Here is a 121,302-nt window from a genome sequence, read left to right as displayed (position 1 = left end):
AAGTTAGTATTTTTACAATGAAATATGTGTTTTTGCGAAGGCTTCGCAATGCTGCGATGGTTTCGCATTACTGCGATGTCATTTGGCGTACGCCCACTTTGTGTAATACTGCGTACGAATGTGCAAAAGTACGTTGGGGGCGGATGTTCGCAAATTTACTACACTAACGCAACTTTGCGAATATGTTGTGCGACCGAAAAAATGAGCGATCAACTCGGAATGAGGGCCAGTGTGATTGTTCTTACGCTCAGGTTGCTTAATAGACAGGTGGAAAGGACCGTACCAAGTTTTGTAGACAGCACTATCCCAGTGAAAGTAGCCGAGAGAGACTTGGGTCCACGATTCCCATTGCAGGAAAGTCGGTAGTCCGGAAGGAACTCGTTAATGGAGTGAGATCGCAAAAGTATCACCAGAGAGTCTGTTCCGTGAATACTGAGAGGCGGCACTGTTGAACACTACCTGAGCGTGCTAAAGGATCACAGAAAGACCAGTCGTTGTAATTGATTTGCTATGGACAAGAGTTGTTTTGTTCTATTTCTCTTTTCTCTCTTTCCTGCTGACAAATATTTTTTTTTCAGGACATTCTATTTTTGCGAGGTATTTCATGAGGAGTCGAGTGTGGGACTGGAACTGGTTCTGGAGGAAGGAGTGTTTTCCTTATAGGATCCTAGGATTAGCCGATCAGTTTGTTAAAGCCAGAGAAAAATCAAAGGTTTAGTAGTTACGGAGTTCAGAGGTAACGTGATAGGCTATTGTCTGAGAAATACTGTATTTTGTAGTTATTGTGACCCCATATTTGAAGATGAGAGCATCCAGAGATGTCAGTCTAGTAATAAGGAGACAGACATCCCTTGAGTGATTACCACTCACTAGTGGGTAAGGTCTTAAACCAAACGGAATGTTGGATGTGCTCACAGGTACCTCTAAGACGAAAAGATGCAGGATTAGTGCCATTTATTTTTTTTTAGAGTTAGCTGAGGTACTTGAATTACACGGAAGGGGGAGGGGACTGGTGGACAAAGCGTATAATATAACTAGACCCCCTAGCCTTAAGATCCACCAGTACCATAGATAAATCCTTGGTACGTTTAAATCTCACCAATTTTAGGAAATTGAGAGGTAATCAGGAACAATCAGACAATGGCTATTCACACATAGCAGATAAAGAGCTCATTAATATGTGTGGAAGAAAGGTTTATGAGTGGCTCTGCCCGAACTCTGAAGGTTTATGTTATCTAGGAAGGACACTACTTATAACCCTTGTTCAATGATTAAACAGACCTAGCATACTTTCCAGAAATGGAAACAATGGGGTATATTTACTAACATTCGTAATTTTCAGAAAAAGGTCAAAGTTCAATCACGAATGACATCGAAAGTGTAAAACTGCAACTTTTTGAATTTATTACGCCTAATTTACTAAGCTGTCGTATTCGGATTTTTCATTTGTTCCGATGTCGATGTCATTCGTGTTTTTTTCCCGTTTTTTACGGCAGTGATTAGCAAAACACTGCCGACTTTATCACAATGAATCTCGGCCGGATCTGTGTGATCCGTGCTGGGGTTCATTTTTTTTTTTTTTTAAATAAACACTGTAAAACAGAGAAAAAAAATGCGTGGGGTCCCCCCTCCTAAGCATAACCAGCCTCGGGCTCTTTGAGCCGACCCTGGTTGCAGAAATATGGGGGAAAAAATGACAGGGGTTCCCCCATATTTAAGCAACCAGCATCGGGCTCTGCGCCTGGTCCTGGTTCCAAAAATACGGGGGACAAAAAGAGTAGGGGTCCCCCGTATTTCTAAAACCAGCACCGGGCTCCACTAGCTGGACAGATAATGCCACAGCCGGGGGTCACTTTTATATAGTGCCCTGCGGCCGTGGCATCAAAAATCCAACTAGTCACCCCTGGCCGGGGTACCCTGGGGGAGTGGGGAGTGAAAACATGGGTCCCCTTTCAGTGCGTGGCTCGGCTCTCCGTTTTTTTTTTTTTTAATCAAGTACGTGGATTACAAATGGATGCTACGAGGAGCCTGGGACCCTGGAGCTGGTGAGTAGAATTTATTCAACAGGTACCCCTTGGATTCTACTGGAGAAGAGGACCGATCCTCGTGTGAACATAAGGTAAGTATGTATGTATGTTTGTGTGGATGTATGTAATAAATCTTTACTTTCAAGGTGTGTGTGTCTTGTCTTTTTTTGGGTATTTTTTTAGTAGTAGTACTACAGGTACCAGCGGGCCCGTTTTTCCGCCGCATGCTGGTACTTGTGGTTCTCCAAGTACCAGCATGCGGGGGAGGCTTGCTGGGCCTTGTAGTACTGCTACTAAAAACAATATCTTTTCATTTTCACAAAAGGCTATCAGCCCCCCATCCGCAGCCAATTGGATGGGGGGGACAGCCTCGGGCTTCACCCTTGGCCCTTGGGTGGCTGGGGGGGGGGACCCCTTGATTGAAGGGGTCCCCACTCCCCCAGGGTACCCCGGCCAGGGGTGACTATTTGGATTTTTGATGCCACGGCCGCAGGGCACTATATAAAAGTGACCCCCGGCTGTGGCATTATCTGTCCAGCTAGTGGAGCCCGGTGCTGGTTTTAGAAATATTTTTTCACCATATTTCTGCAACCAGGATCGGCTCAAAGAGCCCGAGGCTGGTTATGCTTAGGAGGGGGGACCCCACGCAATTTTTTTAAAGAAAATAACCACTTTCCCACCCCTTCCCACTGATATACATGCACGGATCTCATGGATCCCTGCATGCCTATACAATCACGGATTAAAAAAGCAGGTCTGTTTTTTTTTTAGCACTTTTTTACGAGTTGTAATTTTTCACGGCAGTGTTTTTTTTTTTTTTGCTTTGCATTTCTTAGTAAATGACCGAGATTCATACTTAAACAGCCGCGTTTTGACCGATGGTGTATTCATTCGAATTTTTTTTCTTGGACTTCCAAAAAATTACGAATGCCCTCATCACTGCCGTGATTATTGCTTAGTAAATTACCGAGATGACACTTTGATGAAAAAACGGCATCTCGGTCAAAATCGGGACCTTAGTAAATATACCCCAATGTTCAGAAAATTATAGGAATATGTAAATTATGAAAACTTTATATGTCACTTTCACAATTTGTTTGTGTCTTCTCCCTCTACCCAGCAGAACCTCTATCGAATCCGAACATCAGTGTACAAAGACGTAGGTACATGTATGTATGCAACGTTCGTTCAGATCAGACATCATAGGCTATAGCACTGTCCCAGCATACTGTATAGGTTGAATGTTGTCCCACACCCAACAAGTGATCCCGTGACCGCTGAGTGCATATAGAGGATGTCTCGTCCTCCTCCCTGTCTTCCCCAAATTTAGTCAAGTGTCTGATTTGTGAAATGAATACATACGTGTGGCGTGGTGAGAGTATGGCGCCACAAGTATAGGTGTATAGACCGGTTATAAAATTAAAAGTGTATACATAAAATGTATTAACCAGAGGTGTAGTCACTCCTTTACGAATAAAAGGTGTCAGCTGACCCCAATAGATAGGCAGTGATAAGCTGCCTGTTAGTTAAAAATGTGCAAGGGAGGGTAGGGGTAATAGCGACTCACAGTGTCTACACATTAAAGGATATATATGTGAAGAAACGATAAAATACGTATTTTTCTTTTTAAAAAACAGGGGGGTATTTATTATTAAAAAACATATAATAACAATAAGAAAAATGTGTTTTTTTAGGGGTGGTATAAAAAGTCAAGAAAAAATAAAAAATAAAAAAGGATTGAAGTTAAAACATGAGTTTAAGCCAATTAAAACATAGAAAACATAACTGGAACTATAAAAGTATATAAAAATATTTTTAGATAAGAGAAGGTGCTTATCTTAGAAAAGGGAGGTCACTTGAGGTATACCCAACGCGTTTCGTCCATCTGACTTCAATAATAAATACCCCCCTGTTTTTTAAAAAGAAAAATACGTATTTTATCGTTTCTTCACATATATATCCTTTAATGTGTAGACACTGTGAGTCGCTATTACCCCTACCCTCCCCCGAATACATACGTGTGTCTAGGTCACCGATTATTGTCTGAAATATTTTTTCTTATGTTAATAATTGATGGCAGTTATTGTTTACTGCCAAAGGGTGGACTGCCGAAGTCAAAAATATTACATAGAGAGAACATACAGACTCCACACATTATGAGTCGCTATACTTGCAAATACGCGCAGCAAGCACATCAATATATGGTAACATACATATTTACACAGATATGCCACAGAGATAGATTTGACACATATTTCATACAGCACATAATTTGAACATATCAAGCACCAGACATCATAATGTTTTAAAATTATATAATGGAGTAACGTTATGTATGTGTATCATTGGAACAAAGCAAGATGGACATGTCGTGTTTGATATTAAACAACCAGATTAATGTGTGTATCAATTTGATGCCTGTTATTAAGTTGTAGCTCATTGCAACAAGTAGATATGATTAAATGTATGAAAGCTAAGGTCACTCTTATTAGAACAATGGATTGCCTGGAAGACAGCATGATTGTAGCCTGGAGCCAGTGGCTATCTCCTGTGATTATACCATCAAGGCTGGACCTTGCTTGCATATGAACTGACCAATGACTCATCATGAATGAGAAAGTTCCCTCCCCTAGACTAGTCACAAGAGATCTGTATACGCCCCCAAGAGACTCAGTGTATTGCTGAAGAGACACACAGAAGCGTGCTTTTTCCCCTGGGTCCTGAACGAGGTTGGTTTCTGCCGATACTCTGCTCCTTTGAGCATGGAGGGGGAGCGTAGTGAGCATTGAGGGAGATGGTATATTGTACATTGTGATATATTGAATACATATCCTTTTAATAACAACAAAAATATACATCAATGAGCTTTGGAACTCAGATGTGTGGGTGTATTGTTTTCTCTTATGGGATGCAGTGTTTTGCGATTTATAGCGCACATTCATAGCACATGGTAATAAGATGCGCAGGCGTCCACAATATATATTAGAGCGGGCATTTTAAATATTTGTTAGAAAGCAATTAGACTCTTACACTAGTAACTAGACTTGCGCCTCCTGTGGGACCTACTGTGCCATTACAGCCACATATTGGGGGTAATTCCAAGTTGATCGCAGTAGGATTTTTGTTAGCAATTGGGCAAAACCATGTGCACTGCAGGGGAGTCAGATATAACATGTGCAGAGAGAGTTAGATTTGGGTGGGGTGTGTTCAATCTGCAATCTAATTTGCAGTGTAAAAATAAAGCAGCCAATATTTACCCTGCACAGAAATAAAATAACCCACCCAAATCTAACTCTTTCTGCACGTTATATCTGCCTCCCCTGCAGTGCACATGGTTTTGTCCAATTGCTATCAAAAATCCTGCTGCGATAATTTGGAATTACCCCCATTGTCCCTGCAGTTAATCCGCCATGGGCAGATAATCTGTTTTCTCAGTTACAGCAATGAAATCAGTCTTTGGCAAAACAAAAACCTAACCCTCGCCCGCCTAAGACCAAGGGGTCCTCTAAGCAGGCCATTAGTTCCTCACAATCCACACATGTTTCGGATACTTCATCCGATGAAGATGGCGCATATACTGACCCCTCAGACACTGATGCAGACGCTTCTGATAGGGAATCTATTGCACAGGTGGATGTTCCTGACCTCTTGGAGGCTATCAAGAATGATCCTTCAAATTGATGATGAAGTAGAGCCTCCAGATACCTCTAAGAAACCTGATAAATTCAAGCGTCAGAAGGTTACTAAATTAGTTTTACCCCATTCTGACCATTTGGTTGACATACGTCAGGAATCCTGGGAGTATCCAGGAAAGAAATTCTCTCTAAGAAGATGCTAGCTCGTTATTCCCTCGCTGCAGAGTTGAGTAAAAATTGGGAAACACTGCCGCCGATGGACTCACAGGTTGTGCGTCTGGTGGTATCATCTGCTCTGTCTGTCACTACCGTCACTTCTCTGAAGGAGCCGACGGATAAGTGTGTGGAGGGTTGCTTGAAGTCTATTTACACTCTTGCAGGAGCTGTGCATAGGCCCACATTTGCGGCTTCTTGGGCTGCAAAAGCTATTGAAGCCTGGGTTCAGGAAGTTGAAGCGGAACTACCGTCTGATTTTCCTGATAATGCTAGACAGTGTCTTTCATATATTATTACAGCCTCTCATTATATTCAGGAGGCGGCATCTGATGCTGTTGTCCTGGCAGCCAAAGCGTCTACTACGTCCATTCTGGCTCGCCGGATTCTCTGGTTGCAGTCCTTGGAGGTGATCCCTTTTAAGGGAAACATTCTTTTTGGGGAGGATCTCGACAAGATTGTTGCTGACTTAGCATCCGCTAAGACTGCCTGTCTGCTTAGTACTAATCCTTTGGCTCCGAAGGCTAAAAGTATTTCCTTTCGCTCTTTCGACCTGCAAGTAAAGTACCCAAAACAGGCTCGCACTTCCAAATCCAGTAAGCCCAAACCTAAGCGTTCCTGGGCTGCCCGTCAACCTGCTTCCAAAACAGACAAGCCTGCTGCATGATGGGGCGGGCCTCCTCCTGGGGGACCCAAGGGTGGGAGGCCGACTTCTGCAGTTTGCTCAAGTATGGTTACAAACCACTTCAGATGCCTGGGTACAGGAAGTCGTCACTCATGGATACGCCATCTCTTTCAAGAAACACCCGCCTCACCAGTTTTTCTCAACAAACATCCCTTCGGAACCGGTAAAAGCAAAAACTCTCCATTTGGTGGTACAATCCCTCCTAGACACAGGGGCGATAGTGCTGGTGCCTCTGGCTCAGAGAGGCAGGAGGTACTATTCAACGTTGTTCTTAGTTCCGAAACCGACAATGGGTCTTCCCAGCCCATTCTCAACCTCAAGTCATTGAACAAATTTGTGAAAGTTTCCAAAAAACTCTTCGCTCTATTGTTCTGGCTCTGAAGCCCATGGACTATATGGTATCCCTGAACATACAGGTTGCTTACCTGCATATTCCTATTGCCATGTTGCATCAGCAATACCTGCGGTTTGCTGTTGGCAACCTACATTTTCAATTCCAGGCCTTACCTTTTGATCTGACCACGGCTCCAAGAATCTTCACCAAAGTCATGGCGGTTATGACGGCTATGCTCCGCCGTCAGGGTATCAGGATCCTGCCGTATCTGGATGACTTGTTGATCCTGGCGAACTCTACAGAGGTTCTCCTCCGTCATCTGGAACTGACGGTCCAATTCCTGCAAGCCCACAGGTGGCTCATCAACTGGAAGAAATCCTCACTGGTCCCTGCTCAGAGCATGGGGGCATTATTGGACACACACAACCAACGGTTGTTCTTATCTCCAGAGAAAGTCCTGAAACATCAGGAAAAGATAAGATGCTTCCTATCTCGCCTACGTGTGTCGATACACTCGGCGATGAAAGTACTAGGCCTCATGATGTTGACTTTCGACATGGTGTACGCTCAATTTCATTCCCACCCTCTGCAGAGGTTAATCCTTTCCAAATGGGACGGCCTGCCACACCAGATCAGGACTCACATGATCTCCTTGACTCCGGAGGTTCGCCTGTCACTGACCTGGTGGCTATAAGACAAGCAATTGAGCAGGGGTTGTCCCTTCTGGATCTCCATCTGGGTCCTTCTAATGACAGATGCCAGTCTGCGGGGTTGGGGCGCGGTGTTCGAGTGACAGTCTCTTCAGGGTCGATGGACCAGGGAGGATTCTGGAGTTGCAGGCAGTGTTCAATGCTTTGAAACTGGTCCTGCCTCTGGTACAGAACAGGCCTGTTCAAGTACAGTCGGACAACGCAACCATGGTGGCGTACATAAATTACCAAGGCGGCACGCGAAGCCGCATGGCAATGATGGAAGTGTCAAAGATTCTTCTATGGGCGGAACGCCATTTGCCAGCCATATCGGCAGTGTTCATTCCGAGCGTCCTCAACTGGAAAGCGGACTTCCTCAGTCGTCAGGATGTACACACCGGAGAGTGGAGCCTTCATCCAGAAGTATTTTAACTCCTAGTGGACAAGTGGGGCCTACCAGATGTAGACCTGATGGTGTCTTGACACAATCACAAGGTTCCGGTCTTCAGAACAAGGACAAGGGATCTTCAAGCTGCATTCGTGGACGCCCTGGCAATTCCATGGAACTTTCGGATGCCATACGTGTTCCCTCCGGTGTCACTCCTGCTCAGGGTAATAAGGAAGTTCAAGCAAGAAGGAGGAATACTACTTCTAATCGCTCCAGCGTGGCTCGGAAGGCATTGGTTTTCAGACCTGCAGGGTCTCTCGATAGAGCGCCCTCTTCTACCTCCTCGTTCAGGGCCCTTGTGTCTACCAGGATCTGGCTTTGACGGCGTGGCTCTTGAAGCTTCAGTTCTGAGGGCCAAAGGATTCCCTGAGGCGGTCATTCAAACTGTGTTGAAAGCCTGTAAACCGGCTTCGGCTCGGATTTATTATAGGGTCTGGAATTCTTACTTCACCTGGTGTTCGGCTAAGAATTATGATGCGTATAAGTTCAGTACTGCCAAACTTTTGGCTTTTCTGCAACAGGGCCTGGACTTAGGCCTTTGCCTGGCCTCCCTCAAGGTTCATATTTCGGCCTTGTCGGTGTGGTCCTGCTAAGCTAAAATTCACTCCCCCATAGGCATGGACTAGTTGATCGCAGCAGCAGCAAAAAGTTGCTGGCTGCGATCAACTCGGAATGACCACCTAAATACCCTGTTTGAAGAACTGTGGGTTAATCCTGATAAGAAATTTCAAATCCCTAAAAGGTTGATATCATCTTTTCCCTTTCCTCCGGAGGATAGGAAAAAATGGGAAAATCCACCGATAGTGGATGCATCAGTATCCAGGCTGTCACGAAAAATTGTATTGCCTGTCCCAGGTGCAGCCTCCCTAAAATACACGGGTGATCGTAGAATTGAGAATACACTCAAATCTTTGTATACAGCTGCTGTTGTGGCCCAGAGACCCACTATATCATGTGGGTGGATTACTAAGGCAATCGCCAAATGGTCGGGTAACCTAATTGAGGGGTTAGGTACCTTGCCTCCGGGGGAGATTATTTTACACCTGTAACATATACAGGACTCTGTGAATTTTATGGTGGAAGCCATAAAAGAAATTGGATTGCTTAATGCACGCATCACTGCTATGGCAGTGTCAGCACGCATAGGCTTATGGCAACACCAGTGGACTGCTGACGTGGACTCCAGGAAAGGTGTCGTAAGCCTACCCTTCACAGGAGAGGCCTTACTTGGAGATGAACTAGACAAATGGATCTCCAAAGCTACTGCGGGTAAGTCCACGTATCTTCCTTCTGCAGCTCCAACAGCCAGGAAGTCATACTCAGGACCTAATCTACAGTCCTTTCGGAAGGCCAAGTTTAAGGGCAAAACCAGGGGTTCTTCTACAGCCACCAGAGGTGCTAGAGGTAAACCACGAAAACCAGCAACTGCCGGTTCACAGGAACAGGACTCAAGCTCTGCTTCATCAAAGCCTTCAGCATGACGGTGGACCGCGATGCCTGGAGGACTGGAATGCGGGAGCCCGACTAAAATTTTTCAGTCACATCTGGACAACATCATGCCAGGATCCCTGGGTCATAGATCTTATTTCCCAGGGCTACAGACTGGAGTTTCAGGAGCTCCCACCTCACAGATTCTTCAAATCAGGCTTACCGGTTTCACAGGAAGCAAGTATAACCTTACAGGACGCCATTCAAAAACTGGTACAGACTCAGGTCATTGTTCCAGTTCCACCTCATCTGCAAAACAAGGGATTTTATTCCAACTTGTTTGTAGTACCGAAACCAGACGGTTCGGTAAAACCAATTTTGAACCTCAAGTCGTTAAACCCGTACTTACGAGTGTTCAATTTCAAGATAAAGTCTCTGAGAGCGGTGATCTCAGGTCTGGAGCAGGTGGAATTTTAGTGTCTCTGGATATCAAGGGTGCATACCTTCACATTCCGATCTGGCCGCCTCATTAGACTTATCTACGATTTGCACTGCAGGACTGTCACTACCAGTTCCAGGCCCTTCCATGTGGTCTCTCCACGGCACCGAGAGTGTTCACCAAGGTGATGGCAGAGATGGTGTTTCTACTCCGCAAAAAGGGAGCGGTTGTTGAACAGCATTGGCTTCTCGACCAAACTACTCCTGGATCATGGTTGTATTCTGAACTTACCAAAATCTCACCTGGAACCGATGCAGAGGCTACCCTTCCTGGGAATGATACTGGACACAGTGTCTTAGAGAGTGTTCCTTCCTTTGGAGAAGGCTATGGAAATCCAGTAAATGGTTCGGGCTGTGCTGAATCCATCCCGGAAATCATTGCATTCGCCTTCTGGGGAGAATGGTGGCCTCTTACGAGGCACTTCAGTATGGAAGGTTTCATGCGAGGCCCTTCCAGCTGGACCTGTTGGACAATTGGTCAGGATCACATCTTTACATGCACCAGAGGATCTGTCTGTCACCAAAAGCAAGAATCGGGAAGTCATCCTTCCAATAAACATCTTGGAACTCAGGGCAATCTACAATGCCCTTCTGCAGGCCTCATCTCTACTTCGGAATCAGGCCATTCAGGTCCAGTCGGACAATATAACGGCGGTAATGTCCATAAACCGACAGGGCGGAACGATAAGCAGAGCAGCAATGTCAGAGGTGTCAAGAATTCTTCTCTGGGTGGAAAAACACGCCGTGGCGTTGTTGGCCCTCTTCATTCAAGGAGTAGATAACTGGGAAGCAGACTTCCTCAGCAGACATGACCTGCACCCGTGGGAGTGGGGCCTCCACCCGTGGGTGTTTCGGTGGTTGACACGTCGGTGGGGATATCCACAGATTGACATGATGGCCTCTCGACTCAACAAGAAGCGCAAGCGGTATTGTTCCAGGTCGAGAGGCCCACATGCAGTGGCGGTAGATGCTCTGACAACTCCGTGGGTCTACCAGCTGATGTACATGTTTCCTCCACTTCCTCTGATCCCAAGAATTCTAAAGAGAATAAAAAGGGAAAAGGTTCAAGCAATCCTCATTACTCCGGACTGGCCTCAAAGGGCCTGGTACGCGGATATTCTCAAGATGCTGATAGAAGATCCGTGGCCTCTACCTCTTCGTGAGGATCTTCTGCAACAGGGCCCGTTCGTCTATCAAGACTTACCACGGCTACATTTAACGGCATGGAAGTTGAATGGCTGATTCTAGCCAGGAGAGGGATTCCTGACAAGGTCATCCCGACTATGATCCAAGCCAGGAAGGGGGTAACGTCTAAACATTACCACCGTATATGGAAGAAGTATGTCACTTGGTGTGAGAGCAAACTATATTCCGCGGTGGAATTTCACCTGGGATGTTTTTTGATTTTTCTGCAGTCGGGAGTGGATGTGTGCCTACGCCAAGGCTCTATTAAAGTCCAGATTTCGGCTTTGTCTTTTTTCTTTTAGAAACAATTGGCTTCTCTCCCTGAGGTCCAGAAGTTCTTGAAAGGTGTTCTGCACATCCAGCCTCCCTTTGTGCCTCCCACGGCACCTTGGGATCTCAATTTTGTGCTACGGTTCCTCCAATTGGACTGGTTTGAACCGTTACAGGTGGTTGATGTAAAGTACCTTACATGGAAGACCGTCACACTGTTGGCCTTGGCCTCAGCAAGACGCATGTTGGAGCTAGGGGTGTTGTCTCACAAGAGTCCCTACTTAATTTTCCATGAGGACAGAGCTGAACTTAGAACCTGTCAGCAATTTCTTCCTAAGGTGGTGTCTGCTTTTCACATCAACCAAGCGATTGTGGTTCCAGCTGTGACGGACACCTCTGCTGCTTCAAAGTCTTTGGATGTTGTGAGGGCTTTGAAGGTGTATGTAAAAAGAACAGCTCGTCACAGAAACTCCGACTCGCTGTTCGTTCTCTATGATCCCAATAAAATTGAGTGTCCTGCTTCTAAGCAGTCTATCGCACGCTGGATCAGGCTCACTATCTAGCATGCTTATTCCACGGCAGGATTGCCGGTTCCAAAATCTGTACAAGTTCACTCTACTAGGTTGGTGGGTTCTTCTTGGGTGGCTTCCCGGGGTGTCTCGGCTTTACAGCTCTGCCGAGCAGCTACTTGGTCAGGTTCGAACATGTTTGCAAAGTTCTACAAGTTCGGTACTTTGGCATCTGAAGACCTTCAGTTTGGTCAATCAGTTCTGCAGTAACCTCAGCACTCTCCCACCTGGTTTGGGAGCTTTGGTGCTTCCCCGTGGTACTAAATGGATTCCCAGTATCCTCTAGGACGTAATAGAGAATAGGATTTTAATTACCTACCAGTAAATCCTTTTCTCATAGTCCTTAGAGGACACTGGGTGCCTGCCCGGTGCTTTGTTTTTTTCTGCACTGTTACTTGGTTAAGTATTCTGGTTTGTTCAGCTGTTGCTGTTCATGTTTGAAGTTTGGTTAGCATGGCTTTCCTATTGTTTCTGTGTGCTGGTTCGTTATCTCCCCACTTTCCTTCTCTATCCTCTCAAAGTATGTCCGTTTCCTCGGGCACAGTTTCCTAGACTGAGTCTGGTAGGAGGGGCATAGAGGGAGGAGCCAGCGCACACTATCAAATTCTTAAAGTGCCCAAGGTTCCTATTAGACCCGTCTATACCCCATGGTACTCAATGGATTCCCAGTATCCTCTATAGACTACAAGAAAGGGATTTACTGGTAGGTAATTAAAATCCTATTTTCTGTATATAGGTGTAAGGGGATAACAGAGTACTTAGCACCAATGTATTGCTCAGAAGAAAAAAGAAGATTTATGGTAAGACTTACCATGTTTAAATCTCTTTCTGCGAGGTACACTGGATTGCACAGGGAATTACATCGGGGTGTAGAGTTGGATCTTGATCCGAGGCACCAACAGGCTAAAGCTTTGACTGTTCCCAAGATGCACTGCACCGCCTCCTCTATATCCCCGCCTCCAGGAACTGGAGCTCAGTTTTGTTAACCAGTCCAATGCAGTAGCAGGTAAAAGAGACGGTAGATGTTAGCCACATAGAACCACATTCTCACGACAGAAGAAGGTACTAGCGGCTAATGCCATACAAACCCAAAGAAGCTAAGTGCGTCAGGGTGGGCGCCCTGTGGAATCCAGTGTACCTCGCAGAAAGAGATTTAACCATGGTAAGTCTTACCATAAATCTCCTTTTCTGCAGCGGGGTACACTGGTATTCCACAGGGAATAACATTGGGGATGTCCTAAAGCAGTTCTTCATGGGAGGGGACGCACTGTAGCGGGCACAAGAACCCGGTGTCCAAAGGAGGCATCCTGGGAGGCGGAGGTATCACAGGCATAGAACTTGATGAATGTGTTCACTGAGGACCACGTAGCTGCCTTGCACAATTGTTCAAGGTCTACATCCGATAGGCCCCACTTGTCTACTAGGAGTTGAAATACTTCTGGAAGAAGGCTCCACTCTCTGGCGTGTACGTCCTGATGACTGAGGAAGTCCGCTTCCCAGTTGAGGACCCCCGGAATGAACACTGCCGATATGGCTGGCAGATGGCGTTCCGCCCATTGAAGAATCTTTGACACTTCCCACATTGCCATGCGGATTCGCGTGCCGCCATGATGATTTATGTACGCCACCGTGGTGGCATTGTCTGACTGTATTTGAACAGGCCTGTTCTGTACCAGGGGCAGGGCAAGTTTCAGATTATTGAACAACTCCAGAATATTTATCGAGAGGAGAGATTCCTCCCTGGTCCACCGACCCTGAAGAGAGTGTTGCTCCAACACCGCGCCCCTACCCAGCAGACTGGCATCCGTCGTTAGGAGGACCCAGTTGGAGATCCAGAAGGGACGACCCCTGCTCAATTGTTGGTCCTGTAGCCACCAGGTCAGTGACAGACGAACCTCCGGAGTCAAGGAGATCACGTGAGATCTGATCCGGTGTGGCAAGCCGTCCCACCTGCCAAGGATTAGCTTCTGCAGAAGGTGAGAGTGAAATTGAGCGTACTCTACCATGTCGAAAGCCGACACCATGAGGCCTAGTACTTGCATCGCCGAGTGTATCGAGCATCTTATCCTGTCCTGAAGCTTCAGGACCTTCTTTGGAGACAAGAACAAACGGTTGTGTGTGTCCAGTAATGCCCCCAGGTGCACCATGCTCTGAGCAGGGACCAGTGAGGATTTCTTCCAATTGATGAGCCACCCGTGTGCTTGTAGGAGTTGGACCGTCAGTTCCAGATGATGTGTGAGAACCTCTGGGGAGTTCGCCAGGATCAGCAAGTCGTCCAGATACAGCAGGATCCTGATACCTTGGTGATGGAGAATGGCCGTCATGACTGCCATGACTTTGGTGAAGATCCGAGGAGCTGTAGTCAGTCTAATGGGCAAGGCTTGGAATTGATAATGTAGGTTGCCAATAGCAAACTGTAGATATTGCTGATGCGATACGGCAATAGGTATGTGTAGGTAAGCATCCTGTATGTCCAGGGATAACATATAATCCTTGGGCTCCAAAGCCAGAACAATAGAGCGAAGAGTTTCCATACGGAATTTGGATACCTACACAAATTTGTTTAAAGATTTGAGGTTGAGAATGGGCCGGGAGGATCCATTCGGCTTCGGGACTAAAAACAGCATTGACTAGTACCACCTGCCCCTCTGAGACAGAGGCACCGGCACTATCACTCCCGTGTCCAGGAGTGATTGTACCACCAAACGTAGAGTTTTTGCCTTTAACGGATCCGAAGGGATAACCGTCGAGCAAAACTTGTGAGGGGGATGTGTCTTGAAAGTGATGACGTATTCGCGAGTGACGACTTCCCTCACCCAGGCGCCCGAAGTGGTCTGTAACCATACCTGGGTGAACCGCAGAAGTCGGCCTCCCACACTGGGATTCCCCAGGGGGAGGCCCGCCCTGTCATGCAGCAGGCTTGTCTGGTTTGGAAGCAAGCTGACGGGCAGCCCAAGAACGTTTAGGCTTGGGCTCAGAGGTTCTGGAAGTGCAAGCCTGTTTCGGGTACGCCTGACCATTTGCTTTACTTGGAGGTCGAAAGGAATGAAAGGAGGTACTTTTAGCCTTCGAAGCCAAAGGATTAGTACTTGGTAGACATGCAGTTTTAGCAGACGCTAAATCAGCAACAATCTTGTTCAAATCTTCCCCGAAAAAAGATGTCTCCCTTAAAAGGGATCACCTCCAAGGTCTTTTTAGAGTCCAGGGGGTAAATTTACTAAGATGGGAGTTCTATTTAAGATGGGAAGTTGCCCATAGCAACCAATCAGATTCCAGGTATTATCTTCTTGAAGGGTCTAGATAAATGAGAAGTAGAATCTGATTGGTTGCTATGGGCAACATCTTATCTTAAATAGAACTCCCATCTTAGTAAATTTACCCCCAGGTCTACCGACCAGGACCGCAACCAGAGAATCCGGCGAGCCAGAATGAATGTAGTAGAACCTTGGGCCGCCAGAACACCGGCATCAGAGGCCGTCTCCTGAATGTAATGAGAGGCTGTGGTAATATATGAAAGACACTGTCTGGCATTATCAGAAAAATCCAGAGGTAGCTCTGCCTCAACAGCTTGAACCCAGACTTCAATACCTTTTGCAGCCCAAGAAGCTGCTAAAGTAGGTCTATGTACAACAACTGCAAGAATGAAAATAGACTTCAAGCAACCCTCCACGTGCTTATCCATCGGGTCTTTCAGAGAGGTGATGGTAGTGACAATTCTTACTTAACTCTGCAGAGAGTGGATAATGATCTAGCATCTTTTTAGACAGGGAGAATTTCTTCCCTGGAGACTCCCAGGATTCCTGACGTATGTCAACCAAGTGGTCAGAATGTGGCAAAAACAGGATTTTATATACCTACCGGTAAATTCTTTTCTCGTAGTCCGTAGAGGATGCTGGGATTCCATTTAGTAGTGGGGTATAGACGGGTCCACTAGGAGCCACTGGCACTTTAAGAGTTTAACAGGGTGGGCTGGCCCCTCCCTCTATACCCCTCCTACCAGACTCAGTCTAGAAACTGTGCCCGAGGAGATGGACATACTTCGAGAGAAGGAAATTCACAGACAGTGGTGAGATTCACACCAGCTCACACATAATAAAAGGAAAACCAAGCTAACCAACTTGAAACAATTCAGCAACGACTGAACCAATAATACTTAACCAAGTAACAAGCAGGAATACAAAGCACTGGGCGGGCGCCCAGCATCCTCTACGGAATAGAAAAAAAGGATTTACCGGTAGGTATATAAAATCCTGTTTTCGCTTACATCCTAGAGGATGCTGGGGTTACATTTAGTACCATGGGGATGTACCAAAGCTCCCAGGATGGGAGGGAGAGTGCTGAGGGTCCTGCAAAACTGATAGACCAAACTGTAGGCCAAAGTATCGAACTTATAGAACTTAGCAAACGTGTTCGACCCTGACCGAGTAGCTGTTCGGCAAAGCTGGAGGGCCGAGACACCCCAGGCAGCCGCCCAGGAAGAAATGAAAAAATAATACACACTTCCCAGCGCAGAATGTAGTACCAAGTTTTAACACCAGTGGAGCAACACCACAAAAAAAGATGTATATCACCTAGATAAATAGGAGTCCTAAAATCCTTGAATATCTCGATTGTGCATATAAAAGGACAAGAGAAAACAAGAGAATAGTGCAACAAGTCTTCACAAACAGCACTCTATTTAATTTCCAGGTTTGCACTTACAATAACGAGAACATAATCAGGCATGTAGTGTAGCCACAAATCAGTCCAGATGAACCACCTAGTTTAAAGATGGGTGGTGCAGGGGCTTTCCACAGCAATATATGGAAGAAGAAGAATAAAGCAAAATAGTGCAGAGTGTCTTAAATAAGAAACACATTTAATACAAGATGCACTTACAACAGAAATGATAAAAAAGGCATGTAACGTCCCCACAGAGGCTGAACAGCAGCGTGTTGGATCCTTCAAAGTCCAGATGTACTAAAGGACAGGATGGGTTAACAGGTCCGGACACTTGAAAACCATCCAGGTAAACAGCACAGCAGCGTTACCAGCCAGGGAGAGCCAGAGCCACGCTTAACGCGTTTCAGACCTGCGTCCTTTGTCAGCCACCCAGGAAAAACTCACTTTACGAGTAGAGTGAGCCTGTACAGAGCTTGGAACCGGCAATCCTGCTGTAGAACAAGCATACTGCATAGTAAGCCTGATCCAGCGACCAATCGTCTGCTTAGAAGCAGGACACCCAATTTTGTTGGGATCATAAAGGACAAATAGTGCGTCCGACTTTCTGTGATAAGCAGTTCTCTTCACATAAATTTTTAAAGCCCTCACAACATCCAAGGACTTTGAAGTAGTGGAGATGTCAGTAGCCACTAGCACCACAATAGGTTGGTTGATATGAAAAGCCGACACAACCTTTGGAAGAAATTGCTGATGCGTTCTGAGCTCAGCTCTATCCTTCTGGAAAATCAAGTAGGGGCTCTTGTGCGACAATGCCCCAATTCTGACACACGTCTTGCAGAAGCCAATGCCAACAGTGTAACCGCCTTCCAAGTAAGAAACTTTACGTCCACCTCCTGTAAAGGTTCGAACCAATCCAACTGCAGGAACTGCAGCACCACAGTAAGATCCCATGGTGCCGTAGGAGGCACAAAGGGTGGTTGGATGTGCAGAACCCCTTTCAAGAATGTCTGAACCTCAGAGAGAGAAGCCAATTGTTTCTGGAAGAAAATGGACAAGGCCGAAATCCGGACCTTTATGGAGCCTAAGCGTAGGCCCACATCCACACCAGCTTGCAGAAAGAGGAGAAAACGTCCTAGTTGAAACTCCATTGCAGGAAACTTCTTGGATTTACACCAAGACACATACTTTTTCCAAATCCAATGGTAATGTTTAGACGTTACTCCCTTCCTAGTTTGGATCAGAGTCGGAATGACTTTGTTCAGAATGCCCTTCCGAGCTAAGATCTGGTGTTCAACCTCCATGCCGTCAAAAGTAGCTGTGGTAAGTCTTGATAGGCGAATGGCCCCTGTTGTAGAAGGTCCTCGCAAAGAGGAAGAGGCCTCGGATCCTCCAGCACTAATTTGAGAAGATCCACGTACCAAGCCCTTCTTGGCCAGTATGGAGCAATGAGGATCGCCTGAACTCTTGTTCTTTTTATTAGTTTTAGAATCCTTGGGAAGAGTGGAAGTGGAGGGAACGCACACACTGACAGGAACACCCACGGAGTTACCAAGGTGTCCACCGCCACTACTTGTGGGTCTCTTGACCTGGAACAGTACCTCCGAAGCTTCTTGTTGAGGCGAGAGGACATCATGTCTATCTGAGGAATACCCCATCGGCTTGTTACCTCTGCAAATACCTCCGGGTGGAGGCCACATTCTCCTGGATGGGGATCGTGTCTGCTGAGGAAGTCCGCTTCCCAGTTGTCCACTCCTGGAATGAAGATCCCCGACAGCGCCACCGCGTGCCTTTCTGCCCACAGCAGGATTCTTGTTACCTCTGACATGGCAGCTCTGCTATTCGTTCTGCCCTGTTGGTTTATGTAGGACACTGCCGTTAAATTGTCCGACTGAACCTGAATGGCCTGATCTTGTAGAAGATGTGCCCCTTGTAGAAGACTGTTGTATATGGCCCTTAGTTCCAGAATGTTTATTGCAAGGATGGTTTCCAGACTTGACCACTTTCCTTGGAAGTGTACCCCCTGGGTGACTGCTACCCAATCTCTGAGACTTGCATCCGTGGTTAGAAGGATCCAATTCTGAATCCCGAACCTGCGTCCCTCGAGTAGGTGAGAAGATTGCAGCCACCAGAGGAGTGAAATTCTGGCTTTCAGCGACAGGCGTATCCGCTGGTGCATGTGAAGATGTGATCCTGACCACTTGCCCAGGAGATCCAGCTGGAAGAACCTTGCATGGAATTTTCCGTACTGAAGAGCCTCGTAGGAGGCTACCATCTTTCCCAGAAGGCGAATGCACTGATGAACCGATACCCGGGCTGGCTTCAGGACATCCTGGACCATTGATTGGATCACCAATGCTTTCTCCACTGGTAGAAACACATTCTGTACTTCCATGTCAATTATCATCCCTAGGAAGGGCAGTCTCCTTGTCGGCTCCAAATGTGACTTTGGAAGGTTCAGGATCCACCCATGATCCCGGAGTAGAGTTGAGAGAGCCATACTCTGCAACAGCCTCTCCCTGCCTTTATCAGGAGATTGTCCAGATATGAAATAATGTTCGCTCCCTGCTTGCGGAGGAAGAGCATCATCCCTGCCATGACCTTGGTGAACACCCTCGGTGCTGTGGAGAGGCCAAATGGCAAGGTCTGGAACTGAAAGTGACAGTTCTGTACTGCAAAACTTAGATAGGCCTGGTGAGGCGGCCAGATCGGAATGTGAAGGTACGCATCCTTGATATTCAGGGAAACTAGAAATTCCCCCTCCTCCAGCCCTGAGATCACCGCTCTCAGAGACTCCATCTTGAATTTGAATACCTTTAAGTAAGGGTTCAAGGACTTCAGGTTCAATGTTGGTCTTACCGAACCATCCGGTTTTGGTACCACAAACAGGCTTGAGTGGTAACCCTTGGTTTTTTTTTGGAGAGGTGGAACTGGAACAATGACATTTGTTTGTACCAATTTTTGAATGGCTTCCTGCAGGATTGTACTGTCTGTCAGCGAAGCTGGTAAGCCTGATTTGAAGAATCTGTGAGGTGGTAGTTCCTGAAAATCCAGTCTGTACCCCTGGGCAACAATATCTTTTACCCAGTGGTCTAGGCATGAGGACGCCCACATGTGAGTGAAATTTTTTAGTCTCGCTCCCACCTGCCCGATCTCCAGGCTGGGAGGTCCAATGTCATGCTGAAGATTTTGAGGAAGCAGAACCTGGTTTCTGTTCCTGGGAACCTGTTGGTGCAGGTTTTTGGGATTTTCCCCGACCTCCTCTAAAGAAGGTGGGGGCACCCTTGGATTTTTAATATTTTGCGGTCTGAAAGGACTGCAGTCCAGGTATAGGAGATGGTTTCCTAGCCGGTGCAGCTGCGGAAAGAAGAAAGGTCGACTTACCCCCAGTTGCCTTGGATATCCACGTATGCAGTGTGTCACCAAACAGGGCCTCAACTGTGAAGGGTAGGTTCTCCACACTTTTCTTGAATTCTGCGTCTACAGTCCATTGGTGCAGCCATAATCCTCTTCTTGCAGAGGCTGCCATGGTTGTGGCCCTTGCGTTAAGCAGGCCCAGGTCCTTCATGGCTTCTACCATGAAGCCTGTGGAATCCTGTATGTGACATAAAAACATGTCAATGTCACTCCTATCCATGGAATCTAATTCATCAAGTAAGGTGCCTGACCACTTTACTATGGCCCTAAAAATCCATGCAAAAGCAATAGTGGGTCTCAGAGCCACTCCCCTAGTAGTGTATAATGATTTGAGCGTAGTCTCAATCTTGCGGTCAGCCGGATCCTTAAGCAGAGCCGGTCATAGGCATAGGCAAACTAGGCAATTGCCTAGGGCATTTGATATGCCTAGGGGCATCCGCAGATTCTGCTGATGAAAATGATATGCGGCATGCCTATATTCTGTCTGTAGCATTTCATATGCAGATACAGCCACAGTCTCACACAGAATATAGGCATGCTGCATATCATTTTAATCACCAGACGCTGCTTGTGCATCCTAGCCACATAGCAATGCAAATAAGATGCACTTTCATAAAAAAAAAGGTGAGCTCGACGTTAGCATTGAGGCAATATTTATGAGGACACAGCTGTATCCAAGCAGAGGCAGAGGTCACAGTGTTAGTGGCAGTGTGAGTGCTGTGTGCATGTGAGTGGGTTGGTTGCGCAGTAGTGTTCGGAATATGTGTAAGGAGCATTGTGTGTGTCATGTAAAAATGCATTAATAATGTGCAACATATGTGTAAGGGGCACTATGTGTGTCATTATGTGTATAAGGGCATTAATAATGTGCGGCATATGTGTAAGGGACATTATGTGTAAAATAAGAATTTACTCACCGATAATTCTATTTCTCGTAGTTCGTAGTGGATGCTGGGGACTCCGTAAGGACCATGGGGAATAGACGGCTCCGCAGGAGACTGGGCACACTAAAAGAAAGATTTGGTACTACCTGGTGTGCACTGGCTCCTCCCTCTATGCCCCTCCTCCAGACCTCAGTTGGGATACTGTGCCCGGAAGAGCTGACACAATAAGGAAGGATTTTGAATCCCGGGTAAGACTCATACCAGCCACACCAATCACACCGTATAACTCGTGATATTTTACCCAGTTAACAGTATGAATAAATATGATGGCTCAACAATAACCCTTTAGTTAGGCAATAACTATATACAAGTATTGCAGACAATCCGCACTTGGGATGGGCGCCCAGCATCCACTACGAACTACGAGAAATAGAATTATCGGTGAGTAAATTCTTATTTTCTCTAACGTCCTAGTGGATGCTGGGGACTCCGTAAGGACCATGGGGATTATACCAGAGCTCCCAAACGGGCGGGAGAGTGCGGATGACTCTGCAGCACCGAATGAGAGAACTCAAGGTCCTCCTCAGCCAGGGTATCAAATTTGTAGAATTTAGCAAACGTGTTTGCCCCTGACCAAGTAGCAGCTCGGCAAAGTTGTAAAGCCGAGACCCCTCGGGCAGCCGCCCAAGATGAGCCCACCTTCCTCGTGGAATGGGCTTTCACTGATTTAGGATGCGGCAAACCAGCCGCAGAATGCGCCAGCTGAATTGTGCTACAAATCCAGCGAGCAACAGTCTGCTTAGAAGCAGGAGCACCTATTTTGTTGGGTGCATACAGGATAAAAAGCGAGTCAGTTTTCCTGACTCCAGCCGTCCTGGAAACATAAATTTTCAAGGCCCTGACTATGTCCAGTAACTTGGAATCCTCCAAGTCCTTAGTAGCCGCAGGCACTACAATAGGTTGGTTCAAGTGAAAAGCTGATACCACCTTAGGGAGAAACTGGGGACGAGTCCTCAATTCTGCCCTATCCATATGGAAAATCAGATAAGGGCTTTTACACGACAAAGCCGCCAATTCTGACACACGCCTGGCCGAAGCCAAGGCCAATAACATGACCACTTTCCACGTGAGATATTTGAGATCCACGGTTTTAAGTGGTTCAAACCAATGTGATTTTAGGAAACTCAACACCACATTGAGATCCCAAGGTGCCACAGGAGGCACAAAAGGGGGCTGAATATGAAGCACTCCCTTTACAAAAGTCTGAACTTCAGGCAGTGAAGCCAGTTCTTTCTGGAAGAAAATCGACAGAGCCGAAATCTGGACCTTAATGGAACCCAATTTTAGGCCCATAGTCACTCCTGACTGTAGGAAGTGCAGAAAACGACCCAGCTGAAATTCCTCTGTGGGGGCCTTCCTGGCCTCACACCACGCAACATATTTTCGCCAAATGCGGTGATAATGGTTTGCGGTTACTTCTTTCCTGGCTTTTATCAGCGTAGGAATGACTTCCTCCGGAATGCCCTTTTCCTTTAGGATCCGGAATTCAACCGCCATGCCGTCAAACGCAGCCGCGGTAAGTCTTGGAACAGACAGGGCCCCTGCTGTAGCAGATCCTGTCTGAGCGGTAGAGGCCATGGGTCCTCTGATAACATTTCTTGAAGTTCCGGGTACCAAGCTCTTCTTGGCCAATCCGGAACCACGAGTATCGTTCTTACTCCTCGCCTTCTTATTATTCTCAGTACCTTTGGTATGAGGGGCAGAGGAGGGAACACATAAACCGACTGGTACACCCACGGTGTCACTAGCGCGTCCACAGCTATCGCCTGAGGGTCCCTTGACCTGGCGCAATATCTCTTTAGCTTTTTGTTGAGGCGGGACGCCATCATGTCCACCTGTGGCCTTTCCCAACGGTTTACCAACAGTAGGAAGACTTCTGGATGAAGTCCCCACTCTCCCGGGTGTAGGTCGTGTCTGCTGAGGAAGTCTGCTTCCCAGTTGTCCACTCCCGGAATGAACACTGCCGACAGTGCTATTATGTGATTTTCCGCCCATCGGATAATCCTTGCGGCTTCTGCCATCGCCATCCTGATTTTTGTGCCGCCCTGTCGGTTTACATGGGCGACTGCCGTGATGTTGTCTGACTGGATCAGTACCGGCTGGTTTTGAAGCAGGGGTTTTGCCTGACTTAGGGCATTGTAAATGGCCCTTAGTTCTAGAATATTTATGTGCAGGGAAGTCTCCTGACTTGACCATAGTCCTTGGAAGTTTCTTCCCTGTGTGACTGCTCCCCAGCCTCGAAGGCTGGCATCCGTGGTCACCAGGACCCAGTCCTGTATGCCGAATCTGCGGCCCTCTAGAAGATGAGCACTCTGCAGCCACCACAGTAGAGACACCCTGGTCCTTGGAGACAGGGTTATCAGACGATGCATCTGAAGATGCGATCCCGACCACTTGTCCAAGAGGTCCCACTGGAAGGTCCTTGCATGGAACCTGCCGAATGGAATTGCTTCGTATGAAGCCACCATTTTTCCTAGGACTCGTGTGCAGTGATGCACCGATACCCGTTTTGGTTTTAGGAGGTCTCTGACTAGAGATGACAGCTCCTTGGCTTTCTCCTACGGGAGAAACACTTTTTTCTGTTCTGTGTCCAGAATCATCCCCAGGAACAGTAAGCGTGTGGAAGGAACCAGTTGTGACTTTGGGATGTTTAGAATCCAGCCATGCTGTTTTTAGCACTTCCCGAGATAGTGCTACTCCGACCAGTAACTGCTCCCTGGACCTCGCCTTTATTAGGAGATCGTCCAAGTACGGGATAATTAAAACTCCCTTTTTTCGAAGGAGTATCATCATTTCTGCCATTACCTTGGTAAACACCCTCGGTGCCGTGGACAGTCCAAACGGTAGTGTCTGGAATTGGTAATGACAATCCTGTACCACAAATCTGAGGTACTCCTGGTGAGGAAGGTAAATTGGGACATGCAGGTAAGCATCCTTGATGTCCAGGGATACCATGTAATCCCCCTCGTCCAGGCTTGCAATAACCGCCCTGAGCGATTCCATCTTGAACTTTGATTTTTTTATGTATGTGTTCAAGGATTTCAAATTTAAAATGGGTCTCACCGAACCGTCCGGTTTCGGTACCACAAACAGTGTGGAATAGTAACTCCGTCCTTGTTGAAGTAGGGGCACTTTTACTATCACCTGCTGGGAATACAGCTTGTGAATTGCCTCTAGTACAGCCTCCCTGCTCGAGGGAATTGTCGGTAAGGCCGATTTGAGGAAACGGCGGGGGGGTGTCGCCTCGAATTCCAGCTTGTACCCCTGAGATATTACTTGAAGGATCCAGGGATCCACCCGTGAGCGAACCCACTGATTGCTGAAATTTTTGAGGCGGCCCCCCACCGTACCTGGCTCCGCCTGTGGAGCCCCACCGTCATGCGGCGGATTTGGAAGAAGCAGGGGAGGACTTTTGTTCCTGGGAACCTGCTGCGTGGTGCAGTTTCTTCCCCCTTCCTCTGCCTCTAGACAGAAAGGACCCGCCTTTTCCCCGCCTGTTTTTCTGGGTTCGAAAGGACTGCACCTGATAGTACGGCGCTTTCTTAGGCTGTGAGGGGACATGGGGTAAAAATGCTGACTTCCCAGCTGTTGCTGTGGAAACAAGGTCTGAGAGACCGTCCCCGAATAACTCCTCACCCTTATAAGGCAAAACTTCCATGTGCCTTTTAGAATCTGCATCCCCTGTCCACTGCCGAGTCCATAAGCCTCTCCTAGCAGAAATGGACAATGCACTTATTCTAGATGCCAGCCGGCAGATCTCCCTCTGTGCATCTCTCATGTACAAGACTGAGTCTTTTATATGCTCTATGGTAAGCAATATAGTGTCCCTGTCCAGGGTGTCAATATTTTCTGACAGGGAATCTGACCAAGCAGCAGCAGCACTGCACATCCATGCTGAAGCAATAGCCGGTCTCAGTATAACACCAGTGTGTGTATATATAGACTTTTGGATAGCCTCCTGCTTTCTATCAGCAGGTTCCCTTAGGGCGGCCGTATCCGGAGACGGTAGTGCCACCTTTTTAGACAAACGTGTGAGCGCTTTATCCACTCTAGGGGGAGTTTCCCAACGTGACCTATCCTCTGGCGAGAAAGGGAACGCCATTAGTAATTCTTTTGAAATCACCAATTTCTTATCAGGGAAAGCCCCCGCTTCTTCACACACTTCATTTAATTCTTCAGATGGGGGAAAAACTATTGGTAGTTTTTTCTCCCCAAACATAATACCCTTTTTTGAGGTACCTGGGTTTATATCAGAAAGGTGTAAAACCTCTTTCATTGCCTCAATCATGCCACGAATGGCCCTAGTGGACATTAAATTTGACTCATCGTCGTCGACACTGGTATCAGTATCCGTGTCGACATCTGTGTCTGCCATCTGAGGTAGTGGGCGTTTTAGAGCCCCTGATGGCCATTGAATTGCCTGGGCAGGCACGGGCTGAGAAGCCGGCTGTCCCGTATTTGGCCTGTCGTCAAATTTTTTTTTTTTTTTTAAATTCAATAAATTTTTTATTGGGTTTTACATTGATTTAACATTTAAACATTGCCAAGGGCAATACATAACAGACATACAAAATACAAACTAAAACAATAAAGCAAATAAAGAGCAATAAAATAACAACAGGCTTACGGTTGTGTATAAAGCGCATATCGGGACGTGTGGACATGTATCCCAGTCAAATACATATATCAACAGAGCAGTGATGACCCATCGTTACTATATATTTTACCCACAGCGTATTACACGTTGCCACTGCATTAACATTCATCCGAGCCCGGCCGGCCGCAGGCCACACACCCCACAGATCTCCCATAGTAGGCACTCATGACAATTGATTAAATAATTCTAGGGCTCAGCAGTACTTATCCGTGAAATGAAATAGCGAGAACTCATCCACTTTCCCCATATAGCAGTAAACTTTTTTTCCGCATTCCTGGCCAGGTATATAAATTTTTCATGTGTAACAGAAGTGTTAACCAGAGAAATCCAGGATTGTGGGGCTGGGGCTTCATTAGCCAACCACAGTCTGGCTATGCAAACCTTGGCCAAAGCACAGAGGTTCACAACATAGCGTCGACTGGGCGGATCCAGAACCTCCTCATCCATAGTCGCTAATATACAGGAGATAGGTGTAAGTACGGAAGAGGGGACACCTGTATTAACTATAGCACGCAAAACCTCCTCCCAAAAAACTGACACCAAGGGACATAGCCAGATCATATGCCAAAAGTCTGCTCCCATACTACCACATTTGGGACATTTTGAGCTATGGGATCCCCCTATATGCGACAGCCTCACCGGGGTCATATATACCCTATGTAGCACATACAACTGAATTTGCTGATACCGGGCAGATGAAGTTGAAAGCCGGCACGATCCCAGAGCACCCTCCCATATATCATCCGACAATGGACCCAGATCAGACTCCCACTTAATCTTAAGGGAGACAAGGGGGTCTATGTGATGCATTTGAAGTAAACGGGCGTATATTTTGGAGACTAAATGTCCAGGTCCCACTGTTTTCAATAATATTTTGACCGGAGAATCAGTAAGCGCCGTAGGGCCATCAGGGAATTGGGCAGACATAGCATGTCGCAGTTGAAGGAAGCGAAAAAAATATGCAGAGGGGACGTTAAATTCATGTTGAAGCTGTTGAAAGGATCTAAAAAACCCGTCAGTATATAAGTGTCCCAATGAGATCACTCCCCATGGTTCCCATACCCTCCTGACTTGAAGCTGACATAACTCGGGCAATCCATATTTATTGTCCAGTGGAGTGTCAGGGTCAGTGCCCTGTCCTTGCAGTATACGGTGTACCAGCCTCCAAATAGTAATATATTGTTTTATGAGTGGTAGTGCTGACATTTTGACGCTTCCACAAAGAAGCAGTCTCAATGGGGAACCACCTGGGTATTCCTGCAATACCAACTGTGAGTGTAAACTTGAAGTGTCAGAGTCATTAACCCACTCCCAAAGATGTGCTAATTGTGCTGCAAAGTAATAAAAACGAAAATTGGGAAGAGCCAAACCCCCTGAAGTTTTGGATCTGGTCAAAGTATTAAGTTTCAACCGTGCCCGTTTACTAGCCCAGATCAGAGAAGATAGCAAACCATCAATTCGTTTAAAAATCTTCTGAGGGATGTATACAGGGGATTGTTGTAGAATATACAGGAGTTTGGGCTGGAAGACCATTTTCACCATGTTAACCCTCCCTGTAACCGTCAGGGGTAATTTCCCCCAGACCTTCACTTTAGTGCGAAGATAAGTTATTTGCGGTGTAACATTGAGGGAGGTAAATTTGTGAGGGTCATTAGATACCCAAATGCCCAGATATTTAAAGGAGTTCACCTGTCACGATCCGGGTATCTGGACGCCATTACTTACCCTTCAGATGCCTCCTAAGGCTGGCTCAGAGTTCCAGGACCGGATCCCGTTGTTCCTGAGTTTCCACATGCAGAATGTCAGAGTGGTGATTTCATCAGCCGTGGCCTCCGCTGTGCCCGCGTGGTTAAATGTGCGCTTGTCAGTCTGGCGTCTCCTGTCTCCTGTGGCCGGCGTCGCCATTACTGTTTCAATTCTCACATGGATTACAAACCAAACTTCCCTCCAAGTGTCTGCATGGGCGCAGCCATCTTGGATTTTGTCATCTGATTATTTCCACCAATCTGCTGTCTGTATTGTTGATTTGCATAATTGCCTAGCCAACCCCTTCCTTGCTGCAGGTATAAGTATGCTGTGCCTGAGCAAGGAAGGCGTCAGTGCTTTGGTTGTCTAACCTAGTTCCAGTTTGTCTCTCTCCTGTGGTTGTCTTCCAGGTTCCAGCTCCTGTCTCCAGACTTCTGCTATAGAGACCCGCACCAGCATTCCATCTGCGGTGTAGCCTGACTCTCCGATCCATTCTGGACTCACCTGTTTCCAGCTACAACAATCACCTGCTTCCAGCTCAGCTTCCAGCAGTGTACAGCTTCTCTTAAAGGGCCGGTGTCCTTTCTGCAGTTTACCACTCTCCACCGGTATTATTATTTCACCGCTCTCAAACAATCACCTGCTTCGAGCCCAGCTTCCAGCAGTGTATAGCTTCTCTTAAAGGGCCGGTGTCCTTTTCTGCAGTTTACCACTCTCCACCGGTATTATTATTTCACCGCTCTCAAACTCCAAACTTAATTATTATTTCATCGCTCTCAAGTTCGTTTATTATTTAACTGGTTCCAGCCAGTATCCACTCCGTACCAACAACAGTCTGGTTCCAGCCAGTATCCACAGCAGCCGTTTTACCTTCAGCAGCCCAGCCTTTCCTGGAACATCAGCTGGTACGATCCTGGGTTCTCTCCATTGCTACAGTCAGGCCTGGTAAGGACTTTCCAACTAGAAGATTATTAGAACTGTCTCACACTACCAGTGCCTGTGGCCCTTGCCACCCTGTAGTACCCAGGAATTGTATTTATCCTCTGTTGACTTTTATGTTTCCTTTTACTGCTGCTGTGTTACGGAGTTTGTCATAATAAACATCATTGACTTTTATCCTGGTTGTCGTGGTCACGCCTTCGGGCAGTTATTCTACATGTTACTTACATGTCTAGGGGTCTGATACAACCTCCCAGGTTCCGTTACATCTCAGCCCCTACAACTGAGGCTGCCTCCCGTCAGCTCAGGCCCTCAGTTGTGACAGTAAGCACTGACCTAATGAATCCAGCCGGAGACCAGGATCAAGCGGCCAGGCCGATGCAAGAACTGGCAGCCCGACTTGAACATCAGGAGGCTGCACAGGGCCACATCATCCGCTGTCTCCAGGATCTCTCTACACGGCTGGATGGGATTCAAACGACCCTCCGTGGACCTGGCACGTCCGGTGCGTCCACTACAGTAACACCAGCTGTAACCCCACCCACCTTACCCATTTCCAGTCCACATCTTCATCTTCCAACGCCAGCAAAATTTGATGGATCTCCAAGGTTCTGCAGGGGATTTCTCAATCAATGTGAAATCCACTTTGAGCTTCTACCTGGCAATTTCTTCAGTGACCGTACCAAAATTGCCTATATCATCTCCCTTCTCAGTGGCTCAGCCCTTGACTGGGCATCACCTTTATGGGAGAAGTCTGATCCCCTGCTATCCTCCTATACTGACTTTGTAGCTACATTCAGGCGCATCTTCGACGAGCCAGGCCGGATAACATCTGCTTCATCTGAGATTCTCCGTTTACGCCAGGGAACACGTACTGTGGGACAGTATCTTATACAGTTTAAAATCCTGGCATCCGAACTGGCATGGAACGACGAGGCCCTGTATGCTGCATTCTGGCATGGCTTATCAGAACGCATCAAGGATGAGTTAGCTACCAGAGACTTGCCCTCTAAGTTGGATGAGCTAATTTCTCTTTGCACGAAGGTTGATCTACGTTTCAGAGAGAGAGACGTCTCTCTGAGTCTCTCTGTCTCTACTGTGCAGCTCCGTCGCACACTATCAATGCCTGTCCCAAACGTCCGGGAAACTCCAGATCCTAGCTCGCCAAGGAGAGGGCCGGCTAGGAGTAATGATCTCCTCTCCATCTCCTCATGACTGTAACCTCCCAGTGTCGCTCCAAATTGCTCAACGTTACAGGAACGTCATTGCCCTCCTTGATTCCGGAGCAGCTGGGAATTTCATAACCGAAGCTTATGTTAAACGGTGGTCCCTACCCACCGAGAAACTGTCCTCGTCCATCTCTTTGACTGCCGTGGATGGCAGCAAGATTTTTGACGCAGTCATTTCCTTAAGGACTCTTCCAGTTCGTCTGAGAGTGGGAGTTCTTCATTCTGAGTATATTTCTTTTTTAGTGATTCCAAGAGCCACACATCCAGTGGTTTTAGGCCTTCCATGGCTCCGTCTCCACAACCCATCAATTGACTGGACGACTACGCAAATACTGGCATGGGGTCCCTCCTGTGCTGAGACTTGTTTAGCCAAAGTTCTTCCTGTTTGTTCTTCCTTCCCCAGGTCATCTGATGTTCCGCCTCCTCCATATCAAGACTTCACGGACGTGTTCAGTAAAGCCTCTGCTGATATCCTTCCTCCTCATAGAGAATGGGACTGCCCAATCGACCTCATTCCAGGGAAGGTTCCACCGCGAGGCCGAACTTATCCGTTGTCTTTGCCTGAGACACACTCCATGGAAGAGTACATCAAAGAGAACCTGGCGAAGGGTTTCATCCGACCATCTTCTTCTCCAGCCGGCGCAGGCTTCTTCTTCGTTAAGAAGAAAGACGGTGGTCTGCGTCCGTGCATCGACTACAGAGGTCTGAACGACATTACCGTCAAGAACCGATACCCTTTACCCCTGATTACCGAGCTCTTTGATAGAGTTAGTGGTGCAACTATTTTCACAAAGCTGGACTTGAGGGGTGCCTACAATCTCATCCGAATCCGTGAGGGTGACGAGTGGAAGACCGCCTTTAACACCCGTGATGGACATTATGAGTACCTCGTCATGCCCTTCGGATTGAGCAACGCTCCACCAGTCTTCCAGCACTTCGTGAATGAGATTTTCAGGGACATCTTGTACCGCCATGTCGTGGTTTATCTAGACGACATCCTCATCTTTGCTAATAATCTCGAAGATCATCGTTTCTGGGTAAAAGAGGTTCTTTCCCGTCTCCGTGTCAATCACCTCTATTGTAAATTGGAGAAGTGTGTGTTTGAAGTTAAAACCATTCCGTTTCTAGGTTACATTGTGTCCGGTTCCGGACTAGAGATGGATCCTGAGAAACTCCAAGCAATCCAGAATTGGCCTATACCCTTAAGCCTCAAAGGGGTCCAGAGGTTCTTAGGGTTCGCCAATTATTATAGAAAATTTATACGAGACTTTTCCACCATCGTGGCGCCTATCACTGCATTAACCAAGAAAGGTGCTAATCCGTCCAAGTGGTCCGAGGAAGCTACACAGGCCTTTCACCTTCTGAAGCAACGGTTCATCTCTGCACCAGTTCTGAAACAGCCCGACACCGACTCTCCTTTTATCTTCGAGGTAGATGCCTCCTCCGTTGGAGTAGGAGCCGTGTTATCCCAGAGGGCCAAAGATGGACATCTACATCCTTGCAGTTTCTTCTCCCGGAAGTTCTCCCCAGCTGAGCGCAACTATGCCATTGGCGATCAGGAGTTGCTAGCCATCAAGCTCGCTCTGGAGGAGTGGAGATACCTGTTGGAGGGAGCTTCCCACTCAATCACCATACTTACCGACCACAAAAATCTTTTATATCTCAAAGGCACACAATGTCTGAATCCTCGTCAGGCCAGATGGGCACTTTTCTTCTCTAGGTTTGACTTTAAACTCCAGTTCTGTCCGGGTTCTCAGAATCGTAAGGCCGATGCCCTTTCCCGCTCATGGGAGCAAGAAAATGAGTCCGAGTCTGCAGACAAGCATCCTATTATTAATCCGTTGGCATTCTCCACGGTAGGGATGGACTCTACGCCTCCACCAGGGAAAAGTTTTGTTAAGCCAGTTCTAAGGAAGAAGCTCATGCATTGGGCCCATGCTTCCCGTTTTGCTGGACATACAGGCATTCAGAAAACCCTTGAATTTATTTCTAGGTCCTACTGGTGGCCAACTCTGAAGAAGGACGTTATGGAATTTATTACCTCCTGCCCAAAGTGTGCCCAACACAAAGTCTCCCGCCAGTCGCCTGCGGGGCAACTGGTTCCATTATCTGTTCCCCGTCGACCTTGGACCAATTTGTCGATGGACTTTGTTTCCGATCTACCTATCTGCAACAAGTTTAATACCATCTGGGTGGTAGTTGACCGGTTCACCAAGATGGCACATTTCATCCCTCTCACCGGTCTTCCGTCAGCTTCCAAGTTGGCTCAAGTGTTTATACAAGAGATCTTCCGACTTCACGGTCTTCCTGAAGAGATCATCTCGGATCGTGGAGTACAATTTGTAGCCAAATTTTGGCGAAGTTTGTGTCAAGCCCTCCAAGTCAAGTTAAAGTTTTCCACGGCTTACCATCCTCAGACCAATGGTCAAACCGAGAGGGTGAATCAGGACTTGGAGGCCTTCCTCCGTATATATGTGTCTTCCTCTCAAGATGACTGGGTTCAACTCCTTCCTTGGGCCGAGTTCAGCCACAACAATCAATACCATTCCTCATCTTCTTCTACACCATTCTTCATTAATTATGGATTCCACCCTAAAGTCCCAGAATTCCAACCGCTTCCCGCAACTTCTGTTCCAGCAGTGGATGTCACCTTGCGTCAGTTTTCAAATAACTGGAGGAACGTCCGCGCAGCCCTGCTTAAAGCCTCATTCAGGTATAAGAAGTTTGCCGATAGGAAGCGTAGAGCGGTTCCTGCTCTCAAGGTGGGTGATCGTGTGTGGCTGTCCACGAAGAATTTGAGGTTGAGAGTTCCCAGCATGAAATTTGCACCTCGCTACATCGGACCCTTCAAGATTGAACAAGTCATCAATCCTGTTGCCTACAGGTTACAGTTACCATCCTTCTTGAAAATACCCAGGACATTTCATGTTTCTTTGTTGAAACCGCTGATCCTGAATCGGTTTCATTCCGCACTTCCTCCAGCTCCCAAAGTTCAGACTCAACGGGGAGTCGAGTACGAGGTGGCCAAGATTTTGGACTCGCGTTTCCGTTACGGTCAGTTACAATACCTCATTGACTGGAAGGGCTATGGTCCTGAAGAACGCTCTTGGACCAATGCCTCAGACGTCCATGCTCCTGCCTTGGTCCGAAATTTCCACGCAAAGTTTCCTTTAAAGCCTAAGAAGTGTCCTGGGGCCACTCCTAAAGGGGGGGGTGCTGTCACGATCCGGGTATCTGGACGCCATTACTTACCCTTCAGATGCCTCCTAAGGCTGGCTCAGCGTTCCAGGACCGGATCCCGTTGTTCCTGAGTTTCCACATGCAGAATGTCAGAGTGGTGATTTCATCAGCCGCGGCCTCCGCTGTGCCCGCGTGGTTAAATGTGCGCTTGTCAGTCTGGCGTCTCCTGTCTCCTGTGGCCGGCGTCGCCATTACTGTTTCAATTCTCACATGGATTACAAACCAAACTTCCCTCCAAGTGTCTGCATGGGCGCAGCCATCTTGGATTTTGTCATCTGATTATTTCCACCAATCTGCTGTCTGTATTGTTGATTTGCATAATTGCCTAGCCAACCCCTTCCTTGCTGCAGGTATAAGTATGCTGTGCCTGAGCAAGGAAGGCGTCAGTGCTTTGGTTGTCTAACCTAGTTCCAGTTTGTCTCTCTCCTGTGGTTGTCTTCCAGGTTCCAGCTCCTGTCTCCAGACTTCTGCTATAGAGACCCGCACCAGCATTCCATCTGCGGTGTAGCCTGACTCTCCGATCCATTCTGGACTCACCTGTTTCCAGCTACAACAATCACCTGCTTCCAGCTCAGCTTCCAGCAGTGTACAGCTTCTCTTAAAGGGCCGGTGTCCTTTCTGCAGTTTACCACTCTCCACCGGTATTATTATTTCACCGCTCTCAAACAATCACCTGCTTCCAGCCCAGCTTCCAGCAGTGTATAGCTTCTCTTAAAGGGCCGGTGTCCTTTTCTGCAGTTTACCACTCTCCACCGGTATTATTATTTCACCGCTCTCAAACTCCAAACTTCATTATTATTTCATCGCTCTCAAGTTCGTTTATTATTTAACTGGTTCCAGCCAGTATCCACTCCGTACCAACAACAGTCTGGTTCCAGCCAGTATCCACAGCAGCCGTTTTACCTTCAGCAGCCCAGCCTTTCCTGGAACATCAGCTGGTACGATCCTGGGTTCTCTCCATTGCTACAGTCAGGCCTGGTAAGGACTTTCCAACTAGAAGATTATTAGAACTGTCTCACACTACCAGTGCCTGTGGCCCTTGCCACCCTGTAGTACCCAGGAATTGTATTTATCCTCTGTTGACTTTTATGTTTCCTTTTACTGCTGCTGTGTTACGGAGTTTGTCATAATAAACATCATTGACTTTTATCCTGGTTGTCGTGGTCACGCCTTCGGGCAGTTATTCTACATGTTACTTACATGTCTAGGGGTCTGATACAACCTCCCAGGTTCCGTTACATCTCAGCCCCTACAACTGAGGCTGCCTCCCGTCAGCTCAGGCCCTCAGTTGTGACATCACCCATCTTAATGGGAGAGTAATCAATGGGGAGACAGGGACCTCGCCCTGAAGTGGGATAATGGAGGATTTTTCCCAATTAATTAGGAGCCCAGAGTAACACCCAAACTTGTTAATAATTTCTAAAATCTTAGGCATAGACTCAGCATAACGATCCACAAATAGCAGAACATCATCGGCATATAAAGCTATTTTCTCCTCCCTAGTGCCCACTTTATAACCAAAAATCTCAGAGTTCGCCCGTATAAGGCATGCAAGGGGTTCAATGGCCATAGCAAACAGGGTAGGGGACAGTGGGCACCCCTGGCGTGTACCTCTAGACAAAGGGAAGGAGTGTGATACAAAACCATTCACCGCCACTCTGGCCAGGGGAGAGGAATACATCAACCGAACAAATTTAATAAAGTTGGGGCCTATACCAAACTTGCGCATGATGCTCCACAAGTATTCCCACTCCACGGAATCAAAGGCCTTAGCGGCGTCCAATGATACAACTATGGAGGAGGGTGCCTCACGGGGGATCTGTAGATGGGTAAATAAACGTCTGAGGTTAATGGAGGTTGATTTATTGGGCATAAATCCTGTCTGATCGGGGTGTATAAGTTGCGTAATGACTTGATTCAGTCTACATGCCAGGACTTTGGCCAGAATTTTAATGTCGGTCGGTAAAAGGGAGATAGGTCGATAAGAATCAACCTTCCTGTGATCCTTGTCTGGCTTCGGAAGGACAACAATCAATGCCTCCGCCATAGATAATGGGAGGGATTCTTGTGTAAACATCTGATTATATAACTCAAGTAATTGGGGGACAAAAAAATCTAAGTGACGTTTATAGAGCTCAGACGGTATGCCGTCTAGTCCTGAAGCCTTCCCATTGGGAGCAGCATTGATAGCAGCCACAATCTCCTCAGGCGAAATCGGTGCCTCGAGGAAGTCGTGCGCTTCACAAGTCAGTAAGGGGATCTGTATAGACTGTAAATATTCATCTAACTGCATTGGGGTACAGTCTAATTTTGAGCTATATAATCGCCTATAATAGGACACAAATTCAGATGCAATCTGTGGAGTCTGCAATAAAATGGTACCATCTGAGGCCTCAATTTCAACCACGGTGTTAGAGGATCTCTCACCCCGTGCCAGAGAGGCCAAATACGACCCCGGCCTATCCCCAGAAGCATAAAAGGCATGGGAGGAGAAGAGGAGTCTATGCTGAGTCTTTTCCATGAGATATTCCCTCCATTCCCCCTGGGCTGACAACCATGCAGATTTGGAACTATCCAAACAATCCTGTAAGTATTGTGCTTCTGCAGCAATACTTAGGGTCTCCAGTTCGGACTCCCGGTGCCTAAAAAAGGATTTTAGATTAGCCACTCGTTTAATTAAGGTTCCCCGCAAAAAGGCCTTAAACGCATCCCATAAATTAGAGATAGACTGCCCAGCCTTGTTTAACTCAAAAAATTCCCGCCATGCAGACACCAACTCGGAGCCATCGCCCATATGTACAAGCCAGAACGGATTGAACTTCCACACAGTCTGGCCTCTGGAGCATTTGAAATCCAAAATCAAAGTTAAAGGTGAGTGATCCGATATACCTCTAGTCTCATATCTACTATCCCGAACCCTGGGAACCAAGTCGCTCGAGAGAAGGGCCAGGTCAATCCTAGAGAACGAGGAATGGGAATGTGAGAAACATGAGTATTGTTTAACAGATGAATGTCTCAGTCTCCAGGGATCGACCAGGCCCAACCCCGACACAACATCAGCAAAGCCATTCCTTCCAGAGCATGGACCAGAGGGAACAGTAGAGAATCTATCCATCGCTACATCTAATACATTATTGAAATCCCCCAGACGAACCACAGGTGTTCCCGGTGACAAGGCCATAAACCCTGCAGCTTTTTTTAGGACATCGGAGGAATACGGGGGAGGCACATATACGGCCAATAAAAGCAGAGGGGTACAATGAATTCTACACTTTAAAAACACATATCTCCCCCATGGATCCGATTGTACAGAGTCCAGCATAAAGGGGACGCTCCTCTTTACAAGGATAGAGACCCCCCGAGAGGCAGAAGTGTGTGTAGAGTGGAATGCCCAACCTACCCAAGGTCTCTTAATAGAAAGGGTCCTACTGCCCACCAGGTGAGTCTCCATAAGACATACCACATCAGCAGCATACTGTTTGATTTGTCTAAGCACCAGAGATCGCTTAATTTTATCATTAAGTCCCCTCACATTCCACGACAACATTTTAAGTCCAACCATGAGAAGTCGTTACAATAATAGGGGCCATAGCCCGCAGCCAGCCAGATCCACACTCGCGGCACACAATCGCAAGGTGCCACCGCTCAATGAATAGATTCGTAAGCCACACATACACAAACTTCAAACATCTATACAAAAAATAACCATAGCCTTTAACTTCCCCTCTCCCCCCGCCCTGTACACTACTCCCAACCCGCAGCATACCTGGATCCCCAAACAGAACACTGACTCAGACCCAAAGCACACAACGAGCTATACTCTGGGTGGAGCCAAGAATATAATGGCCCTCAGAAAAGAGAAAACAAAACACAAACAAAAACACTATCAGCCATTAAACCAGATCACCCCTTGAAAATAGAAAAAGGGGCGAAACATATAAAGTCTCCCCCCGGGACTTAAGAACAAACTACTATCGGATATATTTGAACCACATATATATCCCTCCCCCCCCAACTCCCCCACCCCTCACCACCCATCAATAGAGTTATAATTGGCCTATATGAGAAGGAAAAATCGGGCAAAAATTATCTTTCCCTCCACTCCCACATCCTCAAAAAGCAGCATATAGATAATTAAACATTTCCTTATCCTGCAGTCCCCCAGTAAATATACATATAATCATATCCTGTACAGGAAGTCTCTTGCAACTAGAGTCTCAGGAATTAATCAAGGATCAGCAAGGGCCCGTCCCGCCGGGAAGCGTCTATCCAGCCACATCAACGCCTCACGAGGAGTCGCAAAAAATTTGGTTTCACCGTCAGCCACTACTCGCAGTCTCGATGGAAAGAGCATAGCGTATGGCAGGTCGAGTTCACGGAGTCTTCTCTTAACAGGCAGAAATTGAGCCCTATCCTTCTGCACCTCTACTGCGAAATCCGGGAAGATCGATATCGGTGACCCGTTCCATTTTAGAGGGCCTTTCGTGCGAGCAAGCTTCAGAACAGTGTCCCGGTCACGGAAGTGGAGGAACTTGGCGATGAAGGTACGGGGCGGAGCCCCCGGAGGTAAAGGGCGCATCGGAACTCTATGTGCTCGTTCCACTGTGAAGTGGGGCGAGAATTCTTCGGAACCAAATGCATCCCTGAGCCATTGTTCTAGAAATTCTTCAGGAGATGAGCCTTCCTCCTTCTCAGGCAAACCAATGAAGCGTACATTATTGCGCCGTAAGCGTCCCTCCATATCCGTTAGTTTTTTGCGCACATCAGTCATCTGAGACTCCAAAGTATCAGTGCGTCGTCCCAACGGGGTGATAGTATCCTCGACATTGGATATACGGGTTTCGGCCTCACCCACCCTCTCCCTCACCCGTTGAAGGTCTTGATGGATAATGGAGAGGTCAGACTGCACCTGCCCAATTTTATCAGCCAAGCGGGCCTCACTAGCAGTCACGGCATCCAACACTCTCTGTAATGCAGCATCGGGCGGTTCAGACGAAGCAAAGCTGTGTGCAGGAGATGGGGGCGACGCTTCAGACTGTACAGTCTCCCTCCTCTGCTGTTGAGGACCGGGATTGCGGACAAACTTCTCCATCGCGCCCGCCGCCGCATTCTGCTGACGGCCTTTCACCATTTTGGATAGCACCCTGCCGCAGCACTCGACCAATTATATCAAAGCAATGCAGGCAGAGAGAAAGGGCCAAGAAGTGCAGGAAAAATATATATATATAAAAGGACCAGTGTTCTTGGGTGTATCGCTGAATGTCGGCACAGAGGATATTGAGTGTTATGGGCTGAAACAGGGAATTAGGCAACTTCCCACCTGGACAGTCTCTATCCCTTTAAGGCACAGTGAGGCAAGTCCCACAATGATCCTGGGCCTGGCGGGGAATCTCAGTTCCTGTATTACTTATGTAGGAGTATATATTTATAATTATAACATAAATAATATCCAGGATAGAGGAAGGGGGAGAGAGGGTATCAATCCTGGCACAGACTCCCAGCAAGGGCACCCCCCGCAGCAGGAAAAACAGACCCCTGTACCTCCGTGGCGTGTGCAGCGTCTGTGTGGATAGAGCGGTAGAGGTCCGGGGAGCGGTCCGCGGGCCAGCGAGATCAGGCACGGCAGGCTGGATAGAACACCGCTCAAAGGGTGCTCCAGGTGTCCCCACAGCTGAACGGAGCGATGTGCCGTGTGCTGCCGCTCCGTATACCCGCCCGCAGCGGCCGTGGCAGGCGGCGGTCAAAGGTGACGGAGCCGAACTTCCGGTTGAAGAGGGAATGTGAGCCCGCGGCGTCACGAGTGGCTTCAGCGCTCACCAGGCCACACATATAACGGCTTCCAAACGGCCGGGGAGACAGCAGCGGTCGGTCCAGGGCACTCCAGGGGGGGCACCAATCATTCACCCAGCCCCAGTCCACAGATCAGTCCCAGGGGGAACCACTGGATAAAGTTGCAGGATAGTTTGGCTGGAGAGTTGCACAATGTGTGTGCTACTCCATGCCCGTCCTGGCCACGCCCCCGTCAAATTTTTTATGTAAGGAGTCGACACTTGCACGTAATTCCTTCCATAAGTCCATCCACTCAGGTGTCTGCCCCGCAGGGGGTGACATCACATTTATAGGCATCTGCTCCGCCTCCACATAAGTCTCCTCATCAAACATGTCGACACAGCCGTACCGACACACCGCACACACACACAGGGAATGCTCTTAAAGGAGACAGGACCCCACAAAAGCCCTTTGGGGAGACAGAGATAGAGTATGCCAGCACACACCAGAGCGCTATATAATGCAGGGACTAACTGAATTATGTCCCCTATAGCTGCTATAATATTTACTGCGCCTCAAATGAGTGCTCCTCCTCTCTTTTTTACCCTTTTCTGTAGTGTAGACTGCAGGGGAGAGTCAGGGAGCTTCCTTCCAGCGGAACTGTGAGGGAATAATGGCGCCGGTGTGCTGAGGGAGATGGCTCCGCCCCTTTTTCGGCGGACTTTTCTCCCGCTTTTTTTCTGTATTCTGGCAGGGGTAATTACCACATATATAGCCTCTGGGGCTATATATTGTGGTTATTTTGCCAGCCAGGTATACAGATGCCCCCACAGTGCCAGGTATACAAATGCCCCTCACAGTGCCAGGTATACAGATGTCCCCACAGTGCCAGGTATACAAATGCCCCTCACAGTGCCAGGTATACAGATGTCCCCACAGTGCCAGGTATACAGATGTCCCCACAGTGCCAGGTATACAAATGCCCCTCACAGTGCCAGGTATACAGATGTCCCCACAGTGCCAGGTATACAGATGCCCAAACAGTGCCAGGTATACAGATGCCCCCACAGTGCCAGGTATACAAATGCCCCTCACAGTGCCAGGTATACAGATGCCCCCCCACAGTGCCAGGTATACAGGTGCCCCCCCATCCCCGTCCCGCTTACCGCTCCTTTCGGCGGGGACACGGAGGAGAGCGAGGCTATGTTGGGCGGCGGCGTGTAAGACTGAAACCAGCCGCCGGTTCGAGAGCCAATCAGAGCTCGCGGACCGGCAGCCGCGGCTCCTGATTGGCTGTCGGTCCGCGAGCTCTGATTGGCTCACGAACCGGCGGCTGGTTTCAAGTCCTACACGCCGCCGCCCGACAATAGCCGCGCTCTCCTCCATGTGGTGACAGCTGAGACACGCTGCCGCCGGACTGTGCGGTGGCGTGTCTCACTGAGAGGAGCGGGTGGGCCGGACCAAACGGCTTCGCGGGCCTTATATGGCCCGCGGGCCGGAGGTTCCCCACCCCTGTCTTAAAGGATGTCTGATGTTCTCACAGCTAAACAATACCCGACGCGTTTCGTACCGAAGTACTTCATCAGGGGTTCATGTCTAGGTAATGAATATGAATACAGGTTGAGTATCCCATATCCAAATATTCCGAAATACGGAATATTCCGAAATACGGACTTTTTTGAGCGAGAGTGAGATACTGAAACCTTTGTTTTTTGATGGCTCAATGTACACAAACTTTGTTTAATACACAAAATTATAAAAAATATTGTATTAAATGACCTTCAGGCTGTGTGTATAAGGTGTATGTGAAACATAAATGATTTGTGTGAATGTAGACACACTTTGTTTAATGCACAAAGTTATAAAAAATATTTGCTAAAACTACCTTCAGGCTGTGTGTACAAGGTGTATATGTAACATAAATGCATTCTGTGCTTAGATTTAGGTAACATCACCATGATATCTCATTATGTTATGCATTTATTCCAAAATACGGAAAAATCCGATATCCAAAATACCTCTGGTCCCAAGCATTTTGGATAAGGGATACTCAACCTGTATGAGCATTTATATAAAACATACCATAGTGATCATAATCTAAGGTAGTGCTTCTATACATACCAATAGACATAGGAAGAGTAATGGGGCAAATAACCGATTTATCAGTGATGTAGTTCCCACTGGTAAAATCTGAAAGAACCATATCATTACGAGAGATGAGGTAATCATATTATCTAATACTATAAGAGGGGGTGGTGGTCCAAAATAGTGCCATAAATAATATATATATATATATATATATATATATATATATACACACTGCTCAAAAAAATAAAGGGAACACTAAAATAACACATCCTAGGTCTGAATGAATGAAATATTCTTATTGAATACTTTGTTCTTTACATAGTTGAATGTGCTGACAACAAAATCACACAAAAATTATCAATGGAAATCAAATTTATTAACCCATGGAGGTCTGGATTTGGAGTCACCCTCAAAATTAAAGTGGAAAAACACACTACAGGCTGATCCAACTTTGATGTAATGTCATTAAAACAAGTCAAAATGAGGCTCAGTAGTGTGTGTGGCCTCCACGTGCCTGTATGACCTCCCTACAACCCACACAAGTGGCTCAGGTAGTGCAGCTCATCCAGGATGGCACATCAATGCGAGCTGTGGCAAGAAGGTTTGCTGTGTCTGTCAGCGTAGTGTCCAGAGCATGGAGGCACTACCAGGAGACAGGCCAGTACATCAGGAGATGTGGAGGAGGCCGTAGGAGGGCAACAACCCAGCAGCAGGACCGCTACCTCCGCCTTTGTGCAAGGAGGAACAGGAGGAGCACTGCCAGAGCCCTGCATAATGACCTCCAGCAATCCACAAATGTGCATGTGTCTACTCAAACGATCGGAAACAGACTCCATGAGGGTGGTATGAGGGTCCGACGCCCACAGGTGGGGGTTGTGCTTACAGCCCAACACCGTGCAGGACGTTTGGCATTTGCCAGAGAACACCAAGATTGGCAAATTCACCACTGGCGCCCTGTGCTCTTCACAGAGACGCCAAGGAGAACGTTCTGCTGCCTGCAACATCCTCCAGCATGACCGGTTTGGCAGTGGGTCAGTAATGGTGTGGGGTGGCATTTCTTTGGGGGGCCGCACAGCCCTCCATGTGCTCGCCAGAGGTAGCCTGACTGCCATTAGGTACCAAGATGAGATCCTCAGACCCCTTGTGAGACCATATGCTGGTGCGGTTGGCCCTGGGTTCCTCCTAATGCAAGACAATGCTAGACCTCATGTGGCTGGAGTGTGTCAGCAGTTCCTGCAAGACGAAGGCATTGATGCTATGGACTGGCCCGCCCGTTCCCCAGACCTGAATCCAATTGAGCACACCTGGGACATCATGTCTCGCTCCATCCACCAATGCCACGTTGCACCACAGACTGTCCAGGAGTTGGCGGATGCTTTAGTCCAGGTCTGGGAGGAGATCCCTCAAGAGACCATCCGCCCCCTCATCAGAAGCATGCCCAGGCATTGTAGGGAGGTCATACAGGCACGAGGAGGCCACAGACACTACTGAGCCTCATTTTGACTTGTTTTAAGGACATTACATCAAAGTTGGATCAGCCTGTAGTGTGTTTTTCCACTTTAATTTTGAGGGTGACCTCCATGGGTTAATAAATTTAATTTCCATTGATAATTTTTGTGTGATTTTGTTGTCAGCACATTCAACTATGTAAAGAATAAAGTATTTATTAAGAATATTTCATTCATTCAGATCTAGGATGTGTTATTTTAGTGTTCCCTTTATTTTTTTGAGCAGTGTATATAGTTTCACAGGATATACTGTTTTTTATATTTTCCGCTGTGTATTTCAGTGTCACCATATGCCACTTAAATATTCTGTTTGTGTTCTGCATTGGCAGTCACACTCCACAGGGGTATTTTGTCAGGTACTGTGTCTGGCTATATTGTACTGTTACGCCCTAAGGCTACGTTTCCATATAATGTCTGCTACACAGGGTGGGAAATCCTTGTCTGATCCTGCATCATGCAGTGCTAACGGTTCAGATTTATCTCATATTCCAGCTGAGGGTCCAGGTAACGGGGGTTCTGTACCCCTCAGTCAGTCTCCAGCACCGGTGGCACACCAAGACCCACCTTGGGCTGCTTTTTCTAATTTACTGACTACGCTAGTAACGAGGCTTACGCCCCCTGTGGGACCTCCTGTGCCATTACAGCCACATATTGTCCCTGTAGTTAATCCGCCATGGGCGGATACTCTAGCTACTCAGTTACAGCAATTAAATCAGTCTTTGGTTAAACAAAAACCTAACCCTCGCCGTCCTAGGACCAAGGTGTCATCTAAGCGGGCAGTTTCTTCCTCCCAATCCACTCATGTTTCGGATACTTCATCCGATGAAGATTGGGTATATACTGACCCATCAGACACTGATGCAGATGCTTCTGATGAGGAATCTACAATGAGGAATCTGCAGGTTGATGTTCCTGACCTATTGGAGGCTATCAAACTGATTTCTTCAGATTGAGGATGAAACTGATCCTCCGGATACGTCTAAGAAACCTGATAAGTTTAAACATCAGAAGGTTACTAAATTATTTTCTCTTACGTCCTAGAGGATGCTGGGGTTCCATTTAGTAGTGGGGTATAGATGGGTCCACTAGGAGCCACTGGCACTTTAAGAGTTTAACAGTGTGGGCTGGCCTCTTCCTCTATGCCCCTCCTACCAGACTCAGTTTAGAAAATGTGCCCGGAGGAGCCGGTCACAGCTAGGGGAGCTCCTAGGAGTTTTCTTAGTTTTATTCTTTTCTAGAGTTTGTTAGTTTACAGGAGGCTGTTTGGCAACAGTCTGCCTGCTTCGTGGGACTTAGGGGGGAGTAATGAACCAACTTAATAAAGAGGTAATGGTACATTACTCCGCTGACTGGACACTGAGCTCCTGAGGGAAATGTCCGCAAGCACACGAGGCGACCGCACACTCCCGCAGCACGCCGCCACCCCTAACAGAGCCAGAAGATAGAAGAGTGGTGAGTGCAGCGCCGGCATCCCGGTTAGCGGGTGGCCGGCGGGTATACAAGGCGGCACAAGGGTGGGAGCGCAGAAGGCTCAGCAACATGCACAGTATGTAGGCACTATTGAGGGGCGTCCTGAGCAAGCGCGATAAACTCAACACTGGTCAAGAGCTAACAGGGGCTAATCCCACTGTTAATAATAACTCAGGCCAGTATAAATAACAAAGTGCGGGAAGCCGTGCGCCATTGCAGGGGGCGAGACTTCCTCTCAGAGAGGACCAGCGGCTCACCAGCGCCATTTTCTCCCTGCAGACAGGGAAGCGCTGTCCATCCACATAACTCCAGCACCTCTGCGGTACCAGGGGGTTATAGATTAGGGTTAAGGATAGTTAGCCAGCGCCGGATTTAACAGCCTGAAAGGGCGCGGTGTAGATGACTCCTCATACTCTGTGACTCTGTAAGAGTACTCTGGGGGAAACTATGTCTGACAATTTCCTGTGTGTGTAAGGGTGCATATATCTCACACTACCATGTCTAGGGACTGATCTTCACCGGAGGACTCTATACCATGTACTCAAGAGTGTACAAATGCTCAACCTTCTGGGTCTGAACCCGCCTGGGTGGATTCCATAAGGGGGTGATATCCAGTATTTCTACAAACTTGTCCAATACTGAGAAGGAGACGCAGTTTATGAGAGAATCTATGGAGGTTATGATGTATTCAGCCCCCACTACTGCGCCCCTCAACCCACCTACAAACCCACAAAAACATACACTTGCACAAATAATGCAAGCTGACACTGATACCGACTCTGATACAGGGAACAGTGATGGAGATATGCAGGGGGCAGGGACGTGCAGTCAGGGGAGGCAGGGGAGGCAGTGCCTCCCCTGTGATAAATTATTAAAAGAACAAAAAGAAGATACTTATGACACATGTTCTGTGTCATAAGTATGTTCTTTATTTTATTCTAATAATTTTAGGGGGTTAAATAGGTTTGGGAGGCACTGATAGCAGTGCCTCCCGTAGATAATGGAAACGGGGATCGAGCGGGGGGTGGGGCCAAGAAGTGGGCTGTAAAAGCCCATTGCAAAACATAGGCAAAGCGGCACCTATAGAAGTGCCTCGCTGACATCACTGTCAGCAAGGCAGAAATGATTGGACAGCGGATCCAGTGCTGGATCCAGGATCTCCCTCTCTCTCTCTCTCTCTCTCTCTCCCTCTCCCCCTCTCCCTCCCTCCCTCTCCCTCCCTCTCCCTCTCTCTCTCCCTCCCTCTCTCTCCCTCCCTCTCCCTCTCCCTCCCTCTCCCTCTCCCTCTCTCCCTCCCTCTCTCTCTCTCTCTCTCTCTCTCTCCGGCCTGTGCATTGATATATATAAGCATAACTTTCAGTTTTTGCAGGTGCCGGCCCTAATGGATTCTACTGGACAAGTGGACGTGACCGGCGTGGGATGTAGGTAAGTAATCTCTCTCTCATTTTTACAGGTACCCCTATTGGATTCTACTGGACAAGTGGACGTGACCGGCGTGGGATGTAGGTAAGTATGTGTGAGTGTGTAAGTGTGTTTTTAATAAACTTTTACTTTCACGGTGTGTGTGTTGTGTTTTTATTTGGGTATTTTTGTTGTTGTAGAACTACAGGTACCAGCGGGCCCGTTATTTCCTCGCACGCTGGTACTTGAGGTTCCCCAAGTACCAGCAAGCGGGGGAGGCTTGCTGGGCCTTGTACTTCCACAACAAAAAAAAATACTCTTTTGTTTTACACACATGGCTATCAGCCTGGCACCCACCGCCCAGGGGTGCTGGGGACAGCCTCGGGCTTCACCCCTGGCCCTTGGGTGCCTGGAGGGGGGGGGAACCCTTGATTTAAGGGGTCCCCACTCCTCCAGGGAACCCCGGCCAGGGGTGACTAGTTGGGGGGGTAATGCCACGGCCGCAGGGACCTACATAAATGTGTCCCCCGGCTGTGGCATTATGTCCCTGGCTAGTGGAGCCCGGTGCTGGTTTTAAAAATACGGGGGACCCCTACATCTTTTGTCCCCCGTATTTTTGGAACCAGGACCGGACTAAGAGCCCGGTGCTGGTTGTCTAAATACGGGGAACCCCTGTCAATTTTTTTCCTGGTATTTAAACAACCAGGACCGGCTCAAAGAGACCGAGGCTGGTTATACTTAGGAGGGGGGGACCTCACACATTTTTTTTTCCATTTTTTAACCCATTCAGACCCTTTTCCATTAAGTTAATGGAAGCCCTGGACAACAAAATTGCATTCATGTCCTCCTCCCACTCCCTTCCCAAACACTAATTTATTTATTTATTTTCTATGCAAATGTACAATATATCACAAGTATGATGAGCAGGCAGGTAGCAGGCATTGGCGGCATTGGACTGAGATGCATATTAGTGGCGGAGGTCTGGGTCAGTTGATGGTGGGTGAGTTTGTAAGCCATTGGCGGTGGCAGCAAGCAGCGGCTCAGGGCAAGTAGCGGGCATTGGCTCGGCGGCGGTAGGGGCCATCGGCAGGATTCGGCGGACATTATGGCTATAGTGCCTCACCAGCCACTGACCTCACCGCACGCCACTGGCAGGGGGGTGATGCAGCCCTTGCCAAAGGGGTGCAACTGATGATTGAAGCCATTAGGGATGTTTTGCATATTACTGAGAAGGTAGAGGAGAATTATTTTAATTTAAATAAGAAATCCTCGCTTACCTTCCCTGCTTCTAAGGAGTTGAACTCCCTATTTGAAAAAACCTGGGAGAACCCAGAGAAAAAATTCCAAATCCCTAAACGATTACTCATTTCTTTACTTTTCCCTGAAGAGGATAGGAAGAAGTGGGAAAGCCCACCTATAGTGGACGCTTCTGTATCTAGTTTGTCAAAAAAGGTTTTCTTACCTGTCCCTGGCTCGGCCTCCCTTAAGGACAGAGCCGGCCCTAATCAATATGATGCCCTAGGCAAGATTTTGGCTGGTGCCCCCTAGCACCACCGCTGGTTCCGCATCTGACCTTGTACCCCCTATATTTTAAATAGGAACAGTTCGCACATTTGGTGCACAGCCCAAAAAGGGGTGTGTTTTTGCTGGCAAGGGGCATGGCCACACAATAGTAACCCCAATTCCAATTACGCCACACAGTACTGCAACTTTATCCACATTTTATCTTGCGATAGTGTCCATAATTCATATTACATCCCACAGTAGTATCACTTTACTTTATTAACGTTACTCCTCACAGTAGAGCCCCTTATTCACATTACATCACACTGAATTGCTCCTACTTCACATTACAACACACCCTATTGCTCTTTATTCACATTAGACGACACAGTAGTGCCCTTTCTATACGCAACACCACATAGTAGAGCACCTTTTACACATAATGCCACACATTAGTAATGCATTTATACACATTCCACACAGTAATGCCCCTTACACATATGAGACACCTTATTAGTGTCCTTATAAACAATGTGCCTTACACATTATGACAACCTTTATTAATGCCCTTTTCTCTAACGTCCTAGTGGATGCTGGGGACTCCGTAAGGACCATGGGGAATAGACGGCTCCGCAGAAGACTGGGCACACTAAAAGAAAGATTTGGTACTACCTGGTGTGCACTGGCTCCTCCCTCTATGCCCCTCCTCCAGACCTCAGTTAGATTTCTGTGCCCGGCCGAGCTGGATGCACACTAGGGGCTCTCCTGAGCTCCTAGAAAGAAAGTATATGTTAGGTTTTTTATTTTACAGTGAGACCTGCTGGCAACAGGCTCACTGCAACGAGGGACTAAGGGGAGAAGAAGCGAACCTACCTGCTTGCAGCTAGCTTGGGCTTCTTAGGCTACTGGACACCATTAGCTCCAGAGGGATCGACCGCAGGCCCAGTCCTTGGTGTTCGTTCCCGGAGCCGCGCCGCCGTCCCCCTTACAGAGCCAGAAACAAGAAGATGGTCCGGAAAAGCGGCGGCAGAAGACTTCAGTCTTCACCAAGGTAGCGCACAGCACTGCAGCTGTGCGCCATTGCTCCTCATGCACACTTCACACTCCGGTCACTGAGGGTGCAGGGCACTGTGGGGACATCTGTATACCTGGCACTGTGGGGACATCTGTATACCTGGCACTGTGAGGGGCATTTGTATACCTGGCACTGTGGGGGCATCTGTATACCTGGCACTGTGGGGACATCTGTATACCTGGCACTGTGAGGGGCATTTGTATACCTGGCACTGTGGGGGCATCTGTATACCTGGCACTGTGGGGACATCTGTATACCTGGCACTGTGGGGGCATTTGTATACCTGGCACTGTGGGGGCATCTGTATACCTGGCACTGTGTGGACATCTGTATACCTGGCACTGTGGGGGCATTTGTATACCTGGCACTGTGGAGGCATCTGTATACCTGGCACTGTGAGGGGCATTTGTATACCTGGCACTGTGGGGGCATTTGTATACCTGGCACTGTGGGGGCATTTGTATAACTGGCACTGTGGGGGCAATTGTGGATCTGGCACTGCACTATTGGGGGCATATGTGTATCACGTCCCATTTTAACTGGCCACACCCATTTTTTTGGCGCGCGCGGGTGAAGACTTGTATGGCCCCCGAAGGATTTTATAAATATCCAAATGACCCTCGGTAGAAAAAAGGTTCCCCACCCCTGCTTTAAGAGACATCATTGGATGGAATGCATTGCTTGTATCATGTCTTCTACAAACTTGGAATCTGTATTTTAACTATGTCTGCCGCTTGAATTGTATGCAGCATTTTTATGTTCACTACAGTGCATTGTGCATGGATAATATGTGAATAAATTGATCATTTTTTTTATTAAGTAGTGGTCAGAATTTGGAAGAGTTGTCCATTTAAATCAACACATCTAGCTCCCTTAGACATTTTGTTATTTTTATATACTCGACCTGTATTACTAGTCCAGTGCAGTCTTATTGTTGTGTGTAATAATTTCTGCATTGTACATGTGACTGTGTGTGCCTATAGCTGCCGTGTGGTTTCCATTCAGTGTATTACGTCTTGCTATCACTATATTCTGTACCCTGAGAGGGCTAAGTGCATCAAGATCATATATATATATGATCTTGATGCACTTAGCCCTCTCAGGGTACAGAATATAGTGATAGCAAGACGTAATACACTGAATGGAAACCACACGGCAGCTATAGGCACACACAGTCACATGTACAATGCAGAAATTATTACACACAACAATAAGACTGCACTGGACTAGTAATACAGGTTGAGTATCCCTTATCCAAAATGCTTGGGACCAGAGGTATTTTGGATATGGGATTTTTCCGTATTTTGGAATAATTGCATACCATAATGAGATATCATGGTGATGGGACCTAAATCTTAGCACATAATGCATTTATGTTTCATATACACCTTATACACACAGCCTGAAGGTAATTTTAGCCAATATTTTTTGTAAGTTTGTGCATTGAACAAAGTGTATCTACATTCACACAATTCATTTATGTTACATATACACCTTATACACACAGCCTGAAGGTCATTTAATACAATATTTTTAATAACTGTGTATTAAACAAAGTTTGTGTACATTGAGCCATCAGAAAACAAAGGTTTCACTATCTCAGTCTCACGCAAAAAAGTCCGTATTTCGGAATATTCCGTATTTCTGAATATTTGGATATGGGATACTCAACCTGTACTACATAAAACTAAATTTGTATACAGATATAACAATGCACAGTAAACACAATGTATATCACAGAATACTTGTACTAAATATTCCTGTAGTTATGCACTTGTTCTTAACTAACACTGTCTAAACGACATGTAGAATACTGTAGTGTCCAGTAAATGCACAGCGCTGATGAGGCAGGCGGCTTTACAGAGACAGTGCCCACCAGTCCCAGAATCAGCGCAGCTCTGTGTAATGGCACCCAAACGCTGACAGGGAGTGAGGGAGAGAGAGAGATGCAGCTCCAGGGCGGGAACATCTGCTGTAGATGGCGCCTGGGGCTGGGGGAGGGGCTACAGGTCAGTGCCTTTTCCCCTCTGCTGGGCTTCACCACCGGGTACTATGGAGCCTGTAATAAACAGATTTTAGTAAATCCGACCTGTGCTCCTTGCTCTGGTGGATATAGTGGGGTCCCTGCACGGCCACAGTGTCCACGCCAGCGGCGCGGTCCGTCTCCTAGGACCGCGTCCGGATCGCGATTTTGGCGGGTCCCACCTGGGGGACCCTCTTATCTCCTCCCTGTAAGTGCGGCCACACGATCCCAGAGAGCAGCAGCGGTGATGTATGCCTGAAGAGACCAGAGCGCCTCCGCTGTAAGTACCCGACAACCAGGGTGCGTGAATATACAGCGCCGCTGGGGAGTTGATGGAGCGGCAGCATGATAAGTCAGTATGACATATAGCATCTAGTGCCTGTGCTGCGGATTTTGAAGTCTTCTTTCTTCTCAGAAAAGCTATTTTCAGGGCTGCCTAACGCAGCCCTCCCTGTTAGCTACCTGCACTGCAGACACCAACTTACAAACTGAGCTCCAGTGCCTGGAGGCGGGGATACAGCGGATGCGGTGCAGTGCATCTTGGGAACAGTCAAAGCTTTAGCCTGTTAGTGCCTCGGATCAAGAGCTAACTCTACACACCAATGTTATTCCCTTTGGAATACCACAGGGATTCCTAAATATTGGAAATTGTCAACTGTCTGCAATAATTAATTTCAACACATTTCAGAATCAGCTTTATTGGCCAGGTATACTTGCGTATACTAGGAATTTGTCTTCGGTTTGCTATACAACAGCCAAGTAGGTAACAGTTAAGCAGGTGGAGGGGCGGGGACAAGTAAAGTCAGATAGGAATACCGTACCGTACCGTACGGACACAAGTGAGTTACATGTACGTCTAGTCAGTCAATGTTCTGCAGTTCAGCAGGCAGACCGCTTGGGGAAAGTAACTTTTGAGGCTGCTGGTGAACCTGGCGGGGACGGCCCTGTAACGCCTGCCTGAAGAAAGCATGTTAAACATGCTGTGGCCGGGGTGTAGCTGGTCCTTTACTATCTTCGTTGCCCGCTTTTTAGCTCTGGACAGGTACAGGTCCTGGACTGAGGGAAGGTCGGCCCCGATGATCTTCTCTACGGTTCTGACCACCTTTTGGAGCCTGCATCTGTACCTCGTGATGGCGGAGCTGTACCATACCAGTATCGAGGAGCACAGTACCGACTTCCCAACTCAACCTCATGTCTGCTCTACTCACAGTAAGCAATACAACCGCAAATATTGAGAAAAAGATGCAGGTGCATGCGCAGCGCTCGTCCTGCACATGCGCCCTCACTTTTTGCAGGGGGGGGGAAGGGGCGCAGAAAATGCGATTGTCTCTGCCTGTACATCTATAAAACAGGGATGACATGCCCCCATTTTGTAGAATGCTTACAGTTGCCGTCCCTGCCCCACCAAACCCCTCAGCATGGCAATCAGGCTGCAGCTAACAGGGGAGGGTCTGCGAGTAATCATGTAGAACTCGTTCTTCACATGCGTAGAACAGGTTGTGCGCCTGCGCAGTTGCAGAAACATTGAATAAGTGTGTAAACTATCGGGTTTACATACTAATCAGAATCAGGCCCAAAGTGTGTTAAGCCAAAAATGACAAATGCTGTAACAACGAGGATATGTAAGATAAGAAGGGGCTAGTCGCTAAAAGCTACATGTTAAGGACGGGTGTGGATCATAGGGTCGACATTAACTAGGTCGACCACTATTGGTCGACAGTGACTAGGTCGACACCTGAAATAGATTGACATGGTCATTAGGTCGACATGGAAAAAAGTCGACAGGAGTTTTTTTTTTTAAATTGTGTCGTTTTTGTCGTAAAGTGACTGGGAACCCCAATTAGTGCACAGTGTCCCCTCGCATGGCTCGCGTTCAGGCAAGGTACCTCACTCCGCTGCCGCTGCGCTCGGCATAGTTTACTATTCCCAATCGTAGTCCACGTGGATCGGAAAGTATGAAAAAGCTTAAAAAAAAGTGAAACTCATGTCGACCCTTTTCCATGTCAACATTGTCCATGTCGACCTAGTGACCATGTCGACCTAATGCATATCGACCAATAGTGGTCGACCTAATGAGTGTCGACCTAAGTATGGTCAACCTAAAGACCGGATGCAATTAAGGACATAAGGGAATTTACTAAACGTCAGTTATGCTGTCACTTCAAATCTGTTGCGCATCGACAGTGGTTTATTGTCTAAATTAGCAGTATTTGCTATTAATTAGTTTTGGCTGTCATTTAAATCTGCCTTTGATGCACATTAGTTTCCGACAATCCACCACTAGTTTCAGATCAAGGGGTCTATTCATGAAAGAATGCAATGTTTAGGTTTTAGTTATAACTAAACACTGCATTCTTATACAGTATATATATATATATACTGCATTCTTATACTGTATATATATATATATATATATATATATATATATATATAAAAAACCGGATCTTTGGCGAACCCAGCTACTCCTATTTTTAAACTGTGGCCTCTGTCTCTTTTTTATTTACTTACTACGCTAAGAGGCCTAAAAGGCTGGTTATCATATTGGGGAGTGATGTCTACATAATCTTTCGAAACAAATTTCTAAACAAAACTTTTTAACATCAAAGCCAGCACAGATCCTAATGATCTTCACTCAGCTTTTTAAGTGCTATCCAAAATTTGGAATTTTATCATGGAAGAATAAGGCAGTCATTTCCGTGAGTGGCAGCTTTGTCAAATGATTAGTAAGGAAAATCACCCTGGCAACCACAATGAATGGAAGAAGAGCTTTTTTTTGTATGTGCACTGCAGAACGTCTGTTTTGCCAATTTTAAATAACCCCTGCAAATGAATGGTTTGTTATGTGATGGGAATCACAATATGACAGTTAAGGTGATATAAGAAATTTTATAACCAGGTCATGACTCAAAAGACTACACTGCCTGGAATGCAGACTGAAGGTAAATTCATCAGAGCAGTGAGATAGCGGAATAGGCATGTATAAACCAGGCATTTAAGGAATTTAGAAACAAAAATAAGGTTAGAGGAGGATGGTAGCCTCGAGGGAGATGACTGATCTAGAGATCACTATTTAAGGATGAGAGTAATCAATGTAAGCTTAAAAAAAGATTGAAACATTTCAGAGGATAGAGATTAAAGATTTGAGAGAGGGGGGTTGGTGGGAGCTGAAATGCAACAAAGTTGTTTGAAGTCAAAATCAAGAGCGTGACAATTGAAGAAGGGAAAGAAAAATCAGATGGTTTTGCAAACTACAGAAATTGTGTTAGTGAGTCAATAATACACCTTTCAGACCGCGTACGGCGGGTCGTACCCGGGTACACGGAGTAGAAAACCCTTTTTTTTAGTGAATTGGAAACATCAATGGCTGTCAACCAACGGATTCCAATGGACGTCCCTACATGCCTGGTAATATGGTTGAATCTATATTCCCTCCGTGGACAGGACCAGAATGTGAGGTCAGGGGAGGTGGTCAGAAGTTCTTTGATGCCTTACACCATTTTTTTTTGTCAACTCTAGGTTTTTTTGTTGGTTATTTTGTCTTGCTAGCCGCACTTCGGTTTTGGTGACTCGCTTTGCTCGCCACAGGTTGCTATTCCCAATACATGATGACGTTGACCCAGTGTCTGATGGGAAAGGTCCTTTCGTCAAAGGGAAACTATACGCTACCCTGGTAAAACCAACTAAACAGTAAAGCGCCTGAGCGTTATTTTAAATAAGCCACTCTATTGATTTTCATTAAGGTTAGTTACAATGAGCAAAAAAAAAAGAATGTTTTGTACAAAAGACCTCTGTGAGGTAATGGCTTTCACGCCTGAACCCATACAATTCCTCAACTGTGCTATCCATATGGCTGGAGGTGACCACAGACAGTTGTTACAACATGACCCCGCTCCCTATTACTTTTGGGGTAAAAGTCGGCGGCTGGCAGCAGCGATAGATACATACTGTATAATAACTAGAAAGAGATGGTATGCAGAGCTGACCAATCACAGCAACAGGGCAGGACACAGGCGTCTTCCGAGCTGCAGTATGGGTGATATACGGACCGCTGGAGCTGACGCGCGTCATACGGGGTGGGGGCGGGGCTCAGGATGAGAATAGACTTTACGGCGGCTTGAACAGCCCTGTGGTGGAATGCCTGACGTCACGGCGGGGGAGCCACGTGATTACAAGCAGTCCAATAGATGAAAGCGCGCCAAGGAAAAGGTATTATCTCTTCTAATAATCAAATCAGACACATCATACACGCTCGTTCGCGGTGGGGAGGGAATTCCACACCAGGTAACAACAATACGCTGATTGTGTGTGTCCGTGTCTGAAGTGCGGTACGTGTGCGACATCAGAGCTGTCTTCTGTCTCTCCCCTTTAGTGATGGCTACACGGTCGAAGAAGAAGCGGAGGAGCGATGATGGCGGTGTGGTGTTGGTGGGAGTCCCAGGGAAGCGGAAGGTGGAGAATGGGGCTTCCCCCGGTGGTGGGGAGCGCGTTGTAATCGAGCACTGGTGAGTCGAGGAATTCCTTGGGCTTTAGCTGAAAATCAGAACCTGCGTGGCCTGCAGAGAATCGGTGCTTCCCGCAGCGAGCATGAAGTTACTCCCTCTCGGCCAGCAGCAATCCTCCGGGTGTCAGGGCTCTATTTATATTGGGGTCTATTTACGAAGTATTGAAAAAGTGTGCCCACGGCAATTTTGGGGTACATTGATTAAGCAGTGATAAGAATGGAGAAGTGAGCCAGTGGAGAGATGTCCCCATCAACCAATCATCAGCTCTGTATCATTTTATAGTATGCAAATTATAGATGTTACTTCAGTGCTGATTGGTTGCCATGGGCACTTCTCCACTGGCTCACTTCTCCGCTCTTATCACTGCTTAGTAAATGTACCCCTTAATAGTATGCAAATTTATAGATGTTACTTAACTTGAATGCTGATTAGCATTGAAGTTAAGTAACATCTATAATTTGCATACTATAAAATTATACAGAGCAGATGATTGGTTGCCATGAGCAACTTCTCTGCTCTTCTCACTGCTTCATGAATAGACCCCTTAGTCAAGTGAAAATGCAACAGAATAAGGGAGATATTCAATTTGCTCAGAAGAGACATCGGGAGTAAAAACCCTGATGTTTCTTCAGGTGCTGCGGTCGGGCTATTTGATTAGCTCGGTCGGTAACAAGTGCATTTATACCTGTAAACACAGGTTTGGTGAAACCTGTGTGTTTTCAGGTAAAATGGCAAACGGGGCTGCTATCGGGGACTCTCCTTTGCCTGCCGGAGGCAGGTAAAACAAAATCCTGATAAGCTGCGGCACGTGCCGGCTTATCGGGGCTAATTAGATAGCCCCTGGAGGTGTTGCATAACACCCGACTTGCTGTTGGGGTAATTGAATATCTCAGTAAGTAATGTCACTGATGCAGCCACTTTTGTTTGTTAATTTGCAGTGCGCAAATTTGAACTGCTCTGCCAAAATCTGCGTTAGTGCTGGCCATCAAACCTCAATGGTTTGCCACTGATAGTTGGAGTTTTTGATATTCTAGCGAAGATTCAATAGTTCTTTGCCATTCCTAGCAGACTGCCAATAACATTTTCTGCAGTGGAGCTTACAATCTGAATTCCCTATCGCAAGCATGCTAGGGTTGCTTTTCTCTTACAACGAGCAAAGTACTGTAACTTAACATGTTTTCTCTGACGTCCTAAGTGGATGCTGGGGACTCCGTCAGGACCATGGGGATTAGCGGCTCCGCAGGAGACAGGGCACAAAAGTAAAAGCTTTAGGACTAGGTGGTGTGCACTTGGTCCTCCCCCTATGACCCTCCTCCAAGCATCAGTTAGGTTTTTGTGCCCGGCCGAGAAGGGTGCAATCTAGGTAGCTCTCCTGAGCTGCTTAGAATAAAAGTATAGACTTAGGTTTTTTTATTTTCAGTGAGTCCTGCTGGCAACAGGATCACTGCATCGAGGGACTAAGGGGAGAAGAAGCGAACTCACCTGCGTGCAGAGTGGATTGGGCTTCTTGGCTACTGGACATTAGCTCCAGAGGGACGATCACAGGCCCAGCCATGGATGGGTCCTGGAGCCGCGCTGCCGGCCCCCTTACAGAGCCAGAAGAGTGAAGAGGTCCAGAAATCGGCGGCAGAAGGCATCTTGTCTTCAAGAAAGGTAGCGCACAGCACTGCAGCTGTGCGCCATTGCTCTCAGCACACTTCACACTCCGGTCACTGAGGGTGCAGGGCGCTGGGGGGGGCGCCCTGAGACGCAATGAAAACACTATTTATGGTAAAAAAATACATCACATATAGCTCCTGGGCTATATGGATGTATTTAACCCCTGCCATTTTACCTCATAAAAAGCGGGAGAAAGGCCGCCGTGAAGGGGGCGGAGCCTATCTCCTCAGCACACAAGCGCCATTTTCCCTCACGGCTCCGCTGGAAGGACGTCTCCCTGACTCTCCCCTGCAGTCCTGCACTACAGAAACAGGGTAAAAAAGAGAGGGGGGGGGGGCACTAATTTGGCATATAAAAATATAGCAGCTATAAGGGAGAAACACTTATTTATAAGGTTGTCCCTATACATATATAGCGCTCTGGTGTGTGCTGGCAAACTCTCCCTCTGTCTCCCCAAAGGGCTAGTGGGGTCCTGTCCTCTATCAGAGCATTCCCTGTGTGTGTGCTGTGTGTCGGTACGCGTGTGTCGACATGTATGAGGAGGAAAATGGTGTGGAGGCGGAGCAATTGCCTGTATTAGTGATGTCACCCCCTAGGGAGTCGACACCTGACTGGATGGTCTTATTTAAGGAATTACGTGTTAGTGTCAGCACTTTACAAAAAACTGTTGACGACATGAGACAGCCGGCAAGTCAGTTAGTGCCTGTCCAGGCGTCTCAAACACCGTCAGGGGCTCTAAAGCGCCCATTACCTCAGTCGGTCGACAGACACGGACACTGACTCCAGTGTCGACGGTGAAGAAACAAACGTATTTTCCAGTAGGGCCACACGTTACATGATCACGGCAATGAAGGAGGCTTTGCATATTTCTGATACTACAAGTACCACAAAAAAGGGTATTATGTGGGGTGTGAAAAAACTACCCGTAGTTTTTCCTGAATCAGAAGAATTAAATGAAGTGTGTGATGATGCGTGGGTCTCCCCCGATAAAAAAAAATTGCTGATATCTAAGAAATTATTGGCATTATACCCTTTCCCGCCAGAAGTTAGGGCGCGTTGGGAAACACCCCCTAGGGTGGATAAGGCACTCACACGCTTATCAAAACAAGTGGCGTTACCGTCTCCTGATACGGCCGCCCTCAAGGAGCCAGTTGATAGGAAGCTGGAAAATGTCCTAAAAAGTATATACACACATACTGGTGTTATACTGCGACCAGCGATTGCCTCAGCCTGGATGTGCAGCGCTGGGGTGGCGTGGTCGGAGTCCCTGACTGAAAATATTGATACCCTGGACAGGGACAGTATTTTATTGACTATAGAGCGTTTAAAAGATGCGTTTCTATATATGCGTGATGCACAGAGGGATATTTGCACCCTGGCATCAAGAGTAAGTGCGATGTCCATTTCTGCCAGAAGATGTTTATGGACACGACAGTGGTCAGGTGATGCGGATTCCAAACGGCATATGGAAGTATTGCCGTATAAAGGGGAGGAGTTATTTGGGGTCTGTCTTTCGGACCTGGTGGCCACGGCAACAGCTGGAAAATCCACCTTTTTACCCCAACTCACCTCTCAGCAGAAAAAGACACCGTCTTTTCAGCCTCAGTCCTTTCGTCCCCATAAGGGCAAGCGGGCAAAAGGCCAGTCATATCTGCCCCGGGGTAGAGGAAAGGGAAAAAGACTGCAGCAGACAGCCTCTTCCCAGGAACAGAAGCCCTCCACCGCTTCTGCCAAGTCCTCAGCATGACGCTGGGGCCTTACAAGCGGACTCGGGTGCGGTGGGGGGTCGTCTCAAGAGTTTCAGCGCGCAGTGGGCTCACTCGCAAGTGGACCCCTGGATCCTACAGGTAGTATCCCAGGGGTACAGATTGGAATTCGAGACGTCTCCCCCTCGCAGGTTCCTGAAGTCTGCTTTACCAACGTCTCCCTCCGACAGGGAGGCAGTATTGGAAGCAATTCACAAGCTGTATTCCCAGCAGGTGATAATCAAAGTACCCCTCCTACAACAGGGAAAGGGGTATTATTCCACACTATTTGTGGTACCGAAGCCAGACGGCTCGGTGAGACCTATTCTAAATCTGAAATCTTTGAACACTTACATACAAAGGTTCAAATTCAAGATGGAGTCACTCAGAGCAGTGATAGCGAACCTGGAAGAAGGGGACTATATGGTGTCCCTGGACATCAAGGATGCTTACCTTCATGTCCCAATTTGCCCTTCTCACCAAGGGTACCTCAGGTTCGTAGTACAGAACTGTCATTATCAGTTTCAGACGCTGCCGTTTGGATTGTCCACGGCACCCCGGGTCTTTACCAAGGTAATGGCCGAAATGATGATTCTTCTTCGAAGAAAAGGCGTCTTAATTATCCCTTACTTGGACGATCTCCTGATAAGGGCGAAGTCCAGGGAACAGTTGGAGGTCGGAGTAGCACTATCTCGGGTACTGCTACAACAGCTCGGGTGGATTCTAAATATTCCAAAATCGCAGCTGATCCCGACGACACGTCTGCTGTTCCTAGGGATGATTCTGGACACAGTCCAGAAAAAGGTGTTTCTCCCGGAGGAGAAAGCCAGGGAGTTATCCGAGCTAGTCAGGAACCTCCTAAAACCAGGAAAAGTGTCAGTGCATCATTGCACAAGGCTCCTGGGAAAAATGGTGGCTTCTTACGAAGCGATTCCATTCGGCAGATTTCACGCAAGAACTTTTCAGTGGGATCTGCTGGACAAATGGTCCGGATCGCATCTTCAGATGCATCAGCGGATAACCCTGTCTCCGAGGACAAGGGTGTCTCTTCTGTGGTGGCTGCAGAGTGCTCATCTACTAGAGGGCCGCAGATTCGGCATTCAGGATTGGATCCTGGTGACCACGGATGCCAGCCTGAGAGGCTGGGGAGCAGTCACACAGGGAAGAAATTTCCAGGGAACGTGGTGAAGTCTAGAGACTTCTCTCCACATAAATATACTGGAGCTAAGGGCAATTTACAATGCTCTATGCCTAGCAAGACATCTGCTTCAAGGTCAGCCGGTGCTGATCCATTCGGACAACATCACGGCAGTCGCCCACGTAAACAGACAGGGCGGCACAAGAAACAGGAGGGCAATGGCAGAAGCTGCAAGGATTCTTCGCTGGGCGGAAAATCATGTGATAGCACTGTCAGCAGTGTTCATTCCGGGAGTGGACAACTGGGAAGCAGACTTCCTCAGCAGGCACGACCTCCACCTGGGAGAGTGGGGACTTCACACAGAAGTCTTCCACATGATTGTGAACCATTGGGAAAAACCAAAGGTGGACATGATGGCGTCCCGCCTCAACAAAAAACTGGACAGGTATTGCGCCAGGTCAAGGGACCCTCAGGCGATAGCTGTGGACGCTCTGGTAACACCGTGGGTGTACCAGTCAGTGTATGTGTTCCCTCCTCTTCCTCTCATACCCAAGGTACTGAGAATTATAAGACGGAGATGAGTAAGAACTATACTCGTGGCTCCGGATTGGCCAAGGAGGACTTGGTACCCGGAACTTCAAGAGATGCTCACAGAGGACCCATGGCCTCTGCCGTTAAGAAGGGACTTGCTTCAGCAAGGACCCTGTCTGTTCCAAGACTTGCTGCGTTTGACGGCATGGCGGTTGAACGCCGGATCCTAAGGGAAAAAGGCATTCCGGAAGAGGTCATACCTACCCTGGTCAAAGCCAGGAAGGAGGTGACTGCACAACATTATCACCGCATTTGACGAAAATATGTTGCGTGGTGTGAGGCCAGGAAGGCCCCCACGGAGGAATTTCAACTCGGTCGATTCCTGCATTTCCTGCAAACAGGAGTGTCTATGGGCCTCAAATTGGGGTCCATTAAGGTTCAAATTTCGGCCCTGTCGATTTTCTTCCAGAAAGAATTGGCTTCAGTTCCTGAAGTCCAGACATTCGTCAAGGGAGTACTGCATATACAACCCCCTTTTGTGCCTCCAGTGGCACCGTGGGATCTCAACGTAGTTCTGGGATTCCTCAAATCACATTGGTTTGAACCGCTCAAATCTGTGGATTTGAAATATCTCACATGGAAAGTGACCATGCTGTTTGCCCTGGCCTCGGCCAGGCGAGTGTCAGAATTGGCGGCTTTGTCTCACAAAAGCCCATATCTGATTTTCCATTCGGACAGGGCAGAACTGCGGACTCGTCCCCAGTTTCTCCCTAAGGTGGTGTCAGCGTTTCACCTGAACCAACCTATTGTGGTGCCTGCGGCTACTAGGGACTTGGAGGACTCCAAGTTGCTAGACGTTGTCAGGGCCCTGAAAATATATATTCCAGGACGGCTGGAGTCAGGAAAACTGACTCGCTGTTTATCCTGTATGCATCCAACAAGCTGGGTGCTCCTGCTTCTAAGCAGACGATTGCTCGTTGGATTTGTAGTACAATTCAGCTTGCACATTCTGTGGCAGGCCTGCCACAGCCAAAATCTGTAAATGCCCATTCCACAAGGAAGGTGGGCTCATCTTGGGCGGCTGCCCGAGGGGTCTCGGCTTTACAACTTTGCCGAGCAGCTACTTGGTCAGGGGCAAACACGTTTGCAAAATTCTACAAATTTGATACCCTGGCTGAGGAGGACCTGGAGTTCTCTCATTCGGTGCTGCAGAGTCATCCGCACTCACCCGCCCGTTTGGGAGCTTTGGTATAATCTCCATGGTCCTGACGGAGTCCCCAGCATCCACTTAGGACGTTAGAATTATCGGTAAGTAAATTCTTATTTAATTGTGGGAAATAAACCGTACCCAGAGGCCAATAAAAATAAGAATTTACTTACCGATAATTCTATTTCTCGTAGTCCGTAGTGGATGCTGGGGACTCCGTAAGGACCATGGGGAATAGCGGCTCCGCAGGAGACTGGCCACAAAAGTAAAAGCTTTAGGACTACCTGGTGTGCACTGGCTCCTCCCCCTATGACCCTCCTCCAAGCCTCAGTTAGGATACTGTGCCCGGACGAGCGTACACAATAAGGAAGGATTTTGAATCCCGGGTAAGACTCATACCAGCCACACCAATCATACCGTACAACCTGTGATCTGAACCCAGTTAACAGCATGATAACAGAGGAGCCTCTGAAAAGATGGCTCACAACAATAATAACCCGATTTTTTGGTAACAATAACTATGTACCAGTATTGCAGACAATCCGCACTTGGGATGGGCGCCCAGCATCCACTACGGACTACGAGAAATAGAATTATCGGTAAGTAAATTCTTATTTTCTCTAACGTCCTAAGTGGATGCTGGGGACTCCGTAAGGACTATGGGGATTATACCAAAGCTCCCAAACGGGCGGGAGAGTGCGGATGACTCTGCAGCACCAAATGAGAGAACTCCAGGTCCTCCTCAGCCAGGGTATCAAATTTGTAGAATTTTACAAACGTATTTGCTCCTGACCAAGTAGCTGCTCGGCAAAGTTGTAAAGCCGAGACCCCTCGGGCAGCCGCCCAAGATGAGCCCACCTTCCTTGTGGAATGGGCTTTTACAGATTTTGGCTGTGGCAGGCCTGCCACAGAATGTGCAAGCTGAATTGTACTACAAATCCAACGAGCAATAGTCTGCTTAGAAGCAGGAGCACCCAGCTTGTTGGGTGCATACAGAATAAACAACGAGTCAGATTTTCTGACTCCAGCCGTCCTGGAAACCTATATTTCCAGGGCTCTGACAACGTCTAGCAACTTGGAGTCCTCCAAGTCCCTAGTAGCCGCAGGCACCACAATAGGTTGATTCAGGTGAAACGCTGAAAACCACCTTGGGGAGAAACTGAGGACAAGTCCTCAATTCCGCCCTGTCCGAATGGAAAATCAGATGAGGGCTTTTACAGGATAAAGCCGCCAATTCTGACACGCACCAGGCCAGGGCCAACAGCATGACCACTTTCCATGTGAGATATTTTAACTCCACATATTTCTCTATCGTCCTAGTGGATGCTGGGGTTCCTGAAAGGATCATGGGGAATAGCGGCTCCGCAGGAGACAGGGCACAAAAAGTAAAGCTTTCCGATCAGGTGGTGTGCACTGGCTCCTCCCCCCATGACCCTCCTCCAAGCCTCAGTTAGATTTTTGTGCCCGGCCGAGAAGGGTGCAATCTAGGTGGCTCTCCTAAAGAGCTGCTTAGAGAAAGTTTAGCTTAGGTTTTTTATTTTACAGTGAGTCCTGCTGGCAACAGGATCACTGCAACGAGGGACTTAGGGGAGAAGAAGTGAACTCACCTGCGTGCAGGATGGATTGGCTTCTTGGCTACTGGACATCAGCTCCAGAGGGACGATCACAGGTACAGCCTGGATGGTCACCGGAGCCTCGCCGCCGGCCCCCTTGCAGATGCTGAAACATGAAGAGGTCCAGAATCGGCGGCAGAAGACTCCTCAGTCTTCTAAAGGTAGCGCACAGCACTGCAGCTGTGCGCCATTTTCCTCTCAGCACACTTCACACGGCAGTCACTGAGGGTGCAGGGCGCTGGGAGGGGAGCGCCCTGGGAGGCAAATGAAAACCTATTTGGCTAAAAAAATACCTCACATATAGCTTCCGGGGGCTATATGGAGATATTTAACCCCTGCCAGAATACACTAAAGAGCGGGAGACGAGCCCGCCGAAAAAGGGGCGGGGCCTATCTCCTCAGCACACAGCGCCATTTTCCTTACACAGCTCCGCTGGTCAGGACGGCTCCCAGGTCTCTCCCCTGCACTGCACTACAGAAACAGGGTAAAACAAGAGAGGGGGGGCAAAATAGTGGCAAAAATTATATTATAAAAGCAGCTATACAGGGAGCGCTTATTATAAGGCTATCCCTGTCATATATAGCGCTTTTGGTGTGTGCTGGCAAACTCTCCCTCTGTCTCCCCAAAGGGCTAGTGGGGTCCTGTCTTCGTTAAGAGCATTCCCTGTGTGTCTGCTGTGTGTCGGTACGTGTGTGTCGACATGTATGAGGACGATATTGGTGTGGAGGCGGAGCAATTGCCAAATATGGGGATGTCACCTCCTAGGGGGTCGACACCAGAATGGATGCCTTTATTTATGGAATTACGGGATAGTGTCAACACGCTAAAGCAGTCGTTTGACGACATGAGACGGCCGGACAATCAGTTAGTGCCTGTCCAGGCGCCTCAAACACCGTCAGGGGCTGTAAAACGCCCTTTGCCTCAGTCGGTCGACACAGACCCAGACACAGGCACTGATTCCAGTGGCGACGGTGACGAATCAACCGTATTTTCCAGTAGGGCCACACGTTATATGATTTTGGCAATGAAGGAGGCGTTACATTTAGCTGATACTACACGTACCACTAAACAGGGTATTATGTGGGGTGTGAAAAAACTACCTATAGTTTTTCCTGAATCAGAAGAACTAAATGATGTATGTGATGAAGCGTGGGTTGCCCCCGATAAAAAGATGCTAATTTCAAAGAAGTTATTGGCTTTATACCCTTTCCCGCCAGAGGTTAGGGCGCGCTGGGAAACACCTCCTAGGGTGGACAAGGCGCTCACATGCTTATCTAAACAAGTGGCGTTACCCTCTCCTGAGACGGCCGCACTTAAAGATCCAGCAGATAGGAGGATGGAAAATATCCAAAAAAGTATATACACACATACAGGTGTTATACTACGACCAGCTATAGCGACAGCCTGGATGTGCAGTGCTGGAGTAGCTTGGTCAGAGTCCCTGATTGAAAATATTGATACCCTGGATAGGGACAATGTTTTACTGTCTTTAGAGCAAATAAAGGATGCATTTCTTTATATGCGTGATGCACAGAGGGATATCTGCACACTGGCATCACGGGTAAGTGCTATGTCCATTTCGGCCAGAAGAAGTTTATGGACGCGACAGTGGTCAGGCGATGCGGACTCAAAACGGCATATGGAAGTTTTGCCGTATAAAGGGGAGGAGTTATTTGGAGTCGGTCTATCAGATTTGGTGGCCACGGCTACAGCCGGGAAATCCACCTTTTTACCTCAAGCTACTCCCCAACAGAAAAAGACACCGACTTTTCAACCGCAGCCCTTTCGTTCCTTTAAAAACAAGAGAGCAAAGGGATATTCATATCTGCCACGAGGCAGAGGAAGGGGGAAGAGACACCAACAGGTAGCTCCTTCCCAGGAACAGAAGCCCTCCCCCGCTTCTACAAAAGCCTCAGCATGACGCTGGGGCTTCTCAAGCGGACTCGGGGGCGGTGGGCGGTCGTCTCAAGAATTTCAGCGCGCAGTGGGCTCACTCGCAGGTAGATCCCTGGATCCTGCAGATAATATCTCAGGGGTACAGGTTGGAACTAGAGACAGATCCGCCTCGCCGTTTCCTGAAGTCTGCTTTACCAACGTCCCCCTCCGAAAGGGAGATGGTTTTGGAAGCCATTCACAAGCTGTACTATCAGCAGGTGATAGTCAAGGTACCTCTTCTACAACAGGGAAAGGGGTATTATTCCACTCTATTTGTGGTACCGAAGCCAGACGGCTCGGTAAGACCTATTCTAAATCTGAAGTCCTTGAACCTGTACATAAAAAAGTTCAAGTTCAAAATGGAGTCACTCAGAGCAGTGATAGCGAACCTGGAAGAAGGGGACTTTATGGTGTCCTTGGACATCAAGGATGCGTACCTCCACGTTCCAATTTACCCCTCACACCAGGGGTACCTCAGGTTCGTTGTACAAAACTGTCACTATCAGTTTCAGACGCTGCCGTTCGGATTGTCCACGGCACCTCGGGTCTTTACAAAGGTAATGGCCGAGATGATGATTCTTCTTCGAAGAAAAGGCGTATTAATTATCCCATACTTGGACGATCTCCTAATAAGGGCAAGGTCCAGAGAACAGCTAGAGATGGGATTAGCACTGTCTCAAGAAGTGCTAAAACAGCACGGCTGGATTCTGAATATTCCAAAATCCCAGTTAATGCCGACAACTCGTCTGCTGTTCCTAGGGATGATTCTGGACACGGTTCAGAAAAAGGTTTTTCTCCCGGAGGAAAAAGCCAAGGAGTTATCCGAGCTTGTCAGGAACCTCCTAAAACCAGGAAAGGTGTCTGTACATCAATGCACAAGAGTCCTGGGAAAAATGGTGGCTTCTTACGAAGCAATTCCATTCGGCAGATTCCATGCACGAATTTTTCAGAGGGATCTGTTGGACAAATGGTCAGGGTCGCATCTTCAGATGCACCAGCGGATAACCCTGTCTCCAAGGACAAGGGTATCTCTTCTGTGGTGGTTGCAGAGTGCTCATCTATTGGAGGGCCGCAGATTCGGCATACAGGATTGGATCCTGGTGACCACGGACGCCAGCCTGAGAGGCTGGGGAGCAGTCACACAAGGAAGAAACTTCCAGGGAGTGTGGACGAGCCTGGAAACGTCTCTTCACATAAACATTCTGGAACTAAGAGCAATCTACAATGCTCTAAGCCAGGCAGAACCTCTGCTTCAAGGAAAACCGGTGTTGATCCAGTCTGACAACATCATGGCAGTCGCCCATGTAAACAGACAGGGCGGCACAAGAAGCAGGAGTGCAATGGCAGAAGCTGCAAGGATTCTTCGCTGGGCAGAGAATCATGTGATAGCACTGTCAGCAGTGTTCATCCCGGGAGTGGACAACTGGGAAGCAGACTTCCTCAGCAGACACGACCTTCACCCGGGAGAGTGGGGACTTCATCCAGAAGTCTTCCACATGCTGGTAACCCGTTGGGAAAGACCAATGGTGGACATGATGGCGTCTCGCCTCAACAAAAAACTGGACAGGTATTGCGCCAGGTCAAGAGATCCGCAGGCAATAGCTGTGGACGCGCTGGTAACGCCTTGGGTGTACCAGTCGGTGTATGTGTTTCCTCCTCTGCCTCTCATACCAAAAGTATTGAGAATTATACGGCAAAGAGGCGTAAGAACAATACTAGTGGTTCCGGATTGGCCAAGAAGGACTTGGTACCCGGAACTTCAAGAGATGATCACGGAAGATCCGTGGCCTCTACCTCTAAGGAGGGACTTGCTTCAGCAGGGTCCCTGTCTGTTTCAAGACTTACCGCGGCTGCGTTTGACGGCATGGCGGTTGAACGCCGGATCCTAAAGGAAAAAGGCATGCCGGAAGAAGTCATTCCTACTTTGATTAAAGCAAGGAAGGAAGTAACCGTGCAACACTATCACCGCATTTGGCGAAGATATGTTGCGTGGTGCGAGGATCGGAGTGCTCCGACGGAGGAATTTCAACTGGGTCGATTCCTACATTTCCTGCAATCAGGATTGTCTATGGGTCTCAAATTGGGATCTATTAAGGTTCAAATTTCGGCCCTGTCGATTTTCTTTCAAAAAGAATTGGCTTCAGTTCCTGAAGTCCAGACTTTTGTTAAGGGAGTGCTGCATATACAGCCTCCTGTGGTGCCTCCAGTGGCACCGTGAGATCTCAATGTGGTTTTGGAATTTCTAAAATCTCATTGGTTTGAACCACTAAAAAAGGTGGATTTAAAATATCTCACATGGAAAGTGACCATGTTACTAGCCCTGGCTTCGGCCAGGAGAGTGTCAGAACTGGCAGCTTTATCTTACAAAAGCCCATATCTGATTTTCCATTCGGACAGGGCAGAACTGCGGACTCGTCCGCATTTTCTCCCTAAGGTGGTGTCAGCATTTCATCTGAACCAGCCTATTGTAGTGCCTGCGGCTACAAGTGACTTGGAGGACTCCAAGTTACTGGACGTTGTCAGAGCATTAAAAATATATATTGCAAGGACAGCTGGAGTCAGAAAATCTGACTCGTTGTTTATATTGTATGCACCCAACAAGATGGGTGCTCCTGCGTCTAAGCAGACGATTGCTCGTTGGATCTGTAGCACAATCCAACTTGCACATTCTGTGGCAGGCCTGCCACAGCCTAAATCTGTTAAGGCCCACTCCACAAGGAAGGTGGGCTCATCTTGGGCGGCTGCCCGAGGGGTCTCGGCATTACAACTTTGCCAAGCAGCTACGTGGTCAGGGGAGAACACGTTTGTAAAATTTTACAAATTTGATACTCTGGCTAAGGAGGACCTGGAGTTCTCTCATTCGGTGCTGCAGAGTCATCCGCACTCTCCCGCCCGTTTGGGAGCTTTGGTATAATCCCCATGGTCCTTTCAGGAACCCCAGCATCCACTAGGACGATAGAGAAAATAAGAATTTACTTACCGATAATTCTATTTCTCGGAGTCCGTAGTGGATGCTGGGCGCCCATCCCAAGTGCGGATTATCTGCAATAATTGTACATAGTTATTGTTAACTAATTCGGGTTATTGTTTAGGAAGCCATCTTTCAGAGGCTCCTCTGTTATCATACTGTTAACTGGGTTTTGATCACAAGTTGTACGGTGTGATTGGTGTGGCTGGTATGAGTCTTACCCGGGATTCAAAATTCCTCCCTTATTGTGTACGCTCGTCCGGGCACAGTACCTAACTGAGGCTTGGAGGAGGGTCATGGGGGGAGGAGCCAGTGCACACCACCTGATCGGAAAGCTTTACTTTTTGTGCCCTGTCTCCTGCGGAGCCGCTATTCCCCATGGTCCTTTCAGGAACCCCAGCATCCACTACGGACTCCGAGAAATAGAATTATCGGTAAGTAAATTCTTATTTTAAGTGGTTCAAACCAATGTGACTTTTGGAACCCAAAAACTACATTTAGATCCCAAGGTGCCACTGGAGGCACAAAAGGAGGCTGTATATACAGTACCCCTTTCACAAACGTCTGAACTTCAGGGACTGAAGCTAGTTCTTTTTGGAAGAAAATTGACAGGGCCGAAATTTGAACCTTAATGGACCTCCATTTCAGGCCCATAGACACTCCTGTTTGCAGGAAATGTAGGAATCGACCTAGTTGAAAATTCCTCCGTCGGGGCCTTACTGGCCTCGCACCACGCAACATATTTTCGCCAAATGCGGTGATAATGTTTTGCGGTTTATATCTTTCCTGGCTTTGATCAGGATAGGGATGACTTCATCCGGAATGCCTTTTTCCTTCAGGATCCGGCGTTCAACCGCCCTGCCGTTAAACGCAGCCGCGGTAAGTCTTGGAACAGACAGGGTCCTTGCTGGAGCAGGTCCCTTCTTAGAGGTAGAGGCCACGGATCCTCCGTGAGCATCTCTTGAAGTTCCGGTTACCAAGTCCTTCTTGGCCAATCCGGAGCCACGAATATAGTGCTTACTCCTCTCCATCTTATAATTCTCAGTACCTTGGTTATGAGAGGCAGAGGAGGGAACACATACACTGACTGGTACACCCACTGTGTTACCAGAGCGTCTACAGCTATTGCCTGAGGGTCCCTTGACCTGGCGCAATACTTGTCGAGTTTTATAAACATGTGGAAGACTTCTGGGTGAAGTCCCCACTCTCCCGGGTGGAGGTCGTCCACTCCCGGAATGAATACTGCTGACAGTGCTATCACATGATTTTCCGCCCAGTGAAGAATCCTTGCAGCTTCTGCCATTGCCCTTCTGCTTCTTGTGTCACCCTGTCTGTTTACGTGGGTGACTGCCGTGATGTCCGAATGTATCAACTCCGGGTGACCTTGAAGCAGAGGTCTTGCTGAGCTTAGAGCATTGTAAATGGCCCTTAGCTTCAGGATATTTATGTGAAGTGATGTCTCCAGGCTTGACCATAAGCTCTGGAAATTCCTTCCCTGTGTGACTGCTCCCCAGCCTCGCAGGCTGGCATCCGTGGTCACCAGGACCCAGTCCTGAATGTGCGGCCCTCTAGAAGATGAGCACTCTGCAACCACCACAGGAGAGACACCCTTGTGCTTGGTGACAGGGTTATCCGCTGATGCATCTGAAGATGCGACCCGGACCATTTGTCCAGCAGGTCCCACTGGAAAGTTCTTGCGTGGAATCTGCCGCATGGGATTGCTTCATAGGAAGCCACCATTTTTCCCAGAACCATCTCATTGATGTACTGAGACTTTGCTCGGTTATAGGAGGTTCCCGACTAGCTCGGATAACTCCCTGACTTTCTCCTCCGGGAGAAACACCTTTTTCTGAACTGTGTCCAGGATCATCCCTAAGAACAGAAGACGAGTCGTCGGAATCAGCTGCGATTTTGGAATATTGAGAATTCAATCGTGCTGCCGCAACACTGCCTGAGATAGTGCTACACCGACCTCCAACTGTTCCATGGATCTTACCCTTATCAGGGAATCGTCCAAGTAAGGGATAACTAAAATTCCCTTCCTTCGAAGGAGTATCATCATTTCGGCCGTTACCTTGGTAAAGACCCGGGGTGCCGTGGACCATCCATACGGCAGCGTCTGAAACTGATAGTGACAGTTCTGTACCATAAACCTGAGGTACCCTTGGTGAGAAGGGTAAATTTGGACATGAAGGTAAGCATCCTTGATGTCCCGAGACATCATGTAGTCCTCTTCTTCCAGGTTCGCAATCACTGCTCTGAGTGACTCAATCTTGAATTTGAACCTCTGTATGTAAGTGTTCAAAGATTTTAGATTTAGAATCGGTCTCACCGAGCCGTCCGGCTTCGGTACAACAACAGTGTGGAATAATACCCCGTTCCCTGTTGCAGGAGGGGTACCTATGATTATCACCTGCTGGGAATACAGCTTGTGAATGGCTTCCAAAACTGTCTCCCTGTCAGGAGACATCGGTAAAGCCGACTTTAGGAAACGGCGAGGGGGAGACGTCTCGAATTCCAATTTGTACCCCTGAGATATCACCTGAAGGATCCAGGGGTCTACTTGCGAGTGAGCCCACTGCGCGCTGAAATTCATTGAGACGGGCCCCCACCGTGCCGGATTCTGCTTGTAAAGCCCCAGCGTCATACTGAGGGCTTGGCAGAGGCGGGAGAGGGTTTCTGTTCCTGGGAACTGGCTGATTTCTGCAGCCTTTTTCCTCTCCCTCTGTCACGGGGCAGAAATGAGGAAGGAACCTTTTGCCCGCTTGCCCACGAAAAGACTGCGCCTGATAATACGGCGTCTTCTCATGTTGAGAGGCGACCTGGGGTACAAACGTGGATTTCCCAGCTGTTGCCGTGGCCGCCAGGTCTGAAAGACCGACCCCAAATAACTCCTCCCCTTAATAAGGCAATACTTCCAAATGCCGTTTGGAATCCGCATCACCTGACCACTGTCGTGTCCATAACCCTCTACTGTTAGAAATGGACAACGCCCTTAGACTTGATGCCAGTCGGCAAATATTCCGCTGTGCATCACGCATATATAGAAATGCATCTTTTAAATGCTCTATAGGCAATAATATACTGTCCCTATCTAGGGTATCAATATTTTCAGTCAGGGAATCCGACCACGCCAACCCAGCACTGCACATCCAGACTGAGGCGATTGCTGGTCGCAGTATAACACCAGTATGTGTGTAAGTACCTTTTAGGATGCCCTCCTGCTTTCTATCAGCAGGATCCTTAAGGGCAGCCATCTCAGGAGAGGGTAGAGCCCTTGTTCTTACAAGCGTGTGAGCGCTTTATCCACCCTAGGGGGTGTTTCCCAACGCACCCTAACCTCTGGCGGGAAAGGATATAATGCCAATAACATTTTAGAAATTATCAGTTATCGGGGGAAAACCACGCATCATCACACACCTCATTTAATTTCTCAGATTCAGGAAAACTACAGGTAGTTTTTCCTCACCGAACATAATACCCCTTTTTGGTGGTACTCGTATTATCAGAAATGTGTAAAACATTTTTCATTGCCTCAATCATGTAACGTGTGGCCCTACTGGAAGTCACATTTGTCTCTTCACCGTCGACACTGGAGTCGGTATCCGTGTCGGCGTCTAACTGCCATCTGAGGTAACGGGCGCTTTAGAGCCCCTGACTGCCTATGAGACGTCTGGACAGGCACAAGCTGAGTAGCCGGCTGTCTCATGTCAACCACTGTCTTTTATACAGAGCTGACACTGTTACGTAATTCCTTCCAACAGTTTATCCACTCAGGTGTCGACCCCCTAGGGGGTGACATCACTATTACAGGCAATCTGCTCCGTCTCCACATCATTTTTCTCCTCATACATGTCGACACAAACGTACCGACATACAGCACACACACAGGGAATGCTCTGATAGAGGACAGGACCCCACTAGCCCTTTGGGGAGACAGAGGGAGAGTTTGCCAGCACACACCAGAGCGCTATATATATACAGGGATAACCTTATATAAGTGTTTCTCTGACGTCCTAGTGGATGCTGGGACTCCGTAAGGACCATGGGGAATAGCGGCTCCGCAGGAGACAGGGCACAAAATAAAAGCTTAAGGATCAGGTGGTGTGCACTGGCTCCTCCCCCTATGACCCTCCTCCAAGCCTCAGTTAGATTTTTGTGCCCGGCCGAGAAGGGTGCAATCTAGGTGGCTCTCCTGAGCTGCTTAGAATAAAAGTTTAGTTTAGGATTTTTTATTTTCAGTGAGTCCTGCTGGCAACAGGCTCACTGCATCGTGGGACTAAGGGGAGAAGAAACTGACTCACCTGAGTGCAGAGTGGATTGGGTTTCTTAGGCTACTGGACATTAGCTCCAGAGGGACGATCACAGGTTCAGCCTGGATGGGTCACCGGAGCCGCGCCGCCGTCCCCCTTACAGAGCCAGAAGAGACGAAGAGGTCCGGTGAAATCGGCGGCAGAAGACGATCCTGTCTTCAGACTAAGGTAGCGCACAGCACCGCAGCTGTGCGCCATTGCTCTCAGCACACTTCACACTCCGGTCACTGAGGGTGCAGGGCGCTGGGGGGGGAGCGCCCTGAGACGCAATATTACAGTATATACCTTAGGTGGCTAAAAAGAATACATCACATATAGCTCCTGGGCTATATGGATGTATTTTACCCCTGCCATTTTACACAGAAAAAGCGGGAGATAAGGACGTCGTGAAGGGGCGGAGCCTATCTCAGCACACAAGCGCCATTTTCCCTCACAGCTCCGCTGGAAGGACGGCTCCCTGACTCTCCCCTGCAGTCCTGCTTCAGAATCAGGGTAAAAAAGAGAAGGGGGGGCACGTTTGGCAGCAAATAAATATATTAACAGCAGCTATAAGGGAGTAACACTTATATAAGGTTATCCCTGTGTGTGTGTATATATATATATATATATATATATATATATATATATATATATATATATATATATATATATATAGCGCTGGGTGTGTGCTGGCAGACTCTCCCTCTGTCTCTCCAAAGGGCTAAGTGGGGTCCTGTCCTCTATCAGAGCATTCCCGGTGTGTGTGCTGTGTCGGTACGCGTGTGTCGACATGTATGAGGAGGAAAATGATGTGGAGGCGGAGCAGTTGCCTGTGTTGGTGATGTCACCCCCTAGGGAGTCGACACCTGACTGGATGATTGTATTTAAACAATTAAGTGATAATGTCAGCAATTTGCAAAAAACTGTTGACGACATGAGACAGCCGGCAAATCAATTAGTGCCTGTCCAGGCGTCTCAGACACCGTCAGGGGCGCTAAAACGCCCGTTACCTCAGTGGGTCGACACAGACCCTGACACAGATACTGAGTCTAGTGTCGACGGTGACGAGACAAACGTAATGTCCAGTAGGGCCACACGTTACATGATCACGGCAATGAAAGAGGCATTGAACCTTTCTGACACTACAAGTACCACAAAGAAGGGTATTATGTGGGGTGAGAAAAAACTACCAATAGTTTTTCCTGAGTCAGAGGAAATAAATGAGGTGTGTGAAAAAGCGTGGGTTTCCCCCGATAAAAAACAGCTAATTTCTAAAAAATTATTAGCATTATATCCTTTCCCGCCAGAGGTTAGGGCGCGTTGGGAAACACCCCCTAGGGTAGATAAGGCGCTCACACGTTTATCTAAACAAGTAGCGTTACCGTCTCCTGATACGGCCACCCTCAAAGAACCAGCTGATAGAAGGCTGGAAAATATCCTAAAAAGTATATACACACATACTGGTGTTATACTGCGACCAGCAATCGCCTCAGCCTGGATGTGCAGTGCTGGAGTCGCATGGTCGGATTCCCTGACTGAGAATATTGATACCCTGGATAGGGACAATATTTTGTTAACTATAGAACATTTAAAGGATGCATTACTATATATGCGTGATGCACAGAGGGATATTTGCACCCTGGCATCAAGAGTAAGTGCTATGTCCATCTCTGCCAGAAGAGCGTTATGGACGCGACAGTGGTCAGGGGATGCGGATTCCAAACGGCACATGGAAGTATTGCCGTATAAAGGGGAGGAGTTATTTGGGGCTTGTCTATCGGACCTGGTGGCCACGGCAACGGCTGGAAAATCCACCTTTTTACCCCAGGTCACTCCACATCAGCAGAAAAAGACACCGTCTTTTCAAACTCAGTCCTTTCGTTCCCATAAGTACAAGCGAGCAAAAGGCCACTCTTTTCTGCCCCGGGGCAGAGGAAGAGGAAAAAGACTGCACCATGCAGCCGCTTCCCAGGAGCAGAAGCCCTCCCCTGCTTCTGCCAAGTCTTCAGCATGACGCTGGGGCTTTACAAGCAGACTCAGATATGGTGGGGGCCCGTCTCAAGAATTTCAACGCGCAGTGGGCTCACTCGCAAGTGGATCCCTGGATTCTACAGGTAGTATCGCAGGGGTACAAACTGGAATTCGAGGCGTTTCCCCCTCGTCGGTTCCTGAAGTCTGCTTTACCAAAGTCTCCCTCCGACAGGGAGGCAGTTTTGGAAGCCATTCACAAGCTGTATTCCCAGCAGGTGATAATCAAGGTACCCCTCCTGCAACAAGGAAAGGGGTATTATTCCACGCTGTTTGTGGTACCGAAGCCGGACGGCTCGGTGAGACCAATTTTAAATCTGAAATCCTTGAACATTTACATAAAAAGGTTCAAATTCAAGATGGAGTCACTCAGAGCAGTGATAGCGAACCTGGAAGAAGGGGACTATATGGTGTCTCTGGACATCAAAGATGCTTATCTCCACGTCCCAATATACCCTTCTCACCAAGGGTACCTCAGGTTTGTAGTACAAAACTGTCATTATCAGTTTCAGACGCTGCCGTTTGGATTGTCCACGGCACCTCGGGTCTTTACCAAGGTAATGGCCGAAATGATGATTCTTCTACGAAGAAAAGGCATTTTAATTATCCCTTACTTGGACGATCTCCTGATAAGGGCAAGATCCAGGGAACAGTTAGAAGTCGGAGTAGCACTATCTCAGGTAGTGTTACGTCAGCACGGGTGGATTCTAAATATTCCAAAATCGCAGCTGATTCCAACGACACGTCTACTGTTCCTAGGAATGATTCTGGACACAGTCCAGAAGAAGGTGTTTCTCCCGGAGGAGAAGGCCAGGGAGTTATCCGAGCTAGTCAGGAACCTCCTAAAACCGGGCCAGGTCTCAGTGCATCAGTGCACGAGGGTCCTGGGAAAAATGGTGGCTTCTTACGAAGCGATTCCATTCGGAAGATTCCATGCAAGAACATTTCAGTGGGATCTACTGGACAAATGGTCTGGATCGCATCTGCAGATGCATCAGCGGATAACCCTGTCGCCAAGGACAAGGGTGTCTCTCCTGTGGTGGCTGCAGAGTGCTCATCTACTAGAGGGCCGCAGATTTGGCATTCAGGATTGGATCCTGGTAACCACGGATGCCAGCCTGAGAGGCTGGGGAGCAGTCACACAGGGAAGGAATTTCCAGGGCCTGTGGTCAAGCATGGAAACATCTCTTCATATAAACATTCTGGAACTAAGGGCCATTTACAATGCCCTAAGTCAAGCAAAACCTCTGCTTCAGGGTCAGGTGGTGTTGATCCAATCGGACAACATCACGTCAGTCGCCCACGTAAACAGACAGGGCGGCACGAGAAGCAGGAGGGCAATGGCCGAAGCTGCAAGGATTCTTCGCTGGGCGGAAAATCATGTGATAGCACTGTCAGCAGTTTTCATTCCGGGAGTGGACAACTGGGAAGCAGACTTCCTCAGCAGACACGACCTTCACCCGGGAGAGTGGGGACTTCACCCAGAAGTCTTCCACCTGATTGTAAACCGTTGGGAAAAACCAAAGGTGGACATGATGGCGTCACGTCTAAACAAAAAACTGGACAGATATTGCGCCAGGTCAAGGGACCCTCAGGCAATAGCAGTGGACGCTCTGGTAACGCCGTGGGTGTACCAGTCAGTGTATGTGTTCCCTCCTCTGCCTCTCATACCAAAAGTACTGAGAATCATAAGAAGGAGAGGAGTAAGAACTATACTCGTGGTCCCGGATTGGCCAAGAAGGACTTGGTACCCGGAACTTCAAGAGATGCTCACGGACGAACCGTGGCCTCTACCTCTAAGAAAGGACCTGCTACTGCAGGGGCCTTGTCTGTTCCAAGACTTACCGCGGCTGCGTTTGACGGCATGGCGGTTGAACGCCGGATCCTGAGGGAAAAAGGCATTCCAGAAGAAGTCATTCCTACTCTGGTCAAAGCCAGGAAGGACGTAACCGCAAAACATTATCACCGCATTTGGCGTAAATATGTTGCGTGGTGTGAGGCCAAGAGGGCCCCTACAGAGGAATTTCAACTGGGTCGTTTCCTTCATTTCCTGCAAACAGGACTGTCTAGGGCCTAAAATTAGGGTCCATTAAGGTTCAAATTTCGGCCCTGTCGATTTTCTTCCAGAAAGAACTGGCTTCAGTACCTGAAGTTCAGACATTTGTAAAAGGGGTGCTGCACATACAGCCTCCTTTTGTGCCTCCAGTGGCACCTTGGGATCTCAACGTGGTGTTGAGTTTTCTAAAGTCACATTGGTTTGAACCACTTTCCACTGTGGACTTGAAATATCTCACATGGAAGGTGTCGATGCTGTTAGCCTTGGCTTCAGCCAGGCGTGTGTCAGAATTGGCGGCTTTATCATATAAAAGCCCTTACTTAATTTTTCATTCTGACAGGGCGGAATTGAGGACTCGTCCTCAATTTCTACCTAAGGTGGTTTCTGCATTTCACATGAACCAACCTATTGTGGTACCTGCGGCTACCAGGGACTTAGAGGACTCTAAGTTGCTTGACGTTGTCAGGGCCTTAAAAATATATGTTTCCAGGACGGCTGGAGTCGGAAAATCTGACTCGCTGTTTATCCTGTATGCACCCAACAAGCTGGGTGCCCCTGCTTCTAAGCAGACGATTGCTCGTTGGATTTGTAGTACAATCCAGCTTGCACATTCTGTGGCAGGCCTGCCACAGCCAAAATCAATAAAAGCCCATTCCACAAGGAAAGTGGGCTCATCTTGGGCGGCTGCCCGAGGGGTCTCGGCTTTACAACTTTGCCGAGCAGCTACTTGGTCAGGGGCAAACACGTTTGCTAAATTCTACAAATTTGATACCCTGGCTGAGGAGGACCTGGAGTTCTCTCATTCGGTGCTGCAGAGTCATCCGCACTCTCCCGCCCGTTTGGGAGCTTTGGTATAATCCCCATGGTCCTTACGGAGTCCCAGCATCCACTAGGACGTCAGAGAAAATAAGAATTTACTTACCGATAAATCTATTTCTCGTAGTCCGTAGTGGATGCTGGGCGCCCATCCCTAGTGCGGATTGTCTGCAATACTTGTATATAGTTATTGTTACAAAAATTCGGGTTATTGTTGTGAGCCATCTTTTCAGAGGCTCCCTTGCGTTTATCATACTGTTAACTGGGTTCAGATCACAAGTTGTACGGTGTGATTGGTGTGGCTGGTATGAGTCTTACCCGGGATTCAATATCCTTCCTTATGTACGCTCGTCCGGGCACAGTATCCTAACTGAGGCTTGGAGGAGGGTCATAGGGGGAGGAGCCAGTGCACACCACCTGATCCTTAAGCTTTTATTTTGTGCCCTGTCTCCTGCGGAGCCGCTATTCCCCATGGTCCTTACGGAGTCCCAGCATCCACTACGGACTACGAGAAATAGATTTATCGGTAAGTAAAATCTTATTTTTTCCCTTTATAGCTGCTGCATCTTTAATACTGCGCGTAATTAGTGCCCCCCCCTCTCTTTTAACCCTTTCTGTAGTGTAGTGACTGCAGGGGAGAGCCAGGGAGCTTCCCTCCAACGGAGCTGTGAGGGAAAATGGCGCCAGTGTGCTGAGGAGATAGGCTCCGCCCCCTTATCGGCGGCCTTATCTCCCGTTTCTCTATCGTCCTAAGTGGATGCTGGGGTTCCTGAAAGGACCATGGGGAATAGCGGCTCCGCAGGAGACAGGGCACAAAAGTAAAGCTTTTACAGGTCAGGTGGTGTGTACTGGCCCCTCCCCCTATGACCCTCCTCCAGACTCCAGTTAGATTTTTGTGCCCGGCCGAGAAGGGTGCAATTCTAGGTGGCTCTCATAAAGAGCTGCTTAGAGAGTTTAGCTTAGGTTTTTTTATTTTACAGTGATTCCTGCTGGCAACAGGATCACTGCAACGAGGGACAGAGGGGAGAAGAAGTGAACTCACCTGCGTGCAGGATGGATTGGCTTCTTGGCTACTGGACATGAAGCTCCAGAGGGACGATCACAGGTACAGCCTGGATGGTCACCGGAGCCACGCCGCCGGCCCCCTCACAGATGCTGAAGCAAGAAGAGGTCCAGAATCGGCGGCTGAAGACTCCTGCAGTCTTCTTAAGGTAGCGCACAGCACTGCAGCTGTGCGCCATTTTCCTCTCAGCACACTTCACACGGCAGTCACTGAGGGTGCAGGGCGCTGGGAGGGGGGCGCCCTGGGAGGCAAATGAAAACCTTTAAAAAGGCTAAAAATACCTCACATATAGCCCCAGAGGCTATATGGAGATATTTACCCCTGCCTAAATGTACTAAATAGCGGGAGACGAGCCCGCCGGAAAAGGGGCGGGGCCTATCTCCTCAGCACACGGCGCCATTTTCTGTCACAGCTCCGCTGGTCAGGAAGGCTCCCAGGTCTCTCCCCTGCACTGCACTACAGAAACAGGGTATAACAGAGAGGGGGGGCAAAATAAATGGCAATATATCAATATAAAAGCAGCTATAAGGGAGCACTTAATCATAAGGCTATCCCTGTCATATATAGCGCTTTTTGGTGTGTGCTGGCAGACTCTCCCTCTGTCTCCCCAAAGGGCTAGTGGGTCCTGTCTTCGTATAGAGCATTCCCTGTGTGTCTGCTGTGTGTCGGTACGTGTGTCGACATGTATGAGGACGTTATTGGTGTGGAGGCGGAGCAATTGCCAAATATGAGGATGTCACCTCCTAGGGGGTCGACACCAGAATGGATGCCTTTATTTGTGGAATTACGGGATAGCGTCAACTCGCTTAAGCAGTCGTTTGCCGACATGAGGCGGCCGGACACTCAATTAGTGCCTGTCCAGGCGCCTCAAACACCGTCAGGGGCTGTAAAACGCCCCTTGCCTCAGTCGGTCGACACAGACCCAGACACAGGCACTGATTCCGGTGGTGAAGGTGACGAATCAACCGTATTTTCCAGTAGGGCCACACGTTATATGATTTTGGCAATAAAGGAGATGTTACATTTAGCTGATACTACAGGTACCACTAAACAGGGTATTATGTGGGGTGTGAAAAAACTACCAGTAGTTTTTACCGAATCAGAAGAATTAAATGACGTGTGTGATGAAGCGTGGGGTGCCCCGATAAAAAACTGCTAATTTCAAAGAAGTTATTGGCTTTATACCCTTTCCCGCCAGAGGTTAGGGAGCGCTGGGAAACACCTCCTAGGGTGGATAAAGCGCTAACACGCTTATCAAAACAAGTGGCGTTACCCTCTCCTGAGACGGCCGCACTTAAAGATCCATCAGATAGGAGGATGGAAAATATCCAAAAAGGTATATACACACATGCAGGTGTTATACTACGACCAGCTATTGCGACTGCCTGGATGTGCAGTGCTGGGGTAGTTTGGTCAGAGTCCCTGATCGAAAATATTGATACCCTGGACGGGGACAATATTTTACTGTCGTTAGAACAAATAAAGGATGCATTTCTTTATATGCGTGATGCACAGAGAGATATCTGCACACTGGCATCACGGGTAAGTGCTATGTCCATTTCGGCCAGAAGAGCTTTATGGACACGACCGTGGACAGGCGATGCGTAGAGGAGTTATTTGGGGTCGGTCTATCGGATTTGGTGGCCACGGCTACGGCCGGGAAATCCACCTTTCTACCTCAAGTCACTCCCCAACAGAAAAAGGCACCGACTTTTCAACCGCAGCCTTTTCGTTCCTTTAAAAATAAGAGAGCAAAGGGCTATTCATATCTGCCACGAGGCAGAGGACGAGGGAAGAGACAGCAACAGGCAGCTCCTTCCCAGGAACAGAAGCCCTCCCCGGCTTCTACAAAAGCCTCAGCATGACGCTGGGGCTTCGCAAGCGGACTTGGGGGCGGTAGGCGGTCGTCTCAAAAATTACAGCGCGCAGTGGGCTCACTCGCAGGTAAATCCCTGGATCCTGCAGATAATATCTCAGGGGTACAGGTTGAAATTAGAGACAGAGCCACCTCGCCGTTTCCTGAAGTCGGCTTTACCAACGTCCCCCTCAGAAAGGGAGACGGTTTTGGAAGCCATTCACAAGCTGTATTCTCAGCAGGTGATAGTCAAGGTACCTCTTCTACAACAAGGGAAGGGGTATTATTCCACTCTTTTTGTGGTACCGAAGCCGGATGGCTCGGTAAGGCCTATTCTAAATCTGAAGTCCTTGAACCTGTACATAAAGAAGTTCAAGTTCAAGATGGAGTCACTCAGAGCAGTGATAGCGAACCTGGAAGAAGGGGACTTTATGGTATCCTTGGACATCAAGGATGCGTATCTCCACGTTCCAATTACCCCTCACACCAGGGGTACCTCAGGTTCGTTGTACAAAACTGTCACTATCAGTTTCAGACGCTGCCGTTTGGTTTGTCCACGGCACCTCGGGTCTTTACAAAGGTAATGGCCGAGATAATATTTCTTCTTCGAAGAAAAGGCGTATTAATTATCCCATACTTGGACGATCTCCTAATAAGGGCAAGGTCCAGAGAACAGCTAGAGATGGGTTTAGCACTATCTCAAGAGGTGCTAAAGCAGCACGGATGGATTCTGAATATTCCAAAATCCCAATTAATGCCGACAACTCGTCTGCTGTTCCTGGGGATGATTCTGGACACAGTTCAGAAAAAGGTTTTTCTTCCCGAAGAAAAAGCCAAGGAGTTATCTGACCTGGTCAGGAACCTCCTAAAACCAGGAAAGGTGTCTGTACATCAATGCACAAGAGTCCTGGGAAAAAATGGTAGCTTCTTACGAAGCAATCCCTTTCGGCAGATTCCATGCAAAGGGATCTGTTGGACAAATGGTCAGGGTCGCATCTTCGGATGCACCTGCGGATAACCCTGTCGCCGAGGACAAGGGTATCCCTTCTGTGGTGGTTGCAGGAGGCTCATCTATTGGAGGGCCGCAGATTCGGCATGCAGGATTGGATCCTGGTGACCACGGATGCCAGCCTGAGAGGCTGGGGAGCAGTCACACAGGGAAGAAATTTCCAGGGAGTGTGGTCGAGCCTGAAAAAGTCTCTTCACATAAGCATTCTGGAACTAAGAGCAATCTACAATGCTCTAAGCCAGGCGGAACCTCTGCTTCAAGGAAGACCGGTGTTGATCCAGTCGGACAACATCACGGCAGTCGCCCATGTAAACAGACAGGGCGGCACAAGAAACAGAATGGCAGAAGCTGCCAGGATCCTTCGCTGGGCGGAGAATCACGTGATAGCACTGTCAGCAGTATTCATCCCGGGCGTGGACAACTGGGAAGCAGACTTCCTCAGCAGACACGACCTTCACCCGGGAGAGTGGGTACTTCATCCAGAAGTTTTCCACATGCTATTAAACCGTTGGGTAAAACCAATGGTGGACATGATGGCGTCTCGCCTCAACAAGACACTGGACAGTTATTGCGCCAGGTCAAGAGATCCGCAGGCAATAGCTGTGGACGCGTTGGTAACACCTTGGGTGTACCAGTCCGTATATGTGTTTCCTCCTCTGCCTCTCATACCAAAGGTATTGAGGATTATACGGCAAAGAGGAGTAAGACTAGTGGCTCCGGATTGGCCAAGAAGGACTTGGTACCCGGAACTTCAAGAGATGGTCACGGACGATCCGTGGCCTCTACTTCTGAGAAGGGACCTGCTTCAGCAGGGTCCTTGTCTTTTTCAAGACTTACCGCGGCTGCGTTTGACGGCATGGCGTTTGAATGCCAGATCCTAAAAGGAAAAGGCATTCCAGAAGAAGTCATTCCTACCTTGATAAAGGCAAGGAAGGAAGTCACCGCGAAGCATTATCGCCGTATTTGGCGAAAATATGTTGCGTGGTGCGAGCAGCGGAGTGCTCCGATGGAGGAATTTCAACTGGGTCGTTTTCCTACATTTCCTGCAATCAGGATTGTCTATGGGTCTCAAATTGGGATCTATTAAGGTTCAAATTTCGGCCCTATCAATATTCTTCCAAAAAGAATTGGCCTCAGTCCCTGAGGTCCAGATTTTTATCAAAGGAGTACTGCATATACAGCCTCCTGTGGTGCCTAAGGTGGCACCGTGGGATCTAAATGTAGTTTTAGATTTCCTCAAATCCAATTGGTTTGAACCACTAAAGAATGTGGATTTGAAATATCTCACATGGAAAGTGACTATGTTACTGGCCCTGGCTTCGGCCGGGAGAGTATCTGAACTGGCGGCTTTGTTTTATAAAAGCCCTTATTTAATTTTCCATTCGACATAGGGCAGAGCTGCGGACGCGTCCGCATTTTCTCCCTAAGGTGGTATCAGCGTTTCACCTGAACCAGCCTATTGTAGTGCCTGCGGCTACAGACGACTTGAAGGACTCCAAGTTGTTGGACGTTGTCAGAGCCTTAAAAATATACATTTAAAGGACGGCTGGAGTCAGAAAATCTGACTCGCTGTTTATACTGTATGCACCCAACAAGTTGGGTGCACCTGCTTCTAAGCAGTCGATTGCTCGTTGGATTTGTAACAAAATTCAACTTGTACATTCTGTGGCAGGCCTGCCACAGCCTAAATCTGTTAAGGCCCATTCCGCAAGGAAGGTGGGCTCATCTTGGGCGGCTGCCCGAGGGGTCTCGGCATTACAACTCTGCCGAGCAGCTACGTGGTCAGGGGAGAACACGTTTGTAAATTTTTACAAATTTGATACCCTGGCAAAGGAGGACCTGGAGTTCTCTCATTCGGTGCTGCAGAGTCATCCGCACTCTCCCGCCCGTTTGGGAGCTTTGGTATAATCCCCATGGTCCTTTCAGGAACCCCAGCATCCACTTAGGACGATAGAGAAAATAAGAATTTACTTACCGATAATTCTATTTCTCGGAGTCCGTAGTGGATGCTGGGCGCCCATCCCAAGTGCGGATTATCTGCAATACTTGTACATAGTTATTGTTAACTAATTCGGGTTATTGTTTAGGAAGCCATCTTTCAGAGGCTTCTCTGTTATCATACTGTTAACTGGGTTTAGATCACAAGTTGTACGGTGTGATTGGTGTGGCTGGTATGAGTCTTACCCGGGATTCAAAATCCTCCCTTATTGTGTACGCTCGTCCGGGCACAGTACCTAACTGGAGTCTGGAGGAGGGTCATAGGGGGAGGGGCCAGTACACACCACCTGACCTGTAAAAGCTTTACTTTTGTGCCCTGTCTCCTGCGGAGCCGCTATTCCCCATGGTCCTTTCAGGAACCCCAGCATCCACTACGGACTCCGAGAAATAGAATTATCGGTAAGTAAATTCTTATTTTTTCTATGTATTTTGGCAGGGGTTAAATTCATCCATATAGCCCAGGAGCTATATGTGATGCATTTTTTGCCATCCAAGGTGTTTTATTGCGTCTCAGGGCGCCCCCCAGCGCCCTGCACCCTCAGTGACCGGAGTGTGAAGTGTGCTGAGAGCAATGGCGCACAGCTGCAGTGCTGTGCGCTACCTTGTTGAAGACAGGACGTCTTCTGCCGCCGATTTTCCGGACCTCTTCTGTCTTCTGGCTCTGTAAGGGGGCCGGCGGCGCGGCTCTGGGACCCATCCATGGCTGGGCCTGTGATCGTCCCTCTGGAGCTAATGTCCAGTAGCCTAAGAAGCCCAATCCACTCTGCACGCAGGTGAGTTCGCTTCTTCTCCCCTTAGTCCCTCGATGCAGTGAGCCTGTTGCCAGCAGGTCTCACTGAAAATAAAAAACCTAAAACTAAACTTTTCACTAAGCAGCTCAGGAGAGCCACCTAGTGTGCACCCTTCTCGTTCGGGCACAAAAATCTAACTGAGGCTTGGAGGAGGGTCATAGGGGGAGGAGCCAGTGCACACCAGGTAGTCCTAAAGCTTTTACTTTTGTGCCCAGTCTCCTGCGGAGCCGCTATTCCCCATGGTCCTTACGGAGTCCCCAGCATCCACTTAGGACGTTAGAGAAAATGAGTAATACACTAATGAAGTGAATTGTAGTGAAATTAAAACATGGGGGTTGAGTTGGCGTTTACTCTGCAAATCTTCATTTTGCAATCCTATTTGAAACTTGCATTGAATCAGGCAGAGTAAACTCACATTTCTCATACGTCCTAGAGGATGCTGGTGATGCTACAAGAACCATGGGGTATAGACTGGATCCGCAGGAGACATGGGCACTTTAAGACTTTAAAAGGGGTGTGAACTGGCTCCTCCCTCTATGCCCCTCCTCCGGACTCCAGTTAGATTTTGTGCCCAGTGAGCCTGGATGCACACTGAGGAGCTCTCCAGAGTTTTGTCAGAAAAAATACTTTTGTTAGGTTTATTATTTTCAGGAAGACCTGCTGGCAACAGGCTCCCTGCATCGTGGGACTGAGGGGAGAGAAGCAGTCCTACTTCTGTGAGTTTCAGGGCTCTGCTTCTTAGGCTACTGGACACCATTAGCTCCAGAGGGTCTGATCGCTAGGTACGCTTAGATGCTCGTTCCCGGAGCCGCGCCGTCAACCCCCTTGCAGAGCCAGAAGTCAGAAGCTGGGTGAGTAGAAGATCAGAAGACTTCAGTGACGGCAGAAGATTTCAGTGACTGCTTTTGAGGTACCGCACGGGGGGGGGGGGTGCCCTGGGCAGCATAAATCCTCCCTAGCGACTGGCACAAGTGTATACAGTGCCTAGGCACTAAATACTGATCCCCGCCAGTATAAATATGTATAATTAAGTGGGACTGAAGCGCCCCATTAAGGGGGTGTGGCTCTCACAGCTCTGACCAGCATAATTTTCTCTTCACAGAAGCTGCTGAGACGCTGAGCCTGGCCTCCCACACTACTGTACAAGTAACAGGGTGCAAAACGGGGGGGGCGCACAAGTGATTTGGTGCTCTTTTATTGAAGTTAAAAGCGCTAAAAGATCTGGGCAGTATATTACTCGCTTCAGAACTGGCATAGGCACTGGGTTGTGAGCTGGCAGAACTCCCTCTGTGTTTCTCTAACAGGCTTTGCTGTGGGTCTGTCTCCTATAGCCCCAGTGTGGCTGTGGGTGTCGGTACGCGTGTGTGTCGACATGTCTGAGGCTGAGTGCTCTTCCCAGGAGGAGGCTGGAGTGGGGACAGAAAAGGCTGTGGGAGTGACCGTGTCGGCACTACCGACAGCTGATTGGGTAAATATGTTGTGTTTTGAATGCAAATGTGGCTCGGTTGAATAAAAGAAGTATTGCATATCACGGAGGACCCTGCTGTTCCTGATACAAGGGTCTGTATGTTTAAAGGAAAAAAACCTGAGGTAACGTTTCCTCCCTCTCATGAACTGAACGCTCTTTTTGAAAAGGCTTGGGAAAATCCTGACAAGAAGGTACAGGTTCCCAAAAGAATTCCAGTGGCATATCCATTTCCCTCTGGGCACAGGGAAAAGTGGGTGTCAACCCCCACGGTGGACAAATCTCTATCGCGTCTGTCCAAAAAGGTGGCGCTTCCGTCTCCTGACACGGCAGCCCTAAAGGATCCTGCGGATCGTAAGCAGGAAAATACACTAAAATCCATTTATGTCACTACAGGTTCGCTACTCAGGCCTGCCGTTGCTTCGGCATGGGTGAGTAGCGCTATTGAAAAGTGGGCAGATAACTTATCTGAGATAGATACCCTGGACAGGGATAGCGTGACTCTGTCATATCAGGGACGCTGCAGCATATTTAAAAGAAGCTGTAAGGGATATTGGCCTTTTGGGATAAAGGGCCAATGCCATGGCAGTCTCAGCTAGGAGGGCGTTGTGGATTCATCAATGGAATGCTGATGTTGACTCTAAGAAAACTATGGAGTCTCTACCGTTTAACGGTAGTGTCTTGTTTGGTGACTGCCTCACTGACCTGGTATCTACGGCTACCGCGGGTAAGTCATCATTTCTACCTTATGTTCCTGCACAACAAAAGAAAACGCCCCACTATCAGATGCAGTCCTTTCGGGCCAATAAATACAAAAAAGGACGAGGGTCCTCCCTTCTTCCTTGCTGCAAGAGGAAAGGGAAGAAGGTCACAGGCTGTGGCAAGTTCCCAAGTGCAGAAGTCCTCTCCGGCTTCTACCAAATCCACCGCATGACGCTGGGGCTCCTCTGCGGGAGTCCGCACCGGTGGGGGCACGTCTTCAACTCTTCAGTCAGGTCTGGGTTCACTCGGTCCTGGATCCTTGGATATTAGAAATAGTAACCCAAGGGTACAAATTAGAGTTTCAAGACGTGCCCCCTCACTGATTTTTCAAATCAGCCTTGCCAGCTTCTCTTTCAGAAAGGGAGGTAGTATGCGCTGCAAAACTAAAGCGGTGTCAAAATCAAGTTGTCACGGTACCCCCGTCACAACAGGGGGAGGGCTTTTATTCGAGTCCGTTCGTGGTCCCGAAGCCGGATGGCTCAGTCAGACCGATTCTGAACCTAAAATCCCTTAACTTCTTTCTAAAAAAATTAAAATTCAAGATGGAATTTTTCCAAGCAGTGATCTCCAGTCTGGAGGAGGGGGATTTTATGGTGTCGGTCGACATAAAGGATGCCTACTTACACGTTCCCATATATCCTCCACATCAGCAAACCTCAGGTATGCATGTTCAGGATTGTCATTACCAATTTCAGACGTTGCCGCTTGGTCTGTCCACGGCTCCGAGGATTTTCACCAAGGTTATGGCGGAAATGTTGGTTCTCCTGCGCAAGCAGGGAATCACAATTATCACGTACTTGGACGATCTCCTCATAAAGGCGAGATCCAAGGAGCAATTGCTGAAAAATGTTGCGCTCTCACTGACTATTCTGCAACAACATGCTTGGCTCCTAAACTTGTCAATATCAGAGTTGGTTCCGACGACACAGCTGTCGTTCCTGGGTATGATTCTGGATACAGAATTACAGAGAGTTCTTCCAGTGGAAAAGGCTCTGGAAATACAGAACATGGTAAAACAGTTTCTGAAACCGGCAAGAGTGTCGATTCTTCAATGCACTCGGTTGCTGGAGAAGATGGTGGCGGCCTACGAGGCCATTCAGTATGGCAGGTTCCATGCCAGGGTGTTTCAGTGGGACCTGTTGGACAAGTGGTCCGGATCTCACCTGGACATGCACCGGAAAATAATCCTATCTTCCAGGACCAGGCTCTCCCTCCTGTGGTGGCTGCACAGTTCTCACCACCTGGAGGGATGCCGGTTCGGGATTCAGGATTGGATCCTGGTGACCACAGATGCAAGTCTCCGAGGCTGGGGAGCAGTCACACAGGAGAAAAACTTTCAGGGAAAATGGTTAAGCCAGGAAGCTTGTCTGCACATAAACATTCTGGAATTAAGGGTCATTTACAACGGCATTCTGCAAGCGGAACATCTTCGCGGTCTGCCAGTCTTGATTCAGTCAGACAACATAACAGCAGTGGCGTACATAAACCGCCAGGGCGGAATAAAGAGCAGAGCGGCGATGGCCGAGGCCACGAAAGTTCTTCGCTGGGCGGAGAGACATGCAAGCGCTCTGTCAGCAGTCTTCATTCCAGGAGTGGACAACTGGGAAGCAGACTTCCTCAGCAGACACGATCTCCATCCAGGAGAATGGGGCCTTCATCAAGAGGTCTTAGTGAGAAGTCGTTGGGGAATCCCTCAAATAGACATGATAGCCTCCCGCCTCAACAAGAAACTTCAGAGATATTGGTCGAGGGACCCTCAAGCAATAGCGGTGGACGCCCTAGTGACACCGTGTGTGTTTCCGTCAGTCTGTGTTCCCTCCATTTCCACTTTTTCCGAAGGGATAAAGATCATAAGAAGAACAAAGGTTCAGGAGATCTCCATTGTTCCGGACGGGCCAAGGAGGGCTTGCTATCCAGATCTTCAAGAATTACTCATCGAAGATCCCTGGTCTCTTCCTCTACGAGAGGACCTGTTCAGCATGGGCCGTGCGTGGACCAAGACTTACCACGGCTGCGTTTGACGGCATGGCGATTGAACGCCATATCCTAGCCCGAAAGGGTATTCCCAGTGGAGTCATTCCCACACTGCTTCAGGCTAGAAAAGAAGTAACGGCGATGCTTTACCACCGTATTTGGAGAAAATATGTCTTGGTGTGAATCCAGGAAAGCTCCAACGAAAAAAATTTCAGCTGGGGCGGTTGTGCCATTTTTTGCAAGCAGGTGTGGATGCGGGCCTAAAGTTAGGCTCCATTAGTGTACAAATTTCAGCCTTATCTCTTTTCTTTCAGAATTGGCCTCCCTTCCAGAAGTTCAGACCTTCGTGAAGGGCGTGCTGCACATCCAACCTCCCTTTGTGACCCCTGTGGCACCGTGAGATCTTACGTGGTGCTGCAATTCCTTCAATCTCATTGGTTTGAACCATGGTGTAAGGTTGAGTTGAAATTCCTTACTTGGAAAAGTGGTCATGCTGTTGGCCTTGGCATCTGCAAGGCGTGTGTCTGAATTGGCGGCTTGGTCTCACAAAAGCCCCTATTTAATCTTCCATGCAGATAGAGCGGAGTTGAGAACTCGTCAGCAATTTCTGCTAAAAGTGGTTTCGTCGTTTCACGTAAACCAGCCTATTGTGCCAGTGGCTGACGCCTTGGCGGAATCGAAGTTTCTCGATGTGGTCAGAGCTTGACAATCTGTCGCCGGAACAGCTCGGGTTAGGAAAACAGAGGCTGTTGTCCTGTGGGCTCCCAACAAGATTGGGGCTCCTGCTTCAAAGCAGACTATTGCACGCTGGATCGGTAATAAGATTTAGCAGGCTCATTCTACGGTGGGATTGCAGTTACCGAAATCGGTGAAGGCTCATTCTACCAGAAAGGTGGGCTCATCCTGGGCGGCTGCCGAGTGGTCTCGGCATTACAGCTTTGCCGAGCTGCTATTTGGTTGGGATCTAACACCTTCGAAGTTTACAAGTTTGATACCCTGGCTGTGGAGGACCTCATGTTTGGTCAATCAGTGCTGCAGAGTCATCCGCACTCTCCAGCCCGTTCTAGAGCTTTGGTATAAACCCCATGGTTCTTGAAGCATCCCCAGCATCCTCTAGGACGTATGAGAAAATAGGATTTTGATACCTACCGGTAAATCCTTTTCTCTTAGTCCGTAGAGGATGCTGGGCGCCCGTCCCAGTGAGTACTGTATCTGCAGTCATTGGGTATGTTTACACACATGGTGGTAAATTTACTAAGATGGGAGTTCTATTTAAAATGGGATGTTGCTAATAGCAACCAATCAGATTCTACTTTTCATTTATCTAGCACCTTCTAGAAGAGAATACCTGGAATCTGATTGGTTGCTATGGGCAACATCCCATCTTAAATAGAACTCCCATCTTGGTAAATTTACCCCAAGGTGTGTTGTGTTTAAGTCAGCCCGTTGCTGAAGATATTCAGGCCATAGCATGCGTTATGCTGTTACTGAATGTGTTTACACACACAGGTTGTGTTACGTTTTATCTCAGCGTATTGCTGCATATTCTTCATGCCGTTGGCTGCTGTTCTATTGAATGCCACGTTCGGCGGCATACTGGAGGTGTGAGCTGGTAAAATGCTCACCGTGGTTTAACAATAAATTCTTTCCTCGAAATGTCCGTCTCCCTGAGCACAGTTCCTATAACTAGAGACTGGAGGAGGGGCATAGAGGGAGGAGCCAGTTCACACCCCTTTGAAAGTCTTAAAGTGCCCAAGTCTCCTGCGGATCACGTCTATACCCCATGGTTCTTGAAGCATCCCCAGCATCCTCTACGGACTAAGAGAAAAGCATTTACCGGTAGGTATTAAAATCATATTTCTCTGACGTCCTAAGTGGATGCTGGGACTCCGTAAGGACCATGGGGAATAGCGGCTCCACAGGAGACTGGGCACAACTAAAGAAAGCTTTAGGACTTTCTGGTGTGCACTGGCTCCTCCCTCTATGACCCTCCTCCAGACCTCAGTTAGAATTTTGTGCCCGGCTGAGCTGGATGCACACTAGGGGCTCTCCTGAGCTCCTAGAAAAAGAGTTTATTTTAAGTTTTTTTATTTTCAGTGAGATCTGCTGGCAACAGACTCACTGCTACGAGGGACTAAGGGGAGAGAAGCGAACCTACCTGCTTGCAGCTAGCTTGGGCTTCTAAGGCTACTGGACACCATTAGCTCCAGAGGGATCGAACACGGGGCCCGACCTCGATCGTCCGTTCCCGGAGCCGCGCCGCCGTCCCCCTTACAGAGCCAGAAGCAAGAAGAGTCCTGGAAATCGGCGGCAGAAGACTTCGGTCTTCAAACAAGGTAGCGCATAGCACTGCAGATGTGCGCCATTGCTTCCCATGCACACCTCACACTCCGGTCACTGATGGGTGCTGGGGGGGGGGGGGGGGGGGCGCCCTGGGCTGCAATATTAAGTACCTTGGCTGGCAAAAAAACACATAATATAGTCATAGACTATATATGTGTAAAATACCCCTGCCAGATATACATAGAAAAAAGCGGGAGAAGTCCGCCAAAAAAGGGGCGGGGCTATCTCCCTCAGCACACTGGCGCCATTTTCCCTCACAGCTCCGCTGGAAGGATCGCTCCCAGGCTCTCCCCTGCAGTTTCCAGACTACATAGGGTAAAAAAAGAGAGGGGGGCACTAAATTTAGGCGCAATATTGTGTATACAAGCAGCTATTGGGAAAAATCACTCAGTTATAGTGTTAATCCCTGTCTTATATAGCGCTGTTGGTGTGTGCTGGCATACTCTCTCTCTGTCTCCCCAAAGGGCTTTGTGGGGTCCTGTCCTCAGTCAGAGCATTCCCTGTGTGTGTGCGGTGTGTCGGTACGGCTGTGTCGACATGTTTGATGAGGAGGCTTATGTGGAGGCGGAGCAAGTGCCGATTAAATGTGATGTCACCCCCTGCGGGGCCGACACCTGAGTGGATGGACTTGTGGAAGGAATTACGTGAAAGTGTCAACTCCTTACATAAAAGGTTTGACGACATATCAGATGTGGGACAGCCGGCTTCTCAGCTTGTGCCTGCCCAGCTGTCTCAAAAGCCATCAGGGGCTCTAAAACGCCCGCTACCTCAGACACAGATGTCGCACGGATACTGAATCCAGTGTCGACGACTAGGAGACAAATGTACATTCCAATAGGGCCACACGTTACATGATTGAGGCAATTAAAAATGTGTTGCACATTTCTGATATTACCCCAGGAACCACAAAAAAGGGTATTATGTTTGGGGAGAAAAAACTACCAGTGGTTTTTCCCCTATCTGAGGAATTAAATGAGGTGTGTGAAGAAGCGTGGGCTTCCCCCGATAAGAAACTGGTAATTTCTAAAAGGTTACTAATGGCGTACCCTTTCCCACCAGAGGATAGGTCACGTTGGGAAACATCCCCTAGGGTGGATAAAGTGCTCACGTCTGTCAAAAAAGGTGGCACTACCGTCTCCGGACACGGCCGCCCTAAAGGAGCCTGCTGATAGGAAGCAGGAGGCTATCCTGAAGTCTGTATATACACACTCTGGTATTATACTGAGACCAGCTATTGCTTCAGCATGGATGTGCAGTGCTGCAGCTGCGTGGTCAGATTCCCTGTCGGAAAATATTGATACCCTAGACAGGGACACTATATTGCTATCCATAGAGCATATAAAAGACGCAGTCTTATACATGAGAGATGCACAGAGGGATATTTGCCGGCTGGCATCTAAAATAAGTGCAATGTCCATTTCTGCCAGGAGAGGATTATGGACTCGGCAGTGGACGGGTGATGCAGATTCTAAAAGGCACATGGAAGTTTTGCCTTATAAGGGTGAGGAGTTGTTCGGGGATGGTCTCTCGGACCTCGTTTCCACAGCAACAGCTGGAAAGTCAGTTTACCCCATGTTCCCTCACAGCCAAAGAAAGCACCGTATTATCAGGTCCAGTCCTTTCGGCCCCATAAAGGCAAGCGGGTTAAAGGCGCGTCCTTTCTGCCCAGAGGTAGAGGGAAAAAGCTGCAGCATACAGCCAGTTCCCAGGAGCAAAAGTCCTCCCCCGCTTCATCCAAGTCCACCGCATGACGCTGGGGCTCCACAGGCGGAGCCAGGTACGGTGGGGGCCCGTCTCAAAAACTTCAGCAATCAGTGGGCTCGCTCACGGGTGGATCCCTGGATCCTTCAAGTAGTATCTCAGGGGTACAAGCTGGAATTCGAGACGTCTCCCTCCCGCCGTTTCCTCAAATCTGCCTTGCCAGCAACTCCCTCAGGCAGGGAGGCAGTGCTAGAGGCAATTCACAAGCTGTATTCCCAGCCGGTGATAGTCAAGGTGCCCCTCCTTCAACAAGGACGGGGTTACTATTCCACAATGTTTGTGGTACCGAAACCGGACGGTTCGGTGAGACCCATTTTAAATTTGAAATCCTTGAACACATATAAAAAAATTCAAGTTCAAGATGGAATCGCTCAGGGCGGTTATTTCAAGCCTGGACGAGGGGGATTACATGGTATTACTGGACATCAAGGATGCTTACCTGCATGTCCCCATTTACCATCATCACCAGGAGTACCTCAGATTTGTGGTACAGGATTGTCATTACCAATTCCAGACGTTGCCGTTTGGTCCACGGCACCGAGGGTATTTACCAAGGTAATGGCCGAAATGACGATACTACTTCGAAAAAAGGGAGTTTTAATTATCCCGTACTTGGACGATCTCCTGATAAAGGCGAGGTCCAGGGAGCAGTTGTTGGTCGGGGTAGCACTATCTCGGGAGGAGCTACAACAGCACGGTTGGATTCTAAATATTCCAAAGTCACAGCTGGTCCCTACGACACGTCTACTGTTCCTGGGGATGGTTCTGGACACAGAACAGAAAATGTTTCTCCCGGAGGAGAAAGCCAAGGAGCTGTCATCTCTAGTCAGAGGCCTCCTGAAACCAAAACAGGTGTCGGTGCATCACTGCACGCGAGTCCTGGGAAAAATGGTAGCTTCCTACGAAGCAATTCCATTCGGCAGGTTCCATGCAAGGACTTTTCAGTGGGACCTGTTGGACAAGTGGTCCGGATCGCATCTTCAGATGCATCGGCTGATAACCCTGTCTCCAAGGACCAGGGTGTCTCTGCTGTGGTGGCTGCAAAGTGCTCATCTTCAAGAGGGCCGCAGATTCGGCATACAGGACTGGGTCCTGGTGACCACGGATGCCAGCCTTCGAGGCTGGGGGGGCAGTCACACAGGGAAGAAACTTCCAAGGACTATGGTCAAGTCAGGAGACTTCCCTACACATAAATATTCTGGAACTGAGGGCCATTTACAATGCCCTAAGTCAGGCAAAACCCCTGCTTCAAAACCAGCCGGTACTGATCCAGTCAGACAACATCACGGCAGTCGCCCATGTAAACCGACAGGGCGGCACAAGAAGCAGGACGGCGATGGCAGAAGCCACAAGGATTCTCCGATGGGCGGAAAATCACGTGTTAGCACTGTCAGCAGTGTTCATTCCGGGAGTGGACAACTGGGAAGCAGACTTCCTCAGCAGGCACGACCTCCACCCGGGAGAGTGGGGACTTCATCCAGAAGTCTTCCAACTGATTGTAAACAGTTGGGAAAGGCCACAGGTGGACATGATGGCGTCCCGCCTAAACAAAAAGCTAGAAAGATATTGCGCCAGGTCAAGAGACCCTCAGGCGATAGCTGTGGACACTCTAGTGACACCGTGGGTGTACCGGTCGGTTTGTGTTCCCTCCTCTTCCTCTCATACCCAAGGTACTGAGGATAATAAGGAGAAGAGGAGTAAGAACTATACTCATTGTTCCGGATTGGCCAAGAAGAGCTTGGTACCCGGAACTTCAAGAAATGATCTCAGAGGACCCATGGCCTCTGCCGCTCAGACAGGACCTGCTGCAGCAGGGGTCCTGTCTGTTCCAAGACTTACCGCGGCTGCTTTTGACGGCATGGCGGTTGAACACCGGATCCTGAAGGAAAAGGGCATTCCGGAGGAAGTCATTCCTACGCTGATTAAAGCTAGGAAAGAAGTGACCGCAAACCATTATCGCCGCATTTGGCGAAAATATGTTGCGTGGTGTGAGGCCAGGAAGGCCCCAACGGAGGAATTTCAGCTGGGCCGTTTTCTGCACTTCCTACAGTCAGGGTTGACTATGGGCCTAAAATTGGGTTCCATTAAGGTCCAGATTTCGGCTTGATCGATTTTCTTCCAGAGAGAACTGGCTTCACTACCTGAAGTTCAGACTTTTGTGAAGGGAGTGCTGCATATTCAGCCCCCTTTTGTGCCTCCAGTGGCACCTTGGGATCTCAACGTGGTGTTGGATTTCCTAAAGTCACATTGGTTTGAGCCACTTAAAACCGTGGAATTAAAATATCTCACGTGGAAAGTGGTCATGCTGTTGGCCTTGGCTTCGGCCAGGCGTGTGTCAGAATTGGCGGCTTTGTCATGTAAAAGCCCTTATCTGATTTTCCATATGGATAGGGCAGAATTGAGGACTCGTCCCCAGTTTCTCCCTAAGGTGGTATCAGCCTTTCATTTGAACCAACCTATCGTGGTGCCTGCGGCTACTAAAGACTTGGAGGCTTCCAAGTTGTTGGACGTAGTCAGGGCCCTGAGAATTTGTTTCCAGGACAGCTAGTGTCAGGAAAACTGACTCGTTGTTTATCCTGTATGCACCCAACAAGCTGGGTGCTCCTGCTTCAAAGCAGACTATTGCTCGCTGGATCTGTAGTACGATTCAGCTTGCACATTCTGCGGCTGGACTGCCGCATCCTAAATCAGTGAAAGCCCATTCCACGAGGAAGGTGGGCTCTTCTTGGGCGGCTGCCCGAGGGGTCTCTGCTCTACAACTTTGCCGAGCAGCTACTTGGTCGGGGTCAAACACATTTGCTAAATCCTACAAGTTTGACACCCTGGCTGAGGAGGACCTAGAGTTTGCCCATTCGGTGCTGCAGAGTCATCCGCACTCTCCCGCCCGTTTGGGAGCTTTGGTATAATCCCCATGGTCCTTACGGAGTCCCAGCATCCACTTAGGACGTCAGAGAAAATAAGAATTTACTTACCGATAATTCTATTTCTCGTAGTCCGTAGTGGATGCTGGGGACTCCGTCAGGACCATGGGGATTAGCGGCTCCGCAGGAGACAGGGCACAAAAGTAAAAGCTTTAGGATCAGGTGGTGTGCACTGGCTCCTCCCCCTATGACCCTCCTCCAAGCCTCAGTTAGGATACTGTGCCCGGACGAGCGTACACAATAAGGAAGGATTTTGAATCCCGGGTAAGACTCATACCAGCCACACCAATCACACTGTACAACCTGTGATCTGAACCCAGTTAACGGCATGATAACAGCGGAGCCTCTGAAAAGATGGCTCACAACAATAATAACCCGATTTTTGTAACAATAACTATGTACAAGTATTGCAGACAATCCGCACTTGGGATGGGCGCCCAGCATCCACTACGGACTACGAGAAATAGAATTATCGGTAAGTAAATTCTTATTTTCTCTGACGTCCTAAGTGGATGCTGGGGACTCCGTCAGGACCATGGGGATTATACCAAAGCTCCCAAACGGGCGGGAGAGTGCGGATGACTCTGCAGCACCGAATGAGAGAACTCCAGGTCCTCCTCAGTCAGGGTGTGCCCCTGACCAAGTAGCTGCTCGGCAAAGTTGTAAAGCCGAGACCCCTCGGGCAGCCGCCCAAGATGAGCCCACCTTCCTTGTGGAATGGGCATTTACATATTTTGGCTGTGGCAGGCCTGCCACAGCATGTGCAAGCTGAATTGTACTACACATCCAACTAGCAATCGTCTGCTTAGAAGCAAGAGCACCCAGTTTATTGGGTGCATACAGGATAACAGCAAGTCAGTTTTCCTGACTCCAGCCGTCCTGGAAACCTATATTTTCAGGGCCCTGACAACATCTAGCAACTTGGAGTCCTCCAAGTCCCTAGTAGCCGCAGGTACCACAATAAGGTGGTTCAGGTGAAACACTGACACCACCTTAGGGAGAAACTGGGGACGAGTCCGCAGCTCTGCCCTGTCCGAATGGACAATCAGATATGGGCTTTTGTGAGACAAAGCCGCCAATTCTGACACTCGCCTGGCCGAGGCCAGGGCCAACAGCATGGTCACTTTCCATGTGAGATATTTCAAATCCACAGATTTGAGCGGTTTAAACCAATGTGATTTGAGGAATCCCAGAACTACGTTGAGATCCCACGGTGCCACTGGAGGCACAAAAGGGGGTTGTATATGCAGTACTCCCTTGACAAACTTCTGGACTTCAGGAACTGAAGCCAATTCTTTCTGGAAGAAAATCGACAGGGCCGAAATTTGAACCTTAATGGACCCCAATTTGAGGCCCATAGACACTCCTGTTTGCAGGAATCGACCGAGTTGAAATTTCTTCGTGGGGCCTTCCTGGCCTCACACCACGCAACATATTTTCGCCACATGTGGTTATAATGTTGTGCGGTCACCTCCTTCCTGGCTTTGACCAGGGTAGGAATGACCTCTTCCGGAATGCCTTTTTCCCTTAGGATCCGGCGTTCAACCGCCATGCCGTCAAACACAGCCGCGGTAAGTCTTGGAACAGACATGGTACTTGCTGAAGCAAGTCCCTTCTTAGCGGCAGAGGCCATGAGTCCTCTGTGAGCATCTCTTGAAGTTCCAGGTACCAAGTCCTTCTTGGCCAATCCGGAGCCACGAGTATAGTTCTTACTCCTCTACGTCTTATAATTCTCAGTACCTTGGGTATGAGAAGCAGAGGAGGGAACACATACACTGACTGGTACACCCACGGTGTTACCAGAGCGTCCACAGCTATTGCCTGAGGGTCTCTTGACCTGGCGCAATACCTGTCCAGTTTTTTGTTCAGGCGGGACGCCATGTCCACCTTTGGTCTTTCCCAATGGTTCACAATCATGTGGAAGACTTCCCGATGAAATCCCCACTCTCCCGGGCGTCGGAATGAACACTGCTGACAGTGCTATCACCTGATTTTCCGCCCAGCGAAGAATCCTTGCAGTTTCTGCTATTGCCCTTCTGCTTCTTGTGCCGCCCTGTCTGTTTACGTGGGCGACTGCCGTGATGTTGTCCCACTGGATCAATACCGGCTGACCTTGAAGCAGAGGTCTTGCTAAGCTTAGAGCATTGTAACTTGCCCTTCGCTCCAGTATATTTATGTGGAGAGAATTCTCCAGACTTGATCACACTCCCTGGAAATTTTTTCCCTGTGTGACTGCTCCCCAGCCTCTCAGGCTGGCATCCCTGGTCACCAGGACCCTTCCTGAATGCCGAATCTGCGGCCCATTAGTAGATGAGTACTTTGCAGCCACCGCAGAAGAAACACCCTTGTCCTTGGAGACAGGGTTATCCGCTGATGCATCTGAAGATGCGATCCGGACCATTTTTCCAGCAGATCCCACTGAAAAGTTCTTGCGTGAAAACTGCCGAATGGAATCGCTTCGTAAGAAGCCACCATTTTTCCCAGGACCCTTGTGCAATGATGCACTGACACTTTTCCTGGTTTTAGGAGGTTCCTGACTAGCTCCGATAACTCCCTGGCTTTCTTCTCCGGGAGAAACACCCTTTTCTGGACTGTGTCCAGAATCATCCCTAGGAACAGCCGATGTGTCGTCTGAAACAACTGCGGTTTTGGAATATTTAGAATCCACCCGTGCTGTCGTAGAACTACTTGAGATAGTGCTACTCCGACCTCCAACTGTTCTCTGGACCTTGCTCTTATCAGGAGGTCGTCCATTTTCTTTGAAGAAGAATCATCATTTCGGCCATTACCTTGGTAAAGACCCGGGGTGCCGTGGACAATCCAAACGGCAGCGTCTGAAACTGATAGTGACAGTTCTGTACCACGAACCTGAGGTACCCTTGGTGAGAAGGGCAAATTGGGACATGGAAGTAAGTATCCCTGATGTCCCGGGACACCCTATAGTCCCCTTCTTCCTGGTTCGCTATCACTGCTCTGAGTGACTCCATCTTGATTTGAACCTTTGTAAGTGTTCAAATATTTTAGATTTAGAATAGGTCTCACCGAGCCTTCTGGCTTCAGTACCACAACATAGTGTGGAATAATACCCCTTTCCTTGTTGTAGGAGGGGTACTTTGATTATCACCTGCTGGGAATACAGCTTGTGAATTGTTTCCAATACTGCCTCCCTGTCGGAGGGAGACGTTGGTAAAGCAGACTTCAGGAACCTGCGAGGGGGAAACGTCTCGACTTTCCAATCTGTACCCCTGGGATCCTACTTGTAGGATCCAGGGGTCCTGTACGGCCCCAGCGTCATGCTGAGAAACTTGGCAGAAGCGGTGGAGGCTTCTGTTCCTGGGAATGGGCTGCCTGCTGCAGTCTTCTTCCCTTTCCTCTATCCCTGGGCAGATATGACTCTTATGGGGACGAAAGGACTGAGGCTGAAAAGACGGTGTCTTTTTCTGCAGAGATGTGACTTAGGGTAAAAACGGTGGATTTTCCAGCAGTTGCCGTGGCCACCAGGTCCGATGGACCGACCCCAAATAACTCCTCCCCTTTATACGGCAATACTTCTTTGTGCCGTTTGGAATCTGCATCACCTGACCACTGTCGTGTCCATAAACATCTTCTGGCAGATATGGACATCGCACTTACTCTTGATGCCAGAGTGTAAATATCCCTCTGTGCATCTCGTATATATAGAAATGCATCCTTTAAATGCTCTATAGTCAATAAAATACTGTCCCTGTCAAGGGTATCAATATTTTTAGTCAGGGAATCCGACCAAGCCACCCCAGCTCTGCACATCCAGGCTGAGGCGATCGCTGGTCGCAGTATAACACCAGTATGTGTGTATATACTTCTTCGGATATTTTCCAGCCTCCTATCAGTTGGCTCCTTGAGGACGGCCCTATCTGGAGACGGTACCGCCACTTGTTTTGATAAGCGTGTGAGCGCCTTATCCACCCTAAGGGGTGTTTCCCAACGCGCCCTAACTTCTGGCGGGAAAGGGTATACCGCCAATAATTTTTTATCGGGGGAAACCCACGCATCATCACACACTTCATTTAATTTATCTGATTCAGGAAAAACTACAGGTAGTTTTTTCACACCCCACATAATACCCTTTTTTGTGGTACTTGTAGTATCAGAAATATGTAACGCCTCCTTCATGCCCTTAACAAGTAACGTGTGGCCCTAAAGGAAAATACGTTTGTTTCTTCACCGTCGACACTGAAATCAGTGTCCGTGTCTGTGTCGACCGACTGAGGTAAATGGGCGTTTTAAAGCCCCTGACGGTGTTTGAGACGCCTGGACAGGTACTATTTTGTTTGCCGGCCGTCTCTGTTGACATTATCACGTAATTCCTTGAATAAGCCATCCATTCCGGTGTCGACTCCCTAGAGAGTGACATCACCATTACAGGCAATTGCTCCGCCTCCTCACCAACATCGTCCTCATACATGTCGACACACACGTACCGACACACAGCACACACACAGGGAATGCTCTGATAGAGGACAGGACCCCACTAGCCCTTTGGGGAGACAGAGGGAGAGTTTGCCAGCACACACCAAAAACGCTATAATTATACAGGGACAACCTTTATATAAGTGTTTTTCCCTTATAGCATTTTAATATATATAGTCATATCGCCAAATAAGTGCCCCCCCTCTCTGTTTTAACCCTGTTTCTGTAGTGCAGTGCAGGGGAGAGCCTGGGAGCCTTCCCACCAGCATTTCTGTGAGGGAAAATGGCGCTGTGTGCTGAGGAGAATAGGCCCCGCCCCCTTTTCGGCGGGCTTCTTCTCCCGTTTTTCTGAGACCTGGCAGGGGTTAAATACATCCATATAGCCCCCAGGGGCTATATGTGATGTATTTTTAGCCAGAATAAGGTACTATCATTGCTGCCCAGGGCGCCCCCCCCAGCGCCCTGCACCCTCAGTGACCGCTGCTATGAAGTGTGCTGACAACAATGGCGCACAGCTGCAGTGCTGTGCGCTACCTTATGAAGACTGAAAAGTCTTCTGCCGCCGGTTTCTGGACCTCTTCACTTTTCGGCATCTGCAAGGGGGTCGGCGGCGCGGCTCCGGGACGAACCCCAGGGTGAGACCTGTGTTCAGACTCCCTCTGGAGCTAATGGTGTCCAGTAGCCTAAGAAGCCAATCCATCCTGCACGCAGGTGAGTTCACTTCTCTCCCCTAAGTCCCTTTGATGCAGTGAGCCTGTTGCCAGCAGGACTCACTGAAAATAAAAAACCTAACAAAACTTTTACTCTAAGCAGCTCTTTAGGAGAGCCACCTAGATTGCACCCTTCTCGGCCGGGCACAAAAATCTAACTGAGGCTTGGAGGAGGGTCATAGGGGGAGGAGCCAGTGCACACCACCTGATCCTAAAGCTTTTACTTTTGTGCCCTGTCTCCTGCGGAGCCGCTAATCCCCATGGTCCTGACGGAGTCCCCAGCATCCACTTAGGACGTCAGAGAAAATAAGATTTTACTCACCGGTAAATCTATTTCTCGTAGTCCATAGTGGATGCTGGGCGCCCATCCCAAGTGCGGATTGTCTGCAATACTTGTATATAGTTATTGTTTAACTAAAGGGTTATTGTTGAGCCATCTGAGAGGCTCAGTTATTGTTCATACTGTTAACTGGGTATAGTGTCAAGAGTTATACGGTGTGATTGGTGTGGCTGGTATGAGTCTTACCCGGGATTCAAAATCCTTCCTTATTGTGTCAGCTCTTCCGGGCACAGTATCCTAACTGAGGTCTGGAGGAGGGTCATAGAGGGAGGAGCCAGTGCACACCAGGTAGTCCTAAAGCTTTCTTTAGTTGTGCCCAGTCTCCTGCGGAGCCGCTATTCCCCATGGTCCTTACGGAGTCCCAGCATCCACTACGGACTACGAGAAATAGATTTACCGGTGAGTAAAATCTTATTTTTACTTAATTTAATATTTATTCTAACTCTCTCAATAAAGTTTTGGCATAGGGGTGCTGTGAAAAAACAATCCTGATACTCTAGAGCGCCGTGATTCAAAAAAGTTTGGGAACCACTGATTTAAGGTTTAAATAATGAGACACCGTGCTGAACCCCTTGCCCACCCCATCCCCATGACTAATTAGGCAATTGGAAGCTTCCAGTTACCTTAATTGGACCAATACAGGTTGAGTATTCCTTATCCAAAATGCTTGGGACCGAAAGTATTTTGGACATAGTGTTTTTCAGTATTTTGGAGTAATTGCATACTATAGTAAGATATCATGGCGATGGGACCTAAGTCTAAGCACAGATTGCATTTGTTTCATTTACACCTTATACACACAGTCTGACGCTCATTTTAGTCATTATTTTTAATAACTTTGTGCATTAAACAAAGTGTGTACATTCACACAATTCATTTGTTTCATATACATGTCATACTCTCAGCCTGAAGGTCATTTAATACAATATTTTTAATAACTCTGTATTAAACAAAGTTTGTGTACATTGAGCCATCAGAAAACAAAGGCTTCCCGTCTCTCACTCAAAAAAAAATAAAAAATAAAAAAAATATATATATTTCGGAATGTTCCGTATTTTGGAGTATTTGGATATGGGATACTCTACCTGTAATTACATGTCCTTTTTTTTTTTTTTTTTTCAGGTTTATAAAAAAAAAAGCCTCAGATTGGCTCCAAATCAACCTGTGGTTGGTGGTGGTTTTTTTTTTTTTTTTTTTTTTTTCTTGGATTATGCACCTCAAATTTTTTAAACAATTGCTTAAGTGTCTAGTGTTTTCCTATTTCCCACTAACATTCTATGTTTTTGCTAACGAAATTGTCACATTTTTGGGGGGTCCAGGAAGGTCACCCCACATTATGTGTAAGACAAGGGGGGTCGATTCAATTCACAGACAGTTGAATAGCTCCGGGAATTAGTTCAATACAGCGCCAAGTGAAACTAATTGTCGGGAACTCTTCTCACCCCCGGGGGATGAAATAGGAAATCCGACAAAAGTGCGGCCACCGCGAGGCTGATTCTGTCGGGATTCAGCGGCGGGGAGTTAAGTCGGAGAATGCCCGTTTTCCCGACAAAATAACCTATTAAGTCCAGGAGAATGCCCATTCGCCGACTTAACTTGAGATAAATTGAATAGCGTCGGGAGCTAATTCCTGGTGTTATTCAACTGTCTGAATTGAATCGACCCCTAGAAAAGGCACATGAGGAAAGAAGTCCCTGATCTTGTGAGCTTACAATCTAAAAGGTTAAGGGCTAACAGACCAGGGTGACACTGAAGGGGTAGACAGTGAGCATAGATAAGAGGGTTAGAAGGAGAGTTGGCTGGGTGTGGTGAAGAAGTGGGTCTTGAGAGCCCGTGTGAAGTTTTGTGGAGAGTCGGATGGGGAGAGGTAGAGAATTCCAGAAATGGGGAGCAGCAAATGTAGAGAGAGAAGGTCAGAGATGTAAGAGGGAGAAGAGTGGGTGAGGGCTTTGTAGGCGAGTGTGAGAAGCTTGAATTGGATTCTGAATGGCAAGGGTAGCCAGTGAAGGTCCTGCAAGAGAGCGGATGTGGTACGTTTGGTGAAGAAGTTGAGACGGGCCGCAGCATTGAGGATAGATAGGAATGGAGAGAGGCATTTTTGTGGCAGGCCAGATAGGAGGAGATTGCAGTAGTCCAATCTGGAGATGACCAGTGAGTGGGTGAGGGTCTTGCTAGTGTCCTGGGTGTGAGAGGCTCTGATTCTGGAGATGTTTGAGATTGAAATGTCAGGTTTGTGAGAGGTACTGAATGTGTAGTTTGAAGGAGAGGGAGGAGTCGAGGATTACTCCAAGACATCACACTTGGGGGCTAGAGGAGATAGTTGTGCTATCAATGGATAATTAAATTGTGGGAGGTGAGGTTATACGGGAGTGAGGGAGGGAAGATGATCGGCTCAGTCTTAGACATGTTAAGTTTAAGAAAGTGCTGGAATATCCAGGAGGATAAAGCAGAGAGACAGTTGGATATCGGTGAGATCAGGGGAGGAAAGGTAGATTTGAGTATCATCAGCATAGATGATATTATAAGTCAAAAGGGCTAATGAGCTCACCTAATGAGGATGTGTAGAGAGAGAAAAGTAGAGGCCCAAGAACAGATCCTTGAGGGGACACCTACTAGTAGAGGAAGTGTGTGTGGGTTCCGGTATGAATGGTCGACCATGTTATGGTCGACAGTCATTAGGTCGACCACTATTGGTCGACATTGACATGGACGACACATGAAAAGGTCGACATGAGTTTTTTTTTAAACTTTTTTTGGTGTCGTTTTTTGCGTAAAGTGACTGGGAACCCCAATTGGTGCACAGCGTCCCCTCGCATGGATCGCTTCGCTCGCCATGCTTCGGGCATGGTGCCTTCGCTATGCTACTGCTTCGCTCGCCACAGATTACCGTTCCAATCGTAGTCCACGTGGATCGTAAAGTATGGAAAAGTTCCCCAAATGAAAAAAAAGTTAAACTCATGTCGACCTCTTCATGTGTTGACCTTTCATGTGTCGACCATGTGTCCATGTCGACCATGTCAATGTCGACCAATAGTGGTTAACCATGTGAACGGATACCGTGTGTGTGTGGGGGGGGGGGGGGATTCGAGTCATGAGGAAACTGAGAAGGAACAGTCAGAAAGATAGGAGGATAGCTAGGAGAGAGCAGTATCACGCAAACCAAGGGCGTAAAGGATTTGCAGGAGGAGAGGGTGGTCTGCTGTATCAAAAGCAGCAGAGAGGTCAAGGAGACACCTCTCACGTCGCATATGGCTGACAATTCACTGACAAAACCGCGAATAAGCATTTTTAATTGTATTGAAGAATTCTCAGGAGCAAGCATTCATGTGAATGTCTCTAATTTTCATGAAACAACTCGCACCTAACTGATTTGACCCTGTGGGCTGTTTGTTGGGACAATACTGCCTTAGACGACTGAGCCTCTTCATCTATTATGCAATTTACCAAATGAGTAGGGTGAAAGCAATCATAAGATCTATGCAAGTAACGAACTGCATGACATATGGCACAAGTTTGTGCTGGAAAGCTACTGAAAATGCAGATGTTAATGATAGAGCAAAATCATGCATTATGGCTGAGATTACATTTTTTTTTATTTTTCTCTAACGTCCTAGTGGATGCTGGGGACTCCGTAAGGACCATGGGGAATAGACGGGCTCCGCAGGAGACATGGGCACTTTAAGAAAGAATTTAGATTCTGGTGTGCTCTGGCTCCTCCCTTTATGTCCCTCCTCCAGACCTCAGTTTGAATCTGTGCCCGGACGAGCTGGGTGCTGTTTAGTGAGCTCTCCTGAGCTTGCTATAAGAAAGTATTTTGTTAGGTTTTTTTATTTTCAGGGAGCTCTGCTGGCAACAGACTCCCTGCATCGTGGGACTGCTCCAGAGGGATCGTACACAAGATCTCACCCTTTGTTGTCCGATCCCGGAGCCGCGCCGCCTTCCCCCTCGCAGAGCCGGAAGACAGAAGCCGGGTGAAAGAAGCAAGAAGACTTCGAAATCGGCGGCATAAGACTCCAGTCTTCACTGAGGTAGTGCACAGCACTGCAGCTGTGCGCCATTGCTCCCACACTACACCCACATACTCCGGTCACTGTAAGGGCGCAGGGGGGGGGGGGTGCCCTGGGCAGCAATTAGAGACCTCTTTGGCAAAAGTTTGCATATATACAGTTGGGCACTGTATATATGTATGAGCCCCCGCCAAAAATTGTACATGAAAGCAGGACAGAAGCCCGTCGTCGAGGGGGCGGGGCTTCTTCCTTAGCACTCACCAGCGCCATGTTTTTTCTCCACAGCACCGCTGAGAGGAAGCTCCCCAGACTCAACCCTGCAGTTACACGGTAGAAGAGGGTAAAAAGAGAGGGGGGGCACATAATTAGGCGCAAAAATCAATATAAACAGCAGCTACTGGGTTAACATTAAGTTACTGTGTTATTCCTGGGTTAATAGCGCTGGGGTGTGTGCTGGCATTCTCTCTCTCTCTCTCTCTCTCTCTCTCTCTCTCTCTCTCTCTCTCTCTCTCTCTCTCTCTCCAAAGGGCCTTATGGGGGAATTGTCTTCAGATGAGCATTCCCTGAGTGTGTGGTGTCGGTACGTGTGTGTCGACATGTCTGAGGTAAAAGGCTCCCCTAAGGATGAGATGGAGCAAATATGTGTGTGAGAGGGGGTCTCCGTCGACAACGCCGACACCTGTTTGGATATGTGTAATTAAGTGCTAAGGTGAATTTATTGCACAAAAGATTAGAGAACAGACAGGAAATCTACCCATGTCTGTCCCTATGTCGCAGAGACCTTCAGAGTCTCTCAATGCTCACTATCCAAAATAATAGACGCTGATATCGACATGGAGTCTGACTCCAGTGTCGACTACGATAATGCAAAGTTACAGCCAAAATGGCAGAAAAGTATTCAATATGATTGTTATAAAAGATGATTTGCATATCACTGATGACTCATCTGTCCCTGACACAAGGGTACACATGTTTAAGGGGAAGAAAGCTGAGGTAAATTTCCCTCCTCTCATGATGAAAAAGAGCGGGAATCTCCAGACAAGAGACTGCAGTTTCCCACAAAGAATTCTCAGGGATTATCCTTTCCCCACTAGGGCCAGGATACGATGGAAATCTTCCCCTAGGGTGTCACGTTTGCCCAAAAGGTAGCCCTGACGTAACAGCTATTCTCAGGGATCCTGCAGATAGCGTGCACATTCTGGTACACTACTCAGACTGGCGATTGTCTCGGCATGGGTTTATAGCGCTGTGGCAGCGTGGACAGGTACCTTATCAGCAGAGATTGAGACCCTAGTATATATATATATATATATATATATATATATATATATATATATATATATATATATATATATATATATATATATATATATATATATGTATATGTGTGTGTAATATATATATATATATAATTAAAGATGCTGTCTTAAGATATATATATCTCTATCTTAAGACAGCATATTTAATTAATTAATAAATATATATATATATATATATATATATATATATATATATATATATATATATATATATATATATATATATATATATATATATATTAAACAAACATACATGCCCAAAGAGACATGAGTCTACTGGGTCCTAGAGTCAAAGCTATGTCGATTTCTGCTTGACGTGTCCTGTAGAATATGCAATGGACAGATGCCGACTTAAGAGGCATATGGAAGGCTGAGGATTGTGTGGAGAAGGGTTCTCGGACCTGGTCTCCACAGCTATAGCTGGTAATTCTGATTTCTCTAACGTCCTAGTGGATGCTGGGGACTCCGTCAGGACCATGGGGATTAGCGGCTCCGCAGGAGACAGGGCACAAAAATAAAGCTTTAGGATCAGGTGGTGTGCACTGGCTCCTCCCCCTATGACCCTCCTCCAAGCCTCAGTTAGGTTTTTGTGCCCGTCCGAGCAGGGTGCAATCTAGGTGGCTCTCCTAAAGAGCTGCTTAGAAAAAGTTTTTAGGTTTTTTATTTTCAGTGAGTCCTGCTGGCAACAGGCTCACTGCAACGAGGGACTTAGGGGAGAAGAAGTGAACTCACCTGCGTGCAGGATGGATTGGCTTCTTAGGCTACTGGACACCATTAGCTCCAGAGGGATCAAACACAGGCCCAGCCATGGAGTCCGGTCCCGGAGCCGCGCCGCCGACCCCCTTACAGATGCCGAAAAGCGAAGAGGTCCAGAAACCGGCGGCAGAAGACTTTTCAGTCTTCATGAGGTAGCGCACAGCACTGCAGCTGTGCGCCATTGTTGTCACACACTTCACACCAGCGGTCACGGAGGGTGCAGGGGGCGCCCTGGGCAGCAATGAGAATACCTTGTTCTGGCTAAAAAATACATCACATATAGCCCTTGGGGCTATATGGATGTATTTAACCCCTGCCAGGTCTCACAAACTCAGGAGAAGAGCCCGCCGAAATAGGGGGCGGGGCCTATCTCCTCAGCACACAGCGCCATTTTCCTGCTCCGCTGCGAGGAAGGCTCCCAGGACTCTCCCCTGCACTGCACTACAGAAACAGGGTAAAAAAGAGAGGGGGGGGGCACTTTTTTTTTTGGCGTTTTTGATATATATTAAGCTGCTATAAGGGAGACAACACTTCTATAGGGTTGTTCCTATATATTTATAGCGCTTGGGTGTGTGCTGGCAAACTCTCCCTCTGTCTCCCCAAAGGGCTAGTGGGGTCCTGTCTTCGATAAGAGCATTCCCTGTGTGTCTGCTGTGTGTCGGTACGTGTGTGTCGACATGTATGAGGACGATGTTGGTGTGGAGGCGGAGCAATTGCCGGTAATGGTGATGTCACCCCCTAGGGAGTCGACACCGGAATGGATGGCTTTATTTATGGAATTACGTGATAATGTCAGCACATTACAAAAATCAGTTGACGACATGAGACGGCCGGAAAACCAGTTAGTACCTGTACAGGCGTCTCAGACACCGTCAGGGGCTGTAAAACGCCCTTTACCTCAGTCGGTCGACACAGACCCAGACACCGAATCTAGTGTCGACGGTGAAGAAACAAACGTATTTTCCAGTAGGGCCACACGTTATATGATCACGGCAATGAAGGAGGCTTTACATATCTCTGATACTGCATGTACCACAAAAAGGGGTATTATGTGGGGTCTGAAAAAACTACCTGTAGTTTTTCCTGAATCAGACGAATTGAATGAAGTGTGTGATGAAGCGTGGGTTAACCCCGATAGAAAACTGCTAATTTCAAAGAAGTTATTGGCATTATATCCTTTCCCGCCAGAGGTTAGGGCGCGCTGGGAAACACCCCCTAGGGTGGATAAGGCGCTCACACGCTTATCAAAACAAGTGGCGTTACCGTCTCCTGAAACGGCCGCCCTCAAGGATCCAGCAGATAGGAGGCTGGAAACTACCCTGAAAAGTATATACACTCATACTGGTGTTATACTGCGACCAGCCATCGCCTCTGCATGGATGTGCAGTGCTGGGGTGGTTTGGTTGGATTCCCTGACTGAAAATATTGATACCTTGGATAGGGACAGTATTTTACTGACTATAGAGCATTTAAAGGATGCATTTCTATATATGCGAGATGCACAGAGGGATATTTGCACTCTGGCATCGAGAGTAAGTGCGATGTCCATATCTGCCAGAAGAAGTTTATGGACGCGACAATGGTCAGGTGATGCGGATTCCAAACGGCATATGGAAGTATTGCCGTATAAGGGGGAGGAATTATTTGGGGTCGGTCTATCGGATTTGGTGGCCACGGCAACAGCCGGGAAATCCACCTTTTTACCTCAGGTCCCCTCCCAACAGAAAAAGACACCGTCTTTTCAGCCGCAGTCCTTTCGTTCCTATAGGAACAAGCGGGCGAAAGTACAGTCATATTTGCCCCGAGGCAAAGGAAAGGGTAAGAGTGCACCAAGCAGCTTCTTCCCAGGAGCAGAAGCCCCCCCCGGCTTCTGCAAAGCCCTCAGCATGACGTTGGGGCTTTACAAGCAGACTCAGGGGCGGTGGGGGGTCGACTCAAGAATTTCAGCGCACAGTGGGCTCACTCACAGGTGGACCCCTGGATCCTGCAGATAATATCTCAGGGTTACAGGTTGGAATTCGAGAAGTCTCCCCCTCGCCGGTTCCTAAAGTCTGCTCTGCCAACGTCTCCCTCAGACAGGGCGACGGTATTGGAAGCCATTCACAAGCTGTATTCTCAGCAGGTGATAGTCAAGTTACCCCTCCTACAACAGGGAAAGGGGTATTATTCCACACTATATTGTGGTACCGAAGCCGGACGGCTCGGTAAGACCTATTCTAAATCTGAAATCTTTGAACCTGTACATACAAAAATTCAAGTTCAAGATGGAGTCACTCAGAGCAGTGATAGCGAATCTGGAAGAAGGGGACTTTATGGTGTCCCTGGACATCAAGGATGCTTACCTGCATGTCCCAATTTGCCCTTCACATCAAGGGTACCTCAGGTTCGTGGTGCAAAACTGTCATTATCAGTTTCAGACGCTGCCGTTTGGATTGTCCACGGCACCTCGGGTCTTTACCAAGGTAATGGCCGAAATGATGTTTCTTCTACGAAGAAAAGGCGTATTAATTATCCCTTACTTGGACGATCTCCTGATAAGGGCAAGGTCCAGGGAACAGCTGGGGGACGTAGTAGCACTAACCCAAATAGTGCTGCAACAGCACGGGTGGATTCTGAATTTTCCAAAATCTCAATTGACCCCGACGACACGTCTGCTGTTCCTGGGAATGATTCTGGACACGGTTCAGAAAAAGGTGTTTCTTCCGGAGGAGAAAGCCAAGGAGTTATCCGAACTGGTCAGGAACCTCCTAAAACCAGGGAAAGTGTCTGTGCATCAATGCACAAGAGTCCTGGGAAAGATGGTGGCTTCTTACGAAGCGATTCCATTCGGCAGATTCCACGCACAAACTTTTCAGTGGGATCTGCTGGACAAATGGTCCGGATCGCATCTGCAGATGCATCAGCGGATAACCTTGTCGCCACGGACAAGGGTGTCTCTTCTGTGGTGGTTGCAGAGTGCTCATCTGTTAGAGGGCCGCAGATTCGGCATACAGGACTGGGTCCTGGTGACCACGGATGCCAGTCTGAGAGGCTGGGGAGCGGTCACACAGGGAAAAAACTTCCAGGGAGTATGGTCAAAACTGGAGATGTCTCTTCACATAAATATACTGGAGCTAAGAGCGATTTACAATGCTCTAAGCCTGGCAAAACCCCTGCTTCAGGGTCAGCCGGTGTTGATCCAGTCGGACAACATCACGGCAGTCGCCCACGTAAACAGACAGGGCGGCACAAGAAGCAGGAGAGCAATGGCAGAAGCTGCAAGGATTCTTCGCTGGGCGGAAGATCATGTGATAGCACTGTCAGCAGTGTTCATTCCGGGAGTGGACAACTGGGAAGCAGACTTCCTCAGCAGACACGATCTACACCCGGGAGAGTGGGGACTTCATCCAGAAGTCTTCCACATGATTGTGAACCGTTGGGAAAAACCAAAGGCGGACATGATGGCGTCTCGCCTCAACAAAAAACTGGACAGGTATTGCGCCAGGTCAAGAGACCCTCAGGCAATAGCTGTGGACGCTCTGGTAACGCCGTGGGTGTTCCAGTCAGTGTATGTGTTTCCTCCTCTGCCTCTCATACCAAAAGTACTGAGAATTATACGGCAAAGGGGAGTAAGAACGATACTCGTGGCTCCGGATTGGCCAAGAAGAACTTGGTACCCGGAACTTCAGGAGATGCTCACGGAAGATCCGTGGCCTCTACCTCTAAGACGGGACCTGCTTCAGCAGGGACCGTGTCTATTCCAAGACTTACCGCGGCTGCGTTTGACGGCATGGCGGTTGAACGCCGAATTCTAAGGGAAAAAGGCATTCCGGAAGAGGTCATTCCTACACTGGTAAAAGCCAGGAAGGAGGTGACTGCTCAACATTATCACCGCATTTGGAGAAAATATGTTGCGTGGTGTGAGGCCAGGAAGGCCCCCACGGAGGAATTTCAATTGGGTCAATTCCTACATCTGCAAACAGGAGTGTCTATGGGCCTCAAATTGGGGTCCATTAAGGTTCAAATTTCGGCCCTGTCGATTTTCTTCCAGAAAGAATTGGCTTCAGTTCCTGAAGTCCAGACTTTTGTAAAAGGAGTACTACATATACAGCCCCCGGTTGTGCCCCCAGTGGCTCCGTGGGACCTTAATGTAGTTTTGGATTTTCTCAAATCCCATTGGTTTGAGCCACTCAAATCAGCGGATTTGAAATATCTTACATGGAAAGTAACCATGCTACTGGCCCTGGCTTCAGCCAGGAGAGTGTCAGAATTGGCGGCTTTATCGTATAAAAGCCCATATCTGATTTTCCATTCGGACAGGGCAGAACTGCGGACGCGTCCTCATTTTCTGCCTAAGGTGGTGTCAGCGTTTCACCTGAACCAGCCTATTGTGGTGCCTGCGGCTACTAGCGATTTGGAGGATTCCAAGTTGCTGGACGTTGTCAGGGCATTGAAAATATATATTTCAAGGACGGCTGGAGTCAGAAAATCTGACTCGCTGTTTATACTGTATGCACCCAACAAGCTGGGTGCTCCTGCTTCTAAGCAGACGATTGCTCGTTGGATTTGTAGCACAATTCAACTTGCACATTCTGTGGCAGGCCTGCCACAGCCTAAATCTGTCAAGGCCCATTCCACAAGGAAGGTGGGCTCATCCTGGGCGGCTGCCCGAGGGGTCTCGGCATTACAACTCTGCCGAGCAGCTACGTGGTCGGGGGAGAACACGTTTGTAAAATTCTACAAATTTGATACCCTGGCTAAAGAGGACCTGGAGTTCTCTCATTCGGTGCTGCAGAGTCATCCGCACTCTCCCGCCCGTTTGGGAGCTTTGGTATAATCCCCATGGTCCTTACGGAGTCCCCAGCATCCACTAGGACGTTAGAGAAAATAAGATTTTACTTACCGATAAATCTATTTCTCGTAGTCCGTAGTGGATGCTGGGCGCCCATCCCAAGTGCGGATTGTCTGCAATACTTGTACATGGTTATTGTTACAAAGAAATCGGGTTGTTATTGTTGTGAGCCGTCTGTTCAGAGGCTCCTACGTTGTCATACTGTTAACTGGGTTCAGATCACAAGTTGTACGGTGTGATTGGTGTGGCTGGTATGAGTCTTACCCGGGATTCAAAATCCTTCCTTATTGTGTACGCTCGTCCGGGCACAGTATCCTAACTGAGGCTTGGAGGAGGGTCATAGGGGGAGGAGCCAGTGCACACCACCTGATCCTAAAGCTTTATTTTTGTGCCCTGTCTCCTGCGGAGCCGCTAATCCCCATGGTCCTAACGGAGTCCCCAGCATCCACTACGGACTACGAGAAATAGATTTATCGGTAAGTAAAATCTTATTATTTTGCCTTATATTCCTGCACAGCCTAGGAAAGCACGACATTATCAAATGCAGCCTTTCAAACAAAGAAGCAAGAAAGTCCGAGGTGCGTCCTTTCTTACCAGAGGCGGGGGCAGAGGAAAGAAGCTGCACAACACAGCAAGTTCCCAGGAACAGAAGTCCTCCCCGGCCTCTACAAAATCCACCGCATGTCGCTGGGGCTCCACAGGCGGAGCTAGGCCCGGTGGGGGCACGCCTTCGTAAGTTCAGCCACAAGTGGGTTCACTCCCTGTTAGTTCCCTGGGCAATAGATATTGTGTCTCAGGGATACAAGCTGGACTTTGAGGAGATACCCCCTCACCGACGGTCCTGCCGGCTTCCCCCCACGAGAGGGAACCAGTGTTAACTGCAATTCACAAATTGTATCTTCAACAGGTGGTGGTCAAGGTTCCCCTCCTTCAACAAGGAGGGGGTTATTATTCGATCATGTCCCTGAACATATACTTGAAAAGGTTCAAGTTCAAGATGGAATCGCTAAGAGCGGTCATTGCAAGCCTGAAAGGGGGAGATTTTATGGTGACTCTGGACATAAAGGATGCATACCTTCATGTCCCCATTTAGCCACCTCATCAGGCGTACCTCAGAATTGCTGTACGGGATTGTCATTACCAATTTCAGACGTTGCCGTTTGGTCTCTCCACGGCCCCGAGAATAATCACCAAGGTAATGGCGGAAATGATGGTGCTCCTGCGGAAGCAAGGTGTCACTATTATCACGTACTTGGACGATCTCCTCATAAAAGCGAGATCGAGAGCAGTTGCTGAACAGCGTATCACTTTCTCTGGAAGTGTAACAGCAACACGGCTGGATTCTATATATTCCAAAGTCGCAGTTGGTTCCTACAGCTCATCTGCCTCTCCTAGGCATGATCCTAGACACAGACCAGAAAAGGGTTTATCTCCCGATAGAGAGAGCTCAGGAGCTCATTACAGTGGTCAGGAATCTATTAAAACCAAAACAGGTGTCAGTGCATCACTGCACTTGAGTCCTGGGAAGGATGGTGGCTTCATACGAGGCCATTCCCTTCGGCAGGTTCCATGCGAGGACCTTCCAATGGGACTTACTGGACAAGTGGTCCGGATCACATCTTCAGATGCATCGGTTAATCACCCTATCCCCCAGGGCCAGGGTGGGTGTCTCTCCTGTGGTGGCTGCAGAGTGCTCACCTTCTCGAAGGTCGCAGATTCGGCATTCAGGACTGGGTCCTGGTGACCACGGATGCAAGCCTCCGAGGGTGGGCGGCAGTCACACAGGGAAGAAATTTCCAACAACATCCTGGAACTAAAAGCCATATACAACACCCTACGTCAAGCGGAGTCCCTGCTTCGCGACCAACCGGTTCTGATTCAGTCAGACAACATCACCGCAGTGGCTCATGTAAACCGCCAAGGCGGCACAAGGAGCAGGGTGGCGATGGTTGAAGCCACCAGAATTCTTCGCTGGGCGGAGAATCACGTAAGCGCACTGTCAGCAGTGTTCATTCCGGGAGTGGACAACTGGGAAGCAGACTTCCTCAGCAGGCACGACCTCCACCCGGGAGAGTGGGTACTTCATCAAGAAGTCTTCACGCAGATTACAAGTCGTGGGAACTGCCACAGGTGGACATGGCATCCTGCCTCAACAAAAAGCTGCAGAGATATTGCGCCAGGTCAAGAGACCCTCAGGCGATAGCTGTGGACGCACTGGTGACACCGTGGGTGTTCCAGTCGGTCTATGTATTTCCTCCTCTTCCTCTCATACCCAAGGTGCTGAGAATCATAAGAAAAGGAGGAGTGAGGACAATACTCATTGTTCCGGATTGGCCACGAAGGACTTGGTATCCAGATCTGCAAGAAATGCTCACAGAGGACCCGTGGCCTCTGCCTCTAAGACAGGACTTGTGCAACAGGGGCCCTGTCTGTTCCAAGACTTACCGCGGCTGCGTTTGACGGCATGGCGGTTGAACGCCGGATCCTAGCAGAAAAAGGCATTCCGGATGAGGTCATTCCTACGCTGATAGAGGCTAGGAAGGATGTGACGACTCAACATTATCACCGTATATGGCGAAAATATGTGGCTTGGTGTGAGGCCAGGAATGCCCCTATGGAGGAATTCCAGCTGGGCAGTTTCCTTCACTTCCTACAGTCGGGAGTGACTGGGCCTTAAATTGGGTTCCATTAAAGTTCAGATTTCGGCCTTATCCATTTTCTTTCAAAAAGAACTGGCTTCTCTGCCTGAAGTTCAGACGTTTGTAAAGGGAGTGTTGCATATTCAGCCTCCTTTTGTGCCTCCAGTGGCACCTTGGGATCTTAACGTGGTGTTGAGTTTCCTGAAATCACACTGGTTTGAACCACTCAAAACGGTGGAAGTAAAATATCTCACGTGGAAGGTGGTCATGCTATTAGCCTTGGCTTCGGCTAGGCGTGTGTCAGAATTGGCGGCTTTGTCACATAAAAGCCCTTATCTGGTTTTCCATGCGGATAGAGCAGAATTACGGACCCGCCCACAATTTCTGCCGAAAGTGGTTTCATCCTTATATAAACCAACCTATTGTGGTGCCTGTGGCTACTACTGACTTGGAGGATTCCGAGTCACTGGATGTGGTCTGGGCTTTGAAGGTTTATGTAGCCAGAACGGCTAAGGTCAGGAAAACAGAATCTTTGTTTATCCTGTATGCTTCCAACAAGGTTGGAGCGCCTGCTTCAAAGCAAACTATTGCTCGCTGGATCTGTAACACGATTCAGCAGGCTCATTCTGTGGCTGGGTTGCCGCTGCCTAAATCAGTTAAGGCCCATTCCACAAGGAAGGTGGGCTCTTCTTGGGCGGCTGCCCGAGGGGTCTCGGCATTACAGCTTTACCGAGCGGCTACTTGGTCAGGTTCGAACACCTTTGCAAAGTTCAACAAGTTTGATACCCTGGCTGAGGAGGACCTTGAGTTTGCTCATTCGGTGCTGCAGAGTCATCCGCGCACTCCCGCCCATTTGGGAGCTTTGGTATAATCCCCATGGTCCTTACGGAGTCCCCAGCATCCACTAGGACGTTGGAGAAAATAAGATTTTACTTACCGGTAAATCTATTTCTCGTAGTCCGTAGTGGATGCTGGGCGCCCGTCCCAAGTGCAGACTTCCTCTGCAATACTTGTATATAGTTATTGCTTAAATAAGGGTTATGTTATAGTTGCATCAGAGTTTATCTGATGCTCTGTGATTGTTCATACTGTTAACTGGGTAAAGTTATCACAAGTTATACGGTGTGGCTGGTATGAGTCTTACCCTGGATTCCCAAAATCCTTTCCTTGTACTGTCAGCTCTTCCGGGCACAGTTTCCTTAACTGAGGTCTGGAGGAGGGGCATAGAGGGAGGAGCCAGAGCACACCAGAATCTTAATTCTTTATTAAAGTGCCCATGTCTCCTGCGGAGCCCGTCTATTCCCCATGGTCCTTACAGAGTCCCCAGCATCCACTACGGACTACGAGAAATAGATTTACTGGTAAGTAAAAAAAAAATTTTTTTGTGCATGTTACAAAAATTATATTCCATAGATTCATTTTTTATGGGAATTATTCTGTCCAATGACTTATACACCCTATGTTTTATTACAAAAATGTTCCTGTTAAGCCTGTGCATAAGCCTTGAATTTAATCTGGATGGCCTGTTGGCAGGAATATCACCTAAGTATAGATCGAATCAGATCTGCTTTTTGTATTTCAGCACCAGTTGACGGGTTTATGGGCGAGCGGCTGGTGAATTGGAAGGTGTCATTCACTCTAATTTTCCAGAAATACAAATTGAGTTGAACCCTGTAAAACCACGAAGAGGAAGCTTTGAGGTGACACTGCAGCGTGATGATGGGAAGAGTAAGAATTTGTTGATTTTCTTACAAAGCTTACATGTATGTGTGAATTTTGAGAGCTGCCATTAAGACTTGTCTCAAGCTACCAGTGAAATTTCAGTATGTTGATGTGCTTGGTAAAACAATTGCCAGTCCTAATTTAGATGATTTGATCAAATATGTATCTGTTAATTCACTTTGGAGCCTTAACTGCTCTGTAAGAGCTGTTAGGTAAACTGGGCTGTGATACTGTTTGTTGCGCTCAAAATCCCTACGTTCAGAAAACCGCCAGCAGAATTCTTACAGACACAATCCTGACGTATCCTGGTAAGTATTTTTAACCTTAACCTACCTCTCCCACAGCCTTACCCTGAATGTCCACAACCCCTTTCCCCATAGCCTAACTTTAACCCTCCCCCTAGCGCTTAACACTAAACCCACTAGTTACCTTGTGGGGGGATGTGTTGGGAACCTGTTGACAGTATGGATCTGCTGGGATTTTGACTGCATCATGATAATGCAAGTCCTAATGGCTAAAGTCAGTTTGTTTACCTCATCATTCTAACTCTTTAACTAGTGATGCACTGAAACCATGATTTAGGGTTATATTTACTAAGCAATGGATTTTCACAACCCTTACAGATTTTGCCTGCTAGATTTAAAAGGGCAGTAATACTTAATGTAAAACAAGCCTGATCTGTGCATTTACAGTTAGTGTCCTTTTAAAAGTGGCAGGCAAATCTGTAAGACTAATTTCTTCCTGGAGCTAAAATGAGATACAGGTTTATCATGCTGCTTAATTCTTTTATTACTAGATTCCAAAATTGAGCTGTTCATAATGTAATTTGAAGATCTGTAAGAGACCTAAGAAAAACCTGATGCATGCTATATGCAGAAAATAAAAAACATTGTGGCAGGTGTAAATGAAGCATACTTTATTGCAAAATGAAATAATGGATCAAAGTTTGTTTAATGTGCAAATATCAAATACAAACATCACTTGCTCTTTTTTTGATCTGAGCATCTTGGTTTTGGACTATAGTTAATATGTAGCGACATTCTGTATTCGCACTAATCTGCCATATGGATTTAGGGCTGCACTGCTTACGGCTGCTTCCCCCCCCCCCCCCCCCCCCCCCTCTTTATGTCCTAGAGGATGCTGGGGACTCCGTAAGGACCATGGGGTATAGACGGGTTCCGCAGGAGACATGGGCACTATAAAGAACTTTTAGTATGGGTGTGCACTGGCTCCTCCCTCTATGCCCCTCGTCCAGACCTCAGTTAAATTTTGTGCCCAGAGGAGATAGGGTGCATTACAGAGGAGCTCTCCAGAGTTTCTCTGAAAAATAATTTTTAGGTTTTTTATTTTCAGGGAGCACTGCTGGCAACAGGCTCCCTGCATCGTGGGACTGAGGAGAGAGAAGCAGACCTACTTAAATGATAGGCTCTGCTTCTTAGGCTACTGGACACCATTAGCTCCAGAGGGAGTCGGAACGCAGGTCTCACCGCGCCGTTCGTCACAGAGCCGCTCCGCCGTCCTCCTCGCAGAGCCGGAAGATAAAAGCCGGGTGAGTATAAGAAGAAAAGAAGACTTCAAGGCGGCAGAAGACTTCAGATCTTCACTGAGGTAAGCGTGCAGCGGTAATGCTGCGTGCCATTGCTCCCACACGCTACACACACAGAACGGGCACTGATGGGTGCAGGGCGCAGGTGGGGGGGGGCGCCCTGGGCAGCAATAAACCTCTGGTCTGGCAAAAAAGGGTACATTAGGCTGCGGAGGCAGTAAATGAAGAGATCCCCCTCCATTTTTTTGAATATTTAAGTGGAACCGAAGCCTGCCGCTGGAGGGGGCGGAGCTTGATCCCTCAGCACTAACAGCGCCACTTTCTCCACAGAACGCTGCATAGAAGCTGGCTCCCCGGACTCTCCCCTGCTGAACTCTGTGACAGAGGGCTGAAAAGAGGGGGGGGGGGGGGTGGGGGGGGCGGCATGTTTAAGGCGCAGTGAGTGTATAACACTGATTTTATATATGTATATATATCGCTATCTGGGTTATTCCAGTGTCAGTTTGGCGCTGGGTGTGTGCTGGCATACTCCCTCTCTCCCCAAAGGGCCTTGTTGGGGAATTGTCCCCTTATAGATATATCCCTATGTGTTGGGGGGAAGGTGTTGGTACGTACGTGTCCGCATGTCTGAAGCGGAAGGCTCGCCCAATGAGGAGGTGGAGCAGATGAGTGGTGTGTCTCGTCGGCAACGCCGTCTCATGATTGGATGGACATGTGGCAAGACTGGACAAAGCAGAGTCCAGGGAGAAAGCAGGGAGTCAATCCACGGATTGGACTGGGTCACAGGGCCCTTCTGGGTCTCAAAAATGTCCCCTATCCCAAATAGTGGGCACTGGTACCGACACGGATTCGGACTCCAGTGTCGACTAAGATGATGCAAAATTACACCCAAGGGTGGCAAAAAGTATTCAGTGTATGATTATTGCAATAAAAGATGTTTTGCATATCACTGATGACCCCTCTGTCCCTGATATGAGGGTGCGCATGTATAAGGAAAAGAAACCTGAGGTAACCTTTCCCCCATCTCATGAGCTTAACGAGTTATTTGAAAAAGGTTGGGAAACTCCAGATAAACTGCAGATTCCCAAAAGGGTTCTTTTGGCGTATCCTTTCCCTGCACAGGACAGGGTACGTTGGGAATCCTCTCCCAGGGTGGACAAGGCTTTAACGCGCCTGTCCAAGAAGGTGGCGCTGCCGTCTCCGGACACTGTAGTCCTCAAGGATCCTGCTGATCGCAGACAGGAGACTACTTTAAAATCTATTTATGCGCATACGGGTTCTTTGCTCAGACCGGCAATAGCATCGGCATGGGTATGTAGCGCAGTTGCAGCATGGACAGATACCTTGTCAGCTGACCTTGATACCCTAGACAGGGATACCATTTTCTCTAACGTCCTAGTGGATGCTGGGGACTCCGTCAGGACCATGGGGAATAGCGGGCTCCGCAGGAGACAGGGCACATCTAAAAAGCTTTTTAGGTCACATGGTGTGTACTGGCTCCTCCCCCTATGACCCTCCTCCAAGCCTCAGTTAGGTTTTTGTGCCCGTCCGAGAAGGGTGCAAACTGGATGGCTATCAAGGAGCTATTTAGTAAAGTGTTTTTTTTAGGTTTCTAATCAGTGATTCCTGCTGGCGACAGGATCACTGCAACGAGGGACTTAGGGGAGAGACTGGCAACTCACCTGCGTGCAGGAGGATTGAAGTCTTAGGCTACTGGACACTGAGCTCCAGAGGGAGTCGGAACACAGGTCAGCCTGGGGTTCGTCCCGGAGCCGCGCCGCCGATCCCCCTTACAGACGCTGAAGAAAGACGGCGGAACGGAGGTCCGGAAACAGGCGGCAGAAGACTTCACAGTCTTCAGAGAGGTAGCGCACAGCACTGCAGCTGTGCGCCATTGTTGTCACACGGCTCACTGACACGGTCACGGAGGGTGCAGGGCGCTGCTGGGGGCGCCCTGGGCAGCAATATAAATACCTATTTGGCAAATAAATACATCACATATAGCCATTAAGGCTATATGTATGTATTTTAACCCAGGCCAGTTATTAAAAAACCGGGAGGAAAAGCCCGCCGAAAAGGGGGCGGAGCTTATTCTCCTCAGCACTCAGCGCCATTTTCCTGATCAGCTCCGCTGGTGAGGAAGGCTCCCACTCTCCCCTGCACTGCACTACAGAAACAGGGTTAAAAGAGAAGGGGGGCATAAATTGGCGATATAATGATATATTAAGAGCGCATATATAGAAACAACACCTTCTAGGGTTGTTATATACATTATAGCGCTTTTGGTGTGTGCTGGCAAACTCTCCCTCTGTCTCCCCAAAGGGCTAGTGGGTCCTGTCCTCTATCAGAGCATTCCCTGTGTGTGTGCTGTATGTCGGTACGTGTGTGTCGACATGTATGAGGAAAATGTTGGTGAGGAGGCGGAGCAAATTGCCTGTAATGTTGATGTCACTCTCTAGGGAGTCGACACCGGAATGGATGGTCTACTTATGGAATTACGTGATAATGTCAACACGCTGCAAGACGGTTGACGACATGAGATGGCCGGCGGACAAATTAGTACCGGTCCAGGCGTCTCAGACACCGTCAGGGGCTTGTAAAAACGCCCATTTACCTCAGTCGGTCGACAGACACAGACATGGACACTGACCCCAGTGTCGACGGTGAAGAAACATACGTAATTTTCCTTTAGGGCCACGAGTTACATGTTAAGGGCAATGAAGGAGCTGTTACATATTTCTGATACTACAAGTACCACAAATAAGGGTATTTTGTAGGGTGTGAATAAACTACTTGTAGTTTTGCCTGAATCAGATAAATTAAATGAAGTGTGTGATGATACGTGGGGTTCCTCCGATAGAAAGTTATGGGCGGTATACCCTTTCCCGCCAGTAGTAAGGGCGAGTTGGGAAACACACCTTAGGGTGGATAAGGCGCTCACACGCTTATAAAAACATGGCGTTACCGTCTCTAGATACGGCCGCCCTCAAGAAGCCAGCTGATAGGAAGCTGAAAAATATCATGACAGTATATACACACATACTGGTGTTATACTACGACCAGCAATCGCCTCAGCCTGGATGTGCAGCGCTGAGGGGGCTTGGTCGGATTTCCTGACTGAAAATTTTGATACCCTTGACAGGGACAAGATTTTATTGACTATAGAGCATTTTAAGGATGCATTTCTATATATGCGTGATGCGCAGAGGGATATTTGCATTCTGGCATCAAGAGTAAATGTGATTTACATATCTGCCAGACGAAGACACGACAGTGGTCAGGTGAGGCAGATTCCAGACGGCATGTGGAAGTATTGCCGTATAAAGGGGCGGTCCATCGGACCTGGTGGCCATGGCAACAGCTGAAAAATCCACTTTTGTTACCCCGAATCACATATCGGCAAAAAAGGACACAGTCTTTTCAGTCTCAGTCCTTTCGTCCCCATAGGGGCAGGCGGGCAAAGGCCAGTCATATCTGCCCAGGGGTAGAGGAAAGGGAAGAAGACTGCAGCAAGCAGCCCATTCCCAGGAACAGAAGCCCCTCACAGCTTCTGCCAAGTCCGCAGCATAACGCTGGGGCCGTACAAGCGGACTCAGGTGCGGTAGGGGGTCATCTCAAGAGTTTCAGTACGCAGGGGGCTCACTCGCAAGGGAACTCCGGGATCCTACATGTAGTATCCCAGGTGTACATTGGAAATTCGAGACATCTCCCCCTCACACAATTCACAGGCTGTATTCCCAGCAGGTGATAATCAAAGTACCCCTCTTACAACATGGAAGGGGGTAGTATTCCACACTATATTGTGGTACTGAAGCCAACCGGCTCGGTGAGATCTGAAATATTTGAACACTTACATACAAGCGTTCAAATCAAGATGGAGTCACTCAGAGCAGTGATAGCGAACCAGGAAGAAGGGGACGATATGGTGTCACTGGATATCAGGGACGCTTACCTACAGGTCCAAATTTGCCCTTCTCACCAAGGGTACTTCAGGTTCCTGGTACAGAACTGTCACTATCAGTTCAGACGCTGCCGTTTGGGTTGTCCACGGCGCCCCGGGTCTTTACCAAGGTAATGGCCGGAATGATGATTTTTCTTAAAAGGAAACATGGACGCTTTCCTGATAAGGGCAAGGTCCAGAGAACAGTTGGAGGTCGGAGTAGCACTATCTTAAGTAGTTCTACGTCAGCACGAGTGGATTCTAAATATTCCAAAATCGCAGCTTTTTCCGATGACACGTCTACTGTTCATAGGGATGATTCTGGACACAGTCCAGAAAAACGTGTTTCTCCCAGTGGAGAAAGCCAGGGAGTTATCCGAGCTAATCGGGATCCTCCTAAAACCAGGAAAAGTGTCAGTGCATCATTGCACAAGAGTCCTGGTAAAAATGGTGGCTTATTACGAAGCAATTCCATTCGGCAGATTTCCCGCAAGAACTCTTCGGTGGGATCTGCTGGACAAATGGTCCGGATCGCATCCTCAGATGCATCAGCGGATAACCCTATATCCAAGGACAAGGGTGTCTCTCCTGTGGTGATTACAGAGTGCTCATCTTCTAGAGGGCCGCAGATTTGGCATTCAGGATTGGATGCCGGTGACCACGGAGGCCAGCCTGAGAGGCTGGAGAACATTCACACAGGGAAAAAATTTCCAGGGAAGTGTGATTAAGTCTGGAGAATTCTCTCTGCATAAATAAGCTTAGAGCAAATTTATAAGGCTCTAAACTTAGCAAGACCTCTGCTTCAAGGTCAGCCGGTATTGATCCAGTGGGATAACATCACGGCAGTCGCCCACGTAAACAGAAAGGGCGGCACAAGAAGCAGGAGGGCAGTGACAAAACTGCAAGGATTTTTCGCTAGGCGGAAAATCATGTGATAGCACTGTCAGCAGTGTTCTTTCCGG

General features: G+C 48.2%; 1 long non-coding RNA gene across 1 annotated transcript; it reads left to right on the top strand.

Moving 5' to 3' along the window:
- Positions 1 to 53,840: 53,840 nt before the first annotated feature.
- Positions 53,841 to 114,814, top strand: LOC135055012 (uncharacterized). Its single transcript, XR_010243616.1, has 3 exons — positions 53,841 to 53,930; positions 54,019 to 54,151; positions 114,715 to 114,814. It is a non-coding gene; the product is annotated as an uncharacterized LOC135055012 (long non-coding RNA).
- Positions 114,815 to 121,302: the final 6,488 nt, after the last annotated feature.

This window comes from Pseudophryne corroboree, chromosome 3 (assembly GCF_028390025.1).
Source record: "Pseudophryne corroboree isolate aPseCor3 chromosome 3, aPseCor3.hap2, whole genome shotgun sequence".
NCBI classification, from domain to species: domain Eukaryota; kingdom Metazoa; phylum Chordata; class Amphibia; order Anura; family Myobatrachidae; genus Pseudophryne; species Pseudophryne corroboree.
This window is presented reverse-complemented; position numbering and strand designations above follow the sequence as displayed.